The following is a 129,825-nucleotide window of genomic DNA, read 5'->3' on the forward strand; positions in this document are numbered from 1 at the left end:
GTCTTAAGAAAATGGATTGGGAAGAAAAATATTCTTGACAGGTTATGGAGATGAAGGTGTGGTTGGGGATGCTGGTAACTGGATTGCAGAGCTTGTCCCTGTCTCCATGACTTAACTTCTGGGATTTCTCACCAATTTTACCACATTCCTACCTTCAAGCAGTTGCGTTTCCACTTTAAAATATACCTAAGTGTAGAAAAATTGCTTTCGTTTCATTATTTAAATTACTTGCTTTAATATCTTGGAACACATGGTACTTATGTGGAAGACTACAGAGAATACCAGGGACCTAGGTAATCTGGCCTTGAAGATCCTGCTCTCTTACCTTTAGATTATAGTTCACAACTTCATGAGTTGCTAGCCTCTCTCCAAAGAGCTATGCCTTTTTTAATGCTGTCCAAGATGCCACTCATAGCACTGTGTATGAAGTGTCTAGAATCGTATCTAGAGCATATTAAATAGTCAAGAAATATTTGTTGAATGAACGAACGTATGAATAAGTGAATTATTCCTATGTCATCTTTTAGTACTTTAGAAAGATGCTGTCCCATAGTATTAGCATCCTTGAATATCATATTATAGCTCTTGGGATTTTAGATTTTGGATCTATCCTTTTACAAACTTTTACTCTTTCTCTTCCTTTATTTTCTCCTTATGTGTATGTCTCTCTTGCTTTCCATATTGTCCTGTGTTTCTTTATAAAGTGTTTGACAAAATTGTTTACGCTTCTTGCCTATCTTCAACTTAAAAAATTCTACTTTCAAATTTTTCTATATTTCTTCCCAGTCTGTTTTCTAAAATAGATCTGTGTGATAAATATTTTGGAGCAGGTATTCTTTTCCACCATAACAAGGAATAGGAGAATTTAAGTGTTACAATTATAATTTCTATGGAATATGTTTTACTTATTAGTACTCCATTAAACACCAAACAGTTGTTCCTATTAACTTGATGCTACTTGTTAGTTTAAATGAGGAAATTGACTCTGGATATTGGGAAAATCCATGGTAAATCTGTAATACTACTTTCCTGTGCTTCGCCAAAGATTTACTAGGGAACACTTGTTATAGATTGGGCTTCACGTGTTTTTCCTTGAGTCCCATAAACATCTTCCTTCTTTCTGAATGTATTTAGATTAGCAAAACACTTGGTAGATGTCCACCATGTAGATCAATGTCAGTACCAAACACATAAGATTTTCATTTAATCGAGGAGAAAGATGTAAAGTGATCCAGTGATTTATCTCTGTTTCCATAGTTAGTGACAAAAGTAGGATTAGAATCTGTCTCTTTGGACTCCGAGTACTTTTTCCCACTATATACATGGAAGAAGCTGGTTTTTTTGTAATTGGAGAATATTTGCTCTCCTTTGGCATCCTTGTGGCTTGAACAATAATTCATGGTTCTTTTTCTGTTTTCTTTCTCTCAGTCTGGAATCCCTAAGATCTCAAAAGATACACTTCGGTCATGATGACCTCCAAACCCGAAACTGTGTTTCTCTGAGCTCCGAGTTTTGGGGTAAAAATCTCTATGTCTGTTAAGGGTAAATTATTTAAAAATTCTCCTTAGTATTTGGAATAAGAATTAAAGTTAAGGAAGTTAGGCCTAACAACATTTGAAGTAAGCTTTAAATTGGATTTTTAATATTTAGAAATATTTTAATTATTTAACCACTGGCTACTAATTTAAAATAAAGTATACATGAATAAATACAACATTAGACCATCAAAAGCCAAGGAACCTAACCATTAAGACAAACTTAGGAGAATCATGGGAAGTTTTGCAGGTACTGAAGATTTTGAATTGAAAAAATGAAATTAGAATGTGTGGTGTGGTATTTGAGTAGATTCTTAGATGTAAGAGAAAATAGTTTTTGCAGATCTTTCAAATTCCAGAAGAAAATTCATGCCTGTGTATGAGAGAGAACCTTTTCTAAAAGATCTTTTAAATTGATTTCCCCATTGAGAGAATAACTTTTCTAATAATATCTGACTTTGAATAGGTTGTGAGTGTAAGGTGACTTCTGAAAGTCTACCAAGATTGTATTGTACAAGAGATTTATTTATAGGGTTAAATTTGTGTAAAAATTTTGCTTCCATCTCATATAAATTAATTTTATAAATGGAAATTAAAGTTTTAGTGTTTACTATTGAATAATGATATAACTATTAGAATGGCTAAAGTTAAAAAAAAAACCCTGACAACAATAAATATTGGCAATGATGTGGAGGAGCTAGAAGCCTCATACATTGAAAACGTTGCAACTATTGTACTTTGGAAAACACTTTGGTTACTAAGAAGTTAAAAGGAGTATTTACTATGCCATTTTATTTAAAGAACTTGAGCATCTGTGGATTTTGGTATCCTTGGGGGTCCTGGAACCAACCCCCCATGGATACCAAGCGACAACTGTACTTGAATGAAATAACCTTTGAGGAGAGCAGTGTCTAATAAACAATGTTAGGATTTTTATTGAGACCTCATTCTGACCCTTTTATATTTATTAAAGATCATTTCATATATATATGTGATTGTGTGAGGTTTTTTTCTATCTTGCATAGGTATGTGTGTGTATATTTGTATGTGTGCTTCTGGGCACGCATATGTGTGTGCTCACAAATGTGTGTGTGTGTGTGCATGCACATGTGCACGTGTGTGTAATCCAGTAAAGATTAATGCTCTTGATTAGATAATCTCTTTGAGGGCTAAAGACAGCAAAAGCATAACCATGAGAACTTGTATCCCAGCAATCTATATACATTTTGGTGATATTTGACTTCCTTAGGATGTAAAATATGGTTTCTAGTCCATAATATTTATTAAATATCTTATAAGGATAGTCAACCTTAGCTGACATCCAGGTTATTATAGCATTAGCATTCTTCAAGGAGACACAACTAGAAACATCTTCATCATCAATTATTCATTTTATCATTTAAAAATATTTATTGTGTGATCTGTTTCCTAGTACTGTGTTATTTGTTGAAGATACAGTGGAGAACAAAACAGATATATGTTATTTATTATGCTGTAACAATTCATCCTGAAACTTAGTGGTTTAACAAACAACCATTTCATTTACTCACGATTCTGTGGGTCAGCAGTTTGGGTTTGGGAACTAAGCTCAGCTGAATGGTTTTTCTGTTGGTTTCATCTGGGGTTCTTCATGTAACTGTAGTCAGCAGGTGGCTAAGTTGGGAGCTGGTTGATCTAAGGGGTCTCAGGGGAGATAGCTTGTCTCTTCTCCACATGGTCTCATTGTTAAAGAGGCTAGCCTGGCTTCTTTATATGGTGCCAGAAGGATTGCCAATGAACAGCAAGGCCGCCAAGCTGGAGAATGAAAAATATCTTTAAATCCTCTGCTTGTATTACATTTGCTGGTGTCTCATCAGCCAAAACATGTCACACTGCCAATGGCTGAGCTCAGGGTTAATGTGGAGGGGACTTCACAAGAACATGGATACAAGGAGGTGTCATTCATTAAAGGTCATTACTATAATAATCTACCATAATCAGCAGCTCTTTTCCCCACATTAAATGCATAGACCTCAATTCCATCATTCAACTGTTTAATTTTTTCTTTAAAATTATTTATTCCCTTCTTTCCCTTCCATATGCCTCTGCCTTAGTTCACATTATTAGTTCACATTTTTACTTTCCTGGACTCTTAGAAATGCCTCCGAATTCGTTTATGTTTATCCTTTTTCCTTTCTAAGCCCACTCCACCTTCATTCCACCACTGGAGTTATTTACTTAAAACTGGATTTATTTTAGCATTGTGGGTGGTTTGTGCTTTGAACTCAGACTGACTGTGATAGGAATCTCTCCTTGGTCACATCGCTGCTTGATCTTGTATGAATCATTTAAACAAGTTTACTTGTGTTTATAATAGGTATATAATTAGGAATTAATACATAATTAAACAATGAAATGATATATGAAATATCTTAGCACAGTACCTGATGTGTAACAGTCAAGATATTAATTTTAGAAAAATTACAGGGCCAGTTCAGTGAAATTAGATCAAGGCTGAATTCTTCTTTCAAGGAATGAGATGGTTTCCATTTCCTTTTTGAGGATATAAGACACTTGGTATGGAATGGGGAGGTCAGAAAAGAAGCAATTGGTATTGTATTGCTGATTTAAGGCACATGAAGCTTTCAAAGTGATGAGGAAGTTAGAGTAACACAGTCATCTCATACACAGATATACTTTCTGGCTCCCGACTCAAATATACATTATTTAGGCATATTGACAGAGAGAAACAAAACCCAAAGAAATGTAGTATGGGACCAACTCATGAATAAAATGTATATGATATACCTTTTATGAATTCATTTGATGTAACAAAAGATTCAGCTTGTTTTTTTTTTAATAAATTTATTTATTTTATTTATTTATTTTTGGCTGTGTTGGCTCTTCGTTGTGGTGAGTGGGCTTCTCATGTGGTGGCATCTCTTGTTGCAGAGCACGGGCTCTAGGCATGTGGGCTTCAGTAGTTGTGTCATGCAGGCTCAGTAGTTGTGGCTCGCAGGCTTAGCAGTTGTGGCTCACTGGCTCTAGAGCACAGGCTCAGTAATTGTGGTGCATGGGCTTAATTGCTCTGTGGCATGTGGGATCTTCCCGGACCAGGGATCGAACCCGTGTCCCCTGCATTGGTAGGCAGATTCTCAACCACTGTGCCACCAGGGAAGCCCAAGATTCAGCTTTTTAAAATAGCAAAACAAAAGCAAAACTAGCAAAACAAAAGCAAAACTAGCAAAACAAAAGCAAAACAAACAAAACCCCAAACACTCAGTATTTAAGTCCAAGAGAATTTTAAAATAGATAACCTAAGATGTGGCACATATATACAATGGAATATTAGCCATAAAAAGAAATGAAACTGAGTTATTTGTAGTGAGGTGGATGGACCTAGATTCTGTCATACAGGGTGAAGGAAGTCAGAAAGAGTAAAACAAATACCGTATGCTAACACATATATATGGAATCTAAAAAAAAAAAAAAAAAGGTTCTGAAGAACCTAGGGGCAGGACAGGAATAAAGATGCAGATGTAGAGAATGGACTTGAGGACACAGGGAGGGGGAAGGGTAAGCTGGGACAAAGTGAGAGAGTAGCATTGACATATGTACACTACCAAATGTGAAATAGATAGCTAGTGGGAAGCAGCTCCCATGTTTGTCATATTATAAGCAAATGCAAACGATTCTCTCCTTGTCCATCCAACTTAATAATTTCAAAATATCAGTTTCAGAACTGTTCCTTCTAATACTTAAGGCTAATCTAATAGATTCTAAACAGAGGTTACGAACTCAAATGCCCCAGGTGCCAGCAGGAGACATTAGAAAGCCACCCCATTGGAGTGGGCACTCTGTCTAGACTGAGTTCATGCCCTGTTTATAGAAGGCAAATGCTTGCTGTTGTCTGGGAATGGCAATAAGTGAATCTCCAATATTATTAAGTAGTCTGATTTTGAAAGAAAAGACAGAAATGTTGATGTCTTTATTTCTACATTGTTAAATTTCAACTACTTACAATTTATAAAAGTGCCTTGTAAATTAAATTAAACTGATTGGTAGGCCAGAGTCAACTGTTGGTCTGCCACTTTGCAACTATAGTAAAATAGGGCAGCTATAACTATTTTTCTGGTTGAGTGCAGTCTCTTCTTCCCCTGCCCTGGATTCACTTATTTTTTCAACCACATTTTTTGCTCAGGTCTGGGCTTCCTGTCTGAGAAGCCCTCTGTGACCTTGCCTGACTCTGCCATCCTAGCTTAGCCTGCTTCTCCCATTAAAGTGGCTTTCTTGCAGTCCACTGAACAGCTTTGGCAATGTTTTGCCGTACAGTTTTGCTCCTGAAGTTGCGTCTACAACTGTGTCACATAGTGCAAAGAGACTGGATTTGGATTTAGATAAACTTGTGTTTTCATCCTAGCTCAGCTACATTCTCTTTTTGAGCTTCTAGTTATGTTTCTTTACCCCTCTGAATCTTAGAATCCTGACTCTACAATAGTATTAACATTCTGAAGTCTAAATAAAATAATGTAATGAAATACCTAACATAGTGCTTGACACATAATATGTGGGCAATAAAATATGCTCCTGCAATTATAGATCCAAGCTCTCATTTTTAATTATCTCACTCACATTCTATCTTCATCTTAACGTCTTCTCTGTCAAGCCACTCCCTCCTCTCTGAACTGTTGTAGGCCTTATTTTCTCCATGGTATATTTGCCATCTTGAACAATTATGTAACTTCTGTGCCAACTTTTCCCATACTTGTCATCACTCTAACCGCAATGTAAACTTCTGAAGACAGAAATAGCAATAAACCATTTTGAGTTTCTTGGAATACCTTATAGTCTTTTATACATTCTCTGTATCTAGGTATATGCCAACTAGTTTCTCTAGGTCTTAGAGCCTCCAAATTGTAGGATAGAAAGAAATCTTAGAGATTATTACTCCAACTGATCATTTTATAGCTGAGGAAATTAAGTCCTCCTATCAAGGTGCCATGGATGGGGAGGGACAGCACTGTAGAACTGGAGTTAAACATTAAAACATTCAATTTGTTCACTCTTAGAATTCATAGCATTGGCTCTGGAGTGAAATATTCCATTTTAACTCCTCCCCTTACCAGCTGTGTGAACTTGGGCAAGTTATATAATATTTATGAGCTTCAGTTTCTTAATTTCTCAAGAGGGGTTATTAAAACCTAAGGTTTTTTTGAGCATAAATGAGGTAAAATATGTAAAGCGTTCAGCACAGTGCTGGTATATACCAAACATTCAGTACATTCTTCAGTGATGATAAAAATGAGAATGATACCAGTTCTGCTGATGTATTTATGTTTGCTGACTCTGTCATTTAGGGAATTAGAAAATGATGGTTGCCATCCTTTGTTTTAAAGACTCTGCACCTTTACAACATAATAAATTATTTTTCAACCTTTGGTTCTTCAGGTTGAAAAGTTTCGGCTCACATAATCTTTCCCAAGATATAAGATTTTCAAACCCGTAATATTTTTATAGCTCTCCTATAAACTTTCTTTACAACTTTTTCTCATTCTTTAGAATCAAGTACATTGTATTTTAAAGCAGGGTTATTGCACTCATTGTTGGTATGTTCTAATTCATTGTTTATAATGATTGTTTTAACTATCTTTGAATCAGAGTTTTTGGTTTGTATTTATTTTGATTTGTTATTATTATGACCTTTTGATGGTTGTAATACCAACTTGCTGAATACTTCTGCTGAAGAAGTATTAAGTAACCACTAGTCTGTATTCCCATTTTAAAGTGTTACTGGTATAAACATTGCTTGATACTCTGGAATACGGAAGATGCTTTCTGCCAAACATAAATAGATTTTCAGAAAGCTAGACCCTGAGCTCTGCAAGAAGACACAGTAGGCCATTCAGAATAGAGAGATCCATTTAGTTCAGAAGTAGCTTTCATTGTCACGTAAATATTGTCAAGTAAACAGTACATCAGTAGCCTCAAGCATGTACTTCCTGTGTGAAAGGCTGAGACTTTGGAAGTTTGAGGGAATAGATTAGATTTCTCAACCTCTTCCTTTACAGTGTGATTCCCTTACACATTTTTTCTACTCTTCCCATTAATAATCCTTAACAGTTAGCTCTGTCTATTAAAATACTCAATAAATATTTTTTTAATAAATGAATCAATGAATCAATGTATAATATCCTAACAATTTCTTCACTTCTGTCACAATTCTGTCTATTCCCATTTTAGACATCAAGGATATTTACACATGCTACTAATGTACAAAATACTATACTTTTCTGTTAAATGAACACATACTCTAATTCTTTAGTCTATTGAGATGCTTGAAAAAATATGACCTTTCTGGTCTAGACTTTTGTGAAAAAATGTGTATTAGCTGGATCCCCCCAAATCTGGCATATTTTGAAATTAATGTGCTCAAAGGGAAGAAATGCCTCAAATCCCCAAGACACAACTTGAAGTACTGTCATTAAATTGTGATTTGCTGGCAGAGGAAGGCAGAGGGAACAGCAGTGTGCCATATAGAAAATGGAACAGACTATTTTCATAGAAAATAGAGATGGAGTGGACCAGCAAAGTCAAGGCAAGTCTGGAAATCAAAGTGATCAAATGGATGGATCTAGAGGGTAATTTAAGAGCACAGGCTTTGGAATCAGAATGCCTGAATTTGAACTCTCTTTTATACCACCTGCTAGCAATATACTAGCTATGCACAAACTTCTCCTGTTTTAGTTTCTGATCAGTATGGTGGGAATAATAGTACTTACCTCATATGGTTGTTGTAAGGATTAAGAAGGCACATAAAGTACATAATAGAATACCTGGCACATACTAAGAATTGTTCTTTTTATAGAAGCTATAAATCAGAGGATTCTCACACTTGAGATTTGTAAGGCTTCTCTGGTGAACTCACGTATATAGAGCTAGATCATTGGAAGCATCTTTGCATATAATTTTGTGAAATGAATATATTATTGATTATAGCTTTCAAGATCACATAGCTATTAAGCCTTAACTAAATTATTCTTACTTTCTCTCCTTTCTCCTCCCCTCCCTTCCTTCTTTCCTTCCTTCCTCCCTTCTTCCCTCCTTCCTACCTTTTCTTCCTGCCTTCCTTCTTCCTTTTTCCCTGTCTTCCTTTCTCCCTTCATTTCTACCAGCATTTACTACTTAACGAATATGTTCCAGATTATCCTAGGTACTGAGAATACTTGCTTTCTTTCTGTCATTAATCTCTCTCTTTTTCTATTTGTCATCAGCCTAAATATATGTATGAAAAGGGAGTGGCTAATTCTAATTGAGTCATTAAAAGACTTCATAAAAGAAATAATGCTTAAATTAAGCCTTGATTTTTGTGTTCTCCAGTTGGCTGGTAGACTGAGGAATGGAATGGGGAAAGATGAAACGGTAGAATGTGCAGAATTACAAGGGACAGAGGCATGAAATAACACGGTGGTATTTAGTGGTATGGATAGAAAAAAATGACTTCATTGAAGATTTTGGACATTATCTTGAAGATCATAGTGTTTTCAGTGGGAGAGTGACATGATCAGGTTCACCTTCTGGCAACAGTATAGAAGATGGATTAGAAGCAGGAGGAAGATTTAAGGATATTACGGTAATAGTTCCAATGAAATACTCTCTAGTCAGAAGTAGTCAGGATGAAGAGAGTAAATAGGTGCTGGAAAGGGAAAATAGGCAGGATTTGATAACCACTTAAACGTACAATAATTATGTGCCATCTATCAGACTATGTTTGCCTGTGGGAAGCCAAGAGTTGATTCCCATGTACACATGCTTGACTCTCCTTGACACAGGGGTGATTCAAGGTCTCTGCCTCCACCTGGTACTGAATAACCTCCTTCCCCCACTGTTGTTCTAATCAATATCACCAACATTGCTGGGGTCTCATTTGTGGCTTTAGCTGCTCTTGCCCCTTCCCTTGGTCTAATTTTTGTGGCTGTTTCTGCTGGTTCTAGTTCAACACCATTATTACTATTGCTGCTTTGCTGGCTCCACTGCCACCATGGTCACAGGCAGTCCCCAGATTTTACAGGACTGTTGTGCTGATCATAATTGAAGCCTCCGGCTCATCTGTAGTAGCTGGCCCTGATCTTGTTTTACTGTGAACATGGAATGTAGAAAAATAATGGGCTTTTCAACCAATAAAATTGAGATTTCATTCTTAACTCTACCACTTACTAATTTTGTGACACTTTGGGTAAGTTACTCAAACTCTGAGTCTTATTTTCTTTATCCTTAAAATTAGGGTCCTATCATATAGGGTTGTTCTGAGGATTCAATGACTTCATGTAATTAAAATTCCTGACAATACTGTTTATATAGAGTGTGGCATAGGGTAACTACTTTTTATTACTATCTTAATACTTATCACAGGCCTACTTGAGTTCCATCACCACTTTTACTCTGTTCTACCTACCAAAGCTGGCTGCAATTTTGTTTCCCCAAAGCCCTTGCTTCCCCAGAGTTCTTCTTGTGGATAACAGGTTAAAGAGATCATTTACATAACTCCAACTTGAACAACATCTGTAATATATGGTTGCCTGATACATGTTAATCTCTCTCCCATCCCTGTTGTAGCATACTCTCATTGGGTTGCTTTTCCTTAGGGTGGTTTTCCGCAGATTCTGTCCTTTGGTACTGTACTCATCGATTTGCATTCTCTTGTGGAGGTCTGAATCTCAATGTACAATGTACTGTAAACATAACATTTACAGTGCTTTGTATCATATGAGACAATATTGATGTAGATACTGACAGGAGGACTATTCATCTTGTAAACAGATGATGTAAACTTATGGTATTGATAAATACAATACGGTACTGTAAAGGTATTTTCTTTTCCTTATGATTTTCTTAATAACATGTCTTTTCTCTAGCTTACTTTATTATAGAATACAGCATAAAATATATATAACAAACAAAATATGTGTTAATCAACCCTTCGTTATTGGTAAGGCTCCTGGTCAACAGTAGGCTATTATAGTTAAGTTTGGGGGAGTCAAAAGTTATACATGGATTTCCGACTGTGCAGGGTTTGGTACTCCTGATGCCTGTACTCAGATTCACAGTATTTTGTTTCTTGGGAGTATTTTTGGACTGAGCAACAAGTAAACTTTATGTTCTACATAAAAGGGTAATGCTAAATAGTCTAAATTAAGCAATGCAAAGTAAACAGCTTTAGTACAGTCTCAATACAGAAATAATATGTAAAATTCCAATATTTTTATTATTATAAATATATTTAAGATTCTAGAGTTTATAAACTACCATTTGATGATATCATTAAGGTACAACATTGCTTTCTCAAGTGGTTTGACTATTCAGAAGTGTTTAAGTTAGATTATAAGTTGGCAAGTGTTATCATACACATTGTTAAAAATGTTTAATATTTTCAAATGTCACAAGAGAACCTGGAACTGTAATATCAAGCATTGCACATTTGGGATTTAATTTTGTAGTACTTTGTAACATTTACCTTGCTGATCTTTGGTATTAATCTCCTTCTTTTTGGTTTGATTTGCTTTGGGTAAAACTTTAAAAAATCTTTTATTTTGTATAAAATCTATAGTTCATATTTGAAACATAAAATTTCTACTTTGGTTTCCCGGTTGTATATGTATATCAGATCACTGAGGTTTTCAAGCCTGAATTATACATAGAATAAATTTATCTGAAATAAATTTATTGGGTAAAGCCAGCTGATACGGTCCAACGATGTGATCTACACTTTCACATTACTGTATTTTTAATTATTTTCTGAATGTTTAACATAGTTACCTAATAGAGTATAAAGAAAATTTTGGTAGTTTTCTTACTAATTTTGCTTTCTTGTACTGTGTGCCCACACTCCAACACAAGTTGTGTTTATTTTTTCGGGGAAATTTTAAGATAGAAACTTGAATATTTTGGGCTACCAATTTTTTTTTTTTTTTTTTTTTTTTTTTGCTGTACGCGGACCTCTCACTGTTGTGGCCTCTCCCGTTGCGGAGCACAGGCTCCGGACGCGCAGGCTCAGTGGCCATGGCTCACGGGCCCAGCCACTCCGCGGCATGTAGGATCTTCCCAGACCAGGGCACGAACCCGTGTCCCCTGCATCGGTAGGTAGACTCTCAACCACTGCGCCACCAGGGAATGGGCTACCAATTTTAATTTCCTCAGGAAGTACTATCCTCACAGGCATCTCAAATATTTTCAGTTTACGACTATAATATTGATTTATAATATTTAAACAATGCTAAAATATTTTCAAATCTCTATGTTGGCGTTTTGAAAATTATTTTATTCTTTAGTACCTATACGTAGATTTTTCTTGGGAAATATTTTATTGAAAAAATTTTCACTTTCAAAAAATCTAAAAACAATAAATGCTGGAGAGGATATGAAGAAGAGGGAACCCCCTTATACTGTTGGTGGGAATGTAAATTGATACAGCCACTATGGAGAATAGTATGGAGGTTCCTTAAAAAACTAAAAATAGAACTACCATATGACCCAGCAATCCCACTACTGGGCATATACCCAGAGAAAACCCAAATTCGAAAAGACACACACACCCCAATATTCATTGCAGCACTATTTACAATAGCCAGGTCACAGAAGCAACCTAAATGTCCATCAACAGAGGAATGGATAAAGAAGATGTGGTATATATACAATGGAATATTACTCAGCCATAAAAAGGAACAAAATTGTGTCCTTTGTAGAGATGTGGATGGACCTAGAGAGTGTCATATAGAGTGAAGTAAGTCAGAAAGAAAAACAAATATCGTATATTAACGCATATATGTGGACTCTAGAAAAATGGTATAGATGATCTTATTTGCAAAGCAGAAATAGATACACAGATGTAGAACGAACAAATGTATGGGTACCAAGGGGGAAAGGGGGGAGTGGGAGGAATTGGGAGATTGGAATTGACATATATACACTATTGATACTATGTATAAAATAGATAACTAATGAGAACATACTGTATAGCACAGGGAACTCTACTTGATGCTCTGTGGTGACCTAAATGGGAAAGAAGTCCAAAGAAGACTGTATATATATATAGCTGATTCATCTTGCTGTGCAGTAGAAACTAACACAACATTGTAAAGCAACTATACTACAATAAAAATTAATTTAAAAAATAAAGTTCACAATATTGTTACATAATAATACATTTGCATATCTCAGTATTTGGAACCACAATGCCTAGGTTAGAATTTGAGCTCCACTACTGGTGTGCTCCATCTTGGGAATGTTACTTCATCTTTCTAAACTTCAGTTTTACATTATAAAGTGAGGAAAATAATAGTACTTATTTCACAATATTGTTATAAAGATTATATGATTTAATATATCTAAGACAATTAGAAGAGTGCCCGGAACACAGTAAGGGCTATAGAATTGTTTGCTTTGTTACTGTTTTTTTTAATTATTTGGGAAAGCTTAGGGAAAAAGGATATGAATTATAAACCTGAAGAACAAATTTCCTACAGAGCAGTATTACAATAATCTCCCCCTGGAAAAGGGTACTAAGATTCTCACTAATCAAGATTAAATTTAACATTGATGTACAATGAATCAGAGAAAATTTTGCATTGATCAGTATGAGATGGTTAGAAGAATCTTTTAATATCTAAGTAATAACTGTTCTACTGAATTCTGCCCCTTAATAAGGCAAAGTATTGGAGAAGTTATAATTCTTTGCTATCCTCGTTAGTATCAATAGGTCTTAGGTGAAATAAACCAATAAGAGCTGAGCTGCTAATTCTGCTGCAGCAGAGGGAGATCGATGGCTTACTCAGGAAAGGGCCTGTTCCTGATGGTCACAGGCCAGGAATGTGGCAGAAATATAAGATGCCAGGCTCTCTCAAGGCTGGGACTCCTGCAGTACACAGCACTGTTGTGCTTTGAGATCTAGCTTGCCTTTGATCGCTTACTCTATGAGAAACAGATGTGGGTCCAGGAAAAGTGACTCAGGGTCCAAAAGGGGGTGTTAACATTATAAACATGTCTAGTTATTTCCATCCCAAGGAAGATGCAGAGTTGTAATCGTCTCTTATCTTGGGGTCAGGGATGGAAGAAGAGAGGGATGATTTACCCCACTTTTCTTTTTTCTTTTAAAAATATACTGTACCCAATGTGCTGCACTTAAAGTGTATTAACTGGGTTGTGCCATGCTGGTGGACTAAGGAGAGTTAGATAAACTAGTTTATAAGTCATTTCTGTAGGTGCTCTTTTAATTTTATAAAGCATGTCCTAATGGGATACCCATTTGTTTCAGACAGGTATCTCAGACCTCACTCATATTCCCCACCCTGCCCCAAAATTGTTTCCTTCGTATCATTCTTGATTAATATTATCACTATCCATCCACTTTCAAGGCTATAAATCTTTGTAATTCTATTCAAATTCACTCTTTTCCTCATTCTCTGTATCAAATTCATAGTTCACTCTACCATGTGCCAGACACTGATCTGGGAACTAAGTTACATCAGTGAAAAGAAATCAATAACAACAACAACAAAAAGAGTATCTGTCCTCATAGTGTTTATTTCTAGTGGGAGGAGACAAATAAATTTACAAATAAATACATAATTTAACCTAGTGGAATATTATTGTTTTGTTATATTATTATGATTTGTCTCAAATTATTGTTGTTGTGAATAACTCTTTAGAAGTAAAAGTAAAAAAAAATCTGGAATTGAAACTGAAAAGTATTAAAAATGAGTAGTATCATCAGAAAACATTACAATGGACCAGAAAAAAACAAAAACATGTTTTTTGTTTTAGAAAACAAACATAGAAAAATTATCTTGAGCTTTTGGAAATTTAATCAAGAAACATTTATTAGAAGCTTACTATTTATGTATTCATTCATTCCACAAATATTTCTTGAGAATATCCTAGGCACTGGGACAAAATAGTAAACAAAATAAAATCCCTGCTCTTATGGAGTTTGCTTTCTAGTGGAGACAGATAAATACCACCCCCCCCCCAACCCCTGCCACCCTGCCATGCACTATTTTCTAACTATTCTATTTCCTAGCTCTCCCAACCTGCTCTCCCGTGCCCCCCTAATAAAATCTTTGCTACCAGGACCTTAGTGTGAGGCACTTTTCAGCCAAGGATTATTGTGTTTTAACTGGTCTCAACTCCATCATTCACACTGCCACAGTCATCTAAAACATAGAGTTAATAATTGCATTCCTCTGCTTATAAATATTTTGACTCCCTATCATCTGCCTTATGATTTTATTCACATTCTGGCCCCTATCTATTTTCCAGCCTTATAACCTGTGTAACATTTCCTTTCAGCTGACCCTCCAGCTTTTAGCTGAAGAGCTGCTCCTACTTTACTGGGAAAATAGAAACAACCACACAGGAGTGCTTTCATCTTCTTAGCTCGATAGCTGTAACCCCATCTCCATAAGAGAATATGAGTCATATTCTTTATCTTCCTTTAAATACAATTTTTTTTTTTTTTTTTTTTTTTTTTTTTTTTTTTTTTTTGCGGTACGGGGGCCTCTCACTGTTGTGGCATCTCCCGTTGCGGAGCACAGGCTCCGGACGCGCAGGCTCAGCGGCCATGGCTCACGGGCCCAGCAGTTCCGCGGCATGTGGGATCCTTCCGGACCGGGGCATGAACCCATGTCCCCTGCATCGGCAGGCGGACTCTCAACCACTGTGCCACCAGGGAAGCCCCTTTACCTTCCTTTAAAGTCTATCATGGCCAATACTTCTGCTTGTGGTACAAACCCCAGCCTCTCTCAATTTTTCAAGACCTTTTGTATCATAATAGGCTTCCTTTCTAGTGGATTATTTTCACCTTTATTTGATATGCTCTTATGTCATCCATTAAAAAGTCTATTCCTTCATTTCATTTTCCCCTAAATATTTTACTCTAGTTTTCAAAACACTGTTGTCTTAACTTGTTCTCTCTATTCTTCACCTACTGTTTGCTCATCAAACTCTAGTGAACCTTCTCTGTACTCATCTTGCTGTATCACGCAGCAACATTCAATATGATTCACCTTTCATTCCTTAAAAACTAGACTCTCTAGGCTAGTTCCTCTTTTTTGGTCTCCTTGCACTGCTGGTCCTTCTCTTCTACCTGAAATCACCATATCCATACCTTCTAGCTAGGTGATTTCATTTAGACACAATGTTTTAAATGCTAATAATTATGAAATTAAATATATCTATCCCTGTCTATACTCTGAGCTCCAGATTTATACATCCAAATGCTTATAGGGCATGTCCATTTGAATGCTTAATAGGCACCACAAACTTAAAATTTTCAAACCAAAACCCTTAATTGTTCCCCACTCCTCAAGTCTTCTTCAGGCTGTCTCCCCCATCCCAGTAAGTGATACCACCATCCACCCAATTACACAAGTCCCAAACCTAAAAGTCATATATTATTTCTCCATTTTTTTTCTAGTCCCTCCTCACAGAATCCATCAGCATGTTCAGAATATATTCTAAATCTTTCTACTTCCCATCTTTACTACCACCACCTTGGACTAAGCCACGATCATATCTTGCCAGGACAATTGGAGTAGCTTCTTAACTACTGTCTTTGCTTCCTCTCTTGATTCATGCCCACATAGTTGCCAGATTAATTTTTATTAACGTATCATCAGATCCTGACACTTCCTTGCTTAATTAAAGCCCTTCAGCGGTTTCCCATGTCATTTAGGATAAAGTCCAGGATCTTTACTGCCAAGGCGGCTCAGTGTGATTTGGCCCCGGGATACCTCTTTGAGATCACATCTTAACCTTTTACCCTCTAGCTTATTCTACTCTAGCCATTCTGTCCTTTTTTCTGTTCCTTGAGTAACCCAAACTCTTTTCCGCCTCAGAACATCGGCACTTGATATTCTCAACATTTAGGGTACTCTTTCTCCGGCTTTTTGCATGGAAGTTTATTTTTCTTGAATCTTAGCTCAACTATCACCTCCTCAGAGAAGCCTTCTTTACCCTTTATTCAAAATAGCACACTAGTCTTGTGGGGAGTTCTATGACAAACATTTGCTAGATACAAATACATTTAAGACATGTTCATATATTACATTGCTTTTTTGGAATTCATATGCACAGTAGCACATTATAACTTCATTTGTTTATTAATTCATTCAGCTAATATTTATTGAGCACCTTCTGTGTGCCAAGAATTATTCTAAGTGCTTGAGATACATCAAAAAGTAAAACAGATGTGACTCCCTAACTTCTAGCGAGTGAGACAAATAAATAATAAATAATAAATATAATGAAAAGTAAATTATATAGTGTAAGGAAGGCCATATATGCTATAGAAAAAAAGGAGAGCAGGTTAAGGAGGATTGAGAGTGCTGTGGAGGTGAGGGGTGCTCTGAGAATTGTGTTATAAAGTAACCAGCATTTCCCCAATTACTTGACTGTAGAAATTGTATTATGAGCTTATGAAACTAATTAAAACTAATTTAATTTTAACACAGCTTTACCTATTTTCTGTCTCTTTCCTCCTGCCTGTAAGGCACACACGTCATTTTATGGAGTAGAGACCTGCATTCTAGAGACGCTATCTAATTTTCCTTAAGTCACAAATCCTTCCTAGAATTTTAAGGTATGATCTATGTGTTACAAAGTTGATTATGGGGATTATGATAAGAGAAACAATAAGTTGCATACCTAGCATATTTGACACTTCAAACAGCTTATTTATAAGACAAAATTACTTCCAGTAATAGTCATGTAATAAAGCAAAAATAATGGTTGGGAAAAAAGGGAGATCATGAAAATTTTCTTTTCATAAATTGTGTATATATAATCATACCAATGAAAAATAATAATAAATAAAATTAATATATAGTACAAGAATGGAAAACAATAATGGATTAATGTTTTAAAACTACATTAATGTATTTTTTTTAAAAAGAAAAGGTTATATATGCTGACTGTTACGGATTGAATGTTTGTGTCCTCAAGTTCATATGTTGAAATCCTAACTCCCAGTGTGGCTGTATTTGGGGTATGAAAGTAATTAAGGTTAAATGAGGCCATAAGGATGGGACCCTGATCCAATAAGATTAGTGTCCTTATAAGATGAGATTTCAGAGCGCTTATTCTCTCTCTTTTTCTATGAGCACACACTGAGGAAGGACCATGTGAAGGCAGCATGAGAAGTCAGCCATCTGCAAGCCAGGAAGAGAATCCAGAAACTGAATCAGCCAGAAACTTGATCTTAGATTTCTACTTTCCAAAACTGTGAGACAATAAATTTCTGGTGCTTAAGCCACCCAGTCTATGGTATTTTGTTATGGCAGCCAGAGCAGACCAATACACCACTATATCGGTCTGCTATAGTAATTAACATATAATAATACAGTTTTTGTTATTGAAACTTCTAAAAATTTGTCAATAGCTTTATGAAAGTTGATTTTCTTTATATGGTCCTACTTAATAGATTGTGTAGCCAGATTTGTCTATCTTTACTCATAATAACTGGAGAACACTTTTTATTCACTTTTTTTTAAACTTTAATTTAAAAGTTTTGTCACAAAAAGCAACAAATAGAAAACTAGAAAATATCCTGTCCAAGATTTTCTTTCTGGTCTAGAGGACTTGGGGCTGCATGGATTGATTTCTGGGCTCTCTATTCTGTCCCATTGGTCTATATATCAGTCTTTATGCCAGTACCATACTGTTTTAATTACTGTAGCTTTGTAATATATTTGAAATCAGAAAGTGTAATCCTTCAATTTTGTTCTTCTTTTTGGGGGTCATTTTTGGTTCCATACAAATTTTAGATTTTTTTTTCTGTTTTTATAAAAAAAAATACCATTGGAATTCTGATGGAGTGCAATGAGTCTGTAGATCAATGGACAATTGAACAATATTTAGTTTTCCAATGCATGATCACAGGATGTCTTTCCATTTATTTGTATCTTCAATTTCTTTTGTCAATGTTTTGTAGATTTCAGTGTGCAAGTCTTTCACCATCTTAGTTAAATTTATTCATAAGTATTTTATTCCTTTTTGTGCTATTGTAAATTAGATTATTTTCCTAATTTCCTTTTCAGATAGTTCATTGTGGTGCATAAAAACAAAACTGTTTTTTGTATGTTGATTTTGTGTTCTGTAAATTTACTGTTTCTTTATTTGTTCCACCAATTTTTGTGGAGTGTTCAGTGTTTTCTGTATCTGAGATCCTGTCCTCCACAAACAGGAATGATTTTACTTCTTCCTTTCTGATTTGGATGCTTTTTATTTTCTTTTTCTTGCCTAATCTCTTTGGCTATGACTTTTAGCACTATACTGAGTAGAGGTGGTAAGAGTGAGCATCCTTGCCTTGTTCCTGTCTTTGAGAAAAAGGTTTCAGTTTTTCATTGAGTATGGTATTAACTGTGGGTTTCCATATATGGCCCTTATTATGTTGAGGTAATTTCATACTAAAAATCTTCTGCATAGCAAAGGAAACAATCAACAGAGTAAAAAGGCAACCTACAGAATGGTGCTAAGTATTAGTAAACTTTGTATCTGATAAGGGGTTAATTTCCAAAATATGAAGAACTCCTACAACTCAACAGTAAAAAAAATCATTACCTTGTTAAAAATGGGCTAGAGACTCGAATAGACATTTCTCCAAAGAAGACACACAAATGGGCAACAGGTATATGAAAAGATACTCAATGTCATTAATATTAAGAGAAATGCAAATCAAAACCATGAGATAGCACCTCACACCTGTTAGGATGGCTGTTATCAAAAAGAAACAAACAAACAAAAAAACGAGACAACAGGTTGGTGAGGATGTGGAGAAATTGGAAGCCTTGTGCACTATTGGTGGGAATGCAAAATGGTGTGGCTGTTATTGAAAACAATACAGAGATTCCTCAAAAAATTAAAAATAGAACTACTGTATAATCCAGCAATCCCATTTCTTGTATTATCCAAAAGAATTGAAGTCAGAATCTCAAAGAGATATTAGGGTTAGTGCTGTTCATTACAGCACTATTCACAATAGCCAAGATATGGAAACAACCTAAATGTTCATAGATAAATGAATGGTTAAAGAAAATGTATTATATACATACAATGGAATATTATTCAGCCATTAAAAAGAAAGAAATTCTGCAATATGTAATTATGTGGATGAACCTGGAGGACATTATGCTAAGTGAAACAAGCCAGACAAAGAAAGTCAAATACTGCATGATTCCACTTGTATGAGATATTTAACATAGTCAAATTCATAGAATCAGAGAGTCGAATGGTGGTTGTCAGGGGTTGGGGTCAGAGGGAAATGGAGAGTAATCAATAGGCATAAAGTTTCAGTTATGCAAGATGAATAAGTTCTAGAGACCTGCTGTACAACATTGTGCCAGTGTACTGTATCATACACTTGAAAATTTGTTATAATTTATAAATAGTATAAATAGCTCTTATGTTAAGTGTTCTTACCACGATAAAATTTAAACAAAAAAGATTGCCATAGATTTCAAAATGGTTGTACCAATTTACACTCCCACTAATTCATGAGTTTCTGTTGCCACTCTTGACAACACCAAATATTTCAATCATATTAATTTTAGACATTCTGGTGGGTATGTAGTAACGTATCCTTGTTAACTTTAATTAGCATTTTCCTGGTGACTGAATATGTAGAGCATCATTTCACATGCATTTTGGCCATGTAAATATCCTTATTTAAAGTATCTATTTGAGTCTTCTCATTTTAATAGTGTTGTTGCCCTAGTAATTACTACATTCTTTGTCTTTTTATTCTTATTAATGTGAAAATTATTTATGTATTTTAGAAACTACCATTTTGCTTATTTGTATAGTCTCCTCCCAGTTTGTGGCTTCTTTTTTTTCCCACTTTCATTGTGTATCCTTTGGAAGCATGGAAGTTAAGTTTAGTGAAGTTGAAGAAATCTATGTATTCTTATGCCTTATATAAGATATCTTTCTTGATCCCTTCAAAATAAAGTAATAGATGTGCATTTTTCTTTCAAACTTTTAAAAAAGTTTAGCTTTCATATTTGTCTTTAATTCACCTGGAATTGATTTCTGTATATACCGTAGAGGTAGAGACTATGTCCATGTATATTTTTCCATTAGAATATCAGTTGTTCCAGCATTGGATATTTAATGGACTGTACCCTATCATCAGATTTGCAGTACCAAGCCTGTGGAACATTGGATTTCCATAAAGGTTTGAGTATGTCCCTAGATTCTCAACTGTCTTTTCCTGTGTCAGTACAAGGCTGTCTTAATTACTAAAGCTTTATTATAAGTCTTAATGTTTAGAAAGAAAATCCTTGCTATTTTTGGCCCCTTGCTCTTTCATATAAATTTTAAAATTTGTTTGTCATGATATAAAAAGAATAATAGGCATTTTAATGGGAATTGTATTGATTTTATTAATCATTTTAGAGAAAATTGATATTTTTCCAGTTTTCTGTCTCCCAGCAATGAATTTATTATGTCTGTATTTATTTAGGACTCCTTTAATGTCTTTCAATAAAGTTTCACAATTTTATTAAGTTCTTATACATCTTCAATTATATTTATTTTCATATTTGTATTTTTTGTTGCTACTGTTAATAGGAGCCATATTTATTACATATTAAATTTTGTAGTTTGATTTTTCATGTCTTAGCTAAAAGAATAGTCAGTAAACATTTTTTCTATCAAATCTACTAGAAATTAACCTATTATTCAATGTTAAGCAGTTTACTGAAACTTCTGATATATTTTATTAAACTAAATTATTATTAAAATAAATATTAATAATACTAAAAATTCTTATAAAAGTAGTTCTCATGATTCCAATTAAAGAGTTAAAAATGAAAGTGGAAATCAACAGAAGCAAAACCTTTGTACAATGCTTTTTCTTTAGTATATTGTCAGAGGATGTTGGAGGTTTCAGAACTACTTAAAAGAAAATTTCTTTCTACATACTCCTTTCATTCTTCTTCATACTCCTTTTTGGAGATCCATATTTGTTAAAAGTACCCAAAGAAGTTAGAATTGGCACTTTAATCTGTGGACTCATTATCGTGGTTCTGTTGTTTTAAAATATTTTTTATTTGCGTTCAACTTCACCGGTACACAGCACACTTGACAGAGAGTTGGATTTTTATTTTTGAGAATTCTGTATTTAGCCTATCATTCAAGTTCCAGGTTGCTGTATTTCCTCCTGATGTTGTCACAGAAATCTTATCAGATATCAATATCACTTTACATGATGACTGACTCCTAACACTGTATTTCCAGATAACTACTTTACCCATTAGATTGTGCTCACATGTTACTTTAAGCTTTCTACACTAAAATCACTGTTATAGCCACCCTTCATTGTCCTTACCTAATCCTAACTAGTTCCTAGAGACAGAAACTAATTTTTCTGGAGAGGAGAGGTGTAGATGAATATTTAGGGTGAGAGTGTTCAGGGAAGAAGGCACAGAAAGTCCAAAGACTCAGAGATTAAAATGTACAAGGAGGCCAGGATGGCTCGAGGGGAATGGGCAGGGAGAAAGTGGTAGGAAATTAGGTCAGAGAGGCAGTCTGGGGAAGCTGATCAAAAGCCTTTTAGGTCAGGATCACACAGACATATGCACTTTCAACTGCCTTGCCTCTCTTTTGTTTGTTATTGTTTGGAAAAATCATAGTTCAGTTAAATAAAAATCTGTGTCTACTTCAAGCCTGAATTGCTTTAGCTGAAATCTGGAGAAAAACATGAACATTATTCTGACTGATCTTGTTTTAAATCCATGGTCACCTGCTTCAGGTGAGTGGGATCAAGAATTCTGACATGAACTTGTTAACTATGAGATGCTTATTATAAATTCAGGTAGAGGTGTAGGATTGGATAAAAAGTGTGGGGTGGGAGATGTGTGGTGATGGTAAAAAGTTGGCAGTTACTTCTGTGCAAATGGCATGTGAGGGAATAAACATGGCTAGAAAATAGTCCAAAGACCGAGTCCTCAGGGACACCAAAATTTAGAATGTAAACAGAAGATGCAGCAAAGGAGCCTAACAGGGTAATGAGCTGAGTAAGAAGTAAATCAGGGGTTTTGGGCATCCTGGAAGTCAAGTGAAGACAGTGTTTCAAGTAAAATGAAGCGATCAGCTGTGTCAAATACTGTCGGGAGAGTTGGATAAGAAGGGATTGATCATTAGATTTGGCAATGTGGACATCTTTGCAGGGGCAAATCTAATTGGGACAGACTTGAGAGGATATGGGAGGTGGATAGGTGGAGTTTGCAAGTTTGAACAACCCTTTCAAGGAATATTGTTACAAAGGGGGTCACAAATAGAGTGGTAGTTAGAACAACATATAGAATCTAGGGAGGATGTTTTTTAATGGGAAATATTATAGCATGTTTGTAAGATGATTGTAATAAGCCAGTAGAGAGTGTGAAAAAAGTGGTGATGAGAGAGAGAGGGTATAACTTCAGAAGCGAGTTCTTTGAGTAGGTGAGAGGAGGGGGGATCCAGTGCCCAAGTGGAGAAGTTGGCCTTAGACAGGATCCCAGAGAGTTTGCCTTTGTAATTGGACATTCCTGATAAAGGGAATAGCACGAGCAAAGACCTTGTGTAGTGGGAATGAACATGATCTGTTTGAGAAACTGAGACAAGAGCTATGTGGAAGGAACACAGAGAGAAAGAGGGCAAGTGGTTGGCACTGAACTTGGACTGGTAGGTATGGGACAGGCTATACAGGTCCAGGTGTCTAGGCTGAGTTTATTGGTCTTAATTCTAACATCAATGGAAGCCATCAAAGGGTATTAACCATGGCAGAAGTATGTGTGACATGGTCACATTTGGCTGTATTGTGAACAGACTGGAAGCGGAGGAGTAAATGAATGCAATGAGAAACAGTGGTGTGCTGTTGCTTTGGTTTAGGTGAGAGATCATGGTAACCTGAGAGAGTGGTCAGACTGGAGATGGTGAGAAGTGGAATATTCCAAATATATTTAGGAGGTAAAAATCAAGACTTGTTGATGGATTGGATATGGAAAATGTCAGAGAAGAAGGAAAATTCCTTCTTCCTTTTAGGTCAAATTGCTTCTTACCTGTTAAAATTCAGTTCAGATATCCCCATTCAGGTTAGCATTTTCTAACTATTTCAGTAATATTAAAACGAGGTTCATGTCCTTCAGGTTCTTTTGGCACAATATTCAGATCTCTTTATGGCACATAAGGTAATTTCTCTGCTGAAGTAACTATCTTCAATTAACAGCAGCCTTCTTAAAAGCAGTGACCACACTTCATTCTTTGTATTCCAACATGTGACATCACATCTTTTAAATAACAGTGCTTCAGTTCTGAAAGATTTCTTTAATACTTCTTTTCTTAGTTTAGAGCAACAAGATCTGAAGTGTAAAGGGGCTCTGGAAACATGGTAATATCTCTAAAGAGACTTAGCTCTACACCACTGAAACCACAACATGGTTGAGGATGTACGGGGAGGGACCATGTCACCAACACACAATTGCTATCGTCTTTAATGTAGCCTTCCACTGAAGAAGGATAAACAGCATCACTAGATTCAATAAGAAAAGAGTGTGATTTAAGGAGCTTCTGTTAGGTCAATCTCCTAAATTCTGAAAAGCAAGGTGAGTCATTCCCCTAGGACGAGGATGAAAGAAGTTTGGTAGTAGGACATTCCTGGCTATTGAACTACAAAAAAGAAATGTAGTTGTAAACCTTTCCAGGCAGCTCACTCTTCCTGGGCCAATCCCACATTTGTGGAAATAGCCAAACAGATGTCTAGATGGAGCAGGACATATTCAAAGAAAAAAATGATGAAATATAAGCAGGAAAGAATCCACAGAGGATCTATAAAAACAAAAGGGAAAGTGAAATGAAGAAAGGAACGTAAGCAGAAGGGATGCTGAAATTTAAAGGTAGTGATTTTATTGTCTAGTTTTTAAAAAATGATATACTATAAGCGGGTCTCATTAACAGTGCTTGTGTGTTGAGATTAGACTTTAGGGTAGGGCACATTGTTTTCGCTAGTTGTTCTCAGGTATTAATTAATAGTTCATATTTTTTTATATAAAAAGACAAGTCCTATCGAAATTGAAACCTCCGTCTCTCTTCCATTTCCAACCCCCACTGTGTCCCCACCTCAGCTCAGGCCAGACCTTGCAGTCCTGCAGAGAAAGAGGGTGTGATCTGTCCTTTCCCTCTTTCCACCTGTTCTTCCACTCCCTCCTCACCTCACCACACCCTTTCACCTCCAGCGTTGGGACAGGGAGGGGCCTAAGAGGAAATGGTACTGTTGTTATTTGGCTTTAGGCCCTCTGTCTGCCAGATGCATAAAAGTTAGCTTGCTTTTGTGGGGCCTTTTTGTGGGTTCTTGAAGAACTCTATCTACCCAGCTTGGACCTTGGATACTCTACTTCCTGATGTATTGATGTCTACCAACTTCTCATGGCTCTTGCTCAACAGCTGTTGAGGTGGCCTAGGCCATGCTTCTTCTTTCTGCAGGTTATTATCCACAGCCGACTATTATCCTGGAAGGACGTCCGTTAAAGGCTGAACAAGCCTGGCTACATTCCAGGGTATCCCTTTTGGTTTGTGGAAGTTATGCATTTTCATGCTCCTCTGCCAAGCTCTGGAAGTTCAAGCCTCTCCCCTCTACAAGGGAATATTTGTTGGAGAGGATAGTAGTAGGCCTGGGACTTTGAAAATTGCAATATATTAAAGCTATCATATCTATTATATTTCATAATTATGCTTTTTTGTGATTCAAGAAATGTTTTCTCTCGGTTTGTGAGATGTATGATTAGATATTCAAAGCATCCGCTACAGAAAGTAAATAACTTCAGATGAGGGCAGTACTAAGGAACAAAGTCCTTCTTTCACATACATGGGAGAAGAGAATGAAATTTAGGAACAGTCGTGGAAGTTTGCAATTCTTATTAAAACTAAGTTTGAATATGTACTAAACTGCAGAGCAGAGGATATAAAAAGCAGAGTAGGAAAACATTTTCTGTTGTACTTAGCAAAACTTAAGGAGAAAGATAGAATTTGGTGAACAGCAGAAGAAAACATCTTGATCTATAGGAGTGCATACTGGGTCACGTAATTAATTATCAAGCCAGCAAATATGTAGATAAGTGGCAGTCCTAATTTATGATCCACTTAGGAACAATTAATGATAAAAAGAGAATTAATTGAACTATGTCTTTCTGTAATTACAGGCTTAATTCTCTGTTATATCTTTGGGCATATGTGCTTGCAGCAGGCTTTGCATTTTTTGGAAGGCAATTGAAGGGTGCCAGAAAGACATCTCCAAAATACCTCTACCACCCAGATCCTATAATTCTTAGCATTTCACTGTTGTGTAGTTGCTCCTTTTGGATTGAAGGCTTGCTCTCTCCAGGGAGAGGTAGTGGAACACTTTTTAAAATAAACATATTAAATCACAATATCTTTAGCTGGATTTTAGCATATTGCTGACTTCTTTCATGGGGACTAGGAATAGCAAAAGAATACTGTGAATTCACAAGGGAAGCACCTCTGCAAGGGGAGTTGATATAAAAAAGAAAGTTGGAAATTACTGACAACTTTGCCTTCTTTCTTACAAGTGGGGGGAAGAGTGCCCTGCTTGGGGGGACAGTGCCCTGCTCTCCTAGCCATTCAGATTTTCTCATCACTCAAGACTCAGAGCCACTCCAAGGAGTGTAGAATCTAACAGTCTCCATGTTCTTTCCTAAAACTGGAAAAGTACTGGGATATGGGGCATTGTACAGGACTGGAAAGTATACCTGAAATTCTCAACAAACTCAGTTTTCGGAGCAAAAAAATCACCTATATTAAATTCACGTGTATAAAAGAAAAGGCAGAAGGACAATTAAGGAGTTCTCAGTAAAATTTGAATCTTGTTTTTCCTGAAGTGTAAGAGCATAACTATGAAAAATCAAAAAGACTGTTTCAGTGTAGGTCATGATTTCTTATAGAAATACTTAGAAAAATAAATATTTTGGAATATCTGCTCCTGGAGTTCAATTTTACTTGGTAGTATTGTTCCAACTCAGATATGTTAAAGTACATAATAATTTATTTATTAAAATTTTTTATTGGAGTACAGTTGATTTACAATGTTGTGTTATTGTCTGCTGTACAGCAGAGTGAGTCAGTTATACATATACATATATCCATTCTTTTTTAGATTCTTTTCCCATATAGGTGATTACAGAGTATTGAGAAGAGTTCCCTGTGCTATATATAGGTCCTTATTAATCATCTATTTTACTTTATTTTATTTTTTATATATAGTAGTGTGTATATGTCAGTCCCAATCTCCCAATTCATCCCTCCCCACCCCTGCTGTCCCCTCTGGTACCATAGGCTTGTTTTCTACATCTGTGACTCTGTTTTTGTTTCGTAAATAAGTTCATTTGTAAAGTACATAATAATTTAAATTCTGATTTCCAATATATGAGTTGCTATGGTTACACTTAAGAAAGAGTCTTAAAAATAGTCTGTATAGGAGAAGTGAATTCAAATTTTCTTCCAAAACATAGAAGCATTTCCTCCAGCAATGAATGAGAGACCTGTTGCTCTGTATCTTCACCAGTAATTATATTGTCAGTTTTGGGGATCATAGCCATTTTATTATTAATTAATTAATTAATTTATTTTGATTATAGAGCAATTACAATATTTATTAAGTATCAAACTGTATTATACAATTCTATATTTCTGTCATCTGAATTATTTTTTCAAATCAAAATTGGTTTTGGTCTTTTCACTGCTAAGGAAATTTATATGACCTCATGCTTAGTAGTAATTTAATAGATACATGTCAGTTTAAATCCTCACAGTCACCATCATGTGAAGTCCTTTTTTCTCTTTCCCTATCACTTCATGGAGGGTCTTCATCTTCCATTAGATTATTATTTTTCTTTAACATCTTTATTGGGGTATAATTGCTTTACAATGGTGTGTTAGTTTCTGCTGTATAGCCATGTTAATAGATGTGTGCGTAACTGTATCTCACTGTTGTTCTCCTTTGCAGTTCCTAATGACAAATAATAGTGAGCATCTTTTAATATGTTTGTTGTATGTGTATCTTCTTTGATGAAGTGTCTGCTCAGAGCTTTTGCCTATTTTTAAATTCAGTTGTTTCTGTATTGTTGAGTTTTAAGAGTTTTTTTGTATATTTTGGATAAAAGAGTTCTTTGCAATTTTGGATATAACTCCTTTATCAGATATGTGTTTTGAAAATATTTTCTTCCAGCCTGTGGCTTATTTTCTCATTCTCCTTACAGTGTCTTTTGCAGGGTAGACTTTTTTTTTTTTTTTTTTTTTTTTTTGGTGGTCTTTTTTTTTTTTTTATATTTTTTGAAGGTTTTTTTTTTTTTTTTTTTTTTTTTTTTTTGCAGGGTAGACTTTTAAACTTGATAAAATCTAAAGTCAATTTTTTCTTTCATGGATCATGTTTTTGGTATATGCAAAACTCATCACCAAACCCAGGGTTATGTAGATTTTCTTCTATGTTTTCTTCTAGAAGTTTTATAGTTGCACATTCAACATTTAAACCTAAGATTGATTTGGGGTTAATTTTTGTGTACAGTGTAGACTTATAAGTTTTTGACTTGGGCAACTAGGTATGTAATGGTAACATTTACTAAGATGGGGAAGACTGAGGGAAAAGTCAGTTTGGGGGTTGGAGATCAGAATCAGGTATGTACATGTTATATGACCCCGTTTGACAAACATATGGTTATGCCAAGTAGGAAGTTGCATAGAGAAGAGTCTAGTTCTCAGTTCTCAGTTGTCCATTCTCAGATGTCCATTCCTAATATCAGGAGGTACAGGAATCTGGTTTATACCTTAACCAGCAGCTTGAACTCCATTCTTCCTCACCTCTTCTCCTTCCTAATGTAATTGAGACAAGGTTCCAACTTTCTGTTTTCAAAAATTTTGTTGCTTATATAAAGTATGCATAAGTTAGAGTCTCTCCCATCTGAGTCCTATTTTGGTGCTTAGTATGTGCTAGAGAAGCATTGACTAGTTGGTGAAATTTGACCTTGATGAGACCTATGGGATAAGAGCAAACCTTCCAGATACTGGGACAGGTTTAACCCAGAGACATAAATCTTTGAAGGTTTGCTGTTTCATCTGCTGGTGAGGGGACAAGAGTGGAAGGATACCCAGTCAAACTTGTCTGGTGCTTTTGGATTACACTTCTTTTAACCCATGAGATTTGCTCTGAGGAATAAAGAGATAACATGTGTAGAGCACGTGGTAAGCTCGTACTAACTGGTTGGTTCTCTCTCCTTTCCCATACATGCAGCAATGTGTGCTCAACATCTGAAGAGCAGTTGTTCAAAAGGAAAAGAGTGGCATAACAGATATCAGATCAAGCTTAGGAGTACAGTGGGAAATACGAGAAGTGCTAAAAGCTTAGCTGCAAAGATACAATGAAAGATGTTTGCTGTAGGCAGCAACTGAATATATGAGGAGAATATTTTGATACATCATGGGATTCCTGTGGCTCAATTATGTTAGAAGTAAAGTATAATTTCTGTTTCTATTTATATGTTAAAGTAGAAGGATACTATGATTTAATTAATAAACTTGTAGTAGATATTTGTATAGTTGTACTAATGGCTTGGTTTGTCACAGCTTCTATTTTTGAGGGGTTATTGGGGCAATACAGGTACTTTAACTACAACTTACATTGCTCCAGATATACCCATTAGTAGAAATAGTTTGAGAATGAAAAGATAAATTTCTTTTTACCACTCAGTGAAAGAGCATTTAACTATAAGAGCTCATCTCATGTATCCCTGTGGCTTCAATTTTCTTTTATATCTACCACACTCATATTTTTCTTTCCAGCTGAAATCTCCTTTCTGAGTTCCATACCTGTATAGCTATGTACCCACTAAACATCTTCACTTGAATTATTCACAGCCATCTTAAACTTAATCTGTGCAAAATGGAACTAATGTTCTTGATGTTTAAATTTGCTCCTCAGTGTTCCCTATTTTGCAAATTGCATGACCATTTCCATTCAGTAGCTCCAACTGGCAACCTATGATATATCACTGACTGTTCCCTCTTCTTTACATCCATCAATTGTTTCCAGTTCTTATTATGCTCTAGAAGATTCTGCATAAAATATCCCTTTCTCACTTTTCCCGTTAGAGTAAACTAAACCACTATAACAGGTAGACCTCCAAAAGTAAGGCAGTGGAAATTTATTTCTCAGTCTTATAACAGTCCAGGGTTGGCATACCAGGTGAATTCTGCTCTACACTGGGACCCATGCTGATGAACTCATCAATCTCTAATGCTTGACTTCCAAGGTTGTTCTGAACATTGCCTGGCAATGATGACTCCTGAGAACAGAGTGTAGAAAAGCTTGCATGGGGTGTTTTATGGGTAAGGCATGGAAGTGGGACACCATTAGAAAGAATGTAGCTACATACCACACTTCATTCCGAGGGAGGATGGGAAATCTAATGCAGTTGGGCATTCATATATCCAGAAACTATGGGGAAAAGGTGGAGAATGGCTTTGGTGAATCACTAGCAGTCTCAGCTCCATTTGTTGTTCTCTCCTTCTTCATTCCTTGTGGTCCAGAGACATTGTTTTGGTTCCTTGATTGTTCTTTCCTTCCCTAAGGGTTTAGCATATGCCATTCTTTCTGCTTCATAAACCTTTCATCCTCTTCTTCACAAGCTGAAAAATATTCAGAATTAAGAGTACTTTATGTACCTGCAGAAAGTTGCTTTCTCCTTTGTAACACTAGGAGAACTTTAATAACTTGTTCAATGACTGTCTGCCATGGTGGAGTGTCAGATTCAGGAGTAAAAGAACTCTCAGTCTTGTTCCCCACTGAATCCCCAGCATCTGGTGCACAGCAGTTGTTTGATAAGTATTTCTTGAATGCATACATGGATGGATGACTATAGATGGATGGATCAGTGCAAACATAGATAAGTTTAGGGATAAATGGGAAATAAGCTAATACAACTCCAGTGCAACATCTTTGGGTTTTGCCTATGAATGATAACTGCAAGGAAGTGTAGGTGGTTGCTGGAAGAAAAATTAAGAAGACTGGTAAAATTTTATGTAGTTACAAAGAAGAATGATGAAGGAAGATTAATGAGTAAAACAAAAACTAGTTGGCCAATAATATTGAGTAATTGTGGTTGAAAATCACAGCTCTGTATTGGTAACTAGCCATTATGATTTTCTCCAGCACTGTATAGTTTCAGAGACAATGCATTTTAAAGACAATATGGTTAATAATGGCTACAATATATTGATTCAGGTATGAGCTTAGCACTTTATATGTAATGTTTCATGTAGTATTTTCAACATTTTCCTTATTTTATAGATGAGAACACTGAAAATCAGGAAATTTAAGGCCTAAGCACATGCAGTTATCAATTAGAGAAGGTTTGATTTGTACTCAAACCTATCAGTCCTCCAGGACAGAGATTTACAAAGCAGGCTGGCAGAGGTGTGACTGTCACAGGAAAGTAACAACAGTGCTGTGAGGATGTCCTTGAAGTGCTGGTTCCTAGGGTCAGTTTGAGTAAAGAAGGTATAAGTTCTCATGGATGCTTAGTGGGAAGAGATAGTGGTAGAGGTGTAAACATAGGTGTGCCGATTATATTTTCAAACTTCAGATGAATTTGGGAAGATGACAAGGCCCAAAATATAGACCTTAATAATGTTTTGTCAGAGGGGAATGGGAGTGAAGTTTGTTAGATGGTTGTCCACATAGACATTGTCTTTCAGAATAATGACAGGAATTGGTGGAATAAAAGACTATAATCAGGATACTAAAGGTGATAAAAGAAAGTGGAGGCTAGTTAATGGCTGGGATGAAAGTGAGAAGCATAGGGTATAGCTGAATTTTTAGGGGCTCAAATAAGGAGGGATTTTTGGATGAATATTAAATGTAGTAAGAATGTAATTGCAGTGCGTAAACAGGAGAAAGATGAATGTATCTTCTCACTGTGAAATACAAGGAGAATTAACAGCTTCTGTGGAGTACCTTTATATCATTAGAGGAGAGCTAGGTTATAGTTAGGGCAAGAGGCAGAGGGAATTGTCAAGATGTTGTGTATTATAGAGGAGTTTCTTTAAAATAAGATGGGATTCCATGTAGTTCCAGTAAAAAGAGGTGGAAGTAGAATCAGCAAGATAAGGATAGCTCTGGGAGGGAAAAGATATAAATTAGATGGAGGGGTTTGCAATGTGGATTATAGATCAAAGGCACTAGAAAGGCAGGGAATACAGAGGAAGTATTCCTCTGTATTGAAAGTAGCTAACTAGCCTCAGGGTTCCAGCTGGGGCTTTGATGGCAAGTTGTTTTGTTGCCACTGTAAATTCAGATCCAAGCATCCTGGGGCAGCTAAAGAACAAGAGGCGAATTGCAAAATAATATGAAGGTCTACTAGAGTGACAAAAAACTAGGATAAAAATAGAGATTAACGTTTATCTAGGTTGAATACTTTTGAAAAGGGCGTGGCAATTTGAGGGAAAAATGAGAAAAATAACACAATTTTGGTCGCTCTTATTAAGCCCAATGTGCTTCTCATAATGTATCACCCATTTTCTCCAGCTTTGAGGCATCAGCTGAAATTTTGAGAAAACAGGAAATGTTCTGTTTTCTTCAACTGCAAATTTGATTGTAAATTTGTTCCTCCTTATCTTCTAAATATACAAACATGCTTAATTTTCATTTAAGTGTAAATAACTCACAAAGGGAAAAATTGGAAAAGATAAAAGAGAGACTAGAAGACAAATTCACATTAAAACAAAACAAACTTGGAATTCTCTGGTGGCACGGTGGTTAAGAATCCGCCTGCCAATACAGGGGACACGCATTCCAGCCCTGGTCCAGGAAGATCCCACATGCCGCAGAGCAACTAAGCCCATGTGCCACAACTACTGAGCCTGTGCTCTAGAGCCCACGGGCCACAACTACTGAGCCCACGTGCCACAACTACTGAAGCCCACATGCCTAGAGCCTGTGCTCTGCAGCAAGAGAAGCCACTGCAATGAGAGCCCGTGTACCTCAACGAAGAGTAGCTCCTGCTTTCCACAACTAGAGAAAGCCTGTGCTCGGCAACAAAGACCCAAAGCAGCCAAAAATGAATAAATAAATAATTAAATTTATTAAAAAAAAAAAAATTTAAAACTTAGTCTGCTGCTCTTCTTGAATAAAATGTCACAAAACTGGATAAATGTCTTAAGAATCAAGGATTAGGTTACATAATCTCTAAAAGGCATTCAAATATTATTTTAATTACCTTTAAATCCTTTTAATCTTTATTTCACAAGGGTTGAGTTTCATAGAATTCTTATACAAATCAGAGAGGTTAATGTACTCAGAGAAGCTAAAAAATCAAACTCTGGGTGTGATCACACTAGGACACCATTTGGAGCAAGTTAATGGTCTGTTCTGCCCTAACTAAGAGTTTGTTTTTCAGGGAAACACATCACTAGGGTCAATTTCTAAAGCAAATCTGATTTAAAACCTGTTTGAGAGTTGATATTACTTCAGGGCCCACTGTGTGTCAGGCTTTGGCCTGCCTATAGGGAGACAACAGCAGAATGAGACCACCATCAGCACCAGGCTGAGAGGAGCAAAACACTGTTGGGGAAGAATGACACTAAGCAACCGTGTGGCTCACAGGGTCTTGGTGCTCCAGCCAGGTGTCAGGCCTGAGCCTCTGAGGTGGGATAGCCAAGTTCAGGACATTGGATCACCTCCCAGCCCCATGTAATATCAGTCGGCGGGAGCTCTCCCAGAGATCTTTGTCTCAATGCTAAGACCCAACTCCACTCAACGACCAGCAAGCTCCAGTGCTGGACACCCCATGGCAAATAACTAACAAGACAGGAACACAACCCCACCCATAAGGAGAAAGGCTGCCTAAAGTCATACTAAGTTCAAGGACACCCTAAAACACACGAACGGATGTGGTCCTGCCCACCAGAAAGACAAGATCCAGCCTCATCCACCAGAACACAGGCACCAGTCCTGTCCACCAGGAAGTGCATACACCCCACTGAACCAACCTTACCCACTGGGGGCAGACACCAAAAAACAACGAGAACTACAAACCTGCAGGCTGTGAAAAGGACACCCCAAACACAGCAAGTTAAGCAAAATGAGAAGAAGAGAAATATGCAGCAGATGAAGGAGCAAAGTAAAAACCCACCAGACCAAACAAATGAAGAGGAAATAGGCAGTCTACCTGAAAAGGAATTCAGAGTAATGATAGTAAAGATGATCCAAAATCTTGGAAATAGAATGGAGAAAATACAAGAAACGTTTAACAAGGATCTAGAAGAAATAAAGAGCAAAGAAACAATGATGAACAACACAATAAATGAAGTTAAAAACTCTCTAGAAGGAATCAATAGCAGAATAACAGAGGCAGAAGAACGGATAAGTGACCTGGAAGGTAAAACAGTGGAAATAACTACTGTAGAACAGAATAAAAAAATAAGAATGAAAAGAATTGAGGACTGTCTCAGAGACCTGTGGGGCAACATTAAATCCACCAAAATTCAAATTATAGGGGTCCCAGAAGAAGAAGAGAAAAAAAAGGGACTGAGAAAATATTTGAAGAGATTATAGTTGAAAACTTCCCTAATATGGGAAAGGAAATAATCAAGTCCTGGAAGTGCAGAATCCCATACAGCATAAATCCAAGGAGAAACACAACAAGACACATATTAATCAACTATTAAAAATTAAATACAAAGAAAAAATATTAAAAGCAACAAGGGAAAAGCAGCAAATAACATAAGAGGGAATCCCCATAAGGTTAGCAGCTAATCTATCGGCAGAAACTCTGCAAGCCGGAAGGGAGTGGCAGGACATATTTAAAGTGATGAAAGGGAAAAACTTACAACCCAGATTACTCTATCCAGCAAGGATCTCATTCCGATTTGATGGAGAAATTAAAACCTTTACAGACAAGCAAAAGCTAAGAGATTTCACACTGCCAAACCAGCCTTACAACAAATGCTAAAGGAACTTCTCTAGGCAGGAAACAGTAGAGAAGGAAAAGACCTACAGTAACCAACCCAAACAATTAAGAAAATGGTAATAGGAACATAAATATTGATAATTACCTTAAATGTAAATGGATTAAATGCTTCCAAAAAGACATAGACTGGCTGAATGAATACAGAAACAAGACCCATATATATGCTGTCTACAAGAGACCCACTTCAGACCTAGGGATACATACAGACTGAAAGTGAGGGGATGGAAAAAGATATTCCATGCAAATGGAAATCAAAAGAAAGCTGGAGTAGCAATTCTCATATCAGATGAAATAGACTTTAAAATAAAGACTATTACAAGGGACAAAGAAGGACACTACATAATGATCAAGGGATCAATCCAAGAAGAAGATATAACAATTGCAAATTTTTATTCATCCAACATAGGAGCACCTCAATACATAAGGCAAATGCTAACAGCCATAAACGGGGAAATCGGCAATAACACAATAATAGTAGGGGACTTTAACACCCCACTTTCACCAATGGAGAGATCATCCAAAATGAAAGTTAATAAGGAAACACAATCTTTAAATGATACATTAAACAAGATGGACTTAATTGATATTTATAGGATATTCCATCCAAAAACAACAGAATACACTTTCTTCTCAAGTGCTCATGGAGCATTCTCCAGGATAGATCATATCTTGGGTCACAAATCAAGCCTCGGTAAATTTAAGAAAATTGAAATCGTATCAAGTATTTTTTCCGACCACAACCCTATGAGACGAGATATCAATTACAGGCAAAATCTGTAAAAAATACAAACACATGGAGGCTAAACCATACACTACTAAATAACCAAGAGATCACTTAAGAATTTAAAGAGGAAATCAAAAAATACCTAGAAAAAAATGACAATGAAAAAACGACGACCCAAAACCTATGGGATGCAGCAAAAGCATTTCTAAGAGGGAAGTTTATAGCAATACAATCCTACCTTAAGAAACAAGAAACATATCAAATAAACAACCTAACATTACACCTAAAGCAATTAGACAAAGAAGAACAAAACAACCCAAAAGTTAGCAGAAGGAAAGAGATCATAAAGATCAGATCAGAAATAAATGAAAAGGAAATGAAGGAAATGATAAAAAGATCAATAAAACTAAAAGCTTGTTCTTTGAGAAGATAAACAAAATTGATAAACCATTAGCCAGACTCATCAAGAAAAAAAGGGAGAAAACTCAGATCAATAGAAGTAGAAATGAAAAAGGGGAAGTAACAACTGACACTGCAGAAATAAAAGCATCCTAAGAGACTACTACAAGCAACTATATGCCAATAAAATGGACAATCTGGAAGAAATGGACAAATCCTTAGAAAAGCACAACCTTCCAAGACTGAACCAGGAAGAAATAGAAAATATAAACAGACCAATCACAAGCACTGAAATTGAAACTGTGTTTAAAAATATTACAACAGGGGCTTCCCTGGTGGTGCAGTGGTTGAGAGTCCGCCTGCCGATGCAGGAGACACGGGTTCGTGCCCCGGTCCAGGAGGATCCCACATGCCGCAGAGCGGCTGGGCCCGTGAGCCATGGCCGCTGAGCCTACGCATCCGGAGCCTATGCTCCGCAACGGGAGAGGCTGCAGTCGTGAGAGGCCCGCATACCGCAAAAAAACAAAAAACAAAAATGTTACAACAAACAAAATCCCATGACCAGATGGCTTCACAGGTGAATTCTATCAAACATTTAGAGAAGAGCTAACACCTATCCTTCTCAAACTCTTCCAAAACATAGCAGAGGGAGGAACACTCCTGAACTGATTCTACAAGGCCACCATCACCCTGATACCAAAACCAGGCAAAGATGTCACCAAAAAAGAAAACTACAGGCCAATATCACTGATGAACATAGATGCAAAAATCCTCAACAAAATACTAGCAAACAGAATCCAACAGCACATTAAAAGGATCATACACCATGATCAAGTGGGGTTTATTCCAGGAATGCAAGGATTCTGCAATATACGCAAATCAATCAATGTGATAAACCATATTAACAAATTGAAGGAGAAAAACCATATGATCATCTCAATAGATGCAGAGAAAGCTTTTGACAAAATTCAATACCCCTTTATGATAAAAACTCTCCAGAAAGTAGGCATAGAGGGAACTTACCTCAACATAATAAAGGCCATATATGACAAACCCACAGCCAACATCGTCCTCAATGGTGAAAAACTGAAACTATTTCCACTAAGAGTAGGAACAAGACAAGGTTGCCCACTCTCACCACTATTATTCAACATAGTTTTGGAAGTTTTAACCACAGCAACCAGAGAAGAAAAAGAAATAAAAGGAATCCAAATCAGAAAAGAAGTAAAGCTGTCACTGTTTGCAGATGACATGATACTATACATAGAGAATCCTAAAGATACTACCAGAAAACTACTAGAGCTAATCAATGAATTTGGTAAAGTAGCAGGATATAAAATTAATGCACAGAAATCTCTTGCATTCCTGTACATTAATGATGAAAAAATCTGAAAGTGAAATTAAGAAAACACTCCCATTTACCATTGAAACAAAAGAACAAAATACCTAGGAATAGACCTACCTAAGGAGAGTAAAGGACCTGTATGCAGCAAACTGTAAGATACTGATGAAAGAAATTAAAGGTGATACAAATAGTTGGAGAGATATACCATGTTCTTGGATTGGAAGAATCAACGTTGTGAAAATGACTCTACTACCCAAAGCAATCCACAGATTCAATGCAATCCCTATCAAACTACCACTGGCATTTTTCACAGAACTAGGAAAAAAATTGCACAATTTGTATGGAAACACAAAAGACCCTGAGACACAAAATACTAGCCAAAGCAATCTTGAGAAAGAAAAATGGAGCTGGAGGAATCAGGCTGGAGGACTTCAGACTATACTACAAAGTTACAGTAATCAAGACAGTGTGGTACTGGCACAAAAAGAGAAATATAGATCAATGGAACAGGATAGAAAGCCTGGAGATAAACCCACGCACATATGGTCACCTTATCTTGATAAAGGAGGCGAGAATATACAGTGGAGAGAACAGCCTCTTCAATAAGTGGTGCTGGGAAAACCGGACTGCTACATGTAAAAGAATGAAATTAGAACACTCCCTAACACCATACACAAGAATAAACTCAAAGTGGATTAAAGACCTAAATGTAAGGCCAGACACTATAAAACTCTTAGAGGAAAACATAGGCAGAGCACTCTATGACATAAATCACAGCAAGATCCTTTTTGACCCACCTCCTGGAAGAATAGAAATAAAAACAAAAATAAACACATCAGACCTAATGAAACTTCAAAGCTTTTGCACAGCAAAGGAAACCATAAACAAGATGAAAAGACAACCCGCAGAATGGGAGAAAATATTTGCAAGTGAAGCAACTGACAAAGGATTTATCTCCAAAATTTACAAGCAGCTCATGCAGCTCAATATCAAAAAAACAAGCAACCCAATCCAAAAATGGGCAGAAGACCTAAACAGACATTTCTCCAAAGAAGATATACAGACTGCCAACAAACACATGAAAGAATGCTCAACATCATTAATCATTAGAGAAATGCAAATCAAAACTACAGTGCGATATCGTCTCACACCAGTCAGAATGGCCATCATCAAAAAATCTACAAACAATAAATGCTGGAGAGGGTGTGGAGAAAAGGGAACTCTCATACACTGTTGGTGGGAATGTAAATTGATACAGCCACTATGGAGAACAGTATGGAGGTTCCTTAAAAAACTAGAAATAGAACTGCCATACGACCCAGCAATCCCACTACTTGGTGTATACCCTGAGAAAACCATAATTCAAAGAGTCACGTACCACAATGTTCATTCCACCACGTATATACCATGGAATATTACTCAGCTCTAAAACGAAACTAAATTGAGTTATTTGTAGTGAGGTGGATGGACCTAGAGTCTGTCATACAGAGTGAAGTAAGTCAGAAAGAGAAAACAAATACTGTATGCTAGCTCATATATATGGAATCTAAAAAAAAATAATAATGTTTCTGAAGAACTTAGGGGTGTGACCGGAGTAAAGACTCAGATGTAGAGAATGGACTTGAGGACATGGGAAGGGGTAAGGGTAAGCTGGGACAAAGTAATAGAATGGCATTTACATATATACACTACCAAATGTAAAATAGATAGCTAGTGGGAAGCAACTGCATAGCACAGGGAGACCAGCTAGGTGCTTCGTGACCACCTAGAGGGGTGGGATAGGGAGGGTGGGAGGGACATGAAAGAGGGAGGGGATATGGGGATATATGTATACGGATAGCTGATTCACTTTGTTATACATAAGAAACTAACACAATAATGTAAAGCAATTACACTCCAATAAAGATGTTAAAAAAAAAAAAGAAAAAGAAAAACGCTCTTTGAGAACATTAGCTGCTTTCTGAGTCTCTTAAGACTCAAACAAACTAGAAAAGCCACATTTATTTCCTCTTTAACTGCGAATAAGCTTATGATATTTCTATTCTGGTCTTTCCGGTGTCCTGTGAGCTTGACAACTCTGGGCAATGGACCCCAATTAGGACTTCATGAAACTGATTTCTGCATCCATTTAGGATGACATTTTGACCTGTGTGGGTGTGTGTGTGAACATAAGTTTATTTCTCTTGCATAAAGAGCCAGGAGAGGAATTTTTGAGTCATACAGTGTGTTTTAACTTTATAAGAAACTCCCAACTTTTCCAGAGTGACTATGCCTCATGCATATTCTCCTTTACTTGGATTTTTTTCTCTATACCAATCATATGCTGATAACGAGGACCTCACAAGAATAAGAGAATTATGATAATGAGGACAATGCTGTCTGCAGGATAGGATTAGAAGGGATAGTAGCTTTCCAGAGGTGGGTTCCTTGAGCTGCAAGCAGTATAGCAGTGGAAAATATATGCCCCTCATTTCCAGGTTAGTTCAGACTTCAAGCACGGACATAGCCACTGGTTTTTGGCATCCAAAAGAACTCTGCTAAATTTTCTTTTATAATAATAAGTAGCACAAGAATTATTATCAAGTTATGTACATTGGATTTTTTGTGGTGGAAGACTATATTATTTTTTAACTTAACATCTTGAGGCCTGGTTCAAGATCCTGCAATACGCATTTAGCCATAATGAGGGTTTATCTTGGGACTTATTAACTCAAAGTACTCAAAATTCGTAATTATATATGTATGCTTCATCTATACTAGCGTTCCATTGCATGGAGCTCCTTTAACTCGAATTAATGAACATTTACATAATGCTTAACAGTTTCACCCTTCAAAATAGTCATTTTTGTTATTATCTCTTCTTGTAGGAAAAGTAAAATTTTGGCTCAAGGTAACTTCTGCTTGGAAGTCTAGCTGCAGGGGTCTAAGGAGGGCTAAAAGGAGGCCCTGACAAATGAGAGCTAAAGTGTCAGTTCACATTGTGCTCACATTTATTTGATCTTTAAGGGGAAAAGGATGATAATGATTTCTGCTAGATCCAACCAAGGTCATCCATGTAAGACATCAGATTATGGTCTAAGGCACAAAATCAAGGCCATCCCCATGCTTAAACACTTTACTCAAAGAAAGCAAGCTTTTACTGCAATTTTCTTAAAATTCTCCATGTTCATTTGGGGGTTCAAACCACCTTGTTCTTGCTGTGGTGCTGCCTTCCCCTCTTCTCTCTGGCTAATTCCTTATTTACCATGTTTGATGGCAGAGCCCAAGTTAAGCTTCACGATGAAGCCTTAGCTCCTCTGCAACCTGACCATGTGCTGATTCATATTGTGGTCTAACTTTGATTTCTACTTGGTGAGATTAAGATTTTATGTAGTATTGAGTACAAAATAGCTAGTCATTACATGTACGTTGAGTTCAAGAAAAAAATACCACTTCCAAGACAGTCTTCAGCCCTTCCTCCTTTGCTGAATAACATCAACTTCAAGTCGCAAGAAAACAAACAACAACAAAAGAAAAGGTTGGGGATAGGGTCTATGTCATTTCTACTTTCAAGCTTTGGTAAATGATAAGGGTATTTAAGTTTAACACCTTTCTATAATTTGACCCATTATACTTCATAAATATCCCTATTGTATCTTTGAATATCTATGATTAGTCTAGAAAAAGAACTGACTAGAAATGAGATAGTGTTTGAATCTTTATTCCAACTTCAGGTTTACTATGGCCCCCTTGGCTGCCTGGTTTTTCTCTCTGCCAAAGACTGCGGGTAAACTATTGAATACATCTTTCCCTCAATCTCTTTAGATTTACACTAAGTTAAAAAATGACAAAAAGTTATTTTCCTTAGCAATTATCTTCTCATCTTAAAATTACAACTTTTGCAGAATGAAATTATCCAGGAAAGCACAAAGTAATATGTATCAGCTCAGATCAATATGTAGGCTTATTAGTAATTTTACTAAAAGTTTTAATTTCCTAAATTAAAGTAATAACTTTTAGCTTTCTGTGAAGGAAATAATTATTGAATTAAATTCATTAAATACAAAGAAATAATTGTGTCTGCAGTTACTAAAATTTTAATTTTAAAATGTTAATCTCCATGTAGTAAAACTATAATTGACCAAATCTGCTTAAGAGGCTGTCATATAATTCTTTCTCTTTTAGTAGAAATTGCTTTAGTATATATTTAGTATAATACTGATCCTAGTGAAATGAAATAAATTAATCTGCAAAGATCATAAAGTCTTAATTCAGTTTGGAGGCATCCTCAGTTAGATGACTTTGATTAATTAGTATCAGCTCATTGGAGTGAGGAGTTCTGGAATTTAATGCTCTGAATTTTACATGCCTATAATTTTGTGAATTTTGAAACACCTATTTTCTCTGAAACTACTTACTCTGACTTTTATTTCAGATGTTTTTCTGGAGGATAAATTAATTGATATGTTGATAATCTTTGAATATTATTTTCTCCAATAAAACTATTCCCTTGCACTGAAATGTGAGATTGATATTATCATTTTTCCTATTTTAGACATAGATTTCTATCAGAGTTTTCAAAATTTAATGCCCAGATCTCTCAGGAAAGAAAAATAGGAATGGTTGTGTATAGGTTATGATACATTTGGCTTCAAATAACAGAGAACCTGATTAGTAGTGTCTTAAAACATAAGGATCATTTTAAGTCTCTTTAATCAGAAGCTCATACATAGATGGTCCTAAGGTTGGTTCAAAGGTGTATTTGTCTTTTTCTGTGTGACTTATTTTCACTAAGCATAATACCCTCTAGCTCCATCCACATTGTTAATGGCAGAATTTCATTCTTTTTTAAAGACTGAGTAATATTTCATTGTATAGATATATACCACATCTTCTTTATCCATCAGTGCTCAACCTGCTGATGAGCCCTCAGGTTGCTTCCACGTCTTGGCTATTGTAAATAATGCTGCTATGAACATTGGGATTCATGTATCTTTTTGAATTAGTGTTTTTGTTTTCTTTGGATATATTCCCAGGAGTAGAATTACTGGATCATATGGTAGTTCTATTTTTAGTTTTTGAGGACCCTCCATACTGTTTTCCATTGCAGCTGCACCAATTTACGTCCCCACCAACAGTATACAAGGGTTCCCTTTTCTCTACATCCTCACCAGCATTTGTTATTTGTGTTCTTTTTGATGATAGCCATTCTGACAGGTGGGAGGAGATATCTCATTGTGGTTTTGATTTGCCTTTCTCTGATGATTAGTGATGTTGAGCATCTTTTCATGTGCCTTTTGGCCATCTGTATGTCTTCGAAAAAATGTCTATTCAGGTCTTCTGACCACTTTTTAATGATTTTTTTTTTTGATATTGAGATATATGAGCTGTTCACATATTAACCCCTTATCAGTCATATCATTTGCAAAGATTTTCTCCCTTTCCCTAGGTTGTCTTTTCATTTTTGTCGGATTTCCTTTGTGGTGCAAGAGCTTTTAAGTTTAATTAGGTTTCACTTTTTATTTTTGCTTTTGTTTCCTTTTGTCTTAGGAGACAGATGCAAAAGAATAGTGCCGTGATTTATGTTAAAGAGTGTTCTGCCTATGTTTTCCTTTAGGGGTTTTGAACAAAAGACTCAAGCCAGCATTTCATAAAAGAACAGACCTGTATGAACAATACATTTTTTAAAAGGTACTCAACTTCATTGGTCATTACTAAAATACAAATTAAAACAATAAAGGAGGGCTTCCCTGGTGGTGCAGTGGTTGAGAGTCCACCTGCCGATGCAGGGGACATGGGTTCGTCCCTGGTGCAGGAAGATCCCACATACTGCGGAGTGGCTGGGCCTGTGAGCCATGGCCGCTGAGACTGCACATCCGGAGCCTGTGCTCCGCAACAGGAGAGGCCACAACAGTGATAGGCCCGCGTACCGCAAACAAACAAACAAACAAACAAAAACAATAAAGGACAGCTAATGTGAAAAACAGACAATCCCAAAGTGGTTGAGGACGTGGAGCGAATGGGACTTTTGTAGACTGCCAGTGAGAATATAAATGACTGCAACCACTTTTGAAAACTGTTTGGCAGTACCTACTAAAGCTGAACTTACATATGTCCTACAACTTTATGATCAAGGTACCTAGAGACAAATATAAGAATATTTCTTACATTCTTACTCTTTGTAATTACTCTTTGTAATGTCTCCACACTGGAAATACCCCAATGTTCAACCGTAGAACAATGGAGTACTACATATACAGCATTAACCAATTTCAAATCTCATGCAGCAAAAGAAGGTCAGTGGTTGCTTTCAAATGTTACTTAAAGTCTTGAATCCACTGTTGGGTTTTATTTTTGGTGGTGAGCTATTGGACTTGAGATAGTCTTATAACATAAAATAGAACACCTTCTGTCATCATATAGTACATCATATGTTATATGTTGGAGATGGTGTGAAGGAGAATAATTTGGGGGAAAATGCTCAACATCTGACACATGCTCGGTTTAAGTGTTATATATAAAACCATAGAGACAACCATGTTTCATGATAAAATTAATTTCCTTATTAACAAATTTTGTTAAATACATATTATGATTATTTCTCAATAATGTGAAATACATAGCATTTGCAGCTCAAAAGAGTGAGGCAAGTTAAATTGTCTTTCAGCTTTTTAAAACTGTGTGTTAATTTGCTTCACTCTTGTGTTCCCAAGCATCTATATAAATTTTCAGTGTGGCACTACAGCACTATGACTTTTGTATATTTCTACACAATTGTACTGAGGCTTAAACATAGTTTGAGAGACATGATTTAAAATAAACAAGATTACAATTCAGTCACATAAAGTGTAAAGGGAGCACTGCCTCTCTTACATGCTTCTTATTTACAACTTACTTATTTTGCTATAATTTGAAGAATAGATTTTAACTAGGAGCTGAGGAACTTATACAGTTTCCATTCAATCCTCTTTAAAAACACTGTCTAAAAACAACTGTCTAGTAATTGAGTAATCTGAGTGAATTAGAATTTTGTAATTCTGATTTTATTTCCTTCTTCTGTGTGTTGTCTCAAGATTTGTTAGAAGCTGACTGAAGAAGACCATGTCTATTTCATAACGGTTTTTATTATTATGTAGGTCCTACATTAATAGGAATTGTTTAGAAACATAAAACTCCTGATATCTGATTTAATTCCCAGGAAACCCCTGTGAAACAGTTATTATTCACATTCTACAGAAGAAAACTGAGATTCAGAAGGATCACACAGCTAGTGGGATTGGAACAATGGCCTGTATTAAGCCAAACTTTATGCTTTAACAACTGCTTTCCTTTGCTTCATTTATTTGTTCTTTTAACCGTTATCTATTAATTTCCCATTATGTATCAGGCAAGGCCCTGGATACTGAGATTATGGTGGTAAATAAGCCAGTCAAGGTACTTGCTCTCATCAGCTTCCAATCTGGTTCAGGAGACAGATGTCAAGTAAATGAGCAAATAAATAAACAAGTAAGATATCACATAGTAGATGTATGAAGAAAATTAAAATAAGGTGATATGGTGGAGACTGAGAGATCAGGGAATATAAGAAGAAATGTTTTAACTGAGATCTGATTGGCAATAATTAGCCAGCCATGACAAGGTCAGAAGGAAACTCTTTCCAGGCAGAAAGAACAACTAATTTTATTTATTTATTTATTTAGGCTGCGTTCGGTCTTCATTGCTGCACGTGGGCTTTCTCGGCGAGCGGGGACTACTCTTCATTGTGGTGTGCAGGCTTCTCATTGTGGTGACTTCTATTGTTGTGGAGCAGGGGCTGTAGGTGCACTGGCTTCAGTAGTTGCGGCATCTGAGCTCAGTAGTTGTGGCTCACAGGTTCTAGGGCACAGGCTCAGTAGTTGTGGCGCATGGGCTTAGTTGCTCTGTGGCATGTGGGATCTTCCTGGACCAGGGCTGGAACCCATGTCCCCTGCATTGGCAGGCGGATTCTTAACCACTGTGCCACCAGGGGAGCCCAGAATAACTAATTTAAAAGCCCCAAAGCAAGAATTCTAGGGAGAGATGAAGAATTTAGTTCTGTGGTTGAAAGAGCGTGGGTGATGCATAACATAAGACAAGATGAATCAAGGAGACGAGCAGAATCAAATAATTTAAGACTTTGTTAAGCCAGGAAAGAATTTATATTTTGTTTTAAGTGTGATGGAAAACTACTAGAACTTTTTTAAACTGGCTATTGTGTGAATAATGAATTTTTCATAGTAAGAGTAAAGGCTAGGAGTCCAGATAGGGGGTCATTGTGGTGATATAGGTGAGAGATAATATTAGCTAAATATAGGAGGTAATGCAGATGGAAAGAAACAGACAGTTTTGGGTTACATTTTTGAGGCAGAGTTGACAGGACTTTCAAACTGATTAAATGTGGGTAAGAGGGAAAGAAAAGAGTAAAAGATAGCTTACTGACTTAAGCAACTTGCTGGATGGTAGCACTATATATTGAAATATAGATCAGAAGGAGTTAGTTTCGGGGGTATTATGATGACTGCCTATTCATCCCGTGGCTGAAGGAGAGATCCTATGCCCTAAATCATAGAAGGTGGTCAAATACACAACACTGACACTAGACAGATGAGATCGACAATTTATTAGTCATATATTCTCACAGCCCAGGGGAAGAGGATAGCACATGCCATGCCAGGCCTAACAGGTGTTTCAGTCAGGGGCACAGTGAACCAGAAGGGGCTGTGGAAGGCAGGTCTTGTAGTAACAGGAGGGTCAATTGCCCCCTGGTTCCTGCAGGAGGATATGATTGCTTGCTTAAATAATTTCATGGGTTGGCAGCCAGGTGAATTTGTTAGCTTGAGGGGACCAGGTTGTGGCAGCTAGTTCAGCTGATAGGGAACTAGTCAGGTGGGTAACATTTTCCACTGGGTAGGAGCATTTCTGGCAAGAGCAGGGAACTCACAGCTAGACCTTTTGGCCCTGTGAAACTCAAAGATGTCAAGGCAGCACTTGAAATGTTAGATCTTATAATACAGCAGGGAAGTCACGTTCCCTTTGGTCATATTTTTTTTTTTTTTGCGGTACGCGGGCCTCTCACTGTTGTGGCCTCTCCCGTTGTGGAGCACAGGCTCTGGACGCGCAGGTTCAGTGACCATGGCTCGTGGGGCCAGCTGCTCCGCAGCATGTGGGATCTTCCCGGACCGAGGCACGAACCCGTGTCCCCTGCATCGGCAGGCGGACTCTCAACCAATGCGCCACCAGGGAAGCCCGTGGTCATATTATTTTTAAGATGCTTGTGTGAAGATTTCCGTCAAAGTGTAGATGTCAAATTGTATATACATATCTAGAACTATGAGAGGTCAAAGTTGGAAGTAATGATTTAGGAGATACGGGTATTTAAAGTGATGGGTCTGGATGGGAGAGTATATTGATGGGGAAGAGAAGGGGGCCCAGGACTTAGTTTTGGATACATTTCCACACTGAGGGAAGGAGCGTCGAGTAGACTAGGAAGAGTAGCTGGTGAGATAGAAAGAAAACCAGGAGGCTGAAGTTTCTTGATCCAAGAGAAGCATTCCAAGAAGGAAGAGATCTCTGTGACAAACACTCCTGAGTTGTCTTGTTTGTAGTGAGGTTATCATGTTTTAAATCCAGTGATTACTTATCGTACAAGACAACTCAGGAGCGTTTGTCACAGAGATCCGTTCCTTCTTGGAATATGACGAGGGTCTCTGTGGAGTTGTGGGAAATGGAGAGGACATTGGATATTCTTTGTTGGTCCTCACTTAGAGTTTAGTGAAACTGGTAATGTCTACTGTTCTCTAGCCTCTAGTTATTGTTTAACGTTGACAACAGCAACAAATTCCCTGTGGAATCTAAGGCACACAGATACAGTAAATAAGCATGGAGTTTCCTTCCATAGGAAGTTAGTCTCATCTCTCTTTCAGAGATCGATGTACGAATTTGTGGGTTGGGTCTTATCTTATAAGGTAAGTATTTATCACCTGAGAAGTCACAACAGGCAGAGGTATAGCAGCCAGCACATGGTCTTGCTTTCCTTTCATGTCATACTCCCTCAATGTTTACTCTGGAGCCTTGATAACCTTCTTTTAGTTTCACAAGCAAGACAAGTTCCTGCTTCAGAGTGTTTGTATACACTTTTTTCTCTGCTTGAAAAAAGAATCTCCCATTTCTTCTGGATAATCTCAATAGGATCACCTTAGGTTTCTGTTTAAATGTCTCCTTTTTGGGAATCCTCCCGCCCCTCTCAAATGAGGTTTCTCTGCTATGCATTCTCACTGTGAATTTTTCCTTCACAACTCTTCCATGGTAATAATTAAATTGCATATCCATGTAACTATTTGAGTACTATCTCCTCCACTTGACTCTAAGTTCTATGATGTCCTAGTTTCTGTTTTGTTCTTAATGATATTTCAAGTGCTTGGCACAAGTGCTGGTATAATGTGAATGAAAAATACGTATTTTGATTATTGTCTTCTCAGTCTTAAGTGGAAATGGAAGAGATTCATTCAACAGTAAGGATAGGGACAAAACCCATTCTAAATATTTTTTTCATTTCACCTTATGCCTAGAATAGCTTTTTAAAAAATTGAAGTATAATTCACAACGTTGTGTTAGTTTCAAGTATACAGCAAAGTGATTCAGTTGTATGTATACATCTATTCTTTTTCAGATTCTATTCCATTATATGTTATTACAAGACATTGAGTATAGTTCCCTGTGCTATACAGTAGGTCCTTGTTGTTTATCTACTTTATATATAGTAGTGTATATATGTTAATCCCAAACTCCTAATTTTAGGATAGTTTACTGGAATATTTTATTGAAAATATTAATATGTACTGCTGAACTTCCATGTTGAACTTCACCCTTTAAAAAATCTATTTAAAGTTTGAACTGTAATATTGAATTAAAAAATAATAATTCCAAGGAAGACTACCCTAGTTAATATAGTCCTTTATCACAGTTATTTTATCTATCTATCTATCTCCCATCTCTCTGTCTTTGTAGCTATTTTTATATTGCATCTATCTGCTAAATATTAATAACTGACAAATATAGGGAAATTTTATTGGTGATGGAATAGTGTCTCAGAATTATTTTTTTTGTTATTCCATGGACATGAGTATTAGTAATCTACTCTTGAGCAGTAGAAAAGGTTCTGAGGAAAGGCACTTTGACCCTGGGTCCATTACCTTTACTCCATACATGGTCCTTACTCCAAATTTAACTCATTCTGAGCTTGATGTCATTCCATTCTTGATCTCTGTACCTTTATTGCCTCCACCTTAAGCCCTTTATCTCTTTATTCATACCTGACTCTCATCTTTTCCTTCATTTCATCCCTGACCTTAAGTAGTTAGTCTCAGACATGGAGTAAGCACATCTGTTTTAGATATTAAATGGCAATAAAAAGAAAGCTGAATATTTTATATTAAAGTCTTCCTGAAACAAAAATGATTGTGTTAATGTTGTTGGGTTAAAATAAAATGTTATGTATCCAATAGCTCCAACAACTTGTACAAATAGTGTAAAATAATTAAAACTTTTTTCATTACTTGTATTGATTTAGGAAATACACTGTACACTGAGTTTGATCCGAAACGTTACAGACAGGAAATGCCTTGATCATTTGTAATCAGATTGGTGTCCGTTCTTATAACTTTGATGCATGGTTGGAAGAACCTAAGGAGGATGTGAGGAGGGTGCTTTGTGTGAATCTAAATTGATGTTATAAAAGGTAACTGGCTCTGCCTGGCAGAAGTAATTTATTATTTGACATTGTCAAGCCTCAAGATAATTTTAGTGTTGCCTAATGATGTACCATTAGCTTTTTTTACTTTTAACTTTGACAATAATTTAGCAGTTAGTGGGGAAAAATGTGGATTTTTTAGTCTTCTTGGCCCTTACACTCTGTTCTCTATGCATGACTTTTTCTTCTCTTTGGAAAAGAGATTTATCCTTTGGGATTCAGTTCAAGCCCCACTTCTCCTGTGAAAGTTATTCTCTATACATTTCTTTTTTCCTCCCAATTTTCCCTGGCAGACAGAGGTGCTCTCCCCAGTCTGTTCCCAAGGCACCTTATACATATATTCTTTAATCATTTGCTATATTGTAGTGAAATTATTTGTTCACAAATGTAACTGGGGCTCAGCATTTTGAGGATTCAACAAGATAGATTCAAAGGAATAGATGCTATATTCATCAACAGTGCCTTAGTCATAGATGAGAATTGTCCAAGGAAAAACATATAGAGAAAACTAGTAAAAGAAAATGACTATATTATAACCCTTGTCCAGATTCCATGCTCAATCAATTTCCTGAATAATTGTTTCTCCATGTAGGAAGCTAATATGCTAGTTAGCCAATATTATGATATCTTCTCCAGTTGCCTGTGAGATTTACTAATATTACTTAACTAATCTGATTTAGAGTCAACTCTGGGACACCACAGGCTTAGAATAAGAACCAGGACTGACATTTATTCCTTGGAATAACTAGACTTCAGAAGATGTCTCTCCATCTAACTGGTCATGATCTTCTCTGAAAATACTACACGTTTTGGTGTTTGGTGGTAGTAGTTCATCTACTTCGAAACCACCAAATGCAATGTATACTATCCACACTTTAAAGATTACAATATCGAATGTGTCAGGATTTTTTGTTTCCTAAGATTGTATCATCATCAGAGACAGACATACATAGCCTTTACTGTACCAGGTTTATGTGGCTGGATCTCACAAACTACTAGTCAAAGGTGTAGGTAGCTTCTGGAGTCAGATTCCCTGGGCTCAAAGCTTACTTTCACCAACAGCAAGCTGCGTAATTTGGGGAAGATTGCTTAAATATCTGTGTTTTAATTTCTTTACTAAATTAATGAATAAATATGGGGATAATATTCTACTTCATAAGGCTGTGTAAAAAATTAATAAGCTATGCATGATTTAAAAATACAGTCTAAGTATTTGGTAATAGAGGGTGAAGCTGATTGAAGATGATGATGAATATTATCTGCTGAAATAAATGTTAACTTTAAAACATTTTTTACTAAATTGAACACAATTTTCTCTTGCCTTCACACAAATGTTTTCTGTTGAAAACAGACAAAATAAACTGAGTAATTTCTAAGTCTACATGGCAAGGAAATCCTTATGTCCTTGGTATAATATTATGGGCTATTGTGAATGTTCTATGCCCTAATAGTCTGTATACACTCACATTTTCTGAGGGTGTTCAAAATGATAAAATGAAAGATTATGGTTGTCTCAACTCTAATCTGAACAATGAAATTTCATATGATCACTGAGGGAGGGGTATTAGCAAAGCAATTATATAATGTTTAGATAATTTTTAGCTGCTTTCATCTCTATCCATACAGGGCTATCCTTAATAGTCTGCTCTTCTGTTATCATATGAGGTAGGTGGACTACATTTTAAACTTGACCATGATCTTCATGGACTCTGACAGGCATAAAAGTGAAATGGTTGATTCATGTTTGCTGGAGTTCCTTTGATTCCTGAGAGAAACCACGAGGTGAAATCTAAGAGAAGTTAAGCCATAGAGAGGAAGCAGCTATCTCTTTGAACTTGAGATGGGCTGATAGGTTTTTCAGCCTGAAGAGAACAGCTAGCATGTGTACTTTAGTTGTCATACTCAGGGTCAAAAGAACTTTCAAAGCTGTTGCTTGATTTTGGCTCACTATGAATCTGGAGCTCCAAGTCTGAAAGGAGGTTTCCCATAATCCAAGGACAGAGAAGGATACTTCCTATAAAATCCTTCTTGTATTCATACCTACAAAACCTAAAAACAAAACTTTCTGAAATATTTAAATCTTCTATATTAAAGGTTTTGTTCTTCAACAGTTAGACAAGATGTTAAAACATTTGTTAATAACCTAAGAAAGTACAGTACCTTTCAGTATGTACGTGTAAGTGATCGAATTGCAGAACAGAATATTAAAGGAAAACTTCTGCATAGTTGGTGAAAAATAAGTATAATTATTAATTATTTCGTATGCTCATACTCTTAAGGAGTATTTTTACTTATTTTGTGTTTTAACATCCATAGTCAATAGTAAAGGAAGCTAACAATATCTCATTTTTCCATTTGATTCTATACATATGTTTGTGATGCATGTGTTTTCAGATGACAGCCATTAAAATCAGATACTGAAATACTCCACTGCCAGGAACACACAATACTTTTCCTCTAGAAATCCATCATTGCAAGAACCAGTGCCTGCTGTGTGCTTCTATTCTTCCCTTTTTTGAATTTAAGTTTGTAGTTATATTTATTCTGTCCCTTCTCCACCACTGTGTGTTGGATGTGGGGTGGGACAAATGGCTTGTCATTTTAGATTGTAGATCACAGTACCAGGAATAACCCCATGCAGGTCAGATGAAGAGGGCTACACACCACCTGGATATCCTGATCTTTGAGCTGGATGCAGTAACTGGGTGCCACTTCGTGAGGTCTGCAATGGGGTGTGTGGGGAGTACATTCTGTGTTGAGCACAAATAGTGCTCATAGACATTTAGTGGTCAGATGGGTCATCTGTGTCTGCCCACTATACATATTCTATACATATTTTTCTATACATATATATTTATCTCTTTTGACAGTGCACATTCTTTCTAGTGAAAGGCCACAGGTCCTCTGGGGAAAACCTTGAAGGGATACTTATAATGTATACTTGTGGTTGTGTTGCAAGGTTCTTCCTCAAGGGAAACTGTTTTCCTCTTTCAATGAACTATGAACATAACCGATGTTGTAATTCTGCAACCCACACAGTTAAATTTTAGGAGTAATTTTTAGTCATATCTGCTCTGTGGTTGCCTAAAATAAGAGGTTATTTTAGGGCCCTCTTATAAAACCGATGGTCTTCCAATAATTACTTGTGATAAAAGTTTAAAGGCCTAAGCTCATCATTTTCTCTGTGTATGTTTTCTAGTATATATATTATTAGAAATACTACTACCTCCCCTCCTCAGTCATTGTAGTTAATAATCCCACAATAAATAAGTACAGCTGCCATTCAACTTCCCAAAGTCTTGCCTTCAGTAGGCCTTTCATCCCAAGTAACCAAAGGTGATAATTTAATCACAATGACATTGCATGCCATTGATTATTAATGCCCAATTTTCCATTGATTGGGGGTTCAGATGGTATTCGAGATCAAAGACATAATTAAACTAAGCCAGAATCCAAGAAGCCCAGTAAGGAAAAGGTAAATCACATTAGGTATTTCAAGCAGAGGTTTTAGTTCCATAGATGTTAGAAGTCTGAAAGAGCAAAAATCAGGTTTTGATACAATGCAGAAATACATACTTGCTGTGGAATCTTGGAATACAAAAAAGTAAGAGGAGATATTGCTGGACTCTGAGAACTCAGAAGAGTGACCTCAGTGGGCTGGTGCTTGGGACTCTGTGAAAATGTCATAGACCTTCTGGTGAGGGAATGTGGTGTGGTTGGTATCTGATCATTAAAGGGGCACAGTACAGTTGCTACTGTTATCTTGGAGGGTGCATGGAAAGCTAGTGCTGGGGGTGTTGAAGAAGGTAGAGATTTGCTGCTGCTGGAATACCACTGACCAGAATTCCTCTCCTTCTACAGTCTGAGTTCCTTCTAATGACTCCCATTACAGAACCTAACAGAAAATCAGGCAATAAGGGAGTCTGGAGAGTGTATTTTACAAAATACCAGCCCTGGCATCACAGTGAAGAGTGTACACAGGGGGCGTGATGGTATGAGACAGTAGGAAAATGTCATCTGACATACTCTGGCATTGAGAAATGATGGCTTTATGAAGAACTTCAATCTCCACTATACCTTTCATCAAAACTTTTTTATTCACTCATTCATTTAATGATTATTTAATGAGCCCATTCCCTAGTAGAACTTGTACATCTATTCAGGGGAGTAGATACTAAATATAATGAATAAGTTATATGGTATTCTAAAAAATGATTAATGCTGTGAAAAAATAAAGGGCAAGATGGAAAATTGGGAGGAATAGTTTGGGGTGGGGGTAAGGATTTGCTATTTTAAATAAAGTAATCAGTATTAGCCTCACTGGGCAAAGATTTGAAGAAAATGATGGAGTTTGTCATGCAGTTATCTCGGTGGACAACATTCTAGACAAAAGAGATAGCCAGTTCCAGAGTCCTGAGGTTGTAGCATGCTTGGCATATGCTAAGAAAGAAGTCGATGTAGATGGATCCGTGGATCTCAGTGAGCATGGAAGAGAAAAGCAGAAAAACTAAGAAGGGCCACATCACTAGGCCGTTGTAAGGATTTTGGCTTTTATTCTGAGTGAAATGGGAAGCCATGAGAGGGTTTTAAGCAGAGGTGAGAGATGATGTGATGCAGTTTTAAAAGAATCTCTCTGGTTGCTTTCTTGAGAATAAACTTTAAGGAGAGCATGGGGTGGAGGCTATTGCAATAATCCAGGCAGGAAATGATGGCAACTTGGACCATGTTTGTAGCAGTTGATACAGTGTGAGTCAGTAGAACATTGGATATCTTTTAAGAGCTTAGAGGATTTCCCAGTGCTTTAGATGGGTGGTGAGCTGGTGAAGATCCCTTGCTCTTTTCTCTCCTTCCTGCTTCTTCAATGAGTTGGTAGGTTAGGTTAGGGAATGCTTGTATCTAAATGGGGTTGAGGGACTGAATCAAATAAGATGTCCTTGCAGCTGGTGGAAATGGAGAGTCAGTGTGGGTCATTGCTGCCACCTGACCTGGAATTGTCCCTGAGCACTCTTCCTCAGAGCATGGGGGAGGAGGCCCTGAGAGAGCAGTCAGTGATGCTGCCAAGGAAACCAGAAAGAAAAATTTCTGCTTTTCCTCCGTCATCTATTATCTTCTGAAGTTCAACATTTTTATTCTTCAACCTAAAATGGCTGCACCTTTCCTAAGAAGTGAGTTTAGTTTCACATGTCTGAAGCTACTCCTTCTCTTAATTGGCCATTTCTAACCCTTCACCCGTAAAGCTTTCCCTGCTCAGGGCCCATGGCCAGATGGCAAATTTCCAGAACATTTATGTAATCCCTGATCTCTTGTGGGGACTCTGAAAACAGCCCAGGGCTCAGGGATAGGAGACTATAGGCTCCTTATGCCCCTCAAAGAGCTTCGGATGGGGGCAGAATCATATGGGCAACAAGGATTTCTTTAATCCCCCCATGCACACAATGATACTAATGATGATTTTGAACATTTATGTAATGTTTGCCTCTGCCTTATTCATGCAGTAGTTTATTCAATCCTCACATTAGCACTTTGAAGAAATTATTATTTTCTCTTTTTTTATTGATGAGTTAAGTGAAGCTCAGTGCAGAGAATCACTTGCCCCAGGTCCCCCAGCTAGCAGATGGTGGGGCTTGGATTTAAACTGGAGTCTGTCAGTTGTTATAGCTCTGATGCCATGGCTCTAAGATGCTCTGCTCTATACTCAGCTACATGCACTTTTCAGTCTGTGTTCCAATTAACCTGCTGCTGCTAACTACTCAGAATATTCTTCTGCAGTTTGCTACCTTTGCTCCCCATAGATCCTTTTTCCGAATCAAGGTAATTTAGGAAAGATAGACATTTTTATGAAGAAAAATAAAGGAGGAAGCACAATATAGTTTTGAGGGATGGTTAGGTGAGTGTGTTTAGACAAGGTAGGATGTTCCATAACATATGTTTTGGAACATATGTTCCAGTAGGAAAATATTGACTGCTTTTATTTTTAATATTATTTTTAATGCTTTTAAAGGAAAATAAAAAAGAAATCAAATCTGTTACATATTACCACATATACAAAGGGTAATGAATGTATTAAATCTACTCAGTATAATTATCACAACCTGAAAATACTTTATTCACTAGCTACAAACCTTATATACATTTATTTCTTATGTACAAGCTGTTTTACAACACACAGTTACTGAACTTGTTCAGAACTATTGGACGTTATTCTCCATTCCTGCTTGGCCTGAAGGAAAATATTACAACCTGGCCAGTGTCATGCTTGGATTTTCTTAACTTTTGGCACACGGACAAAAATAAATGGGAACTCAAATTGTTACTGGTAAATGTGAGAAATTGTTATAATTTTCCTGCCTTTGTATTTGATGGAGTAAATTACCAGACACTAATCAGAAGTTTTCTGATGAAATTCTGCACTAACAAAAATCAAATTCAAATTCTGAGCTAGGCAGCATTGATTTTTCACATTTATTTTGTTCTTCTGAGGTATGATACTAAGCTTCTTGGCATTCTTCTGTGTGCATTGTAGGGGTGGAGTTCACTTTGAAATGCATAGGATCTCTGTTTATAAGAGACTGGCAGGATCTGGAAAAGAACATGAATTTGGCTGCTGGGTCAGAAATGTCATTGTCATGAAGTTGGGAGATAAAAAAAATGCAGCAGCATACTGAGCTTGCTAAAAAAAATAAAAGATGTTTGATCGGATTCTATAGTAATCATGTTTGCTTTAATTTTTTCCCATGCAGGGAATTTCAAAAACACTTTGTCCAGATGCAAAATAATGAAAATACAATGTTTATTATTTTTGTATTTAAAAACAGTATTTAAAATGATGCAAGGTTTTTTGAGTCTTTTAGAATTCTCTCAAAATAGTTTGTATTTTTCTGCTGTTGATCTAAGTACAAAAACACCTAGGATGTTTTGACCATCTGCCTGGTATTTCCAGCCACTGTTTGCCTACAAACAGTGAAGAAGATTCACAGTGAACTTGAACATCAGAGGGTAGAGTGAATTTTGGAGGCAAATTCTTCCAAACCCTGACAAATATGAAAATACTGGCATAGCTTTATTTAACATGACTCCTACTAAAGCTGGTTTCCATGTGTATTATTCTACAGTTCTCAGTGTCAAAATTCAGACAAAAGGACTAAAATCTTATCTCTTTCATTTTTTCATATTGTATTCATTCATTTTATTATTATTACTTTTCAAATTTTTGAACCTAAAATATTCTGCTTCATGAGGTCTTGGTTTAAGAGTCATGAGTATTAACTAAATGATGTCAGTTTTCCCTAAAACGTATTAAAGATACTCTCTGGAACTCAGGTATTTGCATCATGCCAGAAGGATGATACTTGGCAAGCAAAGCAACAACAACAAAAAGAATACAAACAAAACAGCTGATTGGAGCAATATTTTTCCTTAGATGTCCTGCTAAATTATACTGAGTTTCCGTAATGTGTGAAGGCAGGAGTTATGTTTTTCAGGTGTATTAAAGTATTTTTTTTAACATCGTTATTGGAGTATAATTGCTTTACAATGGTTGTTAGTTTCTGCTGTATAACAAAGTGAATCGGCTATATGCATACATATATCCCCATATCTCCTCCCTCTTGCGTCTCCCTCCCACCCTCCCTATCCCACCCCTCTAGGTGGTCACAAACCACCGAGCTGATCTCCCTGTGCTATGCAGCTGCTTCCCACTAGCTATCTGTTTTACATTTGGTAGTGTATATATGTCAATGCTACTCTCTCACTTCATCCCAGCTTACCCTTCCCCCTGCCTGTGTCCTCAAGTCCATTCTCGACGTCTGCGTCTTTATTCCTGTCCTAAAAGACAACCCTCAGAATGGGAGAAAATATTTGCAAATGAAGCAACTGACAAAGGATTAATCTCCAAATTTTACAAGCAGCTCATGCAGCTCAATATCAAAAAAAACAAACAACCCAATCCAAAAATGGGCAGAAGACCTAAATAGACATTTCTCCAAAGAAGATATACAGACTGCCAACAAACACATGAAAGAATGCTCAACATCACTAATCATTAGAGAAATGCAAATCAAAACTACAATGAGGTTATAACCTCACACCAATCAGAATGGCAATGTCAAAAAATCTACAAACAATAAATGCTGGAAAGGGTGTAGAGAAAAGGGAACCCTCTTGCACTGTTGGTGGGAGTGTAAATTGATATGGCCACTATGGAGAACAGTATGGAGGTTCCTTAAAAAACTAAAAATAGAACTACCATACGACCCAGTATTAATGTATTTTGGTGAGGGATGATTACATTGATTTTGGGGGCCAGACTTCATATTCCTATTCTACAGCTGAATATGGTCCCATGTATCTAGAACGTTCATTAATGCTAGTCCCACAATCATTTATAAATTTAAGAAGAAGAAATGTTTGCTTTAAAATATTAGGCTTTTTCTTGACACTTTCACATTATATGATAAGCATTTACATATTTTGGAATGAACACTTAAAAACATATTCAACGATTAGGTAGTAAATGATAATACATTTGCTTATCTAAAGCATGCATACAAGCTTCACAGGCTTTATTGCACTGTTTGTGGCAACTCTGTAAAGGCCGCTACTATTTCAGCGTTCAATTTTGAATTTAATTCTTTGAAGTTCTTACATACATTAAACAGACTGTATGTGTCTGCACACTTGCATGTGTGTGTATGTATGTATGTGCATCTACTTGTTTGTTGGTGTAATCAGAAGAAATTCAGCTTAAACACATATGATGAGGGGTGTGTAGACTTTTTTAACACCTTGTAACAATTTAAATATTTCTGACTTCAGGTCCAAAACAGGGGGTAGGATTGGAAAATTTGATGTTGTTGGAGCAATAGACCGTGATATTCTCTTGAAATAATTGCTTTTATCTTGTACTTAAAAAAAAATAGGAGGTTCTGTATTGATGGAGGCATAAAAATCCAGGAAAGTGTTATAGGTAATTATTCTAGCTGGATAGCTTTAAAAATCTGACTATTTTAAAGGAGAAGTCTGTACTATACAACCACATTCTCAGGAGGTTTCTGCTTTCTTGAGCAGGAGTGACAGTATCCCTAATTCAAGAAAAGATGGTTTATAAGCACTGAGGTCTGGAAGATAAATTCTACGCTTAATGGTGTACCTTGTTTTGTTATGGATTTCAGAAATGGGTCAGTATATTTTTGCTTGTAGTAAAACAGATGCTTCTTTAGGACCATTAGCTCATTTCTTTCTGGAGGAATTTCTGAATTATCTAAGCAGACAAAAGGAAGGCTCTCTCTGTGGAAAGGTGTATATGATTCTCGTTCACCTGGTACTATTTCACATTTATCCAAGTTTGGTCCAGCTTTCTACTCTAACAGTTGATTCAGCTTTCTACATCTTACTTGATTTACCTATAGGCACTAATATACATATAGGCAGTACATAAACTTTTTGTCCTAAGGCTTTGCATCTGAATATATTTTCTGATACTTTCCCCTAGTCCTTACTCTTTTTTCAGTGGGGGAAGGGGAGAGAATAAGGGCACTGTACAAGTATTAAGTTGACATCCACCTTAAACTTTTTCCTGGGGTTATGGAGGAGAGACACGTTTCCCTTTGGAGCTAGTAGATGTTCTTGTCCGCTGTCATAACTATGAATTACTATCTTTAATTCTTGCCTAAAAGTTGGTAGTCAGGGGCTTCCCTGGTGGCGCAGTGGTTAAGAGTCCGCCTGCCGATGCCGGGGACACGGGTTCGTGCCCCGGTCCGTGAAGACCCCACATGCCGCGGAGCGGCTGGGCCCGTGATCCATGGCCGCTGAACCTGCGCGTCCGGAGCCTGTGCTCCGCAATGGGAGAGGCCGCAACAGTGAGAGGCCTGTGTACCACACACACACACAAAAAATTGGTAGTCAGAGATTCTTCCCTTCTCCATTAGAAGGCATCTTTAGTGTTTTGTAATCTACCTATCTTTTAAAATTTTTAAAAAATATTTGTGAAAAATAAAATAGGGAGGATCAGAAGGATTTGCTTTGTCATTTTAAGGCCCTAACTTTGTTTCTTAGCTTTTGGCGCTTTAATATATGTAATGGTCAAAAAGTAAATAATTATTTTTTTTTCTTTTGAAGCCACTTTCCCAGATAAAAATGTAAAGAAAATAATATGTACAGATGCCTAATAATTTGATTAGATTTCTTTTTCAGTTACATTTCTTGGAGAAAATCTTTAAATCTCAAAAAAATTTTATTCCACGGAATTAGTTCTCTTTTGCAAAGATTTTCATTAACTTTTACTCCTGGAGGTTAATTTTCCATCATTCTAGTGGTAAAATCAGTCATATAACTTTTTTTCTGTTTTATAGCTATAGATGAAAACATATCATTTTATATAGGTTTTGTTTTAATTCATTCACAGAATTATATTTTAAAGGTTCTTTAATCTTTTGGGAAAATCATATGTCACCTTAGGGTCACAAATGTATATTGCAGTTTTTCAGTGAGAAAAATGGAACATTCTACAAGTATTTTTCAGTATATTTTTCTGTTACATATAATAATTCAGTTTTCAAAGAATAAATTTAAAGGCTATTTTACTTTTGAGGGGGCAAATATCTGAATAGTGTCTGTTACACTTATATGCTATCTTTTTCAGTTGAAACATAGTTGCCTAAAAATTGCCCTTCTATTTTCAGAGAGTATGTAGGACAGGGCTGACCGACAATCAGGAGGGTGTGGGCCTATGGTGGCACCATGATGGCCTCACCCTACTCTTTCAGCTGAGGAAATGGATTTAGGAATATTCATCCACAGAAGTATAGGGTGAGCTTATGAAACTTGAAGTGGTGGAGGCAGATTTGGAATTCCGGCAGGAGCAGCCGTTGAAGCTTGGGTCTCTTGGAGGCACTCTCTTCTTCCGACTGGATTTGGTCTTATCCACATCATTGGGGTCAAACACCACTGTCATGGACTCCATCCTGGTAACAGTGTACAGGCTGCTTTGCCGAGTCGGGTAAAACCTGGTGGTCTTGAGCTCCAGCTCATCATAGCTAGAAACTTTGATGAAAGGACACCAGCGGAATGCTCTCTTGAAGCCAGCTCGAAATCTGAGGAGAAGCAGGCCATGGGAAGAAAAAGTCATGTTTTCAAGTGGAAATTTCCTTCAACTGGTGCAGAAAGCCCTACTTAATGCAGTTAAGCCAACTCAGTTTTTAAATTTAATTTTCTAGTCAAACTCTTAGTATTTATGCCACAGTATTGGTACTAGTCTTCTACGTTCTTCTTGTTTGAATTGAATCTTAATTTTCCACCAATGAGAAGCAAGTCATCATATAGTAAAAGCACAGTATCACTAATCAATATGCCAAAGAAAGAGTGTATGTTTCTTCAATAATTTTATACATTTACATAAGTGAATTAAGTTTGCTGGGTAAGGCACTTAAAAATGACATATTTCAAAATAGCTTCTTACAGAAATAATTACACATTTATAAAGTCTCATTTAATATTAAAATTAATTGCTTATCTGGATGGTTTTTATCTAATCATATATGAAAGTGCAAAATCCTTGGCTTTGTAAACCATTACATGAAGTTGATTAAAAACAGATGTACTGCTTATGGGGAGGTTTGAATTGATATATGGCTTATGCACTTACTGAAAAAAAGTAAGAATTTAGTAGTTTTTAAGAAACTTGAGGAACGGTGTGGTAGAGGTCCAACTGGAAAGCGAGCTTAGGATTTAGGTCATGTAGTTACTTCCATGAAATTCAGTTTCTGCTTGTGCTAAACCATATAGGTTTATTAAGGAAATTATTGACCCTATGAAACTTAACCCTTCTCCTCCATGTGCTGACCTTACAACTAAGGTGTTTTTTATCTGGAAACCACAGTTTACCTTTTTTTTCCCAGTCTTAAATTGAACTGTGAATATTTCTACTTTTCTTTCCAACTTCACTTTAAAAAATAGCGCCCCCCCCACCAGAGGCTGCACCCTGTCTAACTCGCTGACCTCATTATGCTGGAAGGAGGATTGTCATTCTTTTCCTTAGTGTTGCTTCTGTTGCTCTCACAACACCTTCTATTTTGAAGTCTATTTACAAGACATCCTTTTTAATAGAGTCCACTCACATATGCCATCATCTCTCCGTCTGTGCATTTCTACGATGTGCCTTCATTTCTTCGAGGACTTGAGCACATTTTCAACTCTCCTCCTTTAATTAATAACAGGGCATTTCTTTTTCTTTGGCAAGTATATTTCTAAAGGGTTTGGAGAGAGAATTTGGCCTATATAAAACCCACCCAGTTAGAATCCCTAAAAGCATTGTTTTGAGGAGGTAATTGTTAAGGTGAGCTATTTCATTAAATAGGGAGGAGTCTAGAAAAATATCTAGCTCTGTGCTCCTCTCAGTGAATTTTTCAATTTTCCCTTCCTTTTGAATTTTAAATGTGCATCAGGGAGCTGGAACAGCATTATATGCTTTCACTGAAGTCAGAAGTGAAAAGGAGCTTGCATTTGGTAATCTTGTGTTTACCTCTTATTCAGACAGCAGTAGATGATGGGGTTGTACATGGTTGAGCTCATTGCCAGCCAAAAGCTAGCCAGGTAGACCTGCTGAATATATTTCCACCTATTTAGTTGTTGATAGATTGCAGTGAGGATGAAGTAAATATGATAGGGCAGCCAGCAGATGGCAAATGTCACCACGACAATAATCATCATTTTTACAACCTGGGAAGACAGAAAGAGGTCATTTTTGGCAAATATAAAAGTCATTGTATCTATTAGTTCTAATAGCCTACTGCAAATCATATTTTTCTGCCAGTACAGTTAAATACATAGCATGCCTAAGAAATAGTCAATGTATTAAAAAATGGCAAGATAATATAAGGATAGTTACCTAAGGTAAGTTTCAAGAAAGCGTGCTTGTGTCACCTAGTGAATGGGTGGCAATCACTCAAACAGAACCAAATATATTTTAATTGGCTTGAAGAAAATACGTGTTTATAAAACATTTATAAAACATCAAAAAGCCTGGGGGAGAAAGAAGCAAGAGCTAGGATTTGGCTGTGCTAGCCTGAACTGTAAAACAGTGAAGACATTATACCTAGAGCACTGACTGTCGAGTCACAGTGGAGGTACATCAGGCTGTAGTGGCTGAGTGTGTTCTGCAGTATTTATTACAGCCTGAGTATAGGTTATGACTATTTAGATTTCTTTACTCTAATACCATTCTCACTGGGAAACCGTCTGAATGTTACCTTGGTTTCTTTTCTAATCTGATATTGGTAAAGGCTTCTCTGGATAGTGAAAAAGGATATTCACATTAGTTTGAGAAAATATCACTACTTTTAAATTTGTAAGTAGGCAATTGGCTTATACAACTGGTTTATATACCAATTTCTTTGAGTTTGGTAAGCATGGGTCATTTCCTCTGTTCTAACTTTTGAACCACAATATGCTGGAAAACTCTAGTCAAAGTAGAATGTCAATCTCTATTTCTCCTCCACTAGTCTGTAAATTCCTAAAAGACATAGAGAATGTCTTAATTATATTAACGTCCCCAGCATCTAGCACAGTCTCTAGTGTACTGCTGGAGATAGATAATTAGATATAAAATGAATGAATAATGAACGACAATGTACAATTCGTAACAGGAAGTTGAATGGGAGGATGTTTTGTGTGTCTGTAAATAAGATAAAATCTGTTCCATTGGGTCTGTAAGAAAGGTAGACTGAAAGTTATTGAACACTGTGAGCAGCTTCGCTTTCTATGTGAAAGGAAATAATAATAACAATATCCTAGGATAACCTCATTTAATATTTCTCATTACCAATCTGTCAAGTAAATTTGTTCATACTTCTTTCGGGAATTTGTGAAAAGTTTAGAATAATAAATAAAATAATTTTGAGGCTTAACCACAGTCGCAGAACACCAATCAGAGAAAGTCCTGATGTAAACAGCCTATGTAGCATCTTGAAACTATGAAAGTACATTATTTAAGTACTGGACTCATTATATGATTGCAAGTTGGGATTCAGATGAAAGTTGACAAGATTAAAAATCATGAGAGACATGATTCTAGAAATAGACAAGGCATGAAATGGATCAATGTGGAAGGCAAAGCTTTCCCAAGGGCCTAATCGCGGTTAGCATCCAGGTATTTAGTATTAGCTGATGGTAATTGGCCATCAGAGCTGAAAATCCAGGTCAGTAGCTCACAGAATGTCATCACTGGCCCCACCATGCAGTGTTTTGATTTTCTCAATGTTCTGTCAATTGCATTTTTTTCTGAATAACTGTGTTCAGAATTCTGCGTTTTATCTCTCCTATTTTTTATTCATATATTTGTAGAATACAAGTAAGGAGTCTCTTTGATTATAATTTTACATTTATACAATGTTTCACACATCTAACAACTTATTAATTGGTTTTCAATTGCACTTTAGGAAGCTGAGGCAAAGACCAAAAGATTTGATGACTGTGATTCATGGAATCTAAGTTAAAATTTTTAAAACTCAGCCGCTTAAGTCTGCTTTTTCTGCTTACAATTAATAAGATTTATTGAATGTCTATTGGGTCTAAAAAACATAATAGAGAAAAATAATGAGTAGAGAACCAATTCTTTATCCTGAAGAAGATTATAATATAATGAAAAATGCAAAAATGTAAATTAAAACTGCATAAGAATGGGGATGCAAACGTGTAAATAAATTGAAAATATTTATGAGAACTTACTAGTTTATTATAAGCAGGAATGAAACTTACTAGTTTATTATAAACAGGAATGACTCAATGCATGTTACCTGTAGACTCAGGGAAGTTTAGACTGAATGACATGGATTTGGTTGATTTTTTTCATTCTTGAATATGTGAACATCCTGTTGTTCCTTGAACATCGTACACAAGCTCCTGTCCAAGATTATTCTCCCTGGCTTCTCCCTCTCCTTCTTCCCCCAGTTATTCTCACTGGCTAGCAACCTCATCTCATTCAAACCTTTGCACAGTTGTCACTTTTTCTGTGAATCATTTTCTGACCAGCCTATTTAAAATCGCAATCTGTCTTTCCAGCACCCCAAACCCCTTAGCTTGCTCTTTACTTTCAGTTGGTTGTGTTTATTCTTTACTTTGTGTCTCCTTATGCTAGAACACAAAAAAAGCAAGAATGTTCTGCTTGTTTTCTTTACTTATGTATTTCAGGCATGTAGACTGGATTTCACACATAATTGGTGTTCAGAGTTTTGAAAAATAAGTAAATGAAACTGAATACAAAAGCTAAAAGACTTTTAGTTGGCTAAGCGATGTTCACAGTTTTACTGTGTCATGAATCACTGGTATCATTTGTCCTCCCATTTTAAAATGAACATGTGTATATAAAGCTATTTCCCTTTTCTAGGCAAACAAATTCAGGTAAAGCATATTAGTGCACAAACAGTATTACCGATATATTATTTTGAATGCGTGAAAGCATTGCATTTCGTTCTGAATAAATGTTAAGGGTAAGAAAAATATTTATGACAATGTGAACATGGTACAAGCTACTGTGTTAAATACAGAATCAGCAAATGTACATAAAAGCTTATTTAATTGCTTTTATACAGACTAACCAGTTTCCCTTTGCATGAAACTGTTTTTCAACAATAGCTGAAGAGCTGCAAAGGCTATCAGAGTCTTGTAATGTGACTTCCTACCATCAATGTGGAAGAAGTCTGGAATATGGGAAAATTAAAGTGCATGTGTAGAAACAGAGTATCAGATAACTTATAATTCACATATATATGGCCTTAAGGACCCTGTTGCAAAACATTTAGAAACCTATTTGAAGATTTTTAGGAAAAATCTAAAAGAACCTAAAAGAAAGGATCTTTTATCGTGAAACAACAGCTATATTTTATTGATTTATTGCTCTCAAATACATTTTAACCATTACCTTGGGTCTCTGCTCATAAAATCTTCTGGAATGATTTCATATATCAAACTTTTAGGCCCCCAGGTTTGATGTAAATGCAAAAGTAGGCTCCTGGGTGGACAAAATTGCCCTGCTTTGTGAAATGCTGAAATCAAGAAATTGTAATCATCTTCCTCATAAAAAGGCAAGGGAAAGAGCACTTTGAAGCACAAACCTTGAGCAATGATAGATGTGCAACTGCTCAGTTCCCCTGTGTCTCATGGCTGGACAATGGTACTAGCTCAGACAGGCTACATATGCTAAGCAGGAAAGTTGGTGGACTTTCTGAAACTCCTGATATGTTTTAGGCAAGATAAGAGACTGGAATAGAGATGACTCAAATCTTTCACCATGGCTTAACAAATTTTATTGTAACTTGATACAAAGATTGATCGATGTTGGGTATTTCTTGAAGCTGAAAGACATATCCAGCTTCTGAGGCGATTGGATTTACTCTCCATGGCAACATGGATAGCTGTGGCCATCCATTGTCCTTGGCACAGGGACTTACCAGTTGAGAAAGAAGGGAGGTGGGACAAGGGAGGTAGCTCTTATAGCAACATTGCCTCTTCTTAATAGTTTAGAATCCACTTTACTCGTACATAGGCAGGATGGAAATGCACGTCATAAGTTAGTGAGAATAAGCTTTGGGCACCTTTTCTTCAGGTATCAGGGAAAAAAAATCTTTGACTTTCTATCCTGTACAGGTTAGACTGGAATGCCTGCAGCTGTTCTTATCTATCATATTAAATTAATGCAGGATGGATGATTTTGAGGTTTTAATAAGTTGTAAGAGAAAAAAGAATCAGTCTAGGAAATTAATTTGCCAGTCTAGGAAATATTGCCAACCTTTAAAAAAATCTAGGAATTATATTCTTCAAGGGGGAAGTTATTCTTTTTAAAAGTCTGAATTGGAAATGGCCAACTGTATGTGAGAAGGAACTTCTTGTTTTGATTAAAACCTCAGAGCATGTTTTGAAGAACCATCCCATGGACTATATACCCTACCACTTCTCTGTACCTTTTATCTGCACAAATGTTCTTAAATAACGATTATATCTCCTTAGGTCAAAATTACAGGCCTGCTTATTCTAACTTCATACTAGCAAATTAAAATAATATCCTCAAGAGTAAGATATGGAAAAAAATTAATGACAAGCATCAAAATCTAAAGTACTACTTCTTGGACTATTTAGGTTGGGCTTTTGCTGCTTCAGTTTAAAAGAACATGCTTAAAAATTTCAGTCCCAAGGGAGAAAAAGAGAACTAAGTAGTAACACTTGTGAAAAAAGTTCAGGATAGTCCAGAAGACGAGTTGAATTTTGCCAGTAATTTCAGAATTAGATGTGATTATAGGTGTATTTTGTTAGCGTCATCCAAGAAATTTGACACTGTTGCCAACTCCAACTAGCATGACTATTCAATTAACATTAGCTTAGAGCAATGCCTGTAAGGAATTATGTCAAGGTGAAACAAATGAGAAAACCCTATGTGTATATACATGGAATGTGGAAAATATTTCTGTGTGAGTGTGTGTGTGTGTGTGTGTGTGTGTGCAGTATTGTGTTTGGATTCTACTTCTTTACACTTCATTGGTCATGCTTCATTTTTAATGTAATTTCACTTTTCCACTGGAAACTTAGAATTTTAAAGTATTGTAAGATTTCAGGTTTATGATGATCTGAAGACATAAAAAGGAATGCAGCCAGCAGCCACAAAAAGGAAGACAGGAGGACATTACAATAAGAAGTCCATTAAGGCAAGAGGAAATAAAGTTTGATGTTATGGGATCATGGTTAAAGATAAAAACTTATAGAGGCTTATTATGGACTCAATTATGTCCTCACCACCACATTCTTTAAAGTTTACATGCCTTTTTATTTATTAGAAGTTTTTTCTAGATTTATTGAGATATAATTGGCATGTAACGTTGTGCAAGCTTAAGGTGTACAAAATAATGATTTGATACATGTATCTATTGTGAGATGATTATCCCAGGTGGGTTAGTTAACACCTTCATTACATCACATAATTACGCCTTGTGTGTGTGTGTGTTGAGAACATTTAAGATCTACTCTCTTAACATCTGTGAGGCATCCCCAGTGGCTTGTGAGCTGGCTTCCTGATGGAGTCCATGATGGGTTAGTAGGATCCAAGTCCCTTTGATACGTTCAGTTTGGAGCCCTGCCTGCCGTTCTCCCAGCTGCTCTCTGTCCCCTAGTTGGGCAGATCTCCACAGTCCTCTGGATGCAGGGAGACAGAGATGGGTATCTTTGGCAGGGCCGCACACATCCGAGGAAGCCTGGCACTCCCCCGTCACATGCTCTTATTGCCCCCCAGGGAGAAATCACAGCTGAGAAGGCCCTCTTGGCACTGAGCTGTGTCACCTTGGGGAAGAGGTGATGTGTGTAAAGTCAGTTTGTTCCTCTTACTCTTTCCACTGCATCCAATCCCAGACTTTTTTTGTGCTGGAACTTCTCTGCTGGACTCCTGGACTTCCACAAAGGCTCTCTGATCCGTGGGTGACTGTCTAAATCACTTTTTTCAAGGGACTCCTGGTTCACAGCTAAGCGGGGGCAGAGCTGGTTCATGGGCCACTCAGGGGTTCACAGCCAAACAGAGGTCTGTACGTCTATTATCTGTCTTCCTGTGGGCAAGACTCTCCCAGCTATGGTGCTGGTGACAGAACCAAAGCCAGACGGGGCTGTAGCCAAGTCCTCAGAGGTATGAAGCTGTTTCTGGATCTGTAGCTGAGACCGTGGTAGGTGAGTCAGCCGCCAGGGTGCAGGCCATTCTTCAAAGTGACTCTCCTCATTCTTGGACTGCACTGCGGTTTCACAGTCTCCTACCTGGATCTCCCAGTTTCTACAAAGGCACTCTTGCCCGTGGATAGATGCCAAATTGTTGTTGTTGAGTGGGGCTATGATGAAGGACATCTTATTTGGCCATCTTGCTGATGTCACTCCCCCAGATTAATAGATTGAAGTCCTAACCCTCACTACCTCAGCACCTCAGCATGTGACTGTATGGGGAGACAGGGTCTTTAAAGAAGTAATTAAGTTAAAATAAGGTCATTAGTGTGGGACCTAAACCAATATGACTGGTGTTCTTAAAAGAAGAGGTGGGGCTTCCCTGGTGGCGCAGTGGTTGAGAGTCCACCTGCCGATGCAGGGGACACGGGTTCGTGCCCTGGTCCGGGAAGATCCCACATGCCGCGGAGCAGCTGGGCCCATGAGCCATGGCCACTGAACTTGCGCGTCCAGAGCCTGTGCTCCACAACGGGAGAAGCCACAACAGTGAGAGGCCCGCGTACCGCAAAAAAAAAAAAAAAAAAAAGAAGAGGTGATTAGAATACAGATACACAGAAGGAAGACCATGTGAAGATAGAGGGTTACAGCCATCTGCAACATAGCAGAGTGATCTTAGAAGAACCCAACCCTTGATGACACCTTGAACTCAGACTTCTAGCTTCCAGAATTGTGAGAAAATATTTCTGTTGTTTAAACTACAAGTCTGTGGTATTTTGTTATGCAGCCTGAATAGATTAATACAGTGTTTGAAATGCTAAGGAGAGTATATTACATATGGCTTAATTCCAGCAAAGTAGGAGGCAAAATACTATACAAGTTCCCAGTGAAAATGGAGACTTCCAGAGAGGTTTTGATTGCCTGGAAATTGCTTTCGGGGAAGTAAAGGATAGACCAGGATCTCTATTTCCATCACTTGAGCCTCTCTTAGGTTATATATGGCCTTCCTCACAAGCACTGTTTTCCATGATAATTCCTTTGTAACAGAAATGACAAGCACAGAGAAAGCTTACTTGCTGGGCAAGGTGATAGATTCTTTGTGGTTGTTATACAAGTCAAAGATCCAATTGAATCTGTCACTTGAGCTTAGACTGAAGAGTGGTTCCTTTGATTAAGGCAAAAGGCTTCTTTGTTATCAAACTTAGGTATTCACTTCTGAAGGAGCAGATCTGGCTTGTTAGTATTTAGAGGAAGATAGTTAAAATAGAAAATAGCCAGAAAAAATTTCTATGGTTTATAAAACAATAGAAGCAAATTTATCTACCAGTATTTCAGCTATTCAAATAAATAAGACCAACTTCAACAAGAATCAACAAAAAACAAATTGTCACATGTTATGAATATTGGGGCCAAGTCATGTTTTTGAGGCTTCTTTTATAGTAGAATAGGGAAAAATGTCAAAATATGGTTTAAAAATGTGGTTTACTTTAAAGGTATACATCTAGCTAATAACACAAAAATGTAATAAAATTATAGTACTCAGAACATATGGACAAAATATATAAATGTATCATTCATAATGAACTACAAGGTGATAGTTTGGTAATGGGACTGGAATTTGAAATTGTTTGATCAATATCTTCTGATCTTACTTATTGAGATGGCCTGGGTTGTTACACCGTAACCGGACAGCAATAGAGAGCCCACTCCTGACTTTACATTTCAAATTTCTCTCTCTTAAATTCTGGAAGGTATAGCAGTGTTTTACAATTTCTCATTCTGTGCTCTACTTAAGGACTTTCTTATCTTGTCCTTCAAAACTTCTATTTCCTTATCTTTCCCTTTACTACCTTTCTGAGCTAGTTTGTGATGACACAGTTTCTGTGCTACAGAAACAATGCTCAGCTTGCTGGAGTGACGCACTCAGCCAGGTAGTTCTAACAGTCATTTTGAGAATCACGAAAGGAAAGTCAAGCTGATAGTTACATTGTCGTTTGAGAGACGTATGGCCAGTGGATACATTTGAGGGCAGAAGTGGTGTATGAGTCAGTGGAGTTGTGTCCCTCTTTGATTTTAGTAAAAGGCTTAGTGCTTTTTATATTCATTTTAAAACTTTCAAATATATGAATTTATTTAAACTCCATGAAAAACCTTTGACCATATAGTTTCTCCATTTTATGGATGAGGGATTTAAAACCAAGGAGGGAGATGATTTCTTAAGATCCCAAAGGCAAGTTCAGAGCTAGGATTACTGGGCCTCTTCCTTCTTCATTAGCTAGGGATCATTTTGTATACATTCTGCTTCTCAAGACCCTGAAAAATAGCCTTTGCTTCTTTCCTCACGTAGCATTCTCAGGGGATGCTTAAGTGAAGGGTAGTCAAAGAATCTTATTCCACTAAGGGACAGCTCAAATGAGATTTATGTGATATGAGATATTTTTCTAAATCTGGAAGGGAAAAGAGTGAGAAAATAAGTTGGAATGGTGGAGTGGGCCCGAGAATTTGAGGTTGGAACCTGGCTGATCTAACACTACATGAATAAGGACAGATTTATCTGTACTAAAACTATGAAATAGGGACTCAATACTTCAAATATTTTATGTGCTCATATGGTACCACTTACTTCCACGTTATTTATTTATGTCAAACACAGTTAAAGACAAATGGAAAAAAAGCATAAATCTTTGACAATATCATATATTCATTATCCCTGGAAACCATAAAGCAAGTCTGCTGAAAGGACTGTTTTAGTCTCAAATAAATAGTTACTGTTAGGGTTTAGGATCTTTTGACAGACAGAAGTGGGGGAGAGAGTCAAGAAGATTTCTGTCTCAGTTACCCTTTTGGGGAAGAGGGTGTAAAAGAGGAAAGAGCTGCAATCAACTGCCAGGTCATCTCATCCTTCTCTGTTCTAGAAGTTGCAAGGAGGGATCTGGTATCTTGAGAATGCGCCTGGCCAGGTGAAGGGCTAGGCTGACATCATTTGCCAGAACAGCAGATTTTATGCCTTGATATGTGTTTATATATCTTGTCCTTTTAGAAACACAGTGTTGTTAATAAATTGTGGTCTGAAAGGTTGAGCCAGCCAGTGTCTTTTGCAATTGGCTTTTATCTTAAAGGTGTGCATACTTTAATTGTTTTTGAAACAGCATAAATCTAGAATGTTTAAGATTACTTTTTTCTATATTTCTATAGAAAATAAGATCAGTCACTGAAAATTAATTTTTTTCTCTATAGTATATGACAGACTAAGAAAACATGGTTTATAAATAAATGTTGTCCTTATTTGTAGTTACCTTGAAATAAATCTACATGATTTGCACAGGTTTACCACTGGAATGCCCTAATCCAATTTCTTTCCCCGTAAAATTTTCTCTCCATCCTTTGGGAGAGTACCTCAAGTTCACCTCTTGGAGTAGCTTCCCTCATTTCTTCATGCAGGTAGGGTTAAATACTTCCTAATTAGATTTAGCATACTATACTTATAACACAGATACATGTTACAGTCGAGCATGTTTCTGTTTTCTTCTGTCTGGATATGGGGACATGCATTATTCATCTTTGTGTCTACAAAACTTAGCATAGTTCTTGACATTCAATAAATACCTATTGACTGAGGATATTTTAATTTTACCAACCATTTTATGAACACTTTAATTGCAAAAAATATTATTTATCTTTGTCTTACCAGTTTTTTGCCGTATCATGCACATAATAGGATTTCAAAAATATTATTTCAGTGAATAAAACAAAAACACCTTTATATATTTCAAACCAAAATTAAAATCATTATTATTGCCCTTGGCTTTTGTATTTAGCAGGATATTTGGAAAGAGTAGCTATATGAACCATGTGAAGGTACAGCTTTAAGAAAGAAGTTCAATTATGTTTGCTTACTTGATCTATTATATCCTTAAATTACAATTGTTCTACAATAATGCCACTTTTCTAAAGAAACCAAGGCCCTAGGCTCTCAAGATACAGTGCTAAATTAAAAAAGAAAAAAAAAGTTGTCTATTTTCACAGAATTTACATCCTATTAAAGATGTAGTCATTATATAATAAATACACAAATACATATGAAATTACAAATTATGATGAATTCTATGGAGAAAAAGAATTATATCTAGGTTTATGGAATGCAATGGAAGTTATATTTGAGGAAGTAATATTTAAGCTGGAACCTAGAGGATATACAGAGAGAAGAATGAAGGGCACATCATTCTATGTCCTGATAATAGTGTGAGTGAAGACTGAGAATTGGGAGAAACTTTGATGTGCTAGAGCAGCTGAGAGCAAGTGTCACTGGAACATAGTATATGAAGAGTGAAGTTTCATAGAATTAGATTGGCAGAGTAAGTGGTAGCAAGATTCTGCAGGATCTCATAGGTTATTTGGGGGGTTTGCAATTGCTTTGATCTATTTTCTTAACTATATCAGGGAACCACTGAAAAACTAGGCAGATTGCATGAGTTGATTTAGAATTTAAAAACATCATCTTGTACAGCATGTTGACTATTGTTAATAATACTGTACTGTATATTTAAAAGTTGCTAGGAGAGTAGATCTTAAAAGTTCCCATAATAAGAAAAAATTATAACTATGTGTGCTGATGGATGTTAACCAGACTTACTGTGATGATCATATAGCAATATATACAAATATTAAATCATTATGTTGTATACCTAAAACTAATATAATGTTATATTTAAAATTATATCTCAATAAAAAATCTTGGATGCTGAATGGAGAATAAAGTTGAAGAGAACAAGTGTAGATATGGGGAAATGAGTTGGAGAGGCGGTGGTAGTGGACCTAATGACTGTTGTAATGATAGTATCTTGGAGAATTATTTCAATGGAAGTGGAGAGAAGTACAGAAATGGGAGATATTTTTCGGGAGGGACTCATTAGGATTTAGTGATGAATTAGATGATAGTGAGAGGGAAAGGGAAGTTTAAAAATGACTCTTTTCAGAATTTAATATCTGGGTGAATGGAAGTGCCAACTACTAATATTTGGATGACTGTAGAAGAGTCTGCTTTTATGACAGACATGGAGACTTAAAGATCAGTTTTGTATATTATAATCTAAAAATACCTCAGAAATAGCCAAAACAAGGACATCAAGTATGCAGCTGATTATTGCATAAACTTAGAGCTCATAGAGGAAGTATTGTTTTGGAATATATATTTCAGAGTCAGAGATCTATAGATGATATTTAATGTCATGGAAATGAATGAATATAAAAATGAATATAGAAAGATAGGAATGAATATATTCTGTACTATTGGTTCTGTTTCACTGAAGAACCCTGACTAATACTGCTATGATATCAATTATACTGCACAGCTCCCTATTGCATACTCCATATTTTTGGCCTTCCTAGAAGTAGTCCAATTTCTGAGCACATTCATTTTTATATAAAAATATATTTGCTCTAGGGGAGAATACATTTTTTCCTGATCATCTAATCTATTCCTCATCAGTTTAGCTAATGGCATTATGGCATTGCTTCATACATTGTTAATTCATTGATTCTGCAAATATTTATTGAGCGTTTTGTATATATATGCATATATATGGTACTGGCTCAAACAATTATCGAGACCGAGAACTTCCACAATTTGCCATCTGCAAGATGGAGACCCAGGAAAGCTGGTGGAGAAAATTTATGTCACAACTTAAGCAGTCAGGCAGAGAGCAAATTCAACCTTCTGCTTTTTTTGTTGTATTTAGGCTCTCAACAGATGTGATGACGTCCACCTACATTGGGGAGGACCATCTGCTTTACTTATTCCACCAAATCAAATGCTAATCTCTTCTGGAAATATCCTCACAGACACACCCAGACATAATATTTAACCAGCTATCTGGGTATCTGATGGCCCAGTCAAGTTGACACATAAAATTAATCATTACAATAGCATAGGCTTCATTATGCCATTGAATTGAATTTTAGTATGTTACTAATAGAGAAAGATAGATACATGTCTGGATTGTTCATTGCATATTCATTGCATTCTATTTCAATGGTGGCTAAAGAAACTACTTTCATATACAAACTTATTTTTATGATGTGTGATATTATGTCAGTGTAGATTTATTTATACCCTAAGGTAAATATAAGTCAAAACACATATTCTAGAAGCTTGTGCTTTCTCCCCTTAATTTCAGTAATGGTAAAAAGAAAGAATTTGCTTTTTATTGAAAGGAATAACTCAGAAAAGATAACAATATGTAGGTACATTTAGTTTTATAAGACTGTTTAAGAAAGAGGATAATAAATAGATAAGTAAGTTAATAAATAATAAATAAAATCTCAAAGAGTAAAAGTAGGGGACAAACAGTTGCCTCCTAAGAAAGAAGGGAAACTAAAATTTGTTGAGGCCCTTTTATGTGCAAGGTACTGTGCTTGCATTGTATGCATTATATGCTCATTTTAATTAATGCTATTGGTATGTATTGGAGGTGCCCAGCTAACTGTGTTTTAATTAAAGTGAAAGGTCTAGTAGGTAAGAATTTATTTTCTAACAGGGAGTGTTGTCAAGAAGTAGAAGAGGCTGATTCTGGAGGTAAAGGTAAATAGAATATCTCTCTGTACATTAAATTCTATTCAAGTGAATGACTCCATATTGCTAAGCTAGACCTCTCCTCTAACCTTCTGTTATTTTTTTCCCTTGTGATCCTTAGGTGTTTTGCATATCTGTTTGTGTTTTGATATATTTCTTCACTTTTCAATGGTGACATCTTCTTTTTCAACAATTGGAGTTTTAAATTTAAAAACGATACATTTAGTCTCATGATTTTCATGCCATAATTAAGAGATCTTATCTTTTGTTTTAGTCCATGAAGTACAGATTATTCTAAGTGCTCTGCTTCTCTCTCTTGTTTCTAGCAGCTGGGTTCCCTAAGGTTTGTTTTTACTTCCTTTTGCCAAGTCTAGGCCCTGTCTGTCTTTGCCTGTAAAGATAAACTGAGTATTCTTTTCAGGACTGCAAATCTGACATGACAGAGAGAGCACAGTCTTCTCTCCTATTAGTCAGCTGTGTCCTCGAAAGATGGCGAAAGACAGTCTAGTCTGCCCCGTGTGGCCATAGTGGGCGTATTAGCACTTTCACAGTCTCCGGAATAATGAGGTTGATGCGTAAAACCCTGTGCTTTTCTCTCCTTGATTGTACCACCTCTGGCTTCACACACCCTGCTGAGCTCTGCCCACTGTCCTATCACAGTTACTGCTTCTCTCAGAAGACTTAGCATGTGGCAGATGAGAAGGTAGAACTCAGGCCACCATCTTCCCCAGATAGGTAACCTGTGTGAATATCTCAAAGACATCTCAAAATTTATGTATTAAAAAATTTTCCTCCATTCTCCACTCCTCCTCTCCACCCCCGCTTCCAAGGCTGTTCTTTCTGTGAATTTCCCTATCTCTGTAAGTGGCACCACCACCCATCTAGACATTTAGAAGTCATGCTTATTTCTTTGCATCCCCTCATTTTCACTGCCCCATTCAATACCTAGGCAAATCCTGTTGGCCAAGTCACCAAAATATGTCTAAATCTTTTTGTATTGTCATCTCTATTACTATAATCTCTGAGAAAGCATCATTATCTTTCTCCTGGACTAACGCAATAACCACCTAATTGGACTTTGCTATCAAAGCTATTGTTATATTTTAATAGCTAATAATAAAATAATAATTGTCTTAATTAGCTCAGGCTGCTATAACAAAATGCCATCGACTGAGTGGCTTCAGTAACACACATGCATTTTCTCACAGTTCTGGAGACTGGAAGTTTGAGTTCAGGGTACTGGCATGATTGATTTCTGGTGAAGTTCTGCTTCCTGGTGTGTAGGTGGCCACCATATGTATTTAAGGAGAGAGGGAGAGTGAGTGACCTCTCTGGTGTGTCCTCTTACAAGAACACTAATCCTATTGGATCAGGGCCCCATCCTGATGACCACATTTAACTGTAATTATCACTGTATAGACCCTATCTTCAAATACAGTCGTATTAGAGGTTAGAGCTTCAACATATGAATTTAGCAGAGACACAATTCAGTCTTTAGTAATACTAAATGTAAGACATTATAATATCAAGTTCTTATTTGTCAATGTGTTTAGGTCTATTATTTTCTAGAGTTTCCCTTTGAGTTGGTAATTACCAATTGATATTTTCCAGAAAGTAACATTTTTCTTTTGATATTAGTTTTAATATTTCTATTAATATACCATAATTCATTGTTTGGCCTGGGAAGAATAATTCCCAAATTGGAAGAGGCACACAACTTATTTACGGAGTTGTTGAGAGAAATTCTTTCTCTGATATTTTAAAGTATAAGTTTTAAGCTTGTTTCTATTTAGTATTGAGGCAAAGAATTTAAATGGCTTATCAAGTAGCTGATCAGTGGTGTACATTTAAGCACATAACTTTATGGAATAGTTAGAAGCGAACTTTGAAGTTCATTACACAGTAGTGTACAGCAGTGTCAAGAGCACTGGACTCAAAGACTTTGATTTAAATCTAGGCCCTGACTGTAAATAGCTATGTAACATTGGGTAAATTAAACCTTTCTGAAAATCAATAGCCTTATTAGTAGAGATAAGAACACTCATCATACAAGGGATTGTGAGGATTAAATGGAAATGAGAATGCCAGGCTCATAAAATACTCAGGGCACACTGAGATATTCATTTTTACTTCATTCCCAAGATCTGACTAACTTATAAGCATATTTTAAATTATTGGTACTGAGGCCTAAGTTGGTTATGAATGTGCTTTTATAAAGGCAATGGAGGACTACGGTGGTGGGCTTGGGGACAGTGGGTAAAATGAAAATTGGGTACTGGAGAGCCGAGGTCTTCTATCAAATTTTGTGGGAGAAGGTATGAAAACAATAGGAGTTTTAAAAACAGCTCTTTTAAAATCATAATTCCTGCTAATCTGAGTTTGTGTGTTTGTGTGATTGTGAACAGAAATAGAGATAGAGATAGAGAGATATGGCATCACTCCATGTTTTCCATTACAGCTTAAAACATAACAAGCCCAATCATTTTATAGTCACAATGGCTTTGTCACGTCTTCAACACAGCATATTTCTATAAGATAACAACATAACAGATGTTCCTTGAAAATCTTTCCTATAGGAAAAAATGAATAAGATCATTACCAGAGGAAGAAAAAGAATAAATGTTTTGTTCTTAATTTATATTTTAGTTTTATAACTGGAGAATTAAGAACTTGAAATGTATTTAATAAAATATTAATTGAACAATAAAAAGACCATAAATATTTTTACAAAGTTAAAAACTACCTAGACTCTAATGCCCATTTAACTGTTAACTATAATATTTAGAGCATAAAATTAATCCAAGGCATATAATCTCAGTATCTTTTTTTATTGGTATTTAAGATCTCAATTTGTTTGCAAAGTTCATCTGAGAAAAATAAAAATAACGTGTCTATATATTTACTCCTTTAGATGCATGAATAATTTCTGGGAAAGAGAATTATCCTTTACTCTAACAATTCCAGAAATATATTTTAAAACATCAAATTTAAGTCCTCCTCATGATATGTCAGGAAAATTGGTGGTGTTCCAGAAAATTAAGTTTTATGGGTTCAGTTAGACCAGTAATGTCAGAAATTAGTGACTTGTGCTAGAGGAAACTCCTAGAGAGGTTATTGGGAGACTACTGAATTTTAAGTGAAACATTAGTATAGATTTGTGGGTCACTACAACACATGAAAGACACAACCAAAGAAAAAGGACAGGATATATTATAAAGATCTTTGTAATATCAGAAACATCAACATATTGTATAGTTTGTATATACTGTATAGAGTATATAGAGTGTATATTGTGTATAATATATACAGAGTAACTTGAGTGTGTATATGTATATCTATATCTATCTATCTATCTATCTATCTATCTATCTATCTATCTATCTATCTTTTTCCCTAAGAACAACTATAAGCTCTGGAAAAAGTATAAATTACAATAACAACTACAAAACTGTTTTATGGCACTGGAGAGTGGTCAAAATTATGCTGAAACTGGAGACTACATAACCTGGGTGAGATTCGTACATATATAAACTTCTCCGAATTCCTTGGCTTCCCCTGCAATGCACAAGACAAGGCTACTAGCATCTTAGGAGGTGAAAAACAGCTGAAAGGCTGTAAGAGGGGAGAGATTTTAGCAGACATAAATATGAGATTTTATGTCTCTCATATAAGAGAGACAGAGTTTAAAGTTTGAGTCTCTTCAAACTAGAGTCTCAGTAGACAACTTGGGTTTTCCCACAAGGTCTAGGCCTTAAGATTAAATACTATGCCTAGGATTAAGAAATTAACCTTAAAACCAAGGGCAAAACTAAAATAGATTCATCCTAACGAAGTACCAAACCTCTGCAAATTTGAATGATCTACCAGCAACTTAACTGCCTGCTCAGAGAAAGCACAGCATTTTTCAGATGAATGGCACCCTGAGTCTTAACATCATATCTCACAACACCCAGTATACAACTCCAAATTGTCGTACATGCAAAGAAATATAAAAATGTGACCCATAATCAAGAAAAAATGAGTCAGTAGGTTTTGCAATTAATAGGTGAGGTTTTTATATAACTATGAAAAATATGTTAAAGTATTTACAGAAACAGATGGCTTAAAAGATGGAGAATTTCAGGAGGTATATGAAAATTGTAAAACTGTAAAATATTCAGATGGAAATCTTAGAACAATATCTGAAGTAATTTAATAAAGTATTAGATGTTTCATTTCAATTCTGACTATATAAATATTTGATAAGTACTTGATAATGCTTGATTCATTTTGTCAGTATCTCTTATCACTTTCCAAGATTATACTCCTAGAATAAGACATTTCTTTTGTTTCTATCACTACTAGAAGAGAAAAATACTTTTTTAGGACCATTAAACTAGCAAAATCATTGAAGTGCTGAGTCCACATTAATTGCTTCTGTTTCTGGCTAGAGTCTATTTTTGCTAGCAACTCACAAAACATGAGAATTGGTGTACAATGCCTTATCAAAAATGAAATCCAGATTTGGAGAGCCAAAATGAGTCATGATCTTTTAATATTAATATTTTATTTGAGTCATAAATATTAGAAGACTGTGAGTCATTTGAGTCATGGTTTAAGACAAATAAGCAAACTAAGAAATAGAAAACTTTCATTCATTTTGAAATATTCTGCCTTTCATAATAAGTATAAGCTTTCATGTGTAATAATAATTATTTTTAAAGTAATGATTCACTTGAGCCCTTCAGCTTTGCAAAGTTTGTTGGAAGAGATAGTTAAGCAAATGGATGTTTCTTATGTAAAGTTGTAAGTTGCATGCTAGAGTTTGCTGTGTGATGTAATGGGAGCACATGGACAAACACTGAATGCAGATTGGAGGTGGAAGTTTCAAAGAGGCTTTCTAGAGGAAGAAGTGCCTGTGATACAGCTTTGAAGACAAATAGGAAATATCCAGGTGAGAGGAGCAGAAAAGGAGTGGGAGAGTGGGGGGAAGAGTGTCCTAGTCACATAAATAAAATATGCAAAGCTCATACCTCACTCTAGTACTACAAATAGTTTGACTGACTGGGGATGTAGTGCATAATATAAGATATGCTGATGAAGAAAGTAAGAGAGATGGATTGAAGTGAGATTAGGGAGGGCCAGAGAAACCATTAAAGGATTTTAAGAAGAGTATTAATAAATTTAGATTTTAGAGAGATTACTTTGAAAGCAGTGTAGAATCGATTTTACTTGAATTAGATTTAATGGAGGCAGGAGGATCATTAGTTGATGAGTATATTAATCTAGGTAAGAAATTATGTAGTCTAAACAAAAGTAGAGCAGGAGCTTAGGAAAGAAAAATATATATTTATATTTGAGTGCTTTTAGAGTTAATTTGAAGGACTTTCTCATTGACTGAGTTTCAGTTGAGGAAAGAGAGATGTTACAGATTATTTCCAGTTTCTTTTGTCTGGTCACTCTGTGGATATTAGTAATATTCTATGAAATGGAAAGAAGACTTTCAAAGTCTCAACAAAGACCGTTATTTCATTTTGACACGCTTATTTTGAACTGTCTGTTATACATAGGGTTGGGACGAGAGATGGTTAATAGAATTTTAATCTGGAGCTCAGAGCCTGAACCTCAGAAGAGGAGTCTAGATATGGGCATAATGTTAATGTCGATTTGGGAGTAATTATCAAAGATGTTGATGTCGTGGGAGTGGATGAAATTATCCAAATAAGACTGTATATGAAAGCTATAAAGATATGAAGAATGGGCCTGCAGGGTAAAGAGTAGCATTGAAGTGGTATAGGAAGAAAAGCCAGAAAAGGATACTAAAGAGGAATATCCTGCAGAGAGAAAGGAGGCAAATTCCATGGGAGGAGAGGCTTCTCAAGTGGTGAGTAATGAAAAGGTATCTACTGTGTCAATCTGATCAAGGACTGAGTATATCCAATGAATTTACAACGAAGAAGGCACAGGTATCTTTGTCAAGGGTAGTTTCAGCAGAATGGTACGTTGGAAGTCACAAAGCATTAACAAGAGGAGCAAAAGATTGGTAAACAAGAGGAGAAAGCAAATGTAAACAACACAAGATGGAAGAGATGTGAATGTGCTTATATTTTGGAAGAGAATTATAGTGAAGTGAAAGAGGTCATGGTTCAGAAGAGAGACGGTTTAACTGAGGGATGACTACTTTTGAGAAGGAAGTGCCCAGGATCTAGAACACAGGTAATGTATTGATGAAAAACATAAGAAGACAGTGATCAGAGGAAGATAGCAGTAGCTGGATGAGGTGTGCAGACAGTGAGACTAGTCAGCAGGCTGTGGCCACTTGAACCCCCATCCCCGCATTGAAGTGAATCCAAATATAATACTGCAGAAGAGCTGTGTTGTTGTGAAAACGTGGAGCTCAGTTGTAAGGAACAATCAGACCTGGAAGAGACCAGTATCAACGTGACTGGGGAAGGATATTAATCAGCTTTAGGGAATCACACTTACAAAAATAAAATGAAGTGCATACTAAAGTTTTCATCAAAATGAATCGTAGGGAAAAATGATCGTTGGGAATGTTGTGAGGTCATTTGCTAGATCTACCTGCTCTCAAATTGGAATATACCTACAATTTTCTTGGATAAAGGATTCAAAATGAATAGATTAATTCTCTCTCCTACTACTTAAAGTTAATATAAATAAAGCTATAAGCTTTTTCCCGCTCAACTAATATAACTTGGTACTTTAGTTGTATGAAAAAACTGATCCATTTCAGAGAAATGAGAATCTGATCTGTACTGTTAAATCACCCAAAGACAGAGATTCTGTGACTTTCCTCTAAAATTTTAAAATACCATTAATAAATTCACGTCTGGAAAATAGTCCCTTTTGCTTATAACAAAATTTTTTGGTTTGTTATCACAGAATGTAACAGAGTGATTTCATTGATATGCCTTATATACATTAAGAAATTAGATCATTACAGCAAAATGTCCCTGAACTATGCCTCCCATCTCAGGCTATGAGACTTGAAGAAGGTGTGGATATACACCTTTACCTTTGAATCATGTGCTCAAAGCTGCCTAAATTCTCAGATATCTTATAGGAAAAAGATAAGAGAGCAATAGAAATGGAATTGTAAGGCCTAGGATCTCCCATTCATTGTATTACAGATGATCCTTAAGTAAATGTAAGCTGATTTATTTATTGCCTCAAAACACCGGAGTTCGTGCTCACTGTACTGAATACTTCCTAGTGAAAATATGTGGTCTGATAATGAAATGTTCCAGGAGATGCCTCATGAAATCTTATGTCTAGAAGTTAGATTGTAATGTTCCAGGTATTGTAATGACGGAGATCTGGCTTGTATTCTCAGTCAAATGAAAGAAAAAGTGTCTTCTAGTTCTCCATGAAGCCTTATCTAAAATTGAACACTCTCTCTTGTTCAAACTGGATTAAATGTGGCATACAAACTTATTGTCATCAGTCATTAGTTTTCAATTTCCTTGAGGCACTGTGTATGAAGGGAACTATTATCTAATACTTGATCTTCTGCTTTTTAATCAGCATGGGTAGCATTTGAAGGACCTGTTGTTTATTCTAATTATTACTGGAGTTCCTATTCCCTTGGTTTTGCAACTACTATTCTGTCCATTGTTTTCAGTTCTTTTAGGATGCTTTTTTCCTTTACAGATTTAATATGTGAGGCATGTATGTGTTCCTTTAAGGTGTCAGTGAAAATCATTCTTTTCATCTGGGCTTAGGTGGCCATGGAAAAAGGCTTTAGGAATTTCTATTTCAGAGACTTTTTATAATTTTCATTTCAGATCATGTTGGAGAATGATGAAATAATAAGGCAGAAATAATCTGACACTAATATCTGAGAGTCCAAAGGTAAGAACTATTTACAGTATATTATTTCACTGATCTAAATATTTCCAAATAAAAACAGGTTAAAAACAGATTTGGGAGAAATACAAATAATTTTAAAAATCCATAAGTTTGGAAATACACTGCGTGAAGCACATAGAAGTACAGAGAATCATAGTCCTTTGGGGAATCTACTACTTAAGCAAAGTAGTAGAGGTGAAAGTCTCTCTGAAATCTTTTCAGAAGTGAAATAAAAATGAAAACAGTAGCAGAAAGACATCTGAAAAGACTTGGAGCAAGTAATTAGAATCACATGCATAAAGGGTTCATGTGCAACCTGGTGTGACAGAAACAACAATAACAACAACAACAACATTAGTTTTCTATTTATAATCCTCTCCTGACTTGAAGGGGAGTGAAATTGGGTCTATGGAGAATATTGTGTTTGCTGAGAAGGGTAACGGATGTAGGTGGGGATTGCAAGTTTGGAATTATTTGAATCATAGGATCTTTGCTACAGTTTGGATTATAGGAACTGTGCTGGATTTGTCTTGAAAAATAATGGGTGAATAGGCTTTCTGAGGCAGAGAAATGGATCAAGTAGAGGCTGCAAGAAGGAAAGGTGAAGAGGGAGAGAGAGACACATACAATTGCCTGGGAGCTGACTTGTAAAGAAATGCCAAAAGAGATTTATGTTCGGAGAGGCAAATTCTCCCTTTGGGCTAATGTACAAAATCCTCAGCAAAATTTACATTTGTCATTCAGGATATATGAAAATGAAAAAAAGTGATATATATGAAGTTACTTAAAATCTGGGTCATATGAATAATGGTAAATGAAAACAGTAGGTTATTGGGAACTAGCTATCATACAAAATCAAGAGTCAGAATCACTTATAGAGCACTATGTGGGGGGCAGACAGGTGTCATTCTAGGCACTTTTAAGGACTGCACTGTCCCTTGTTGCAAAGACTATGTAAAGGTGGAACAGCAAAATAATTTCAAAAGGAACTGTTTCCTTTAAGGCAGGAATGAAGAAAGAGGAGTAAGGGGAAAGGGGAAATAGAAGGGCTCTCAAAAGCAAACAGCCAACTGGGGATGAGATAAAGGAGTAAAATGTTCAAGTCGAACAAACGGAAAAACAGTTTCCTCGGTTTTCTTTCTGTTTAAGGTTAAGCCTGTTAGAATAAAGTGGAGAGGAACAGTACCCTCATTAAAGAGCTGTCTCACTTGCCAGGAAACTTGCATCTTTATAGCAGAGCAGAAATCCTCCTTGGTGCCAGGAAGCCCTTGACTGTATCAACCCCTGTGTCCTATCTGTCAAGAAAGAGATTATTCATGTATTCTTTGCATTTTAGAAAGGATTTTTGTTTTTAGGAAAAATATTTTTAGCTGATGTTACCAGCTGAGGGCCTGGGGTAGAATGGGAGGCTCGTGGAAATATTTGCTGGGCTAGTAAATCGGTTTTGGAGATATGCACCACTTAAGCCTAAGAGTATACTCCCTGCTATCCATCATTCTCTTAACTTAACCTCTCTATTAATTATTTTCTTGACCAGGCAGTTTATATTTGATGTTGATAAAGTTAGTTTTGCAAAACACTGAAGTGTTATTTTCCTCTATGAAAGAAAGGAGGCATTTTTTTTCAGCACAATTTGATGTTAAGGGAATTTGGAATTTTACAATGAGAAGTATATACATGGAGGGGCTGTACAACTAAGGAAGAAGAGCTGAAATCTCTCTTCATGGCTATGCAAACCGCAGAGTTACACCTCCACTGGTGACTTCCTAAATTCAGTGCCTGTGGAACATCTGAATAGACAACAAGTGTTCCTGCAACTGAGACAGGTCTGGCTTTAGTAGCTGTGGGCTTTGTGGGCATGTACATGCAGGTGTTGTGCCAGGCCAGAGTCTGAGCTGCCTCAATAGCTCCCACAGCAGGTCCAGGTGCATGACTACTGCAGTCCTGGAACCTGACCTCAGTAGATCTGCACTGGTGGCCTGGTGAAAACAACACCTGTGAGTCACCAGGACCATCTGCCAGCATACCCAGGGTTAAGGTGGGACTGACAGCAGTGCCAACAACAGTGTACTTTATGAGCCTGCACAAAGCATGAAAGGGGACACAACAGAGCACACTCACAGGTGAACAACCCCAGAGGAGGAATACTCAGAGGATTCTCTCCCAGTGGGAGTACTTCAATCCTGCCTACCTTGCATCACAGATCAGAAACACAGCTAAGAAGCATATCTCAGGGCCTCTACTTCAACAACTAGGGAGCACACCATACCCCTGACAGGGCAGTGACAACCACAGAGCAAAGGGGAGGCCCAGCTCAATATCCAACTTACCCACCAGGGGGCAGAAACCAGAAGCAAGAGGAACTGTGATCCTGCAGGCTGTGGAAAGGATACCATAAACACAAAAGTTTAGACAAAGTGAGTTGACAGAGAAATCAGTTGCAGATGAAGGAGCAAGATAAAAACCTACAGAACAACTAAACGAAGAGGAGATAGTCAATCAACCTGAAAAAGAATTCAGAATAATGATAGTAAAGATGATCCAAGATCTCGGAAAAAGAATGGAGGCGTGGATTGAGAAGATGCAACAAATGTTTAATGAAGACCTAGAAGAACTAAAGAACAAACAAACAGAGATGAACAATGCAATAACTGAAATGAAAAATACTCTAGAAGGAATCAATAGCAGAATAACTGAGGCAGAAGAATGGATAAGTGAGCTGGAAGACAAAATGGTGGAAATCACTGCCATGGAACAGAATAAAGAAAAGAGGACAGTCTCAGAGACCTATGCGACAACATCAAACACAAGAACATTTGAATTACAGCAGTCCCAGAAGAAGAAGAGAAAGAGAAAGGGCCTGGGAAAATATTTGAAGAGATTATAGTCAAAAACTTCCCTAATGTGGAAAAGGAAATAGTCACCCAAGTCCAGGAGGCACAGAGTCCCATACAGGATAAACCCAAGAAGGAACATGCCGAGATACATATTCATCAAACTAACAAAAATTAAATGCAAAGAAAAAATATTAAAAACAACAAGGGAAAGCAACAAATCACATACAAGGGAATCCCCATAAGGTTATCAGATGACTTTTCAGCACAGACTCTGCAAGCCAGGAGGGAGTGTCATGATATGTTTAATGTAATGAAAGGGAAAAACATACAACCAAGAACACTCTACACAGCAAGGCTGTCATTCAGATTCAATGGAGAAATCAAAAGCTTTACAGACAAGCAAAAGCTAAGAGAATTCAGCACCACCAAACCAGCCCTACAACAAATGCCAAAGGAAGTTCTCTAGGCAGGGAAAAAAAAAACTTCAAAGAGACCACAACTAGAAACAAGAAAATCACAAATGGGAAGGCTAACTGGTAAAGGCAAACATACAATAAAGGCAGGAAATCATCCATAAAAAATATAATATTAAAGTCAGCAACAGTGAGAAGAGAAGTTGGAAATGGGAATTGCATTTGAAACGAAGAGACCAGCAACTTAAAACAACCTTGTATATATATATAGACTGCTTTATCAAAACCTCATGGAAAACACAAACCAGAAAACTACAATAGATGCACACACACAAAAGAAAAAGCAGCCCAAACACAACACTAAAGATGGTCATCAGATCACAAACGAAGAGAACAAGAGGAAAGGAAGAAAAAACACCTACAAAAACAAAACCAAAACAATTAAGAAATTAGCAATAGAACTACATATCAATAATTACCTTAAATGTAAATGGATTAAATGCTCAAACCAAAAGACTTAGACTGACTGAATGGATACAAAAACAAGGCCCTATATAGGCTGTCTACAAGAAACCCACTTCAGACCTAGGGATACATACAGACTGAAAGTGAAGAGATGGAAAAAGATATTCCATGCAAATGGAAATCAAAAGAAAGCCAGAGTAGCAATATTCATATCAGACAAAATAGACTTGAAAATAAAGACTGATACAAGAGACAAGGAAGGTCACTACATAATGATCAAGGGATCAATCCAAGAAGAAGATACGAAATTGTAAATATTTATGTATGCAGCATAGGAGCACCTCAATATATAAGGCAAATGGTAACAGCCGTAAAAGGGGAAATCAACAGTAACACAATAATAGTGGGGGACTTTAACACCCCGCTTACACCAATGGACAGATCATCCAGACAGCAAATTAATAAGGAAACATAGCCTTAAATGACACATTAGACCAAATAGACTTAAATGATATTTACAGGGCATTCCATTTGAAAGCAGCAGAATACACTTTCTTCTCAAGTGCACATGGAATATTCTCCAGGATAGATCACATCTTGGGTCACAGATCAAGCCTTGATAAATTTAAGAAAATTGAAATCATATCAAGCACCTTGTCTGACCACAACACTCTGAGGTTAGAACTCAGTTACAGGAAATAATCTATAAAAAACACAAATACATGAAGGCTAACCAATATGTTATTAAATAACCAATGGGTCACTGAGGAGATCAAAGAGGAAATCAAAAAATACCTAGAGACAAATGACAATGAAAACATCGATCCTAGATCTATGCGACACAGCAAAAACAGTTCTAAGAGGGAAGTTTATAGCAATACAATCTTACCTTAAGAAACAAGAAAAATATCAAACAAACGACCTAACCTTATACCTAAAGCTACTAGAAAAAGAAGAATGGAGAGAACCCAAAGTTAGTAGAAGGAAAGAAATCATAAAGATGAGAGCAGAAATAAATGAAATAGAGACAAAGAAAACAGTAGCAAAGATCAGTGAAACTGAAAGCTGGTTTTTTGAGAAGATAAACAAAATTGATAAATCTTTAGCCAGACTCATCAAGAAAAAAAGGGAGTGGTCTCAAATCAAAATTAGAAATGAAAAAGGAGAAATTACAATGGATACCACAGAAATACAAAGATCATAAGAGACTATAATAAGCAACTATACACCAATAAATGGAGAAATGGACAAATTCCTAGAAAGGCATAACCTTCCAAGACTGAACCAGAAAGAAATAGAAAATATGAACAGACCAGTCACAAGTACTCAAATTGAAAGTGTGATTTAAAAACGTCCAACAAACAAAAGCCCAGAACCAGACGGCTGCACAGGCAAATTCTATCAAACATTTAGAGAAGAGTTAACACCTACCCTTCTGAAACTCTTCCAAATATTGCAGAGGCAGGAACACTCCCAAGCTCATTCTACAAGGCCACCACCACCCTGATACCAAAAACAGACAAAGATATCACAAAAAAAGAAAATAACAGGCTGATATCACGGATGAACATAGATGCAAAACTCCTCAACAAAATACTAGCAAACAGAATCCAACAACACATTTAAAGGATCATACACCACGATCAAGTGGGATTTATCCCAGGGATGCAAGGATTCTTCAATATACGCAAATCAATGTGATACACCACATTAACAAACTGAAGAATAAAAACCATATAATCATCTTAATAAATGCAGAAAAAGCTTTTGACAACTTTTAACACCAGTTTATGATTAAAACTCTCCAGAAAGTGGGCATAGAGGGAACTTGCATCAACATATTAAAGGCCATATGTGACAACCCTACAGTTAACATCATACCCAATGGTGAAAAGCTGAAAGATTTCCTCTAAGATCAGGAACAAGACAAGGATGTCCACTCACCACTTTTATTTGGCATAGTTTTGTAAGTCCTAGCCATGGCTATCAGAGAAGAGAAAGAAATAAAAGGAATCCAAACTAGAAAATAAGAACTAAAACTGTCACTGTTTGCAGATGACATGATACTATACATAGAAAATCTTAAAGATGCTACCAGAAAAATACTATAGCTCATCAAGGAATTTGGTAAAGTTGCAGGATACAAAATTTATACACAGAAATCTCTTGCATTACTATATACTAACAACAAAAGATCAGAAAGAGAAATTAAGGAAACAATTCCATTTACCATCACATCAATAAGAATAAAATACCTAGAAATAAACCTACCTAAGGAGGCAAAAGAACTGTACTCAGAAAACTATTAGATACTGATGAAAGAAATCAAAGATGATACAAACAGATGGAGAGATATGCCATGTTCTTGGATTGGAAGAATCAATAATGTGGAAATGACTATATTACCCAAAGCAATCTACAGATTCCACACAATCCGTATCAAATTACCAATGGCATTTTTCACAGAATTAGAACAAAAAAAATTACAATTTGTTTGGAAACACAAAAGACCCTGAATAGCCAAAGCAATCTTGAAAAAGAAGAATGGAGCTGGAGGAATCAGGCTCCCTGACTTCAGACTACACTACAAAGCTACAGTAATTAAAACAGTATGATACTTGCACAAAAACAGAAATATAGATCAATGGAACAGGATAGAAAGTCCAGAGATAAACCCACGCACCTATGAATACCTAATCCACGACAAAGGAGTCAAGAATATACAATTGAGAAAAGACAGTCTCTTCAATAAGTGGTGCTGGGAAAACAGGACAGCTAGGTGCAAAAGAATGAAATTAGAACACTCCCTAACACCATATGCAAAAATAAACTAAAAATGGATTAAAAACCTAAATGTAAGGCTGGATACTATAAAATGCTTAGAGGAAAACATAGCCAGAACACTCTTTGACATAAATCACAGCAAGATCTTTTTTGATCCACCTCCTAAGTAGTGAAACTAAAAACAAAAATAAAATATGGGGCTTAATTAAACTTCAAAGTTTTACACAACAAAGGAAACCATAAACAAGAAAGGAAACAATAAACAAGATGAAAAGACAACCCTCAGAATGGGAGAAAATATTTGCAAATGAAGTAACTGACAAGGGATTAATCTCCAAAATATACAAACAGCTCATGAAGCTCAATATCACAAAAACAAACGACCCAATCAAACAATGGGCAGAAAATCTAAATAGACATTTCTCCAAAGAAGACATACAGATGGTCAAAAAATGTATGAAAAGATGCTCAAGATCACTCATTACTAGAGAAATACAAATCACAACTACGATGAGGTATCACCTCACACCTGTCAGAATGGCCTTCATCAAAAAATCTACAAATAATGAATGATGGAGAGGGTGTAGAGAAAAGGGAACCCTCTTGCACTGTTGGTGGGAATGTAAATTGGTACCGCCACTATGGAGAATAGTATGGAGGTTCCTCAAGAAACTAAAAATAGAACTACCATATGACCCAGCAATCCCACTCCTGGGCATATACCCAGAGAAAACCATAATTCAAAAAGAAACATGCACCCCAATGTTTATTGCAGCACTATTTACAATAGCCATGATATGGAACAACCTGAATGTCCATCAACAGAGGAATGGATAAAGAAGATGTGATACATATATACAATGGAATATTACTCAGCCATAAAAAGGAATGAAATAATGCCATTTGCAGTGACATGGATTGACCTAGAGATTGTCATACAGAGTGAAGTAAGTCAGAAAGAGAAAGACAAATATCGCATAATATGGCTTATATGTGGAATCTAAAAAAATGGTACAGATACACTTATTTGCAAAGCAGAAATAGAGTCACAGATGTAGAAATCAAACTTATAGTTACCAAGGGGGGTGAGGGAAGTGGGATGAATTGTGAGATTGGGATTGACATACACTACTATATATAAAATGGACAACCTGCTGTAATGATAACCTACTGTATAGCACAGGAAACTGTACTCAGTGCTCTGTGGTGACCTAAATGGGAAGGGAATCTGAAAAAGAGTAGATATATGTATATCTATAACTGATTCACTTTGCTGTACAGCAGAAACTAACACAACATTGTAAAGCAGCTATACTCCAATAAAAATTTTTTTAATTAATATAATCATTATCGCCAATAATTAACACCCATTTATTGATCACAAAATACATGTGTTGACATCTAGCAAACTGATATAGAAAACCCTTGTAAAAACAAAAGTATATGCATGGTGTAAATTCTTTTTACTAACATGAAATTTTTGTTTACTGGAATACTATATCAATAATCTATAATGGGGAGAGTCCTATATTATTTTACTAGTGTCAGGGCTAAGAAATATTTTTATTTAACAAAATATGGAAAACTTTCAAGAACAGTTTCATTTATTCAGCAATAGATAAGTAGACCTCATTTTTGGTCCTGAGGATATAATATAATCCTGAAGACATGAACTTTGTCCTGAAGATTCAGACTAAAATCTTTCCTCTCTGTACTGGGTCTAGGGCCAGAGTATCAGGTTGGAACTCGGGAAGCCTAATTTCCAGAACTAGTTCTCCGTTTAAAGTTTTTTGACCTTTAGCAAGTCACATCACATGACTTCATTTTCTTATGTATAAAATGAGAATGCAGCTGATTCACAAAACTTTATTCTTTCAATTATTTATTAATTCACCATCCAGAAATCATTATGCTATGCACTGAGGAGACAATAGTGAGTACAGCACTTCTCTTGTTCAGTAGTCTACAACAGATTTAGGAATTTACCTGTGATAAAATGCCCCACATTTCTTAGGGACATTACCAGCCATCATTTTAATTTAACCTAACCTAATTTTAAAGTACCTTATTCTTTCCTCCTCTATTTTTTTGTATACTCTAACAGTACTTGAACTTATTTTTAAATGAGGTTTAATTATAAACTGAAGAATTGTAAATGGATATTAAATGATATATTGTTGTTGAGATAAATGAAATTTCAATTATTCAAACTGTCTAGTTAAGACTATTTAAGTCTACATTAAGAACTACTTAAGCAAGGTAAAAGAGCTTGAGTTTCCTGATTTGTTAAAAATGGAAGAAAATAGTTTCCACTAGGCTTACCTCCTGGGGATATTGTGAAGATTAGTACAGTCTATGTATGAGAATATACATATATATATATATACACATGTATATACACATATACATGTATATGTATACATGTATATACATGTATATACATATATATGTGTATATATATGTATATATATATATATATATATAAAATATAAATACTCAGACGTAACGTATCCTTCTGAAACCTGGTCCTTTGAGCAAGTTCTCTAAAAGAACTCAACTCTAAAAACTTTCGTCCAAGATTCAAGTCCAAGTTCTGCTACATATTAATTTTGTGAGTTTGAGATTCAATTTCATTTTTATGTAAAACAAGAAAAAATCACATAGATACTGTGAGAATTAAATAATATTCATGTGAGAGTTATTTAGAAACTGTGACTCACTGTAAAATGTAGGTCAATATTATGTTTAAAAAGATAAATGGCCAGTTTTATACCTCTTTACTATTCTACCACATGATGTCTTCTTATCTTCACAGTACTGGCATATATATTCACAGTAAAGTGCCTAAAGTAATGGGTACCATTTACTGAGAACAGTTCTATGTGCCAGGCACTTTTTGAAGTACTTAACAAGTATTGCCTCATTTAATCCCTATACAACCACATAGTATATGCATTATTATTATTTTCATTTCAGCTTATAGGGATTGTAACCTCTCTGAGGCTCAGATAGGCTATATTCCCCAAGGTACGTGCCAGAGTCAGCATTTGAACTTGGCACACTGAATAAGAGTCTCTGTTCCCAGTCATTACATTAAATTGTCTAAGAGTAACATAAAAGAATGCCATTTGTTTATCCATTCATCAACCCATTCTATATTTCTCTGAATATGTATTTTCCAATTCTCTCAAAGTTTAAATATAATCTAATTCCATAAACAAAAAATCATTTTTAACTAAACAAAATGATTTTATGAATTTTTATATGTAAAAATAAACAAGAATCACTGAGAAAATTCTGGGAAAAAAAGAGTAAATAGAGGTGAAGAGTTGCCCTATCAGATATTAAAGTACATATAAAGCTTCATTAATTTAACCAGTATGGTGATAATGCATGAACAGCCAGATAAAACAGAGTAGAAAGGAGACTGAGTCTCAAACACATTGGAGAACTTAGAATATGATAATTGTATCATTTTAAGTTAGTGTTGAAAAAGATGGGTTACTCAATAAATGGAGGTAGATATAACAGGAAAACATCTAGAAAATAATACTGGAGTCTCATTCCACAACTTACATAAATAAACTTCAGCTACATCTAAATTTTACACAAACATATTATGAAACCACTAGAAGAGTTTGATTTAATCTAATCTATCCATATAAAGAGTGATTTTATAAAATCGACAATAATTGATACTATTCTCACAAGGGCATGTTCTGAAGTATTCAGAATTGTAAGATAGTGGTCCAGGTTCATTCTTTTATATGTTGCTGTCCAGTTTTCCCAACACCATTTATTGAAGAGACTGTCCTTTCCCCATTGTATATTCTTGGCTCCTTTGTTGTAAATTTCTTGAGCATATATGTGTGGGTTCTTTTCTGGGTTCTATTCTGTTCCACTGATAAATGTGTTTGTTTTTATGCCAATACCATACTGTTTTAATTACTATAGCTCTTTAATATAGTTTGAAATCAGGAAGCATTCTGACTTCAGCTTGGTTTTTCTTTCTCAAGATTGGTTTGGCTATTCAGTGTTTGTATGTGGTTCCATACAAATTTTATAATTATTTGTTCTATTTCTGTGAAAAATGCTATTAGAATTTTGCTAGGAATTGCATTGAATCTATAGATTTCTTTAGATACTATGAGCATTTTAACAATATTAATTCTTCCAATCCATGAACACAAAACATCTTTCCACTTATTTGTGTCTTCTTCAATTTCTTTCATCACTGTCTCATTGTCTTCAGTGTACGGGTGTTTCACCTCCTTGGTTAAGCTTATTCCTAGATATTTTATTCTTTTTGATGCAATTGTAAGTGTTATTGTTTTCTTAATTTCTCTTTCAGATAGTTTGCTATTAGTGTATAGAAATGCAACAAATTTCTCTATGTTGATGGTGTAGCACTTGTTATTGATTTCATATGCTAAACTTAATTTTCCTTTGAGAAATCCACATTGTGTAAACTTGGTTGCAATCTTCCCTGCACCTGTAATTGCAGCATGAGAAATATTAATGGGTAATCCATAGAGGAATCTTTTCAAGTGATTGCCACGCACTAAAGGGCTGCAGATATTTCCTCCTAAAGTGCTATCTTTTCTTATTTTTCGAAAGGAATAAACACTTCCACTTCTCAAGTACTGTAGCAAACTAGAAAGGAATACACAGAAACTTTTCTAGGCTTTTCAAAATAATTCCTATCCACTGCCACTTAGGAAGAAGATTTAATCAAAGCAAGTGACATTTGCGATCAATGCAAAGCTTAGAGGTAGGCGGTACACCTGATTGCAAGTTGTATCCCCGGTGGGGTAGAAGTTAGAGAGAGGGAACGAACAGCTATTAGTTTTCTTTACACTTCACTGCTTCAATTAGAAGTATTTCATGATAATATTATTCATATCTGTTATAAATTTTAGGTGTTTTTTGACTTTGTTTTGATTTTAGTTATTTTCCTTTAAGACAATGGGGTTTTGAAATACCCAGTTGGATAAATTTTCATTATATCCTGATGAATTAAACTATTTATATAATTTCAGAAGTATAAAAAGCATGTGTGTTCTAATGGTGTTCTTTGATTTATCAGCCAAAATACAAACTTTTCTCAAAATATCTTAATGAAAAATACTTGGTAAAAAATTAGGAACTTCTATATAAAAGTGCTTACAATATTTATTTTTCTTTGTTGGGGAAATATTGTGTTATACATGACAGAAACTTAAAAAGATAATTTCATGGTTTTTGACTTTAATTTCCCTAGAAAATCTACTACTAAAATGTATACCTGAATGATAATATACATTTTTTTAAACACATTTATTTATTTATTTATTTTTGGCTGTGTTGAGTCTTCATTGCCATGTGCAGGCTTTCTATAGTTGCGGCGAGTGGGGGCTACTCTTTATTGTGGTGTGCGGGCTTCTCATTGCGGTGGCTTCTCTTGTTGTGGAGCACAGACTCAAGGTGCATGGGCTTCAGTAGTTGTGGCACACGGGCTCAGTAGCTGTGGCTCACGGGCTCTAGAGCACAGGCTCAGTAGTTGTGGCACACAGGCTTAGTTGCTCCGCGGCATGTGGGATAAATGAAACTTCTGAAAGACTATATAGTACATCAGAGGCATTCTGTTCAATAAAGGACAAAGATAGCTAGAGCTGCAGAAGTACAATCCACTGGGACTCCTACAGTGAAATTTCAGAAGTTTCACGTGGTGTAATTAAGAATACTCTGCAAAAGGTAATAAAAAGTCTTTCTGTAAGGAAGTAACAAAATCCCAGACTGATATTGTACATGGCCAGTGGCTTATAGAAGATAAAAGGAAAGTAAAATTAAAAGTTGATTAAAAAAAACAGGAAAAAAGTAGGAGTCAAGCATCAAATCATATTATATTAAAATGCCATAACTAGGTTTTTTCCCTTCTCTTCACACAAATGCTGGATAAATTATATGAAACAGTACCTTCCTTTTAGCCTTTAGCTGCTCATGATACTTGTCACAGGTGTCCCCTGGGATCTCTCCTCCCCAGAGAGTGATTCCAACAACGGTGTATGTGATACCCATGATGAGCAATGGGAAACAGTACACCAGTATAATAACAATAATATGGTAACTGTAAGAAATAAGAAAAATATATGCTGAAGAGTATATTGGAATGAAATAGTAAGACTTTGAATTCATTCCATTTTAAGTCATAATTGAACATGCCAAAGATTATTCCCACATTTTCTCTAAGTCCTCATTTCACAAACCCATCACAATATTATGTTATTGTCACTTACAATCATCCAGATGCTACCAGTTGATCTTTGTCAATCTTTACTTCGTGTATGAAAACTATAGCTGAACTGTAGTGCTCATTTAAACTACACACGTTCTCCCTTGCATAGAAGCTCAGGATGAATGCCTTTTCTCTGCTTGGTAGTCATTGAGCTAACCTAATTAAATGTATAATCGGAGGAAAAGAGATGGGACATATTAAACTGATGAATTGACATATTTTCTCTTATGTAAAACTATTACATATATCCTACAACATCAGTCATATTTGAAATAAATCATTCTTCAACCAAATGAAGAAAATGTAACTAGATGCTCTGAGTCACACTGGCATTTTTCCAAAGTCATGGTACATTTTGATTGCATCATTAAATTTGGTAAATAATATACAGGTGTGTTAGTCACATCAAAATTATTATACTATAAATTATAACTAAATTTTGGGATTTCATAGCTTTCAATAAAAATTATCAGGATGCAATTAGGGAGGACTAGAAGGGCAACCAATAACATAATAGCCAAATTAGAATTTGTATAAACTTTTGGGTGGCTTCTACTATCTTATGAAGGCTTTAAAGTAATTAAAGAACTTGGCATGCTAGTCTTCTCAATCCCAGGTTTTTTTTGTGTTTTTTTTGGTAAAGGGAATCTTAAATCTTCTTGATTTCTGTACCCTGATAGCTTATTAAGTATTAACTAAGTCAATGGAGAATTAAGTCAACAAATAATTTAATTTTATTATTTTGATTAAATAAATTTTGTTATCATACAACCTAAGAATTATTAATAGTATATAATGGATAGATACAGTCCTCAGTTTAATAACTGCTGCCTGCTTTTCCTTTAATAAGTACTTCTTAATGTTTTTCTTTAAAAATCTGCACTCTGAGTAGAGCAGAGTTTGATAAAATGGCTGCTTTAAAAGATGATCACTGTATTTGCATCATTTGTTATTTTTAAAGGAAAAAATAGTTCACTAAATAAGAATTTTTTGAAATAAAATTTAAATGGTCAGCATAAAAACCAAAATGCAAACAATTGAACAATTATGTTTTTTTAATTTGCTTTTCTTAAGGTGGGTTCAAATTATGAAATATCAGATTCTATCATATAGCATTCCTATTTCCTTTCTAACCTAGTGCTTAAGTTTCTTTAATGCTAAAACAAAGGAACACAACCTAGAACCTACTAAGACTTCCTTTCCCTTCAGCCAGGCTTCTTAAAAGAGCAATCTGCACCTTTGGGTTTCAGTTCCTCCCTTCTGGCTCATTTCTCAGTGGATAACAACCTGGCTTTCCTTTGCACTTTCATTTCCAGTGATCTTATCAGTTCCTCCAGAAACGCTCCAGAGCTACCCCACATAGAGGTCTTCACATTTTTCCAGTTAGAAACCTTTGTAACTTATACAAACGAATTGACTATATCATATTGTAGTATAGTATTTTTACGTGTCTCTTTCCCAAGTAATGTGTGAGCCCTTGAGGGAAATGTCTATGGCTTAACTATGTAATAGTTGCTCCCAACCTGTAGTTCATTACGTGTTCAACACATTTAGTTGAAAATTGTAATAGAGTGTTAACTTACGTGAAATGTTGTTTGGGACCTTCTGGCCATTGCACATAGCAAAGAGTACGGCCCGGCATGACTTTGGTTTTGGAGTAAAGACACTGAGGGAAGGCAAGTAGAAATGCTAGAATCCAAATGCCTCCAATGACAATCTTGGTTGCAGTGGCAGACAGTCTGGGCTTCAAGGGATCAATAATGGCCATATACCTATATAAAAACAAGCAAAACCATTTTGTTGGCTATCTTGTTAATGGAGTTTAAAATGAGTTTCAGAGGAGTTTCCAGGGCCAGGGTTATCTCTCTTCTGGTAAACAAACTGAAAAAGATTTTGCTTGTATAAAGGCAGCATAGAATAATTATGGCATAGTGTTAGGAATCAGGCAGATCAAGGTTCAAACCCTATCCTGTCACTTATTTAACTTTTTGAACTCCATTATTTTTAAAATAGAAATAAGAACCCCCCCCCTTAGTGGTGAAGTAACGATCAATAGAAATAATGTAAGTGAAAGGTATTGATTATTTGCTGCTGTGCCTAACACATTATCAGAACTCATATGTCTGCTGGATGGAATTGGAAAGATGCGTATTAAGTGCTTAAAAATATGAATTCTGTACCCCAAGACCTCCATTTTTCTTATGTATGTTTAACTTTTTAAAAGAAAATTCAAGACAACTAATATGGATAATGTCTACGTGATTGACAAAATGAGGAATCCCTCAGAAGGATATTGTCAACATAGCCATTTAAAAGCATCCAGAGACAAGTTCAGGGTTTAGATAAGGATGAATAAATCAAGTTTGACTGAGGCTATGCTTTCCTATTACCGCTAAAATTGAATTCATACTGTATCATATAAATCTCCATAGTATTTATCTATGTAACTATATATAACATAATTGTTATAGGAAAATATATTTAAGGCTCTAAAATATTTACATATGATTTTTAGAGTGCAACTTTTTTTTTTTTTTTTTTTTTTTTTTTTGCGGTACGCGGGCCTCTCACTGTTGGGGCCTCTCCCGTTGCGGAGCACAGGCTCCGGACGCGCAGGCTCAACGGCCATGGCTCACGGGCCCAGCTGCGGTGGGATCCTTCCGGATCGCGGCACGAACCCGTGTCCCCTGCATAGGAAGGTGGACTCTCAACCACTGCGCCACCAGGGAAGCCCTAGAGTGCAACTTTTTGAGAAATTAGAAACTGTTTGAATATGGTAACGGAAGTCAAGCTTTATGCACTTGGTAAAATAGTAAGAATATGTCTGGGAGAATTAAATTCCAGTTTTAAATTGGGTAAAATGGCTAATTGCCAAATTATGGCTAATACTCAGAGTAGAAAATAACATACACCAAATGAATTATATTTTGGCATTTCTATCAATAAAACACATTCTTATTTAATTGTATTATTTTTACTATCGGCCATTTTGTGTTTCTCAAATATATTTTTATGTATGAAAAATTTTCAAAGGTAATATTTTTATCAAAGAATGAGTATTACTTAAACCAAAAACATTTAATCTTATGAATGTAACTATTTCAAAATAAGGGTAATTCATTAACTTGTTTACTGCTCTTTGCTTTTGTAACTATTACGCAGAATTAGATCTTCAGTAGATATATTGGAACTTATCTACCTACTATTCATAACGTTAACTTTAGTTGTAATTTACTTAAAGAAAGTACTCTTAATTTATTATGTATGACAGCTATTAGGCAAAAGTGAATGTTAGATATGAAAAAAGTAATCAAAATGGTACCTTGGTTTAGGGAAATAAAGTGAATCATACAAAGAAAATAAAATACACATGTTTGAAACTGAAAATTGTTTAAAATTCACCTCTCATGCTTATGTTGGTAAAGATAATAATAGCAACATATATTGATTGCTAAGCATGACTAGACAACTTATTGCACACAATATATATACATATATATACATTTAGTATCCAGAAAAATTCAATAAATCAACTAATATTATCCTATTTTACAGAAAAGAAAGCTGAGGCTTAAAGATTAAGTAAAGTATTTAAAAATGTCCCAAATGGTAGGAATTGGAATTCTAAACCAGTTCTGCCAATCCTCAAAGTCTACGTAGGTACAGATTATGGCTTTGAATATAACCACTCGTTTAAGGAATTGTGGGAGAGAAAGAAAAATATATAAGGTAGATGACTTGAAGAGAATCAGAAGTCGCATCTTGTCTCTAAATTCAAAAGCATTTATGTGCAATATTAAAGACGAAAGTCAAATATATAAAGGCAATAATTGTGATTGGTCATTTCTGTTCCCATTGCGATGGACTATAAATCACCATAGCATTTCTCTCATTACATTGAACTGTTACTTTATGGTGTTTCCAGAGTCAGACACAGTACTTATCAATAAATTTTGTTGTACTGAACTGACTATTTCTCAATCTTATCATAATCTTTGCTTTTTCGCTTGCCTGGAAATTTATGAATGCTATTTGAATATTTAGACAGCTGATTTTTTGAGACTGTAATGAGAAGTTGAGTGATGTGAGCAGGTTTAGAGTCTTGTACAGCTACTACAGCATGGACAATTCAAAATAAACTACAAATTTCTTATTGATTTTTTTGTCAATTAGTTTAATGTTAGAGAAATTATTTCCTGACAGGTAGAATATTGTTTTAGTTGGATTGTATGGAAACAGTCAATTTATGTTCTCACTAACTAACACTTTAGTGAAAGTAGACATTTTGAAACTTCAAGCTGACATTTTTGTCATTTCTGGTCTGATCTATTATTCATTCATTCAGCCAACATTTCTTGGATGTCTACTGTAGTATCCCAGATACTGTAGTAATACAACAATGAGAAAAAATGACCTTCACAGAACTCACAGTCTAGTGAAGTAGATAGATACTAATCAAATAATCTCACCAATAAACATAAAATTACAAATATAATAAGTGTTACAAAGGCAATGTTTATGGCTGTGTGAGTGCATTTACTGGGGAAAACATTTAGATTGTGAATCAGTCTTCCCTAAGAAAAGCATTCTGGGTTGAAACTTGAAAGGGTGACTAGGCAAGGTACAGAAGGGTGAGCGTTGCAAAGATTTCTGGGGGAACAAACAACATGTGAAAAACTCCTGTGTTAATGGTGGTTTTTTATGGGTTGAATTGTGTCCCCCTAAAAAAGGTACATTGAAGTCCTAACACCCAATATCACAGAAGGTGATCTTATGTGGAAATAGAGTTTTATATAGGTAATCAAGTTAAAATGAGGTCATTATGATGGGCCCTAATTCAATATAAGGTGTAAAGGAGAACTTTGGAAACAGAGAACCACACAGAGATTGCCACATGAAGATGGAGGATTGAGTGATGTATCTACAAGCCACGGAATGTCAAAGACTGCCAGCAATCCACGAGAAGTTAGGAAGGGGCAAGGCAGAATTTCCTCATAGGTTTCAGAGGGAGCATGGCCCTTGCCAACACCTTGATTTCAGACTTCTAGCTTCTAGAAATGTGAGACATAAATTTCTGTTGTTACTCAGTTTGTGCTAGTTTGTTACAGTAGCCCTAGGAAACCAATTTGATGGGTAAGGGTGGGTGCATTGTGCACTTGAGGAACTAAGGGCTAATGTAATTGAAATGCTGAAAGTGAAGGGGGAAAGTGATTTGAAACGAAGTTGTAGTTCAGGTTATAGAATTTTGTCCTCTGGAAAGTAATTGAGGTGATTCAATCAGGAGGGGAGAGTAATCAGATTTTAGTCTGGAGAATGGATTGAAGGAGGGAAAGAATGGAAGGAAGAAGATAAGTTACCTCATTATTGTTTTGGTTTGGATGAGAGATGATTGCTGCTTGGAATAGAGTATTACCACTGGAGATTGAATTACATTAATGATTGAGGAAAATAAAGAAATGTTGAAATATTGTAGAAAGGGAGAGCCAGTTGACCAAAGAGGTAGGTAGAACTTCCAGGCACTGCTGAAGACCAATTTGAAATTGGTGATTAGGAATTCACTGTGGCATCAACGTTTCCTATTCTGTGACTCTCTCCTGGAATAATAATTTTCTCAACAGTAAGCATGAAAAAAATGGATCCTTAGGGTCAAATAAATACCCTCTGGACCTTGAGAAGAAATTATCAAACCCAGGATACAATCTCTCTCAAATGAGTGTCAGTACTTTATTCTTCCTTTAAAGAAATATATATCTTTGATATGATCACACTCGATTTTCCTAGGTGTTTGTCTGAGCTTCTCATTACCATTTTTCCCCACCAAATAGATTCTCAAATACGTTAGAGTCTCCTTACTCTGACTGTTTCACAAAGAATAGCTAAGATTGGATTCTTTACTCTTCCAATTAGCATAACACCTAAACAAGTTTTAAAGTCACTTTTTGTTGTCTTTCATAGAGGAAGAAATTCTCAGAAATATCCATCAGAAGCTCACATTATAATGCCATCTTTTATTAGTTTTCCTTTTCACTCTAATACAGGACCAATGTCCTTTACCATGTACTTCTTTTCCTGACATAATTGAAGGGGTCTTTTTCATCAAAAAGATGATGTCTTTTGCAAAACAGAATTTTTTGACATAACTTTACTGCTCTCAGTAAGTAAGCCTTTCCATTTTGTAATTGTTCTTGGTATATGGTATAATTTTTCCTTTTGGTAGCATTTTTATTAAGCTCTGTTTCTGGATCTTTACATGCTTATATACATTTAAAATTTTTGGTATAAAGAGAGTACAGTCTTCAGATGTTTATTTGATTATATTAAGTAATATTTGCCTGAAATAATATAGATTTTACTGTTTTCCAGTTTGCTTCTGGCCATAGTAGACATTGTTTTAGTCTGTAAATTCAGGATCCTATAATCTGAAGTGAGGAGATGAAGCCCTAGGAAGGAGCACTTGGTAAGAGATATGTATACAGCTGGAGACTTAGCCAGTTTGCAGCAATCCTGAAAGGCAAGAGTGGTAGATATATCCCAAAGGCACTCTCCTTCTTCCCATCCCCTCCAGAGGTCTCGCATTAGAAAAAGCCAAGAAGAGACCCAAGAGTGAGGGACCCTATTGATACAGTCAGTCTACAGAAGTAGTCAGCCTGGTGGGGAGGGGCAGAAAAAAGAGTAGAATAGACAGTGAGTAGATATGAATTGAAAAATGGACATTATCCAGCTCAGATAATAATTTCATGTTTTTCACATGCTAGTTTCCTTGCTGAAGTGATTTTTCTTTTGCTTCATATGTTATTCTAAAGTTGTATGACTGGAAAACTTCTAACCATCCTTTAATTTCCACTCAGATTACAGACTGATCACTGTAGATTCCTTCCCTCTCTCTGTGCAGAGTTAGTTTTTACCTCCTCAGTGCTGCAACAGCATTATGCTCATAATGATTTTAGCTCATTGGAGGTATGATTTATTCTTCTCTGTGTTCTGTAGTACCTAACAAAGTATCTATAGTAGTCAACATCATTGTTGAATAGTGACTGCAAATAGTTGTTGAGTATTTGGACAGATGGATGGGTGAATAATTGTTTACAAATAAAAACTTAAGCGTGTACACAATTTTTAAAAGGAATAGTTTTCTTAACTTTGCTAAATGGGAATAAACATAGCGTAGAGTATGATTATGAGGTTAAAATGACATTACATAACACAATGTATTCAAGGAGACTTAGGCAATATCAGGCACAGTAGACACTCAACCTAAATCACTCTAAAACTATATTGAATAAAATGAAATTAACACTTGAGAATTTAAAAAATGTTGCTGTGGTAAGCTCGAGACAAAAATAAACAAAGATAACTTATTTAATGTGGTTCTTAGCTAGTTGTGATCAGAGTAGAAAGAAAAATAAGTTCACACCAAAATTCTGATCTAAGGATTAAAAAATAACAAAACTTTTTTTAATATTGTTATAACTTTTCAACAGAAACTGTTCCATCAGGGTAGTGCATTATAGGTTATTTCTCTTTCAAATCTCTCCTTTTAGAAGAATTTCTTGTATGGAGAGTACTAAGGTCTTTTATGTAACATCAGTCAGGGCAACTAGTGCTCAGTGGTTCAATGATTAAATAGAAATGTTGCATGTTATACTTGGAGACTCTGTAAGTTCTTTGGGTGCACTAGGAATTAATTTCCTTCAGTTTTGTTTAATATGGCCTATACCATATTAAACTCCTTTTTGAAGTGGCCTGTGGCAGTTCCACTCTGTTATCCTTAAACTCAGAAAGATGATGTTGTCCATCAAGCAAAAGGAGTACCCAATCTGCAGGTATTTAAGTTGTGATGATGTAAATGCTTATTTAACTGTGCAAATGGAAGAAAGAAGGTATAGATAACCTCTAAACTGGGATAATAATACATTATTGGATATATACTTAGATAATAAATATATTCATAGCATCTAGGATAATGACTGCACATATTTGGCACCTGATACATATTTATTGTATGACTAAATTAATGAATGAATGGAGGTGATTTTTAAAATTGTTTTTCTGTCATTTTCTATCATTGAATAATTTGTGCTCAAATTACCTTAATAAGGTATCATGAAAATATAATTAAAGAGAAAAATCAGACATGAAAAAAAACAGTAAACAACAGCAACAATAACAACTACAAAAAAAAGAAAGAAAGAAAAGAAATAAAAGGCATCCAGATTCAACAGGAATACTGTCTTTATTACTGACAGAAGTAATACTGTTTTTATTAGCAGATGAAATGATCTTCCTAAGGAATCCACAATACCCCAAACCCATTAGAATTAATAAGTTCAGCAAGGTCACAGAATACAAGTTCAATGAATTGTATTTCTATATACTAGTTATGAACAATCTAAAAATGAACTTCAAAAAAGTCTATTCTGTAGCACCAAAAAGAATAATTTAATAAACATAGGAAGAAATTTAATAAAAGAATTGAGACATACATTGAAAACTACAGCGCATTGTTGAAACAAATTAAAGAAGACCTCAATAAATGGAGAGACAGTCCATGATCATGGATTGGAAGACTCAATATTGTTAAGCTGACAATACTTTCCAAATTGACTGAAAAATTCAACAGAATCCTTATAAAACTTCCTATTCTAATTCCAGAATTTAAAAAACTGATCTTAAAAATAATTTGGAAGTACAGACCTTCTAGAATAGTCAAAAAATTTGAATAATAAAAACAAAGTTGAAGGACTTATACTTTCCATATTTCAAAATTTATTACAGGGCTACAGTAATCGAGACAGTGTAGTACTGGCATAAAAATAGACATGTAGATCAGTGAAGCAAAAATATCAAGAGTCTGGAAATAAACACTTACATTTATGTTCAATTGATTTTTGACAACTGTGCCAAGGCAATTTAATGGGGGTAAATTGTATTTTTCAACAAACAGTGCTAGGACAATTAGATATCCACATACAAAAAGATAAATTATATGGTTATCTCACACCACACATAAAAATAATCTCCAAATGTATCACATATAAATGTGAGATCTAAAACTATAAAACTATCATAAAAAAACATAAAAATGAATTTTCACAACCTTGGGATAGCTAATGAATTTTTAGAACTGACTACAAAAGCACAAACAATAAAAGAGAAAAATGATATGCTGTACTTCATGAGAATTAAAACTTTTTGCTTTTCAAATATGCAAGGAAGAAAGTAAAAAATGAAAATAAAAAAAGAAAGTAAAATGACAAACCACAGGCAAGGAGGAAATATTTGCAAATAATATGTCCAGTAAAGGAATTGTGTTCAAAATACACAATAACTCTCACTATTTAATAAGAAGACATATAACCCAATTAAAAACAGAGAAAACAATTTCAAGTCTATGCAAAAGACTATATGTGATATAAAATGATTCCATTTATATCAACTTCCAGAAAAGTCAAATCTGTAGCAGGAGAAAATAGCTTAGTGGTTGTCTAGGGCTGCACGTAGAATGGGGAGTGACTACAAAATTGGAAGTGAGGTTTCTTTCTGAGGTAATGGAAATATTCTAAAATTAAATTGTGTTGATGGTTACATAACTAAAAACTTACTAAAAATCATTAAATCATATACCTAAAATGAGTATATTTTATGGTATGTAAATTATAACTCAATAAAGCTGTTAAAAATAAAATCTTAATAGTAAGAAAACAAACAATCCAATTTAAAAATGGGCAAATGGCTTGAATAGGCACTTCATCAAAGAAGATGCATTAATGACAAATATGCACATGAAACTTGTCTAATATAAATATCCATTAATGAAATGTGAATTAAAAGCACATCAAGATGCACATTAAAATGGCTAAAATTAAAACAAAAATACTGACAATACCAATTGCTGATGAAGATCTGGAACAAGTAGAACATTCATACACTGTTGGTATGAATACAACATGGTATAGCCACTGTGGAAAGCAGTTCCACAATTTCTTATAAAGTTAAATATACATTTACCAAATGACCCAGTATTCCCACTTCTACTTATTTACTCTAGAGAAATGAAAACTTGTTTTCACACAAAAATCTTTAATGGATGTTTATGATCTATGAATAGATCATAATTGTTCAAAACTAGAAACAACCTAAATACCCTGCAAAGGGTGGATGAACAAATAAACTTTGGTGCCTCCATACAAAGAATACCCTCAGCAATAAAAAACGAGCAAACTTTTGATACACTCAACAACTTAGATCTCAGAGATGTTATGGTGAGTGAAAATAGCCAGTCTCAAAGTTCACATATTGTATGATTATATTAATATGATATTTTCCCCAAAAGACCAGACTACAGTGGAGCAAGATAAATCAGTGCTTCCCAGGTTTTAGGGCAGAAAGCGGGTGTGAATACAAAGGTATAGCATGAGGGAGTTTGTTTGTAGTAATGAAATTGTTTTGTGTCCTGATGGTGGTGACTGTTGCATGAATAGATTCATGCATTAAAAATCCTAAATCTGTACATCAATTAAAGTCAATTTTAGTACGTGTTAATTTAAAAATTAAATAAAGTTATGTAATTAAAATTTACATTTCCACACATCATGGGATCAAATTTGTGACTTCTAATCATATTGGACATTCTTGGTGTTAAAATATTTGTGTGAAAGGGGTTACCATGTAAACACTAACCAAAGAAAAGATTGTCTAGAGACTGCCATATAGAGTGAAGTAAGTCAGAAAGAGAAAAACAACTATTGTATATTAACGCATATATGTGGAATCTAGAAAAATGGTACAGATGAACTGGTTTGCAAGGCAGAAATAGAGACACAGATGTAGAGAACAAATATATGGACACCAAGGGGGGAAAGCTGGGGGTGGGTGATGGGATGAATTGGGAGATTGGGATTGACATATATATATACTAATATGTATAAAATAGATAACTAATAAGAACCTGCTGTATAAAAATAAAATTCAAAAAACATCACAAAAATTAGGCTTTAAGGCATGAGGTGTTACTAAATGTAAAGAGGGACATTTCATAATGACAAAAGGGATAAATTCATAGGAAGGCATAACAGTACTAGATTTGTATAAATATTGCTTCAAGATATACAAAGCAAAATGGACAAAACTAAAATGAGAGATACATTCCCAATCATAGTTGGGCTATCACACTTTTCTCAATAACTGATAGAAGAAGACAAAACAACAACAAAAACAACTAGTAAAGATAAAAAAAGATTTGAACATAACAAATGTGATGTAATTATAAAGGATCATTCATTATGTCAAAAATTCTTTCCATTTTTTTTGAAACGTATATGTTGCTTGTAGTTTTTCATTTTTTTTTTTGTTTTTACTGAATGAACCCTTTAGAATGTTCTCTGCTAAAAATTAGCAAATGGAAAAATTAACAAATTAAACATATCCAAATAGAAGATGAATGGAAATTACTACGCAAAAGTAATGAAACTCAGGATGAGTTGTATGGAATAGGTTACAGCAAAGGCAGAACGATTGTCCAGGTTTCTACAAGTAAATTAATAACAGAATAAAAGAGTAATGAGGAAGCATATGAACATTTAGATCTTTCTACAAAGTAAAATTGTGGTAGAATAATTTTGTCCTGCTTTATAGAATGTTACATTTTCCCCTTAGATTATTAAATACACATTTTGGAGATATAGCAGAGGCCCCTCACAATCCTGTGAGTTACTTCCAGGAACTGGACCATGATCCCACTGTATATGTCAGAGAAACACCCCCTCATGCTTCTAGCAGGATGAAGGGGAAAAGGACTTTTTAAACACATCAGAGACTATTCTTCTTAACACAGATGTTTCTCTCCCTTTAGATGGGACAGATGTCTAGAGTAGGTTAGAGTTGGCTATTTCCCTTCTCCCAAGTGGAAGGCTGATGCAGCTGGACTGGAGTATATCCTCCCCTCAGGACAGTTAGACTCCGATGATACCCCAGCAGATTAAACTCTGGCCAACTAGTTTCCTCTGAGGGCAGTCCTTGTTAAGAAGAAGTAAAAAGCAAACTTATGGTTATCAGGGGGGAAAGAGCAGGGGAGGGATAAATTGGGAGATTGGGATTGATATACATACACTATACTATATGTAAAACAGATAACTAATAAGGACCTACTGTATAGCACAGGGAACTCTACTCAATACTCTGTAATGACCTATATAGAAAAAGAATCTAAAAGAGAGTGGATATATGTATATGTATAACTGATTCACTTTGCTGTATAGCAGAAACTAACACAACATTGTAAATCAACTTTACTCCAATAAAAATTTAAAGAAAAAAATAAAGGGAGGGAAAAAAATGAGAAACACTTGTGAAGTTCACAGAACAGAGGCATAGGCTCACTAAATGACTGAGACCTAATTATAGGACTCTAGAATGCTTCCCCTTCCTCCGTACCTCACCACCACATTACTAACAGTCTATTTAGAGCAGTTCCTTTTATCCAGACCATCATGTCCAGCTATCAAAAGACAAAAAAAACCCAAAAAACAAAACCTGAAGAGATGAAGCAAGCATGAGAACCAGGCATAGAAGGGATGTTGGAATTATCATACTGGGAATTTAAAACAACTGGATTAATATCATAAGGGCTCTAACTGATAAAGCAGACAGCATGTAAGAATAGCTGGGCGATGTAAGCAGAGAGATGGAAATCCTAAGAAAGAAAGAACCAAAAGAAGTGCTAGAGTTGAAAAACACTGCAACAGAAATGAAGAATGCCTTTGATGGGTTTATTAGTAGACTGAGCATGGCTGAAGAAAGAACCTCTGAGCTAGAGTATATATAAGTAGAATTCATAAAAACTGAAAAGCAAAGAAAACAAAGACTGAAAAAACGGAAGAGAATATCCAAGGACTGTGGGACAACTATAAAAGATTTAACATATGCATAAGGTTCCCAAAAGGTTCCAAAAACCTTAACAGACACCTCACCAAAGAAGATATGCAGATAGTAAATAAGCATACAAAAAGATGCTCCACATCATACATCACCAGGTAAATGCAAATTAAAACAACAATGAGATACCACTACACACCTATAGAATGGTGAAAATCCATAACACCAGATGCTGGAAAGGATGCGAAGCAACAGAAACTCTCATACATTGCTAGTGGGAATGCAAAATGGTTCAGCCACTTTGGAAGACAGTTTGGCTGCTTCTTAAAAAACTAAACATACTATTACCATATGATCCAGCAGCAGTTGTGCTCCTTGGTATTTACCAAATAGAATTGAAGATTCATGTCCACAAAACAAAACAAAGCAAAATAAACAAAACAAAAACCCACAAAAAACCAAAACAACAACAAAAATCAAACAAAACCCTGCACATGGATGTTTACTGCAGCTTCATTCATAATTACCAAAAACTTGAAAGCAACCAGGATGTCCTTCATTAGATGAATGAATAAATAAACTATAGTATTGGTTTGGCCAAAAAGTTCGTTTGGTTTAAAGTGAAAATAAAAGACACATTTTTCATTTTCACGAGTAACTTTATTGAACAACGTATTCATTAACCAAACGAACCTTTTGGCCAACCCAATACATCAGATGATGAAATATTATTCACTAGTATCAAGCCATGAAAAAACATTAACAAATCTTAAATCCATATTACTAAGTGAAAGAAGTCAATCTGAAAAGGCTACATACTGTTTGATTCTAACTATGTGATTATGGAAAAGACAAAACTATGGACACAATAAAAAGATCAGTATTTGCTAGGGGTTCAAGGGAATAGGGTTGAATAGGCAAAGCACAGAGAATTTTCAGGGGAGTGAAAATACTCGAGGAGACAATAATAATGGTTACATGTCATTACACATTTGCCTAAATGCATCGAATGTACAACACCAAGAGTGAAGCCTAATGTAAACTATGGACTTTGGGTGATTATGATGAGTCAGTTAGGTTCATCAGTGGTAAAAAATGTACCACTCTGGTGGCAGATGTTGATAACAGGGAGGCTATGCAAGTGTGGGGGGCAGAGGATAGATAGGAAATCACTGTACCTTCCCTCAATTTTGCTGTTAACCAAAAATTGCTCTAAAAATAAAGTCTTAGAAAAAAATATAAAGGTATCATGAGTAGTTTGAATAGTGTTTACTTTATTCTTTCGTATAACATATACAGAGCCAACATGTTTTCTATACCTTGGAAGAGTGTTGTACTCCTTTGTGAGTTTGAATCAGCTTCCAACATTTTATCCTTGAACTTTGAAAGTGGTGAAGTATCTGAGATTTTTTTTTTTTTTCATATGAAGATTTTTGCCAGTTCTCTTCCTCTGGGACATCTTCATCATTTGTCACTATCATTTTCCTCTTTCATGTTGATAAATTCACCTTCACTAATTTCCTGTGGCTGCATATTTAGAGTCTCTTGTAAAGTGACTGTCAACATTCTCTTATTCAGCTATTCTTCTTCATCTTCACCTATACTGGATTTGAATTTCACTTTCAGTGTTATCACTTTTTATTTCTTCCTCTTTGTTGGCAAGTCCTTCTCTTGATTAGCCATTTTTCTAAGGTGTCATTTGAGTTTATCATTGAAAGACAATGAGGCAATGCAACTATGTGCTTTGCTGTCTGTGCATGAACTGACTAAGATAATCAGTGACCAATCAGTAACAGATTTTGAAAAATAGGAATATGATTGGTCACTGATTATGAAGTACATCTGTTATTTGTGGAGTGATTCATGAGAGCTTAAGAGCTAGCAGATAATTTTTTATATTATGCAAGTACTCACAGTTAATGTGACATGGTAAGAAAAACTTGAGCCATGCTGTTGAGGGGACTGGTGTTATATAAATAAATCATCTTGGTAACTGAAATTTGTGCAAAGCAAGGATTGCGTGTATTGAATTGTGCATGCATAGAATTGGTTATGTGTGTGTGTGTTCTTTGGCATATGTGTTCCATTTTTGAGCTGCTAAAACTTTAAAATGGTGTCCTTTTATGTTTCTAAGGAGACCTTATTCAGTTTCATTCTTAAAGATAGTCTCATCAATGGTTTTGTGACTGGTCAATGGGGATTGTCAGTAATTTCTTACATAGGAAAGCATTGTAATCTATTATTTAAAAAATATTATTACACTAGTTTGTTTGTGAAATACCACAGCCTTCAACATGAAATTTAGCTTATGTAAATCTTTGTTGAAGAGATACTGAAAATATTTTTATTTTAGGAGTAAAACATTTTAAGTTAATGAAAACATGATGTAAGTTTAAGAGTTTTGAATTTATTTTATACCATGTAGTTAACTTAATGGGGAAAACGGCCTTCATATATTTATTTAATTTGAAGGTATAAAAATCAATACATATGGCACTGTGACATCTTTTAAATTCAGTAAGTTTATTCATCTAAGAATTCTGAATTGTGATTAATAGTACTTATTCAACATAAACACTCAATTTATGAGTTTTAAATTTCTTCAAAATTGTTTCCTATGCTCATTTGAAAATCTCCTAATCATTTTCTTTATAGATGATACAGTTTAGTATGATAATCACATATTAGGTTGTATAGAATATTTTAAATGTTTTTATTTAAATAGTAACTACTCATAGCCAATTTATTAGGAGATATTTTCTATACTTCTATAAAATAAGGAACTTAAAAAATGCTTCTACATTTCTGTGTTTTACTGCTCTAACACTATAAATGTGCTTTCCCCTGCTATGTGTTCCTAGTTACCATAGACTCTATCTATTCTTCATTTACTCAGTTGAGACACAGGTCTAGCCTTGTCCTCATGGAACTTAGAATCCAGTAGGGCAGAAATACAAAAAACAATAAACATTGCAGATGAGCTAATTATATAGTATATTAGAAGGTGATACATGTGGTAAAGAAAAATTTAAAGCAATTTCAAATAGAGTAGTCAGGGTCAAGAAGTAGTACAGGTAATGAACAATATGTCTGGAGTAAGAGTGTTTCACACAGAGTGTAAGATCCTGAGGTGGAAACACGCTTAGTATATTGATGTAACAGAGGAATGCAGTGATGGTGGAGCAGAGCAGTGGAGTGTAAGTAGTAGGAGATAAGGTTGGAGAGTAACAAAGAACCAGTTACTATAAATTCTTATAGACCGTTGTAGGAACTTTGATTTCTACCCTGAGAGAACTGAGGTGCCATTGGAGGATTTGTAGAGGGGATATATTATCTGACACATTACAGAATCTCTCCGATTGTTGCATTGAGAACAAACCAAAGGGGAACAAAAGCAGGGGTAGGGAAACCAGTTAGGTGAGAAATGATATTGACTTGGACTAGGGAGGCAACGATAGACATCTTAAGGAGTGATTAGATTCTACATATATTTTGAAAGTAAAAGTGATTAGATTTTCTGATTGATTGGACATAGAGTATGAAAGAAGAGATGAGTGAGAATACTTCCAAGAGTTCTGACCTAGGGTTCAGATTTTTGACCTCGGAAGATTGTAGGAGCAGTAAGTTTCAGAGGAAAATCAGGAACTTAGTTTGGAGCATGTAAATTCTGAGATGCTTATTAAACTTTCAGATGTTGAAGTTCAATAGATTATTGGATTTAGGACTCTGGTGGACTACAACTGAGGGATTCAAGTGAAGATATTAATTACAGTTTCATTAGGATATGGGACATGTTTGTCTTGTTTATTCCAGTGTGCCCCATATCTATACAATGTTAATACTTAGAAGGTACTTAAGAAATAGCTATTGAGTGAATGACTACAAATATAGTGATTTGTGTGCTGGTAAATGTTTAACCACAGCACTCTAAGGAAAAAAAAAACACAGAAACAAAACAAAACTCATGACTTCTAGCATTTGCAAATTTCTGTGGTGTAAATACTCCTACCATGATTTCAAGCTACCAAAGTAACATCACTAAATGCAGAGTTGAGAAGAAGTGTGCGCAATTGATTCCCTCTAACAAGTATAAATCAGCTCCAGAGCACAATTGAGCCCTTTGTTGCTTAGTGATAAAATCAGATACACATTTTCCTTACTTACAGGTATGCGTAAAGGAAAAATTTAAATAACCTTGATACTTGGGCAGATTTGAAGGTAAAAAAAGTCATAGATAATAATACAAACTCAAAATGGGGGACTTCTTAAGCAAATATTTAAAAACTTTTGTCATATACCAGACTAAATAATAGAAATACTGAGCTAATTTATCCCTGTATCTTTAGGCAGTCTTCTAAATTACTCCACATAGGTGTGATATCTTTACATAATTCCTGGGGAAAAGATTTCACAGTTTACAAAATAATCCATTGTAATGTTAAGGTACTCTTTTGCCAGAGATGTCTTCATGATTTCTAAATTAGCCTAGAAAGTGTGTTAAAAATGTTTCCATAAAACATCTATCACTAAAAAACCTATACAAAGTTTAATCAAGTTGTTCTCTCCTTGAGTCTAAACTCTTTAGCGTGTATCTCAGAGTCATTATTAGGTCCTTAAACAGTATTTATTTATTTAATTAATATTTAAAAATTTTTATAGTTATAAAATATACCAAATATAAAATTTACCATTGTAACTCTTTTTAAGTGTACAGTTCAGTGGTACATTCACATTATTGTGCAACCATCACCACCATCCATCTTCAGAACTTTAATTAATTAGCAATGTATTTTGTTTCATGTAAAAGAAGTACATTTTGTTGTAGATAATTAGAAAAGGAAAAGTATAAAGGAAAACAAAATTACCCAAAATCTCAGCATTCAGAGAAAATCAAATCTATATCTACCTTATTGCACATATAGAATTATATCAGACTGTTAAATCCATAGTCTAAAAATTCATCGTGTGTTAGAGATCCTGCTGAGTCTAAAGTGGGATTCAGACTCTGTGTCTAATGAAGTGGTGGGGCTTCAAACCCCAGTTGTATATTTTGCACCGTTTATCCAACATACCAGTGAGCAAGTCTCAGTAAGAATGGTGTATTCTCAAAGCAATGAGGCATAGGGAAGTAGGGAAACAACTCCTCATCCTGGACATGTGGTTTAGAGCTGAGCCCCAGGGAGAGAGAATTGCAAGTAGAAGATGAAGGAACACTGATCTTTAAGAATTTGTTAATGGAGCAAAGATTAGGGACAAGATAATTCCTCCAAATTCTATTTGGAACACAAATAGACATCACAAAAACTTCAGGCGGAGGGCAGTTTGTAATTTATGACTTCTGCAGATTTGGCTGCAATATGCCCAAAACAACTGGAGAAAGGCATGGCTTCTTCCAGAGACACTATTATGTTCTGTACCAAAGTGCTGACATTGCTGTTTCTTTCTTTCTGTCTCTCTCTCTGGCCAGGGTATGGTGAGGAGAATGGAAGTGCTAAGGAGGACTACTGATGAACTCTCATCAGACTTCCCTAATTGGAGACTAGCAAGAAATAATTGGAGACTAGCAAGAAATGGTTTATAAGCAAAGGTTATAAAAAGATTAAAAAATTTTGGATATGCATGTTAATGTTAGCACATTTATATACATGTGCCTAGAGACTTGAAAGAACTGATGTTATATTCAAATGTAATTTTAAAATTTCTACATAGAATTTCATTTTTAGATGCCTCATCATTCATTTCTTTTTGTTGAGCTTTTTAGTTGTTTTCAGTTCTTTGAATTTTGATTTGAAAAATATCTTTGAACATGTTGGAAAATTGCACCCTGAAAGATTTTTGACAATATATACCCAACTGTTAGATTAAACCATATGAAATATTAATTGACATTTTAAACTATTAAAAACTGGCAATTACATATGGTTCAATCTAAAATCATGTGTTAAAATGCCATGTTTACTACAACTTAGCAATCTCTGCCAATTTTAATGGAAAAAAGTTATATCTCATCACTTTAATTTTTATTTGATTACTTTTATGATTCTTTTATTCAGGAATCTGGATTGTGTGCTTACCATGTGCAAAACAGTATGATAGGCATAAGGATACAATAAAGACTAAGAACAGAGGGAACTTGTCTTTATGATGTTTATGTTTATTAGAGGAAATTATTAATCAAGTATTCTTAATTTAATATATAAAAATGCTATGTCTAACATATGCTAAGAGAATCTACAAAGTGACATTTAATTTAAATTGGGAGGCTTATGGAATGTTTCCCTGTGAAATGAGATTCAAGCTGTTATCTAAATGAGGAGTATGTTCAACTAATGAGGAATGGGCAGAAGGGAATTTGAGACAGAAGGAAAACTGTGTTTAAGGGCTTTGTGGCAAAAAGATAGCATCACACATTTAGGGACTTGAAAGAGGATCAGAGTGGCTAGAACAAAGATTAGGAAGTTGAGGTATAGTATGAGTTGAAGTTGGACAGGTCAAGGAACCAGGCTATCCAAGGTATTATTATCTGGATTAAGAATATTCTTCGTCTCATAACAGCAATGGGAAAACATTGTAGCATTAAGTAGGAGTGCAGAAATATCTTCTTATATATACTAAGGTGGATTAAGATTGGTTGTGGGGAGACCAATTAAGAGGTGGGGGTAGAGTCAGAAAGAAGGTAATAGATTGGGAGCTATTTGAACAACTGAATGGATGCTTGTACTGTTTATTGAAATGGGGAACACTGGAAGAGAAAGAGGTTTGGAGGTAAGATAATGGGTTTGGAGGAGTTTGAGGAGCTTTTCAGACCCCAAGTGGAAATGTCAGGTACAGGAGCAGAGCTCAAAGACGGTTTAGAGGATTTTAAGCTGGTGATCCATTTACTTTTTGAGTTTTAAAACATATGTTTGTATTATTTCTATCTTATATGTACTTACTGTAATTTAAACAATTAAAGTAAAAATGTTATAGAGTAAGATAAACATCTATATCTTCATAACATATAATGTCCAAGATTTATAATTTGTTCAATAAATTTTAATAACCCTGTATGGTAAATTTAAAATGACATGAAAATGTGGCACTATTCTAGTAATTAAAAAATATATCTTTATTTATACATGTACATAATGTAATATGTGAGATATACATATTACAAAAAATGAGAGGAGAGTTGAAATGTGAACATGAAGATCATAGATAGGCTATATTTGGGGTGTAGGACAATTACAGGTAAATTTAACTTTCTAATATTTCTATTTTTAATTGTTTTCACTGTGCATGTATGATCCTTGTAATGCATGAGGGGAAAATAAGTTTCAATAAGAGACTGGTATAGAGGATGGATCAGGATCAGAGACTGGGGACTGGAATGAGAATGATTTGTAGAGCTTTTGCCATATGTTACAAGTTTGAATTATCTGATTCTCAAGCTATATCCAAAGTTCAGGTGGAAAAAAAATACTTTTGGAGGAAATACATTTTATCCTTTTTTGTAGTTTTTTCAATGCAACAAACCAGACCATCTGGAAACTGTGCTCAGATAGAGGTTTTACCCTGAGAATATCATTCACTGAGTTCTGCTTTGGCGTATGTCTTTGGCCTACTCAGAGGAATGCTAAGCAAACACCTATGGGAAATCTTCTTTTGCATTTATGACACTGTGGTTGAGGACACTGTCCTCTTAATTACCCATACAAAGAATTTCTTGAAACTCAAATATCAGAAATTCCTAAGCCCTTAAGGAATGTGTATATATTGTTTATACGGACAGTGTAAACAAATTTACTGATTTTATTTCCTTTTTTGTTTATTCACTAAGAGGCTCAGAGACATATTTGAAGCTTAACTTTCATAAATGATTGGGACTTTTTGACCTGAATGTCCATGTTATAACTTCACTCCCATCTTGTTTCTATTTTCTCCCTTTCTATTTTTTCCAGTTTTAATTTTTCATTCATTTATATTTGTCTCCTTTATTGTATGGATTGTTATGTGTCTTCTATAATTCAAAAGAAAACCAATTAGATAATAGAAAAAATGGAAACTGTTCATTCAAAAGTGAAAAATGAAGCTGTGGGTTTGAATGAGATCACTTAGAGAATAAAGTAAGGACAAAATCAAGTCCAGGATTTGGTATTGTGGAACCTATGCATTTAATTACTACATAGAGGCAGAGAATTAGAAATAATTCTAATTATTGAGAATTAATAATGCCATGGAAGAGAGGCTGAGGGGGTAGGAGGTGATCAGGACAGTTGGAAGCCAAGAGGCAATAGCCACCTGTGAGGAATACTACTAAAAGGTCAAGGAAGTCGAGGATTAAAATGCTCACTGGATTTCTCAATAAGGCTCTTTGGGTAGAGTATTGGGAAAAGAGTTCAAATTTGAATGTCTTGAGAAGCAAATAACAGGTGAAAAATGGAGATACAGAATATAAGCAATCCATAATTTAATGTTTGTTAGACACTTTTATTTCTTCTTTTGTGAATTGTTTGTTACTTTTGTTCTTTTTATATTAGAGATATATATTTTTATTAGTGTGTAAGAATATGTTATATATTCAGCATTTTTTATACTGTGTCTGTTAAATATGATATAAACTCCTTTTTCTCCCAGTGTTGTTAATGTAACATTGATATCAACTGGAGTTCTGCTAGTTATCTAAGAGACACTTCTGATTTCACCTTACTTTGTGATAATTTTATGTTTCATTCATTCAATTAATACACATTTATTGCTTTCATTATGTACTCAGGATTAATTTTATAAGAATTTTCACTTGAATTTGAATTTGTTTGATAGTTTTAATCGAACTTTCACAGCACACTACAGCAGTAATTTTAGTGACTGCAAATGGGATATTTTAAAATCATTGAATAATAACTACAAATTGTAAAAGGAGCTAAAGATTCATAAAAAATTTTCTAAAAGTAATCTTTTCCAAAGCATAGTTTTAGTTACTGTTTTGCAAAGAATGCAGGTGTAAACCAGTTTATCTTGGGCTAAGCTCATGCCGTTTATCATCTGGGCTAAATAATGAGTCAAGTCTTATTGTAATAAAGAATGTAACTGCATGGGCAGTGGCTCTCCCTAAAGTAGAGAGGAATGAGGAGATTGCCTCAGGCACTAGAATTAAAGACTGATAAAGATGTTTTTAAAAAAAATTTACCGAAGTATTTATAACCATAATATTTAAAGCAATGGTAAAATTTACCACAATACATTTAGATAATTTGTTACCACATTCAGGCCTTATGATTTTTTGTGACTATATATTTTTATCTGTCCATAATAAGCTTCAAAAGAAATAGAGGTTCTATGAATACTTTGCATAACAGCTTTATGAGAAGCAAATTTTTTAAAGTATAGCATATAAGGTAACTTTTTATCTATTTGGCTAAAAATATAACTTACTTCAGTTAGAGTAAATATTTATTTTACAAATTATTTATGTCAGGTGTCCCTGGGTTTGAAGAATATAAAGTATTTTTTGCTGTGTTTGTTAATGCTTTTGAATTATTAAATAAAACATATTAAATTACTTCCTTAAGGTTTCCAGGTAAAAAACAGTGACTGTCACTTAAAAAATTCTTTAAATATTTTAATCAGTACTGGACCCTATGCCCTGAAATTGTCCCTTACCATATGTTAATAAACCTTCCTAGAGTTTCTAACTTAACTTCAAAAATGTGCTTAGAAAATGGAAGAAAATATTTTCTATTTTCTAATATCCCTGTATGTCAAGTGGGATATGCCATACATTTTTAAAAAGATAATATTTCTATTATAAACTGTTCTATTAATTTTCTAACACTTGCATTCTCAATTAAAACATAGGTAATATATATGTAAGATGTGTTATACATAAAGTAGAGCAAGATTAGAGGCAATTTCACTTGTTCTCCAACTTGGGGTTAATTTTATTTCTTTTTGTACTCACCTCTGTCCCTACAAAAATGAAGGGGTGAGATACTTGTGGAAAATCAGAGATAAAGGGGAAAGGAAGATTGGCAGTTTCTGAGGCTTTTTTTTTTTTTTTTTTTTTCCAATACGCGAGCCTCTCACTGTTGTGGCCTCTCCTGTTGCGGAGCGCTGGCTCCGGGCGCGCAGGCTCAGCGGCCATGGCTCACGGGTCTAGCCGTTCTGCGGCATGTGGGATCTTCCCGAACCGCGGCACAAACTCGTATCCCCTGCATCGGCAGGCGGACTCTCAACCACTGCGCCACCAGGGAAGCCCTCAGAGGCTTTTAAAATGTGGTTTTATGCTTACTTATCCTAGTTAGTGGCAACTAACCATTGCTCCTTCAATTTAACCCCCTGGGCGTGGCATTTGAAAATTGTTTCTAAAGCTTTATGTCATCAAGACCTCTACGATCACTATTTCAAAATAGTAAACACAGAGGATGGACTTACGGAAAAAAAAAAGTAGTTTTTTCTTATTTTTTCTCATAATGGTGGCTTAATGTACTAAGAATTAATATTAAGCCTCATTTTACTTTGAACAAGTTCGTTAATATAGAAAAAAAGTGTTTTTTTTTTTATTTTCACAGATAAGGACATTGTTACTTGAAGTTAAAGTGACTTCAACCCCCTCCCCCGGCCTCCATGTATCCCCCTTGCAAGCTGCCAATCATAAAATGAAGACTAAAATCAACTGGTGTGTTTCTTTTTTAGCATAACATTGAATTAAAATGTAACTGTCAGTGACAGGTAGAGGTTTACCATTGTGTTAACACAGTATGCATCGTCCATAATGTTCAATATGAGAAAGAAAAAAAACACACAGAAATTTCATAAACTGGAACCCGAGGACAACTATTGGAGGTCTCTCCAGCTTCTTAAAATTGCTTGAGAATCTCAGAATCCCCACTGTAGATGGGGGGACATTCTAAAAGATTATCTTCAACAGTTATAAAGCGGTGTGCCTCATTTCTTCTTCTTCTTCTTCTTCTTTTTTTTTGTGGTACGCGGGCCTCTCACTGTTGTGGCCTCTCCTGTTGCGGAGCACAGGTTCCGGACGCTCAGGCTCAGCGGCCATGGCTCATGGGCCCAGCCGCTCTGCGGCACGCGGGATCTTCCCGGACCGGGGCACGAACCCGTGTCCCCTACATCGGCAGGCGGACTCTCAACCACTGCGCCACCAGGGAAGCCCGGTGTGCCTCATTTCTTAACCACTTATTCTTTGGGCTTTTTGTTGTCCATCATCTGAATGACTTGGATGCCATCTTCCAGACACAGGGTTTACCATCTCATGGCCTTCACAGATTACTGCAAGTGAAATCTACCTGAAACACTGTGGAAACTGCTAGCTGACGGCAATCATTTGGAGGGAGCTTATTGCCTCTGATGGATCCTCCATAACTGGGAGACCAAACCAGTGTTGGCCTTGGGGCAAGGATGGGTAAGGGGATGGACCAGCAAACCAGAGGGAGGAGAAGGGTAACTTATCATTCATTTCTCTGACAGAATAACGCCTGACAGAAGGAAAGCCAAAAAGTACATTTTACAGATAACATAATTTTTGTGGCAATTGCTTGAAGCCATCTGAGAAAATGTGCGAGTACTAAGCGTTTCTAGCTGAGTTTGTCCTACTTGGAATGACAGATTTTCCCCATCTCTCTCATTCACCTTCTTCAGTCCTTCTAGATGCCCTTAATGGGGATCAGGGGGATTAGGGTGGGAGTGGGGAGGCCATAGAAGCAGAAACCAGTTCAGCCATTAGAAGACTACAAATGGGTTAGTGACCTCCTCTCTTCAAGAACTTTTAACTGGTCCCTTTCCTTTTATCAAACCCATTTTGTCACCATTTCCTTTGTAACCTTATCCCACCGCCCAGCTCCTCTCTCCCTCCCCCTCTTCCTCCCTCCCGGTCTTCTCCTCACCTGTCCACTGCAATGGCCGTCATAGAGTAGATGCTGGCGAACACCGCTGTGATAGGAAAGAAGTTCTGGAAGCGACAGTAGTTGGCGCCGAAGTACCACTCGCTGTGAAGCGCATAGATGAAGTTGACCAAGGTGTTGAAGGCGGCCATGGAGGCGTCGGAGAAAGCCAAGTTCACGAGGAAGTAGTTGGTGACGGTCCGCATGCGCTTGTGGGCCAGGATGATCCAGATGACGATGAGATTCCCGAAGACCGCCACGGCCACCACCACGCCGTATGCTAGGGACCAGAGCGCAATGCGCCAAGACGGCTGCACGAACTGGTTGGTGAGGTTGGCCCGGAACTGCGAAGGCGCCGCGGAGGCCGCGGCCAGTCCCAGCGTGGAGGAGGAAGCGGAAAGATTGCCGGCTTGGGCTAGCAGTTGCAGCCACTCGGGGTCAGCCTCTCTCGCGGCTGCCCCAGCCTCGAGCGCGGCACTCGGGTTCCCGGCGTCCGCACCCGCTGTTCCCCCGTCCGTCCAGTTCGCGGCTACGGGGAGCGAGGCCATAGCGATGGGTCGGCAACCCGGTTCCCCTCACTCAACCACTGCCCGCCCGGGCAGTCTCCCTCGAAGTTCTTCTCTGCTTCCCGGTAGCTTTGCTGCTCAGTGGACCTCAGCCCCGCCCGAAAGCGGGGTAGAAAGGTACCCACAGCCCTTTCTGGTTAAGGGATGCTTTGAACCTGCAGGTGATGGGGAGGAGGGAGGCACTTTCCCCGAGGAATCTGCGAACCTAGCAGGCAGGCAGGATGAGACAGTCGGAAAAAGAGATGCTAAGGGCTGTCGCCCGCGGAGAACTCCGGGGTCGCCCCTGCGCGAGTTCCCGGGCACCGGCTGGAGCGCTGAGGATCGGGGGCTGCTGCGAGCTTTATAGTTTGTTATAGTGCCCTGCTTCCGTGACGTTGTGCGGAACTGACGAGCCCCTTCTTGGAATAAGATTGCCCTCCTTTCCTCCACCCCCGCCCTTTGGGTTTCATTCATTCGCTACTCGGCGTGTTGATACACTGAAGGAAGGGCTGCACTTTCTCATACGTAAAATCATTACAAGATTGTTTTTCGTCTTTTAACTTCAAGATAGTTTGCTGAGGTCCCTGCTTTCAGACATTTACTGTGGACTATTCTTTTCTAAACCAGTTTAACCATTCACCCGTAAAGCAAAGGCACGGTCCCCGGAGATTTTTCAGCTACGGCTAGAGCATGTGTGGGTGCAGCCTACTGCGGACTGTGGGCACCGAGAGCCGCGCGCTTTGTTAGGTGCCACTGGTTTTGGGAATTTCACTCAACTTTCTGCTCGTGTGTTTCTATTCTCCCTTCTCAGATCCCGTTTCTTCTCGTTCCCCCTTCCCAAATCCACCCATTTCCCCTCTTCTTCTAATCTCTATCACCAGAAATCCGACCCCTCCTCTCCCCCAGGCAGAGAGAGACTATGGTTTTTCCTGGAGGATTCTGCTCAGGTTGGAATGCCATAAAACAGTGAGGGTAAATCAGAGATTCCAAGATGTAGATTTTCTTGAAACACAAGGACAAGACTTGAATTTCTTCATTGCTCTGGGATGAAAGTATCCTGTAAGCAATCTAAATACATACACATGGCTATACGGTTTTGGACATTTGGAGCCTTAGTTTTCAGGGCCTGACCATGAGGACACACTGATGAGGATGCAAGAATAACCTTAATTTCCTGGGCAGACAGGCAGGCCTGACTTCTGAGCTTTGGGTGAGAGCAGGTGAGCTGGAGTGTTCTGTGGAGTGCAAGCTGGAGCCTGTGCTTAGGTGGATCTCACAGACAATTTATCAAGATGTTCTGGGGGGCTTCCCTGGTGACACAGTCGTTGAGAGTCCGCCTGCCGATGCAGGGGACACGAATTCGTGCCCCGGTCTGGGAAGATCCCACATGCCGCGGAGCGGCTGGGCCTGTGAGCCATGGTCGCTGAGGCTGCGCGTCCGGAGCCTGTGCTCCGCATCCGGAGAGGCCACAACAATGAGAGGCCCGCGTACCACAAAAAAAAAAAAAAAAAGATGTTCTGGGGCCAGACTGTCTTTTATTAGTCTCTTGAGGGGCAGGTGAGAAGAGATTTAGGGTTACACGTATTTTAGCAATCCCCCCAAAACACTTGAACTCTCCCCCCCCCCACTTGAACTCTTTGAGCTTTGATTTCCTCACTTGAAAATGAAGATTTTTTTTTAAATCTAATTTTCAGGGTAATGATGGGAATGAGTAGTTTCAACAGCCTTTCGACAATACCAGACAGGAGGGAGACCTCAATAAATGTTAGTGCCCTTCTCTCTTGTTACAATGTGCATTTCACCTAAACATTTTCAGGTAAGATGTATTGGAGAGCAAGTTTTATTTGCTTCAAGAGAAAGTAGCTTGTGATTTCTGAACACTGTATTCTTTATTTTCCCAGTTAAGTACCTATTCTTTAAAAACCCGGATTATTGCATAAGTGGACTTAGGGTGATTGGTAATGAATAATAGTTTCCTTCTTATAGTTCTTATGACAAAAAGGTAGTGTACATAAGTAAGTTTGAGGCAACCTGATAATAATTCTGTGGACACAACCCTACTTCAAAATAAATGCATGCTGAAAATGATAATTATCAAAGGTTATTATTTGCTATTTCTTCCCAGAAAGACCTGCAAAAACATGTGATAAATCATAAGTTAACAGACTCCACACTTCCTGCTTATTAATTCTAAATTAAATCATTTTCTTTTGAAAGGCAAATTACTTCTTTCTGTTAATTCACCATCTTGGGGAATTACTTGAGTTACAAGTGAAAGCCTCTTTCTTCCCTAATGAAATCAATGGATAATTGTTAAAAAAAATTCCTTTGTATGAAACACACCATTTATCAAGATTAGGAAATGGGTCATGATGTGGTTTGGTAATTATGCATATTTTGATCAAATATTTACAGTTGTAAACTTAGTGGTGTGGAAATCTATTCAGTTTACACTGCTGTTTTACTTATCCATACAGAGCATTATAAGTTGTGATTTTGTCCTCATTGGACTTAAACATGAGTAGAAGATATGACAAAAATTGATTGGTGATAGAATTAGAAGAAGTTACAATGAAAGGCGTTTAAAGAGTTGTTTTCTTTCAGAGGAAGAGAGGGATCCAGCTCATGGCTTTCCTTTTAGATCTGCCTTACGTAGAGAGACTTTCCCTGTGTCCCAGTAGAGTAGTTACTGTTCATGCATTGCTTCGGTCATTCCTTCAATGTGTATTGAGTGTACTTCCTTCCAAATCTGTACCAAATACTAGGGATGTAGCAATGAGACAACCACATACAAACCCTGTCCTCATGGAGCCTGTAGTCCAGTAGTGTTTTTGACATTAAAGCAAGTGTTAAGGGTAGTAGAATAGGAAGATGCAGAGAAAAATGGGAGTACGTAACTAAGTAGGAGGATGTGTGTCTACTGGATTCTGTTAACTTCTCTTAAAACATAAAATGAAGTGCCAGAAAGAAAGATAGACTCAGCAGAAACTTATGCCTTGAAAAACGGGAAGGTTTAGGAGATAATGGTTAAGGAGGAAGTTTCCCAACTAAGAGAATTTGGCGAATAATCTGGCCATAGTAGCTCCAGAATCTGAATCTTGCTCTTATCTGAGCCTACTCTTCTTTTTTCCTAATTCTTTCTCATCCTCTTTCACTTACCGTAAGAACTCCAAAAGCCTTAGCCTTGGACCACTGAGGAAAGGAGCGGGGAGGCTGAGAAATGTTAACCCACTAGAAGGTAACTTAGAGAGAATCCTATACTCCCACATTTAAAACCTGGGAGTGCGTGTGAGTATGCACCTATGCAAATGTGTGAGGATCCTGGAAAATAAGCCAAGCATGGTATCCTAGGAGACATTAATAGGTTTTAGATAATAGTGTGTAAATCTTGGTTTGACTGAATAATTGTAATACAAATTATGATCATTTATATGAGTGCTTGCAGTTTATTCCTAATGACCAAGAAATGTTTGCCTATTTTATTATGCATTAGATTACATTTCTTCCAAATGTTATTTACTCTCCATATTTTTGCTTAGAATGCATACTGGTGATGTGCCCCAGTAATTTACTACAATTTACATTAATAGATTGGACGCTGGTCATATATTAATTATTTTTTCCTCTTTTACAGCTCAAGGAAACTATATGGCATATTTCATGCTTGTATTTTTATTTTAACAGGCCTCCTAAAAATAAACATATCAGGGTAGAATTTCAGGTAGTGTTGCTGGCTAGTGAAAGAGTTATTTTCAGAAAGAAAAAGTCAAATTTCCAGATTTCTGTCTCTGACAATAATCTTCCATGTGACAGTTCTCCCACACTTTGAGCTTCAGTATGTTCATTGTTTCCCACTATGTTGAGATATCTTTTTCTTTTTACCAATGTTAGATCCTGATAGTCCACTCTTTGCTGCTTGCTTTATTTTTTACCTTTATTATTTCATCGTACCTGCTTTGCAGTTACACTGGGTCATTTCCACCCTCTGAGTTATGGACTCCAACAATCAGGCTGCTGAGTATTGCTGACAATCAACAATCGATCATCTCCACTTAATTGTGTAAACAGCTACTTAGCAGTTCTCGCTGTCTACCAGACCCTCTTTCCATGTGGGCCTGTGATCGGTTCTCAGCTGTTCTGCAATTCTCTTTCTTCTCCATCTTCCTCTCTATGCTCAGCAAATGATGTTATTTACAGTTTATCTGATAAAAGTAAGACCACCAGCCAAGAACTTCACATTTCTGTGCATTTCATCCATCTTTAAGTCATTTATTATTATCTCTGTGAAAGATCCTTGCTGGGTACAGTAATATCGGTTGTAGGCTTTTCCCTTTCATCACTTTAAATATCCTGCCACTCCCTTCTGGCTTGCAGAGTTTCTGCTGAAAGATCAGCTGTTAACCTTATGGGGATTCCCTTGTATGTTATTTGTTGCTTTTCCCTTTCTGCTTTTAATAGTTTTTCTTTGTATTTAATTTTTGATCGTTTGAATAATGTGTGTCTTGGCATGTTTCTCCTTCAATTTATCCTGTATGGGACTCTGCGCTTCCTGAACTTGATTGACTATTTCCTTTTCCATATTAGAGAAGTTTCCAACTGTAATCTCTTCATATATTTTCTCAGACCCTTTCTTTTTCTCTTCTTCTTCTGAGACCCCTATAATTCGAATGTTGGTGCATTTAATGTTGTCCCAGTGGTCTCTGAGACAGTTTTCAATTCTTTTCGATCCTTTTTCTTTATTCTGCTCTGCGGTAGTTAATGCCACTATTTCATCTTCCAGGTCACTTATCCTTTCTTCTGCCTCTGTTATTCTGCTATTGATTCCTTCTAGAGAATTTTTACTTTCATTTATTGTGGTGTTCATCGTTGTTTGTTTGCTCTCTAGTTCTTCTAGGTCCTTGTTAAATGTTTCCTGTATTTTCTCCATTCTATTTTCAGGATTTTGGATCATCTTTACTATTATTACTCTGAATTCTTTTTCAGGTAGGCTGCCTATTTCCTCTTCATTTGTTTGGTCTGGTGGGATTTTATCTTGCTCCTTCATCTGCTGTGTGTTTCTCTGTCTTCTCATTTTGCTTAACTTACTGTGTTTGGGGTCTCCTTTTCATAGGCTGCAGGTTCGTAGTTCCCATTGTTTTTGGTGTCTGCCCCCAGTGGGTAAGGTTGGTTCATTGGTTGTGTAGGCTTCCTGGTGGAGGGGACTGGTGCCTGTGTTCTGGTGGATGAGGCTGGATCTTGTTTTTCTGGTAGGCAGGACCAAGTCCAGTAGTGTGTTTTGGTGTGTCTGTGAACTTATTATGATTTTAGGCTGCTTCTCTGTTAACGGGTGGGTTTGTGTTCCTGTCTTGCTAGTTGTTTGCCATGGGGTTTCCAACACTGGAGCTTGCTGGTCGTTGAGTGGAGCTGGGTCTTAGCATTGAGACAGAGATCTCTTGGAGAGCTCTCAGCAATTGACATTATGAGGGGCCCGGAGGTCTCTGGTGGACCAATGTCCTCAACTCGGCTTTCCCACCTCAGAGTCTCAGGCCTGACCCCTGCCCAGAGCAGCAAGACCCTGTTAGCCACATGGCTCAGAAGAGAAGGGGGGGGGGGGAAGGAAGAACGAAAAAAATTAAAATAAAATAAAGTTATTAAAATAAAAAATTGAAAATATTATTAATTTTAAAAAGAGTAATAGAAAAAGGAGAGAGCAACCAAACCAATAAACAAATCCACCAATGATAACAAGCACTGAAAAGTATACTAAAAAAATGGAGAGACAGAACCCTAAGACAAATGGTAAAAGCTAACTATACAGAAAACGTCACTCAAAGAAGCATACATACATATACACTCACAAAAAGAGAAAAAGGAAGAAAAAAATAAAATATATATATATAAAGAAAGGAAGGGAGCAAGCAAATCAATAAACAAATCTACCGGTGAGAATAAGCTCTAAATACTAAACTAATATAAACATAAAGCCAGGAACAAATTAGATGCAGAAAATAAACCCCAAGTGTACAGATGCTCCCAAAGTCCACCGCCTCAATTTTGGGATGATTAGTTGTCTACTCAGGTATTCCACAGATGCAGGTTGCAGGTTACATTGAGTTGACTGTGGAGATTTAATCTGCTGCTCCTGAGAGAAATTTCCCTTTCTCTTTGTTCGCACAGCTCCTGGGTTTCAGCTTTAGATTTGGCCCCGCCTCTGCGTGTAGGTCACTTGGGGGTGTCTGTTCTTCGCTCAGACAGCATGGGGTTAAAGGAGCAGCTGGTTCGGGGGCTCTGGCTCACTCAGGCGGGGTGGGGGGGACGGAGGGGTATGGAATTCAGGGCGAGCCTGCGGCTGCAGAGAACGACGTGACGTTGCAACAGCCTGAGGCACTCCGTGTGTTCTCCCGGGGAAGTTATCCCTGGATCCCGGGACCCTGGCAGTGGCGGGCTGCACAGACTCCTAGGAGGTGAGGTGTGGATAGTGACCTGTGCTTGCACACAGGCTTCTTTGTGGCTGCAGCAGCAGCCTTAGCGTCCCATGCCTGTCTCTGCTGTCCACGCTGATAGCCACGGCTCGCGCCCATTTCTGGAGCTCATTTAGTCAGTGTTCTTGAGTCCCCTCTCCTTGCATCCCCGAAACAATGGTCTCTTGACTCTTAGGCAGTTCCAAACTTTTTCCCGGACTCCCTCCCGGCTAGCTGTGGCGCACTGGCCTCCTTCAGGCTGTGTTCACTCAGCCAACCCCAGTCCTCTCCCTGGGGTCTGATCTCCGAAGCCTAAATCTCAGCTCCCAGCCACCCTCTGACCCTGGCGCATGAGCAGACAAGCCTCTCAGGCTGGTGAGTGCTGGTCAGCGCTGATCCTCTATGCAGGAATCTCTCCGCTTTGCCCTCTGCACCCCTGTTGCTGCGCTCTCCTCCATGGCTCCAAAGCTCCCCGCCCGCGCCACCTCCCCTGTCTCCGCCAGTGGGTTTTCCTAGTGTGTGGAAACTTTTCCTCCTTCACAGCTCCCTCCAAGAGGTGCGGGTCCTGTCCCTATTCTTTATCTCTGTTTTTCCTTTTTTCTTTTACCCTACCCAGGTACGTGGGGAGTTTCTTCCCTTTTGGGAAGTCTGAGGTCTTCTGCCAGTGTTCAGTAGGTGTTCTGTAGGAATTGTTCCACATGTTAGATGTATTTTTTGATGTATTTGTGGGGAGGAAGGTGATCTCCACATCTTACTCCTCTGCCATCTTGAAGGTCCCTCTCATATTTTTCTTCCTTTCCACATTGTATTCTTTGGCAGTTCTCACTATGTGCAGCCCATAATTATGAATTGGAGTTATGCTTCACCTCCTTGAGGGCAGAGTAGCTACATAAATTATTTGGAATTCTTCTCCATGGGGTATTTTTCTTATCACCCATGTATTTATTAATTAAATTATTTATTTATATCAGTATTGAGTCATGGATATTTATTTTATACTTTGGGTTATAATTTAGTACCACTTCGTCTTTATTTTTTGCTCAAATTATTCCAGCTTTGGCCATTGAGCTCTTTTAGTTGGCTTCTCTGTCCCTTTGAATTACCATTGTTGTGTTATTATTATTATTTTTCAGCGTTTTCTTACTTTCTGGCACTATAAGATGGTCTAGCGTCATCAGGTATATTTCCTGCCCCACCTTAAGAATCAGACATTTATCTGAGGAGCCCTGTTTCTTTTGACTGGAGAATGGTATTAGAAACTAAAATCTGGGCTCTGAATGTGTTTATTGCTACTGGGCTATTCTTGCTTCTAGACCCTCTTAGAGGACAGAGGAAGCAAGTATATGTGTAAATACTAGCCTTTGTATATACCCACTTTGACAAATATTTCTATGTGTATCCATCTTTCTCCCTATTAGTCTAAATATGTATTAGTATTAATGTCTCTAACTCTAATCTAGTACTGCATGGATCTTTCTAGCCTTCTCTTTGCTTGTCTATAATGTTCCATTCCAACTGTGATAAACCTGGAATTCACCATCAGACATTAATTTACTTAATTGTTCAATTCCATTATATTTGTATAGTGATTTCAGAATTGCTAACTTGTCTGTGAGAAAACAATTAGAGTACAGGTGCTATGTGTACTTTCTTTTACCTTTAAACAATTTCCAGTCATTTCCAAAGTTGCTTAGCTCAGAGCTTTCTCTTCCACCCTCATAAATGAGGTTATTTAATACATTTTTTAATACAGTTAGATTCTTTTGTCACAGTCTGCATCCCATTGTGGGATTCTCCCAAACTTGTAAATGATTTTAAAATTTAATTTGCATACATTAAGATTTATTCTGTGGTTGTACATAATCATGGGTTTAGACAAATGCAAAGAGTAACGTTATCCAGTATTACAGTATTACGTATAATAATAGCTTAACCACTCTAAATATCCTTCTTCCACAAAACCCTGAAAACCACTGCAACCACTGATCTGTTTATCAAATTTGTAGTTTACCTTTTCCAGAATATCATAAAAATGAAATCCCATGGCACTTTCAGGCTGAATTCCTTCACTTAGCAACATACATTTAAATTCATCCATGTTTTTGTGAGGCATGATATATCACTTATTCCTTTTTATCATTGAATAATATTCCATTGTGTGGATGTCTCACAGTTTGTTTATCCATTTTCCTGTGGAAGGACATCTTGATTTCTTCCAGTATTTGGTGATTATGAGTAAAGCTGCTATAAACATTTATGTTCTGGCTTTCATGTGGATATGAGTTTTCAAATCAGTTGTGGAAGTACCTAGGATTGCCATTGCTGGATCATGGTAAGAGTGTTTAGCATTGTAAAAAATTCCCAAACTGTCTCTCAAAATGGCTGTACCATTTCACATTCCCACCAGCAAGGAATGAAAGTTCTTATTGCTCTGCATCCTTGCCAACTATTTTTAGCTTTTCGTATTGTAGTTATTCTAACATATATGTAATGCTTTATTTTTGGCGGGGGGGATCTGGAATCTGAGTAGCTTAGTCACGTGGTTGCTGCATGCCTGTGTGACTGATCTCCAAAAAGAACTCAAGACATCAAGGCTTGAATGAGATTCCCTTGTTGGCATCACTCCTCATGTGTTCTCACATATTTCTGGGAGAATTAAGTGCAGCCCTGCTTGAATCCCTGGGGGAGGACACCTGGAAGCATGTGCCTCTTTTCTTCAGGGCTTTGCTCCATGTATCTTTTCATTTGCTGATTTTTATCTGTATTCTTTCACTGTAATAAACTTATTGTGAGTATAACAGCTTTTCCCGAGTCCTGAGAGTCCTTCTAGGGAATCATGGAGCTTGAGGGTCGTCATGAGGACTCTTTCACAAGCCCTTAGCATTAATCGTAATATTTTGATTTCTTTTCTGATAACTTCAACATATGTGTAATATTTGAGTCTAGTTCAGATGATTGTGTTGTCTTTTCTGATTGTGTGTTTTCACCTTTTTGCATGCCTTATGATTTTTTGTTGAGAGCTGTACATGTTGTATTGAGTAATAGGAAATAAAATAAATAGGCCTTTAGTGTGAGGATTTATGCTCATCTGTCTTGTAGTCAGACTGTGTTTAATATTTGTTGTAGCTATAGATACCACAGTCTTCAAATTCCTCTAATGTCCTTATTTTTGTCTTTTCTCCTGTCCTAGAGGCTTCTCTATGTATTCTTCCTCAGAGAGAGTCAGCTTTGCAGCTCTTTCAGTTGTAATTACTATTACTGTAGTGGAGCCCTTTTACAGGGATGGTAAGGTGTTGGGGAGGGAAAACTTTCTATAATCCTTTGATTATTTCTCAGTCTTTTAGTGGGACTTTGCCTCCAGCTGTGGTCTTCACAGTGTTCTTGATCCTCTTCCAGTTTTTTTTTTTTTTTTTTTTTTTTTTTTTTTTTTT

General features: G+C 36.3%; 1 protein-coding gene across 1 annotated transcript; it reads right to left on the reverse strand.

The window, feature by feature from the left end:
* Positions 1-58,856: 58,856 nt before the first annotated feature.
* Positions 58,857-120,495, reverse strand: TACR3 (tachykinin receptor 3). Its single transcript, XM_027102818.1, has 5 exons — positions 119,413-120,495; positions 96,241-96,429; positions 94,339-94,489; positions 61,305-61,501; positions 58,857-59,877 (listed from the first exon to the last, which is right to left on the reverse strand). The coding sequence occupies exons 1-5, from the start codon at positions 119,955-119,957 to the stop codon at positions 59,565-59,567; spliced, it is 1,395 nt and encodes a 464-aa protein (XP_026958619.1). The 5' UTR covers positions 119,958-120,495; the 3' UTR covers positions 58,857-59,564.
* Positions 120,496-129,825: the final 9,330 nt, after the last annotated feature.

This window comes from Aethalodelphis obliquidens, unplaced genomic scaffold (genome assembly GCF_003676395.1).
Source record: "Aethalodelphis obliquidens isolate GAN/ISIS:26980383/991018 unplaced genomic scaffold, ASM367639v1 scaffold6, whole genome shotgun sequence".
Lineage (NCBI taxonomy): Eukaryota > Metazoa > Chordata > Mammalia > Artiodactyla > Delphinidae > Aethalodelphis > Aethalodelphis obliquidens.

Coding starts and splice junctions, on each gene's coding strand:
- TACR3 (XM_027102818.1), bottom strand. CDS start 119,957: ATGGCCTCGCTCCCCGTAGCCGCGAACTGGACGGACGGGGGAACAGCG. Junction 61,502..94,338: donor AGCTAAAGGCTAAAAGGAAG/GTACTGTTTCAT, acceptor CTGTCTTCCCAG/GTTGTAAAAATGATGATTAT. Junction 59,878..61,304: donor TACTGCTGTCTGAATAAGAG/GTAAACACAAGA, acceptor GCTTCTCCTCAG/ATTTCGAGCTGGCTTCAAGA.